The sequence below is a fragment of the Macaca mulatta genome, chromosome 7 (assembly GCF_049350105.2).
Source record: "Macaca mulatta isolate MMU2019108-1 chromosome 7, T2T-MMU8v2.0, whole genome shotgun sequence".
Taxonomy (NCBI): domain Eukaryota; kingdom Metazoa; phylum Chordata; class Mammalia; order Primates; family Cercopithecidae; genus Macaca; species Macaca mulatta.
In genome coordinates, this window is record NC_133412.1 from 30,490,767 (window position 1) to 30,634,945 (window position 144,179).

Below are 144,179 nucleotides of genomic sequence, written 5' to 3' on the forward strand. Positions count from 1 at the left end.
GCAGAGGAAACGTTGCTATCTGCATTTTGTGCACGGGAAAATTGATGCTTAGAGAGCATAACGCATGGGAAAGCCCCTAGCAAGTTGCCTAGCTCCTAGCAGATGCTGATTTCCTTCATCATCATTCTACTGAGAAACGGTGAAGCTGGAATTAGTCCTTGAGTCCACTGGCTGCTGGTCTATGCTCTGTTCACCTCACAGCTGCCTTTCCCAATATCTTAACTTTGGGTTGGAAGAACACTTTTTTGAATGACAGATCTTCAGACAGAAATCCCTCCTTGTGGTCTGGGGGTGGGAGTGGGTGCTCAAACCCTCTCTAGGCCCTTTACTTACCCTGGCCTAAGTTATTTGTGGAATGCAGGGTCCCTGATCATAGCGGAAGCACTGCCGTCTTTACTGTGTCATGATCTATTATTCATGCTTTTACTGAGTTTGAAATGGCATCAGACTTGCATGAGATTTCTCACCTGATTGCCAGGTGGTTCAGGAGCTGACAGCCCAGAAACTCCCTGGAAGTACCTGTATTTCGAGAGCTGTAGTGTGGGAAGTTACATAGCCTGATGCGAGCTGAGGCTATCCCAGGCGAATGAATGAACTGGATCACTGACTTGGCTGTGTGTAGAACAAGTCGCTGGTGTTTTCTCCAGTAGATAAGCCTCTTATTTATTCTTATTAATCATTCTCCCTCACCCCCAATTAATACATTGGACAATGGATATAGGGGTTTTGTGTCCATTTTGAGAGTTCCATCTGTAAAAGAGAAAATATTATAAAACCATATAAAACTTACAACCCCCTATTTGTTTGGTTGTGACAAATTCTAAGTACTTCTCTGCACTTGGAGGTCTGTTGCCAAAAGAAATGGTTACCTAAAAATAGATTTGTTCTTGGAAACTGACTTAGAAGTTCTGTCAGGCTTTCTTTTTGCACAGGTCAGATTTCCACAGCCAGGCAGTTTTCCAGACAAGGCAGCCCTCACCCTCCTCCTCACCCTGTGTTCTCTGTGGCCTTGCTCTCCAGATAGCTCCTTCCTTTCTTCACTCCCCTCTGGTCTCTGACCTCCATATTGTTTCAAGGAGAAGCTCCCATTTGGATAGCAAGGTATTGAGGATAAACTGGTGAGGAAGAGGGCATGGAGCTCTCCACTAGCACTTCATAGCATCTTAAACAATGCTAGGGGCTGGTTCTCCTTGAGTTCCAAAAGCCACTGCTTCCACCTTTAGCTTTTGAAAGAGAGATGGATCTTTCATTTACTTTCCTCTTTGCAACATAATGCCCATTTATTTACTCCTTGGTTCATATATTGACCATTCAAATGTATAGATTTTTCAGCAGCTACTTTGTGCCAGGGTCTAATGACACAAAGTTTTACCAAGGAAAATTTCCTGCATTCCAGGAGCTCATTGTCCAGTGCATTGTAGGACTCACTGTTCCTTTCACCGCAGGGAGGAACTGTATCAAGAAACCCCTTTTCCTATTCTTGGCCTGTATCCCTTCACTCCAAGCTTCCCCGTCTCTCACACAGCCAGATCATAGACAGCCTCCCGGACTAAGCCCTTCATTGCCCTTCTTCCATGAAGCTTCTCATGGTCACCCCCACTCGACACCTTCCTCTGGACATATATCACGTTTTGATTCACATGACTTTTATTTCTACATTTGTCATATATTTATGTATATGTCAATATATCCGAAACTATAAGCAGGTTTCTGTGTAATAGGTACTCAATAAATATTTTTTAAATGTCGAACACATGTTTCTATCTCCTTTCTCTGAAAGCTACTTTCGGCTAAAATGAGGGTGAGTGGTTGCCTGAAAAAGACACAGTGGGTCATTTCAAGGTTAGCAAAACAAAAATCTTGGAAATGAAAGTGTTACGGCCCTTTGGGGTTATGCTGCCAGTCCTATGCACAAAAAGAGTAGTGTGTGTTGTGTCATGGTGCCAGAGAAGGGAAGGGAGTGGGATGGACTTTCCTTCTTCAGTATGTAAAATGGCTTGCCCATCTTCTTTTTGGATAGTTTGCCAAAATGTCTAGTCGTGTGGTTCATGAAATACATTAGAGGGGCTATGATGATAACTGAAGACTTTCAATAAATTTGGCTCATCATTTTAAACATTAGTTATGAGTGTGCTGTATTGTGGGCATAGGTATAAAAGGTATAAGAAATTGGGTTGCATTTATATTGAGCCCAGGCTAAATATTTTTAGATTTTAAAAAATGAGAATCTTTGAGAGCATCTTATTTTATGTAAGTGTGATTTTCTAGGAGAATAATTGGTGCTAGCGATAACTGGATTTGAGTCTCAGCTCTTCTCTTTCTGTGAGGCCTTGGATGTCTCCAAGACTCAGCTTCCTCATATGTAAATGGAAACAATAATAACCACATTTTTCTCCATGGGTTGTCAGATGGATTCAATAAGATACTCTACAAAAAGCACATTGCACAGCCTAAGTTATCCAGTTTTCTGGAGCTCTACAGACCTATCCAAAGATTTAAAAACTTGAGAACCAGACCTTGTCAATAAAATATAGCCCTTGGAAAAGTTCTATAGCTACTCCAAGTAGACCTACATTGTCTGTGACCCATCCAATGAGAATCTTTCATCAGACAGATACATTTGGGATTTTATTTTATTTTTAACATATATTTTTTAAAATTTTCCTTTAAGTTCTGGGATACAAGTGCAGAACATGTAGGTTTGTTACATACACGTTCTGCGCTATGTATACATAGGTATATGTGTGCCATGGTGGTTTGTTGCACCTATCAACCCGTTATCTAGGTTTTCAGCCCCTACATACATTAGCTATTTGTCTAGTGCTTTCCCTCTCCTTCCCTGCCACTCCCCAACAGGCCCCGGTGTGTGTTGTTCCCCTCCCTGTGTCTATGTGTTCTCATTGTTCAACTCCCACTTGAGTGAGAACATGCGATGTTTGATTTTCTCTTCCTGTGTTAGTTTGCTGAGGATGATGGCTTACAGCTTCATCCATGTCCCTGCAAAGGACATAATCTCATTCCTTTTTATGGCTGCATAGTATTCCATGGTGCATATGTACTACATTTTCTTTATCCAGTCTATCATTGATGGGCATTTGGGTTAGTTCCATGTCTTTGCTATTGTAAATAGTGCTGCAATAAACATACATATGCATGTGTCTCTATAGTAGAATGATTTATATTTCTTTGGGTTTTTATTTTTATGACTATATTTTTATTTTGTTTTTATGATCATGTAACAGGTTGAATACTATACCTCCAAATTGCTCTCTACTCGGAACCTCAAAATGTGACCTTATTTGGAAATAGCATCTAAATAAATATTAGTCATGATAATAATGGTGATGATGAGGATGTATTAGTTTTACACAGCTGCTGCAACAAATTGCCACAGATCAGGTGGCTTAAATCCACAGAAATGTATTCTTTCACAGTTCCAGAGGCCAGAAGTCTGAAATCAAAGTGTCAGCAAAGTTCTTTTCTTTTGAAGTCTCTGAGCAAGAAACCAACCCAGACCTCTCTCCTAGCTTCTGATAGTTGACAGCAATCCTTGTTATCCTTGGCTTGTGGGCGTATCCCTCTAATCCCTGCCTCCATCGTCCCACAGCAGTCTCCTCTTTGTGTATCAATTGTCTGTTCCTATTGTCTTGTAAGGTCACCAGTTATTGGATTTAGGGCCCACTCTAATCCAGTAGCACCACATCTTAATGACATCTTCAAAGACCCTATTTCCATATAAGGTCAGATTTTGAGGTTTTGAGTAGAGAGGAATTTGGGGGGACACTGCTACATAGTCATAAAAAACAAAATGAGAATATAGGCATAAAAATAAAATCCTAAACATACCTGTCTGGTGAAAGATTCTAATTAGATTGGTCATGACCAATGTTGGTTTTATTTGGAGAAGCTACGGAACCTTTCCAAGGGATGTATTTTTTTGACAAATTCTAGTTTTCAAGTTTTTTTTCTATCTTTGGGTAGGTCTGTAGGGCCCTAGAAAACTGGATAATTCATGAGAAAAATCCTGTTTTTCTGCCTCACCCAGTTATGGTTTAGTCTTATCCTCAATCATCTCAGTATGAGATGCCATATCTTTATTCAGCATCATCAGAGAAATAGAAGGTTTTGGCCGAAGTCTCCTGTTGGTGAGAGTATTCATGAATCCCACACTTGTAGCCAGCTCAGGGAGAATTTTCAGTACTGTAAAATTTGTGAAACATGGACACACTGATGAATGTAATATGGCCCCGCTTTAATGATTCAGAAGCACATCAGGATTATGCTTTAAGGATGTAATTTTGAGCAACAGTCATAACTGCAGTCGAAATATGTGGATGATGGCTAATAGAAAATTCCCGTTAACCAACCGCTAGACTGGAAGGGACTAGCTCTTTTTCCCTTCACTTAAAAGTTAATAAATAAGTGAATTGGGATGGCAATTAAGCTCACCCTTTTTGCTTTATACACCAATATTTCTCTACATGACTAGTCTCTGGGTAGGGTTGAGGATGCTGTATCAGAGACCAGAAGAGGATTTTCCTAGTGACACAACTTCAGGGCCAACATTGCCCTGGAAATTTTTTCTCATTCTCTATGTGATCTCCAAAAATGATACACTCATTCTGTAGAAAAAGATATTGTCACCTCTAAAGAGATATAAGATGTATTGCTTTAATGCTTATGCAGTTGGGATAGTTTGGGATGCTTAGATAAAATACAATACAAAAATGCAAAACAATGCTCACTGGAATTTCACATCATCACCCCTGCACCCTTTTAAACTACTTTGTATTTCTTGGTTATGTCCTGCTGGGGCCATTAGACCTTTGATTGTATAGTGTTTCCTTTTTACACCTCTATTTTCAAGTATTTTTGACATAGGGAGTATGTTTTCAAGCCAGAGGGGATTTTACCTTAAACAAAATGTGAGGGAAAAAACTATCCACAATTAAAATTAAAGAAGTTAGTGTTTTCAGGTAGTATTTTGTACCTCTGTAACTTAACATGAGATTTTTTAAATACAATATTGTTGATTTACATATTATCAGATATTTGTATTAGGATTTGGGATGTAAAACAAAGAGGGATTAGTCATTCAGAGAGGGAAACAAAGTCTATGGAGATGACCAGTTTGGAATAATTAATGTTGTCAGAGAGACAGGCTGCAAACATCTGTGTTCATTCCTAGTATCAGCATCATTTAGTCACGTAGGTGCTTGCTCTATAGCTTTCCTTGTGGCTATCTTATCTTTTCTTTTTAAATTTTAGCTTTTTATTACCGAGAATATTGGCCTAAGCTAAAGAGCATAAATCCAGTGATCTGAGAAATTTGGGGTTGAATTTAACACACCCCAAAAGAAAGGCAGGATATTCTTTTAGGATAGTCTCCACACCTAGAGGTTCAAAATTTTCCTTCAGAGCTGCACAGAAAATAAGTAATAGATCTGTTAGAATTAAAGACAGGGTTTCATCTGAAAATGTCTCTATTCTCTATACTTTGAGGGCCCTTAAATTCAAATACAAGGCTTGGGAGGCAAGAAGGGCATGCAAACCCAGACTAATAACAATTTGCCTATGCTTCTGACACCTTTGCCCTAAGTAATCCCACAGAGCTGAACTCACACTCCTTCAAATATAGGAAAAATGAGCTCATTAAATTTTAATCATCAACATGCTGCAACTAATTATAATGTGTCTTGTCTTAACTCATGACTGCTGTATAATAAATTCAATTACTTTGGTTTTCTTTTCTATTTATATAAACCGATCTCCAGTGAAAGCAGAGTTGCAAACTCCCATGAATGAAGGGAATGAGTAACACTTAATTTTCAGATGATGACCTCATTAGAGCGTGTGTGTATGTGTGTGTGCATGCGTGTGTAAAATTTGTTTTTCTAAGGAGGAGAACGTCAACACTTTGATAATTACCTTCTTGGGCCTCAAGGGTGTCCTAATAAAGAAAATTTTATACATTGATGTGCTTCTCATCTCTTCATTTCTTTGTTCTATCATCCTGTTGTTAATAATACCCTACAGCAAAAAAAATGTTTGTGAAGCTAAGAGCTGTCCAGATAAGAGAAAAGGTCATGATCTCCCTCCTGTGTGTTCATCAGCCAACGAACAACAATCTGAAAGTAAGAGGATGCCTGTCAGTATGGAGTGGGCAGGCAGCAGCGTGCCATCAAATTGAAGGCAGCGAATGCTCACACAGTTGTACTGGGCTCCAACCTTAACCAAAAATCAATAATCAACAAAGTATTACAATATGAAGTGACTGAATCATGGGAGGCAGTGGTGGAGGGAGAGAACATATGTGTGAAGCTTTGTAAACACTAAGAATGAGGAACGTAGGCTATTTCTCACCATCTTAAGATTTCTAAGGTAAGTGTGTTAGAGGCAATTAATCGAAAAAAGTAGAGTCAGAGAATCCCAGACACACCCCATTTCATTAAGGTACAGTGTGGCGGATTTTTAAAATGAACTTCTAACTTCCGTAAAATGGAGAAATGAAGTCACTCGCTTCATTTCAGGCTCAAATTTTGAGTCCAAGGAGTAACATTAATTTGTGTGTATCTTATTATCATTAACTTAGATAATTAGATAAACAGCAACTGTGTCGTAGGACAAATGTTATTCTTATGATGACATGTCAAAAATATCCTTGTGGCTAGATTTTAAAATAACCGAGTGAAGCGTCATCATTTTTTCCAGATTAGTTCAAAGTCCCTTTCTTTCCTCTGAGCAGTGAGAAAACCCTCCTCTTCCAAGAAGGCTTCTTTGATCCATTGGAGTTAAGGGAAGGATTTCCTCATCTTTAGGCCTAAAAACTAATTGTTTTCAGGCAACAGGGATGAATGTAACAGAAAAATTGAATCATAAAGAATAAACAATGTAAAATTTAAAAGGAAAAAAATACAGAACTTCTTTACTTGTGTATATTTACTGGCTGCTTCCTGTAAGTATGTGTCACTCACTTGTTTATAACTCATGAATAGTATTTTTTTTGAGAGAAAAAACTGCAGCAACGAAACCACAAAACACGTTGTTAGGGCGAATGCATTTGTTAATAATGAGAGCTTTATTTTCCACTTTTCTTTAAAAGTGGAACTACTTCTGCCTTTATAGTAATCCACTTATTTCACTCTTTTCTGTTTTGTCTATCCCTCTATGTATATATGTATCTATCTATCTACTATTTGCCATCTATCTACCGATCTATTTATTTATATACCTACCATCTCTCTATATCTATCTATCTATCTATCTATCTATCTATCTATCTATCTATCTATCTATCTATCTATCTAACATCTATCTATCAATTACTATCTATCTATCTGTCTGTCTGTCTATCTATCTATCTATCTATCTATCTATCTATCTATCTAACATCTATCAATTACTATCTATCTATCTATCTATCTATCTATCTATCTATCTATCTATCTATCACCTATCTATTTCTAGTTCCAGCTCCACTGAGAAGCCTGGCACTGAGGTCTTTTCTCTCCCAGCCATATTATAAGCACAATCCTAGGGCCTTATAAGCAAAAACATCCAGCTCAAAATAAAAAGTCTAAGAATGGCCAGGCGCTGTGGCTCACGCCTGTAATCCCAGCTCTTTGGGAGGCCGAGACGGGCGGATCACGAGGTCAGGAAATCGAGACTATCTTGGCTAACACGGTGAAACCCCATCTCTACTAAAAATACAAAAAACTAGCCGGGCGAGGTGGCGGGCGCCTGTAGTCCCAGCTACTTGGGAGGCTGAGGCAGGAGAATGGCGTGAACCTGGAAGGCGGAGCTTGCAGTGAGCCAAGATCCGGCCACTGCGCTCCAGCCTGGGCGACAGAGTGAGACTCCGTATCAAAAAAAAAAAAAAAAAAAAAAGCCTAAGAACACTGGATGCAATTAAATATTCAAGTTCTGTAAGTTTCAACTTTATTTGAGCCTGAAAAATACAGAACCGAAAGAAGGTTGTTTGCTTGTCTTTATGTTTTGATGTGCCTGATCATTCATAGAGTTTAGTCACTCGACAGAAAAATCCCACCTTGAAATTCTCTTTTAATTGTTATCTCTTTTACAGCTCAAGATACCTGGCACCTCCTTTGGTGACTACCACCCCTCACTCCACACGGGCACACACAAACACGCATACACAGAGAACAAATATACCTCCAATACTCTTTATCAAAAATATAGAGTATTAAAAGATCAAGACATGAAGAATGTACCTGCCGGAAATGAGTGTTTTTTTTTTTTTTTTTTTTTTCTCTCCTGAGTTTCCAAAAGAAACTGCTAATTAATTGTGAAGAATGTGATTGCAATAAAAGTGAATATTAAGTGGGGGTGGGGTGGGGGCAGGGAGTGAAGACCAACTAAACCACAGTACCTGGTGAGGGTAAACTTTGGGGCCTCTCTGGGTGGCTGCCCAGTACCCTTTGAAGTGCATATGCTGCATGGATGCATAGGTGCCTGGAGCTCAGCTAGAATGCCAAATCCATTCTTTCCTCTCTCTCCCTCCTTATCGCAGAGACAGAGGCAAAAATCGTTGCAGCTCTCATATTATGAACCAGGATGTTTATTGGTGATTTCTCTGTAATTTGCAGGGAGAAATAGAATACGATCTAAGAACATTGGATTCAACTAAATATTCAAGCTTTAGGGTTAATAAACTTGAAAAGATTTTATGTAAGAATAATGATAGCTTTATCTTTATTGCACAGTACACAGGTTTTTTAAAAATAAAATACTGTCGAGCCTAATTTCTTAGCCTATACTTCAGGATCAAGAGTCTTTCCAATGTCTGGGGCAAACTACTTGCTGAGTGCTGGTAAAGGAGTCTACTGCATCCCAAGGCACACTGGGAGTACTGGTGAAGTTGAAGAGTGAAAGGTGCAAGGAATGGAGTTTTCTCTTTCGATTAACAGCCGCTTAAGCAGCCATCTAGAGAAAGCTTTTACAGAAAAATTCAGGTCAACCTATACCAGGTCAACTTCTATGCCTTGAAGAATAAGAATACAGCATTCCCATTCAGCACATAATACAATGCTCTTCACACAGAAATAAATCAATATATGCTGTTGACTGGTGTCTGACTTTACTTAATGTCTACCCTTTTCGTGCCTCAAACTGCTTTGACAGTATTCATTCACTGAGTTTTTGAGTAACCCTCTCTAACACACAAAATATCTCCCCTTCCTCGTAATTACACAAACAAGGCAAAGGAGTTAGGAAACTGGGTTCTTTCTAGGCCTCCACCCATCACTAACATTGGCAGTCATACCACCTTTATCTTGCCACAATTTATTCCATGTGAAACAATGTATTTGAAACAAGCAACTTCGAAAGTTAAGATGTCTCCCAGTTCCAAAATTAAATCTTGAGCGCTGATGACAATGTTGCTGCAATAAATGCAATAATATCTCTCTGCAATGTTATTGCAGTACCATAATCATTATTATCATCATCAAGTCCAATGTTGACTGTGCTTAGCACTTTACATGTATGAGCTCACTTAATCCTCACCCGAGGCATAGGAAGTAGTTGCTATTACTATCTACATTTTACAGATGAGGAAACAGGCAGAGAGAAGCTCAGTAACTTGCTGGAGGTCACACAGCTATTAGTGATGGGTTACTGTCCATTCAGTTAGATTTCAAACTCTTAAAGTTACGTTTTCTCCTTTTAATATTATCCTGCAGTCCCACTTTCAACGTGCACACGCATGTACACACATACACACATGCATATGTACACACCACACTACACAGCCTTACCCATGGGTGATCCTTGGTATATTTCGGGTACTTGAACCCATAAAACCCTAAAACTAAAATCAAACCCAATCTATTAATTAATAGGAACAGTGAATTAAATCAGCCACAATATCAATTTATCCTAATATATAACCCATAACAAGAATTTTCTTTTTTTCCCCAAAGTGTTCCAATTTATAAAAGTGACAAGGTTCCAAATTATATAAGTGACTGGAATTATATAAATGACAAGGTTGATTTTCATGTGTGACAAATGAAATCAGTATCATTACTTTATAGTCACACTTCACGTTTTCCTAAATTACTGAATCAGGAGAAGATGAGAACGTTGAATTATTCTCTGAAGGGAACCTCATCTGAGTCGATATTTTATTTTGTTGGAGTCTCTGATAAGTATTGATTCATGGATTGATGGACTGATTTGAATCTGAGCCTATACCAGACTTGTTAGAACACCTTTCTTACATTTCTTAATTAAACTTTTAGGGAAGCAGAGGAGATGCTTTTTGAATTAATATTAATAATTGATTGTCAGAAAACAAGATTCTTGGAAGCAGGGCTATTTTGGTTTTCTTTGGATTCAGATGTGAATTTAAATATTACCTTCCCCACACCACTGCTCTATTAAAAACATAAGTAAATGGGTCCCAGTGTACTTGGTTTTTATTACTAATCTCAAAGACCGTGGCAGTTGCCTTTTTATTCACGTTTACATCAGGGCTAACTCTTCTGGCCTTGCCTCAGATCAATGTTCAGTGTGGAATCAGCAGTGTGGATGGAATTGACCTTCCCTGACCTCTTCCCTAACATAAACCTCGAAAAATGAAAATCGGAAGAACACTGGGCAGACTGTTCAGCTTTCAGTAATCATGCAAAGCTAAAGCCTCTTTCTGCTCACCACTTGAGGATATTAGACTTCAATACACTGTGGGTCACACTGTCGTAAACACTGAATTCTTAGCGAGCAAACGAATTTGGATAATCAGCATTTTTGAGTCCAGTCTACTGGGTACCCAAGAACTACAGCATGTAGCAAAGAAGAGGTTGAAGAGGATAAGCAGCAGAGGATCCCAAGACCTATTCTTGAGATATAAGCTAGATCATTCTCTCTCATGAGGGCAGGTGTTCTTGTTCTACTCTCTCCTCAAATAGGGAATGGGAGAGGGCAGGGCTGGAAGGAGGCCTAGGGAATAAGGCTCATGTCTTTCTGAGTCCTGATCAATTGTCAGAATCCTATTTTTTTGTTTTTTTTGTTTTTTTTACATTTGTCTAAGTATGATACATTTTCTTATCCTGTAGGGAAGGCTTACCTGGCACTGATGAGTTTTGAAAAACTGCCTCATCAGCAAGTAGGCAAGTTATTACCTTGTTAATTAGGGTCACCGCTCACTAATAATTTAACCAATAACATGGTATTTTTTTTTAACAAGGCATTTATTGCATTTATTTCCTTTGGCTAGAGCTATAATAAATACAGTGAAATTTATTAATTTATGAAGCTTTTATCTAACACAAATGCATTTGCCATGGCCCTAAATTTTCTTCAAGTCTTCATATTCACATTCTATTGCTGTCATGTTTTCTGAGCTCTGGAATAAAAGCTTTCCCCTCCCCAAGTAGGTTCATCTGTAGCAATACCTATCTTACAACATTACTTTAAAAACAAAGGAGATAATATATAAGAAACTGGTCTAAATACATACAGGAATTTAGAAATGGGGAAAAATAAATTATTCAATACACAGTGTTTAAACAATAGGATAGCCATTTGAAGAAAAATTAAGTTTAATTTTATCCCTACTTCACTTAAACTTATTTACATTTCACACGATTTAACTATTTAATTACACACACACACGCAAGTAAACCATAACTGTAGTAGAAGAAAACATGAGCACCATGTTGGAGTTCGGATGACCTTTGTAAACATAATCCAAACACTGTAACAAAAGGAAAGGTTTGATAACTATTGACTACAGTAAATTCTTTAAAAATCTATCTGAGAAACAAAATGCCATAAAAAAGATAAAAGAAAAACTCGGGAAAATATCTGCAACTTACAACACAAAAAACTTATTGGCCTATTACGTGAAGATCTCCTATAAATCAGTAAGATAAAGACCAATAACTCAAAATAAAAACGGACGGCCGGGCGCGGTGGCTCACGCCTGTAATCCCAGCACTTTGGGAGGCCAAGACGGATGGATCACGAGGTCAGGAGATCGAGACAATCCTGGCTAACACGGTGAAACCCCGTCTCTACTAAAAAACCACAAAAAACTAGCCGGGCGAAGTGGCGGGCGTCTGTAGTCTCAGCTACTCGGGAGACTGAGGCAGGAGAATGGTGTAAACCCGGGAGGCGGAGCTTGCAGTGAGCCGAGATCACGCCACTGCACTCCAGCCTGGGCGACAGAGCGAGACTCTGTCTCCAAAAAAAAAAAAAAAAAAAAAAAAAAGCACAACAATAAAAATGGACAAAAAATATGAACAGAGAATTCATCAAAAAAGAAAGACAAATGGCTTATAACATGCCCAACCTAATTAATAAAAATAAAGTTGCAAATTAATTGAGTTTTGCAAATGTTACAACTGTTATGTTTACCAATTGTTAACACTGTGTTACGTAAGCTTGTTAGAAAGAAAGCTATATAGATGTATAAATAAAATCTATATAGATATATAAATATATATGTGCATATATATAATACAAGAGCCTATAAAAGATTATATTACACATTTAGTTGTCATATCTATTTAGTCTCCTTTATTCTAGGAATAATTTCTCAGCCTTTTAAATTTTTCTTGACATTTTTAAATAGTCAGGGCAAATTTCCTTATAGAATGTCTCAGAAAAACCAAACCCGTATCAGAGAGCTCTCCTTCCCATTCCTGTTCCTTTATTATATTTCTACTTATTTCTGTAGGTACAATTTTATATTTTATGATTTACTTCTCCCTGTGTGTCTATAAGAGTAGATAGGTAATTGATAGATATAGATATATTTCCATAGTTTGTCTTTTTATGTATAGAAAGTAGTATACTATACATGCACTCTTCCGTGCTTTGCTTTTTTAATAAATAATATATCCATATAAATTTATAGATATCATTCTCATCCTTTTGGATGGTTATATAATATGCTATTATATAGATGCAACATGGTTTATTCAACCAAAATCTAGTGAAAGGTATACAGGTTAATTCCAATATTTGAAGTTACCATAATGCTGTAATAAATAACTTTATGCATATGTTGTTGTAGAAGTAGATTTTTAGGGTGAAATATCAATTTTTGAGGCATATTAATAATGTTTTCACTAAGATGCCATTTGTGTATTTCATGATATTTTTATATGCTCCAGATACTGTTGGTAACCAGTCTACCTAAACGACAGAAGTAATAATCAGTCACTACATGTCAGGTAATATGCTAAGATCATTATAATATCTCTGCTAAAATATTTTGGGTGTGTTATTTTATTAGACCACACAAGCACAAGTAAAGGGCATACCATTGCCCTCTTCTTCTTTCAGTTTTTCTATTAGTTTGATATTTGTCAGAAAGTGGGGAGACATATTAATGCCTTTAATATGCTTACAAACAAGGGATGGCTACTATTTAAGAATAACACACAACTCAAACTCAAATATTAGGATCTTATGAAAGAGAAATCCAAGGACGTTGACTCAGTGAAGAAATTTAATATCAAATCCTCCACTGAGAATTTCTCTAAAGCTCTGCAGAGATGCTTTGTGTTTTCTGCAATTTTATGAGAAGCCAGGAAGCTAGAAACACTTTATAAAGTCACCTTGCCCTCTTTGTAAAGTCATCCTACTTCGTAAGTGGTTGTTTTAGGTTGGTTTAAAAACACCAGAAGCAACAAATTCAACATGAATTTCATTTATTTTTGAAAAATTGTGTTTGTATCACGAGTTTGGCTTTGGAAAATTTTGCTGGTGCTCTGTACATGTCTGTTTTGTAGTGACCCAAAAGAGAGCAGATAAGCTGATGGCAAGAAGGAATGCAGGCCACTGAGCCTCCTCTGATTCTAACCCTATTTCTCATCTTGGTCTTTCTGAACACTCCCAGTCTTCTGTATCATTTACTGTCAAGGATTCTGTCTGCTCTTGCTCAGTGGAGGATCTGGGAGTGGAGATATTAGAGGCTCTGGGCAGTAAGTTGGAAGACAGTGCTGCCTACGCACACAGCGGGCTCTGGTTGTGGGCTCCACTCCTCTCTCGGCAGTTTCTCAAACTTCTCTAACTTACCCTGTCCTCTCTCCTCCTGCTATTCTATAGGATTCTGTCTAGGAGCAAAAGCTTACTTCCTATCTCATATTCTTCTAAATTTCTTATCTATATTCACATGAATTCTTATTGTTCCCTTAGGCCTAGGCTTTTGAATCTCCAATACCAAAAACAATCTTCCTTATGCTATGTCATCCTTCCCTCAAGGCAATGCATGCAGACTGTGTGACTGATGGGAAGAATGATAAAGAAGAATCATATCCAAAAATATTAAGCATCTCTTCTTGCTCCAAGGCCATAACCGCTTGTCCCATTATCCTCATCTTCTTCCCTTCCAAACTCAGTTAAAAAAATTATCTGCCAAAGGAGAATCAAAAGTGATCTTATTTTCAACCTTATTCTTTACTAGAGGACTGAAAAACAACAGGAGGTTTACTTAAGTGTTTTTTTAAGCCTCTTACGTCCATCATCCATCTCTTCTCCTTGGTCATTCCTCATCTCAAAGCCCAAAGCCTGGTCTTTGGAGACAAATAGAGGTGGAACTAAATCCTGGCTCTGCAAGAGAAATAAGATTTCATGCTCACTTTCAACATCTGTAAAATGGGGATAACAATACCTATCTGAGAAATTTCTGATTAAGATTCAATAAGATATATTTATAGTGTATAGAACAGTGTAGGTGGTCAGTACCTTCTCACCTCTGCCTCCTTCCCTCCTTTTGCTCTGTCTTCAAATACTTTTCTATTGCTTAAATATAATCATTAATAATATAAGGGAAACAACAATAGAATGAAATATAACAAGTCACAATCCCTTAACCATCTTAATATTTTCATGCCCTAAGTTTGATTTATATCCAGTTCTGAAGGATCTCTATAGTCTTCAGTGAAAAGATATGCTTTTTGAATAAAATTTCAGATTAAAGCAATCTGAAAACAAAAACAAAAAAATACTCTTTTAGCTTCTGTGAAAGAATATCCTGTGTTCATTTTTAAATCTTGAGATCAAGAGTTTGAGGTGGGGGCTATTAAGGTAAAGGAGAGAGGGAAGCAGAGCGGGAAAAAGAGGAATGAAGATGAGATGGGATGGTGTGGATTAAAGAAAGAGAGTTGTAAGCATAAAGGCATGAGCGTTATGGATGGTCTTGCAAAATAGAACAGATGATGCATCCTCTCCAAGACAATTTTCTTCTTTTCTTACCCTCTGTGCTAAGATAAATTTTCTTTTCAGATCATGATTATGGATTAATTTATGACTTCTCTTAATTGTCTGAGCAACGCAGGGTTAATGTCCTGGTAAGGACAAGTTCTCTTTTACTTTATGAGAGCAATCACTTAACGAAAATTAGGCTATTACTTTTTATCTCCTTCTCCTTGGCAATGCCTGATAGCATGGGACACTTCTGCAAATTTTCCTCCTCTTGCCTGTGTTAGGGAATAGATCTTTATTTGGCTTTGACACTTTGAAGATTTCCTGATAGTTGATAACAAGATTGAACTCCAGAAATGTCATCTGGTAAATCAGGTTGAAGCAGTGTATCTTCCCAGCGCTGTGAAGGTTCTGTTTTTGAGTGAATGTTCTTTCTAGGAGAAGCTACCACTAGAAGGGAATTTAGAACCAGAAGATACCCAAGGATTATGGCGCCTTCTGCCATTTCCCAAAATACTGAACTAGTGCTGGGTGGAACATAGTGCTGTTGAAAAGTTTAGTTTGGAGCCATATATGGGCCTGGAATTGGTTCCTGGATCTCCAAGTGCCAGCTATGTGGGTTAGAGCTTACTCTACTTACCCTTAACCTCGGTTTCCTCATACATAAGATGGGAATAAATATACTTGCTACTTTGTTGGATTCTATCATAAGTGATTGATTAATTTACAAACAGTTACTGGGTTCTACTCTGTGTCAGATACTATACTAGTTTTTCAGGGGATATCTTAGGTTGAGATTGCCAGAAGTAGACCCTGAGACAAGGATTTGTGTGGGAGTGATTTATAAAGGAATGCCCCCAGGAGAACCCTGTAACAGAGCAGTGGAAACAGCAAGGGGGAAGAGAAGACAAACAAGGGTGCCATTTTAATCAAAGACTCACAGAGGGTGGCTTCAAGCTGATCCTGCAGGGGATCAGTGGAAAAAAAGTTATGCTGCATCATAACTTTTTCACCTATGGAAAAGGAAGCTGGGCTTTCATACACCAGTACCAATCAGTCATTGGCTAAAGGCTGTCCCATGGGTGAAGGGTGAAGGTAAACTCTAGCCCTCCTAGAGGGTTGCAGACACAGCCTCTTAGAAGAATATGGAAGGCAGAGAAGAGAAACCAGGGATAGTAAAGGGGATTGCAGGAAATCCAAATGTTTCCTACTAGGAGATACGATAGTCAAAAGATAAACATAATAACCTCATAGATGTTACATTCTTAATGGGGGAAGCAGATGAGTAAACAGGCAATGCAGTGCAGTAAGGGTTGTTGTGGAGGAAGGTCAGGGTAATATGGGAATGCAAGGAAGAAGCCCTGGGAAAGGATCAAGGAAGTCTGCCCAGAGGAAGTGATGTGTAGTTGATGAATAGGACTTACCCCGGCAGGGTAGGAATGAAGGGTCTTCCAGGAAGAAGGACTGCCTGCGTATGGTTCAGAAAAGAGAGAGTATGGCATATTTGAGGAGCTGAAAGAAATACGTCTTGACTGGAGTGTACAGTGGAGGGTGGGGAAAGAGGAGGTATTGAGAAATGATGCTGTGGCAGCCAGGAGGATTCTGATAGCGTGGAGCTTGTAAGGGCTGCATCAGAATTAGAAGAGGTATTGAAAGTTATATGCTTGGTGTCCCACTAATACTCTACAAATAATATCTAGTGGAAGCAATAGCTGGCGGGAGAAGTAGTATTATTAGCAGTATTACTGTGACCACTACCTCTACTATCATTACTCCCTTGCAACAATTAACTTGGGACCAAACTAAAGGCCTAGCTGTGTTACACTGTTTATGTGTTTATTATCTGTCTCTCCAAACAGCCTGTAAGTTCCACAGGGTAGGAACTGTGTGTTTTATCCAATTATTCTCGTATTCATCATAATATATTTGGTAAGTGAATAAAAAATGCTTTTGAGCCTTAGGCATGCCAGAGGTTAGGGTGGGGGTGGGAAGGGAAGTCTAAAGATGAGCTAGACAGTCTCCAGGCTCAAGGCTACGTTCCTTTATTTACTCAATGGCTATTTGTTGAACACAATTTAGTAGTGCATACTAAACTTTTGTTAGGTACTGAGGATACAGTTATGAGGGACACAGATCCCTGTCCTCATGCAACTTACCATCTAATGTCATGGTTCTCACTGGGCAGGGTTCCACCCCATAGGGAGCATTTGGATATTTGTGGGGACGTTTTGGGTTGTCACGATATTGGAGGATGCTGTTGGCATTGGGTTGGCAGAGATGAGGGAAACTAGGTATTCTACAATGTGCAGGACAGGCCCATGCAATGAAGAGTTGTTCTTTATCCTGCAGGATCTTTCAAACATCTTGGGGAACAGGCAAGTAGGTGACAAAAGGTCTTTGCTATTAATCTACAATCAAACTGGTTAATATATAAACACCAAGTGGTTTTTGTTTGCTTTTATTTTGTACTGATTTTTTTTTTTTTGCTGTGAAAAAGTCACCTAATGTAAAATTTAGCATCTTAACCACTTAACACATCCTGACAAATCTAACCATATAAACAATGCACAGTTCAGTAGTGTTAAGTATATTCACATTGCTGTACAACAGCTCTTTAGAACTTCATCTTGCAAATCTGAAACTCTGTACCTGTTAAACAACATTTCCTTTTTCTTTTTTTTCACCCCCTGACACCATTCTCCATTTGGTTTCTATGAATTTGACTATTTTAAATGTCTTATTTAAGTGAAATCATATAGTATTCATCTTTGTGTAACTGCCTCATTTCACTTAGCATAATGTCCTCAAGGTTTATCCATGTCATGGCATATGTCAGGATTTCTTTCCTCTTTAAGGCTGAATAATATTCTATTGTGTGCATCTATTACATTCGGTTTATCCATCCATCTGTGATGGAACTTGAATTGCTTCCACCTGTTGGCTGTTGTGAATGATGCTGCTGCGAGCAATGCTGTGCAAATATCTCTTTGAGAGTCTGTTTCAATTTTTCAGGATATATATACCCAGCAGTAGATTTGCTGGATCATATGGCAATTTTATTTTTAATTGTATCCTTATTTTTTTCTCTAAAAATACAATTGTAAATCCAGGAAAGATTGCGTTTTATTTCCCCAAACTTTATCAAGAATCATTCATCATTTGCGAAAAATCATGTTGCCAATGGGAATGTCTCTCATGGTATTTGAGTCACCAGTTCAATGCATTTAGATGACTTTGCGTTTATAGCGATGATATTCACAGCAATTCTCTATGTAACACGAGGTTCAGACTAGTTGGTTTTATGTTTTTGTGTGCTTGTGCCCAAACATTTATGTAATAATGTGCATATGTATAATTTTCTCACAAATTATTTTCTTTTTATTGTTCCCTTATATTATTGTTAGCATTATATTGACTTTTTGAAAATAAATGCATGGTATGTTATGTAATCTATGAATTTTGTTTATAGGATGGTAAAATGGAGCTATAAAATGTTATTTTAAAAACGAAACATTGGTTTTGATTGGCTTAAATGTTCTAAATTTTTAACACGAACCACATTCTAATGAGAAAGAACTTAAACTGTGATACATATTCATAACAAAATCTTGAAAACTGCTCTAGTTTTGTAGATCAGGATGGCTGGAGGTAGACAGATATTTGTCTACATCTAAAAAGTGGGACATGTGTTTGTCTGCATTAGATAGGCTCCTTTTCCAACTGTCTTCAGTTTCTGAAACTTGTCTAAGTGGATGAAAATGATGGGTCTGCCTCAGTTTTATGTTTAATAAAAATGAATCATCAACACTTTTTGGGATTCCTTTCTTAATGGGTAAATAACCATTGGACTTTAAGAAGACATGTTCACCACTTTGGAAAATCATATTTTGATGGCTATTCATGGTGTCTGGGTGTGTAAATCGAAATGCCTGTATCAGTCTGTATTGGTAACTTCCCATTCCTAGTGACTCTACCTACAGGTGAAACATCTGCCTAGTTCCTCATTAGGTTTCCTAGCATAGTTATCCCAGGGAACTCAGATATTGAAATATGTACTGTTTTATTATAACTTACTTTCCTTTTATTTCTTTTTTATATTACAGTTAGGGCATTATATCGATTTAAAAAAATATGTGTGTAGGCAGGTTATATTATCCATTCATATCTTTTCAGGTTAGTAAAGAAAAGGTACTAGAAAATATTTGCCATAAAAAGGGGATTTGGACCTGGTAGGTTTGAGAAGCACAGGTCCCATGAATAAATACTTATACCAACCACTAATCAATTACATTGTGATGAGTGCTATCCACGAAAAGCACAGAGTGACATGAGCTTACAGTTCTATATAGATTCATGACATGCACCCTGAAATAGTGATTTCGGTAAGTCCTCTATCAGCTGCTGTGCCACATGACTGGCACCTTGTCAAGAGGAGCTCCTTGTCCTTGCAAAGGGTGCAGATGAGGAAAGAGTGTGGCATCCATTTGGAAGGCCAGGTTAGGTAAGGGTCTGGCTGTAGCATTTGAGGTGACAGGGCCTACATAAGTGTGGCACTGTGGGGTGTGCAGGACTATAAAACATGATTCTCGGGCTTGTTCTCTGGATGGTGAAAGAAAACACCACACCCTCAGGAAGACTTCATTTTTTCATTATTTAACAAGTATTTATTAAACACCCTCTATGTGACAGGTACCTTCAGAGATACTGCAGGGAATAAAACAGACAAGAATCCCTGTGTGTCTGAAGCTTAACTTGCTGTCAGAGCAGCCAGGCAGTAAACAAATAAACAAGTAAGTGTATAGTATGTCAAATAGTGATAAAGGCTATGGAGAAAGATAAGGCAGCATCAGGGGAATGGGGAGGCTGGAGATGGGATGGGAGGGCTAGTTTATATCAGGTGGGCAGGGAAGCATCTTAGATAAGATGACATGTGAGAAAAAGTGTGGAGTGCTTCCCATTCAGCAAGAGCAAGGCAGGCCAGGATTCTCTCGCATTAGTTCCCCTCCTGCCTCTACCTGCTATTGCCATTCTTCCTGGTACTCCCTGGTGCAAGCTCAGTATCTCATGCCTAGATAAGCACAGGTGGCCTTGTCCTTTGTTCCCCTGCTCTCCCACTCAGTTGTTCCCCCTTACACATAGCTACTGCTCATTCCTGCTGGATTGTTCTTCCTGGAATCTGGTTGCAAATACATTCCTCTCCAAAACTCTGCATGAGGCCGGGGATGGTGGCTCACACCTGTAATCCCAGCACTTTGGGAGGCAGAGGCAGGCTGATCACCTGAAGTCAGGAGTTTGAGGCCATCCTGGCCAACATGGTGAAACCCGTCTCTACTAAAAATACAAAAATTAGCTGGGCATGGTGGTGGCCATCTGTAATCCCAGTTACTTGGGAGGCAGAGGCGGCAGAATCGCTTGAACCCTGGAGACGGAGGTTGCAGTGAGCCAAGACCTCGCCACTGCACTCCAGCCTGGGTGATAGAGCCTGATTCTATCTCAGAAGAAAAAAAAAAAAATCTGCACGAGATCTTAATCTTTACAAATGAAGTCCAGACTGCGGAGCATGGCATTCAAAGTCTTTCAGGTGCTGCCCCCCACTACTCTTTTCATCTTTCTCTCTGTTGCTGTTGCCTTTAACAGACCCCATTCCCCAGTCAAACCAAATTCCTGCTCACCAAGTCTGATGGTGCTTTCTCATCTCACCTATATAATCTTTTTCCTTCTCCCATTCCCTCTCCTTAGAACACTCTTCTCCCATGCTCCCTCTTCCCAAATCCTAACCTTCAAGACTCACGTCATTCTATATTCCAGGATAATTTCCCCATTCCCTTGAGAATCTATGCTTTTCTTTTCAATTTATGTTATAATTTCTTCCCTGCTAAAGTGTAACCATGAGTCAAAATAGACAACTGGAGGGAGTAGCAGGGGAGGAAAGTCAACCATCACTGGGAATCATGCAGGTAACATGAAGGAGTGTCCCAGTGTGTGAGTAGAGGACAACAGGGTGGGATGGGGCCTGTGGAGAACTGTAAAGTGTATGCCTATCTAAAGTTACTCACAGAGTCCCTGGGCCATGTTTCTGTAACTTCTGGAATAAGGAGTATAAAATCAGATTGACCTGGACTTAAATTCTGATTGTATTCCTTACTGATGTGCAAATTTTGGCAGGTTATTGAACTCCTTTCATACTGTTTCTTCACTGCTGTCCTGGGGGTAATACCACTTCTTTAAAATGATTAGTGAGGTCTATATAAAGCGCCTGGTGCATAGGAAACATTTAAAATACTGTCTTTCTTCCTCTGTGTCTTCCATGATGTCAAGCATAGTATCAGTCACATGGTAGTTCTCCACAACTGTTTGCTGAATTAACACTATTCAATAAAGAGAGTAAAGGGTCAAGAACAATTGAAGGAATGTCCTGGTCATAACTGATGAGAGTATTGAGAGGGAGAATTGAGTGTGGGCTGGAGGGCTAGAGGAGGCCTCATGGAGGCAATCAGGTTGCTGCTGGGCTCTAAGACTGGGTAAGGTTTAAATGAGCAACTGAGAAGGAAACGGTGGAACATCATGAATGAAGACTCAGAGGTAAGCGAGTGTGAGAAAGAGATCATCCTGGTCCCCACTGGTAGACAATTTTGTGAAAACATCAGCCTTACTGGTGCACAGAATAGAATTAAACCAATTACCAGAGTCCCCTTGCCTTTATCTTGAGAGGTGGGTGCTCTCCCCTAGGACATTCAACCATAAAATCCTGGTATAGACCCAAGCATTGCTCTGTGTGTGTGTGCGCGCGCGTGTGTGTGTGTGTGTGTGTGTGTGTGTGTATTTGTCTATCAGCAGGTAGGCTATTTCCTTTAAGTAGCATTTGATGAAGCTGCTAAGTTCTAGGCTTGCTGGTATAAGGATGTAGTTGGTATAATAATGAGTCATTATTATTGAATAGGCCCATCTAATTAATCTAGGAAAATCATGTACTGATGCACTATATTACTGAGTAGAGTGAATAGTGAGAGTCTTGTGTCCTAGGGGAATGCAGACTTCTTTCAAAGCATTTTTAAAATGCAGATTTCCTCTGCTTAGGTCTGGATTGCTGATTTTTCATCTGTCTGCTTCTCCACTTCAGCTGAGAACAATGCACTTCTTTTCAGTCCAACAAAGAAACAGACATTTAAAGATGGTAGACAAAGAAGGCAATTGCAAATATATATGTGTGTATGTATATACATATATAACGTGTACGTGCATACATGTACAGATATATTTATAATAAGTTGAACATTTATTTCAAATTCACCCTACATTTTTAAAAACAGCATACTCTGAGAAGGAATAAACAATCCATAGATTGTTACCTAAAAGCTGAAAAGTATTATAAAGAGAAAACAAAACAGTACATAAAAGATTTAAAAATGTGTGGTGCCTAGACGGTATAGGAATGATTTGCGTAAAATGGAGCAGAAACAGTTTAGGATCACTCATATTTGTTTTAAGCACAAAATCCACAATATATTCTGAAAACAACAAGGCTACTCTATCTTTGAAAAAGTTTCAGATGTGATGTGAAAGGTTTAAATACAAGAACGGGATAATTTTTGTTGCAAGAAAAACATTTATTGAGTCAAAATTAGTTGGTTATGGTATTAGTTTAACACTTGAAAATTTTACATATACCTTCCATCTTTATATTCCAAATGACATGAGACTGCTTTCCATATTTTGCTGACATTTTCATTGAGATAGAAACCTCTTTTAAAAAAATGTGAGGTAACATCAAGACTGATACTCTTTTGACTGAGTTTTCAGGGAAGATCTTTTAAAAATCCTCATTGTTTCCTGTGGAACAAAAACCTCATCATAATGAATCAAACTGCAATTATTAGAAAGAATGTTCCCCCTCCACAGTGGATTACTTTAATAGACATAACATATTTGGTTTCATTGCTTAATTTCAAGAAAATATCTTTCAGAATTAGCACAAGAACTTGTCATATGATTGGTGGTTTAGTATTCAGGATATTTGTTGGATTCTGTGACACTATTCATAGTGTTTGTTTCATAGACATCAACAATTAGTCAAGGAAGAATTCCATCGTGGAAAAACAGACTTTAAATGAAAAGTGTTTTTCTGAGTCTTCAGATTTCTATACCGCACTTGGAAAGACTGGATAAAATGGACAATGAAAATGTTCACCATCTCTAAGCAGGACATGAACCATAGTTGCCAGAAAGTAGATTCCCCCCATCATGCCTCGTATCGAGTTCATTCAAGATGTAACTGGAAAAAATACAACTATGTCAGGACAGACATGAGGGCTTGTCTTGGGAAGGGGGTGTTTTGTAATGTTATAGACTTTTTTTTCCATTGACACTCCTCATTCTTATCTAATAAAGTACAGTGCTACAACTTTTGAAACTCATCAAAATAATTAAAGTGGACACACTGCCATCCCATGAATGTTATGTCAACAATTAAGTGTGAAAATGATGCTGGGTCTGGGAAGTAGGTCCTGCACATTACCGTTATTGTGTGCTAATCTGTTTCATTCATGAACTAACCAGAAGCAACAAGAAAAGCTTGAGATTTGAGGCCTGAATTCTGGGTTTTCCCTTTAAGGGTAGAACTGACTTTTGGCCAGAGATTCTTTCCACACTCTTCTTAGTGTTCATCAAAAACAAAAACAAACAAACAAACAAAAACCAAAACCCCTCATTAATCCATAGTGAAAAATTACTAAAGGAAGAAATCCTGTAGTAATAAGAGAAGTCTCACTTGGGAAGGATTTTAGCATGAACCAGGCTTCTTCGTAAGCAGCATAGTGGAAGTGCTTGGGTTTTGATGTTGGAAGGAAGCTTTCTCCTGGCCAAGTTACTCTGTGTACTGCAGCTTCCTCACCTGTGAAACATGGCTAATAAGGCATCCTTCATAGGCTTGTTGAGATTATCAGTTGAGATATCCCATGACAAGTGCCTGACTATATATTATCATCAAAACATAGTTATTTGAGAACTGCCTATATAGGGTACCTGGATCCCACACAATTGAAAGAAATACTGGCTTTGTTCTTGCCACCAGGGCAGCTTGTCTCCTGACATGCTGCATCTTTTGTGTTTCAACAATCTTTTATTGTGTATCAGTTTTGCAGCAAAGTATCACACGAGCCCTTAGAAAGATTGTTGAATGGGAAAATTCATCTTAACAACTAAATCAATGGGTGACTGGAGCACTCAGTGCTTTCTCGGCATCCAATTTCTCTAGCAAATGTGGATTAGGCACCTAATATATGCCAGTGGACCAGACATGAGCTCAGTTAGAGTGGGGGCTCTAGATGTGGCTAAGACATACTCTGTCTTCTCTCCAGAAAGGTTGGGAGACATTTATGTGAGTAAGTAAAGACATTCTGGTGTAATAAGTGTGGCCACCAAGCTGTTTGTTATGTGTTGGGAGCACAGACTCTGTCTTAGCACTGAGGAAAGCTTCATGAAGGAGTCGACGTTTGAATTGGGCCTGAAGCAGAATTTCAGGGCATGTGCAGAAGCTAGGAGTGCAAAGGAGCATTCTGTATTTGGGAAATTTTTTAGAGTGGCTGAAACAGAAAATGGTGGGGAATATCTGGGGCCTGATTATAAAGGACTCCTTTTGGCCCTATCTAGTAGACAGTGTGTGGGAAAACTCTGTGGCAGTGGTGGTGGGAGAGGCCGGAAGCTTACTTACAAGGCTTTCAGGAATAGTCAGGCGAGAGAAAATGAGGGCTCAGAGCAAGGCAGAGGCCAGTAGCATTTACTATAGAGAGCAAAGGAGAGAGGATCCAAGGGTGAAGCTGAGATTTCTAGCTTGAACTATGGGATAACAATGTTATCACCTTTTTATCTTGGCTGGCCGGCTGCCAATACCCCCAGGTTTTCAGGTCTTGCTACCAACTTGATCATATCTCCTGTTTCCTAAATAACTCAGGCAGTCCAAGGATATAATCATCGCTCAGGCTCCTTGAAGTGTCATCAAAAGAAATGGATGATGGTGGCATGACTCTCGTCATTCTCTGGGTGGGTGCCATGGTTGCTTAGCTGGCTATTGTTTTTCAGTGAGGTCTGTGGATCCCTGAGCATTCCTAAGACCCTTTTGGGGGGTCTGCCAACTCAAAACTATTTTAATGATGCTACTAGGATGGAATTTGCTATCTTCACTCTCCTTCTCTTCTAGGTGTTCAGCTAGTGGAATATTTCTTGGGTATTTTTATGCTTTCCAGAATTTTCTAAGGTAGTAGATTTAGGGTAAATATGTGAGCATTTTGGGAGATTAACACAGTATGTTTTCAATACTTGTACTGTACCCTTAATAGCAGATTATGCCTTATATATTATGTGTAATTTTATTGTCATCCACTAAATCATTAATTGAAGTTTTCCTTCCACCTAAGCAGAAACACAATAAGAAGCATACTTTATTATCTTGATTTGTAATATTTTAAATATATGTAAAAATATTTGTAATATACGTAAAATACACTTTTAAACTTTAAAATTTTGTCTGAAACTTATTTTAGAATTTAATATTTTATTCTATAATAAAACAAATTGTATTTTATCTAATATTTAAAAATATATTTTACACCAAAAATAAAGGGAGATTAGGAGAGTAGCTTTTTCAACCCACAGCCAAATTGTCTGTATATAAAGGAAATGAAAAACATGAAAGTGACTATAGAGAATTCTGTCACTCTGGAAGGGAGGAATATGAGTGAAACTGTAAATGGGAAACAAAAGTATGATGACAGCTGTCCTTCCCTTGGCTTTAGTGATATTAATAACTAACCCTATTGTGTTATGGGCAACAGAACATTTAAAATAAAACTATGGTGCCCCTTGTGACACCATTTTAAGACCAGTATTTAATAGTTTACAGGAAAAGGAATTGAATATATTAAAGTAAAGATGATAAGGTCTTTAAAAACAGAACATTTTCAAGTGAGGCGTCTTTAGGTAAATTAATTATTCCATTGCATTGGCTTGAAAAGTGCATATAATAGCTAAGAGACTAATTGAGCTATGAGTGTTCCAACTGAGTTAATTTAATTTGAATGTTGAATGACTTTTCCCTTTCAAATGGATGAATCTAAGTTTGCGTGTATCCATTCAGTATCAGCATCAACGAATCATCAAAGATGATCATTTATGTGACTACATGGCAACAAACACAGGTAGGTGCTGAAATAATCAAAAGTATTGAGTAACCTTTTTTGCAACTCATGATTTATCTTGGAAAAATGGTGTTGACATATATGACAATGGTGCAAAAATTGTGCAAACATTTTTGCGTCTTAACAAGAATGAAAGGAGAGCCACCAAAGTGTCTTGGCAGTCGTGGTATTCCCTACTGCATATTTGCAAGTTTTAAGAAGCCAGATTTGCTTAAAAATGTCTCTGCCTGCTGGGGTTGGTGGCTCACGACTGTAATCCCAGCACTTGGGGAGGCTGAGGCGGGTGGATCACGAGGTCAGGAGAAAGAAATGAAACCAGGATGCTGTAGAGGTATCTGCACTCCTGTGCTCATTGCAGCATTATTCTCAATAGCCAAGATACCGAAACAACATAAGGGTCCATCAGTGAATAAATGGATAAAGAAAATATGGCACATGCAATGGAACATTAGTCAACCTTAAAAACAGGGGAAATCCTGTCATTTGTGACAACATGGATGAACTTGCAGGTTTCTTTAGAATCAATAATCTCCTCCTACTCCCAGCCCCTGCAAACCACTGATCAGATTCTTGTTCTCATATTTTTGGTCTCTCCAGAATATCATAGTATATAGAACCACACAATACATAGCCATCTGTGTCTACCTTCTTTCACTTAGCATGTTTTGGAGGCAAATACGATCTTTTGATATTATATAATAAAGTGTGTCAACATTTAATCTGCATAGCTCTGAGAACCAATGTTTTCTAAATGCCCAATAACATATGTTACAAAAGGGGTAAAAGATCTCCTCACAATGCAAGATAAATCAATAGCTTTTAAGTTATTGAGTATGAAAAGTTTATCAATAAGTTTTCAGATCCTACTGCATTACTACTTGTTGAGTGTGAGTGTAGTATCAGAGAAGAATATTCACAATTATCTGAAAAGCCTTTTCAAATACTCCTCTTTTCAACTGCATGCATATCTGTGTGAGGCCAGGTTTTCTTCATATAATTCAACCAAAATAACACATTACAACAGAATGAATACAGAAGCAAATATGAAAATCCATCTGTTTTATACATTAAGGAGATTAGCAAAATTACAAAACAATGTCATACTTCTTGCTAATTTTTTTGTTTTGGAAAATATTTTTATAGGCATGTGTCATTTGTGTTAATATGTGATGGATTCATCATACTATTTTAAGTAAGTCAATAAATATTTCCATGTTTTCTCAATTTCTTCCCAAATACAGAAAATATTCGCAGGTGTAATCCACATAAACAAAAGCTCTTTGGGTTCTCAATAATTTTGCAAAGTGCAAAAGTCCCTGAGACCAAAAGTTGAGAACAACTGGCCTAGATGGACTGGCAGATGCCCCTAGAGAATAAGAACAGCTGGGTAGGGAAGGAGTTAGGGAGAAAATTGCATATCTGATTTCCTGGCTTATAGTAAGGTCTCAATACATAGTTAATGAAAGTCAGGCCATAAGCCAATGTAGTCAGGCTAATCAATCCAGGAGAATGAAGTTTCTGAAATGAGTAGATGGTTTTATCAAGGGCCTAGCATCCTGGCTCAGGGGGACACCCAGGTTAGTCTATCTACTGACATAATTGATCTGGAAGAGACTGAGGGTGAGCTGGTATTGGAGTTTATGGTCAGGTTGAGAGTCTATGTGAATTCATGAGATATATGCAGAAGTATCAAATGCTAGTGGAGGATCAGAGCACAGGGTCTGTGGCAGAGGTGGTCAAGTTCAGCAAGTCTATAGGAAAGGATGGATGGAATTTGTATGGGGAGAGAACAAGGGTGACTTGGCTGAGAAAGATCTGGATTTGATCTGGGTCAAATGGAGGTTTCTTCTAAGGTTGAGATGGCCTCAGATCAAGTCCTACAATGGCAGAATCTGAGTGGGATTTCAGTGAAAGTAGGAAGTGGTGATGGTGGTGGAGGGAGTGGACAGTTTGGTCAGGTGTTGTAGAATATTGAACTAGGACTTTTGTCTTTGCATTTCCCTTCTCACTTTACCTTTAGCCTGAGTCTATAGCATGAATTTCATAGTCTCTAATCTTCACCAGAGGCCAGGAGTTTTGTTGGGGTAGAGATGGTGTGATACTGAACATAGTGTCTTAGCATAAATTAGCTGATCTCTGTCCCAGCCTTCTGACTTGCTCTCACATGTACACCTATTGTTCAGTTATAATCCTAAGAGATAACCGATTTATTCTGAAACAGATAATTTTTAAAAACATATGCTCAGTGTTACCATCAAAGTCACATTGACATCCTTTTATTCTGAAAATATACTATACTTTCCTCCAAATTTGGGAAAGCCAGAACTTTTTAATGCATTTTTAAAATTAATGGTTATATTTTAAAATATTAAGCACAGGTTAATCTGGATTCTTTATTTATATTGTATTTGTGGTGACACCGAATTATACAGAATTCTATAGGAATTCTGTTCTAATTTTGTCCATGTCCATGTATTCACTATGACAGCATCATTAATTATGTTGAAATGAGTATGGAAAACATATAAGCTGCTAATGCTAGGTATTACTAGAAGTTATATCAAACCTTGCTTGCTACTGAGAATAAATTGTGACATCAACACCTTATCTTTAATAAACACAGAAAGCACCCTAACCTGACATTTTTATCTTACAATGTGTGTTGATAAATACAAAACTTGATATTTACTATAGGAAATGCAAGGTATATAATTTGTCAAGACGAATTTAGCCTTCTTAGCAGGCACATGATTATTTGGTTACCTTCTGCTGTCTGCTTCCTGTCTACAAAGGGTGGTCCATTTCTCCCCTCCTCCTGCCTAATATCCTGTGAAGGTGCCAATTACTCTGCTGCTTATCAGTTGCAAACGATGCTTGGTGCAACGGGAACATCAATTATTTGTGGGCAGAGAGCTAAGGCTGCTGGAATCATAATAAAGGATGCTGGAGCTTCCAGCTAATAGACTATGTCAAAGGCAGTGTGTAGACCAAAGAGAGCACATTTCAGAAATCTATGCCTTGAAGATAAACTTAGGCCAGATTTGCAGACTTTAATGCTGTATAGGTTATGTAAGAATTTGCTAATGTTACTGAGAAAAACTGGTAAGACATTTTCCTTTTATCCATGCAGCCGTTCACACCGTGGATTTATTAATACTATTGACTTTTTCTTCTTGAATCTGGTGTGTGTGTGTGTGCGTGCGTGCGTGTATGTGTGTGTGTTTGCTTTGTTTCTAAATGGTAGCCAAATACCAGGTGAAGTTAGATGCAAGCTTTTTTGAGGTCCTTTGTCTTCAACGGTGAGCCCTTAAAGATGAGTTTGTAAACTTACTGTGATTGTTATTGCCTTATAATTTCACGTTGGACTTCTTAACTTTTGTTTTTTAAACAGGAGATTAAATAGACTAGTGACTGTGGAAATGTCAGCACTGGTCAACTTGGCTTGGACAATTTTATTTCCAATTCTATGAATAGGGTTTCCAACTGCTGAGAAGAGCTCACATTTCTCGCTCTCCTGATACTCATATAAAATAATTCAACCAGCCCACTTAAACTTCCTGATTAATATTGTAAGGATGTTCACACAAAATCAAAAGGATTAGAATATATTTATAAAAATGAAGATGATTCCTTGACAGCAGAATGATAATCCTAAATCTACCCCACGCCTGTTGTGTGCAGGTAAAGGGAGATGATGAACTTCAGTTTGTAGATGGTTCTCACTTAGGTAGATGAGGATAACTATTGATTTGTTTTTTAAGTAATTTTAAATTTTAGAAGAGTTTCATATATATAGAAAAGCTGCAAAGACAGTATAGAGAGTCCTCATATTCCCTGCACCATGCTCCCCTATTGTTAACATCTTACTTTATCAGAGTGCATTTGTTACAACTAAGGAACTAGTATTGGTTTGTTACTACCTATTGATTTTTAATTTCATGTGAATATTTATTATTTGTAAGATGCTACTCCAATATTAGGAATTGTTCCAATATTCATTCATTGTATTTATTTTTCCAAATCCATTATATTTCACACACCAGCTTATTGCCTTCTAAGTTGATCGCCCATTTGCTCTTGATGACACTGTATCATTTGGGATTCCAAGTGCTACCATGTCTTCGTGTTTCTCTCAGCTGCTGAGCTTTGGGCCACATGTTGGGATGAAGGTCAGATAGATGCACTGTGTGATGTTTGGCTTCAGAATGAGGAGATTGCTAATCAGAAAGGGCACTTTAAAAATCACTCCATTTAATTCACATATTTTACAGAGGAGAAAATGGAGGCCCATTGAGGTGAGGTGACTCACCCAAGGTCACACACTGCTGGTGGTAGGGCCTGGACTGACGCCCAGCCTCTTAACTCCTTTACACTTACTGCTTCTGATAAAATTTTCACAGTGACGCTTTTATTCTATTTATTATTTATACCCTGCCTACTTTAAAAAAGAATTGGAGCCAGCTGCTCTGTAATTTACTTTGCTTTGAACACAATATAGATCATTGCATCCTGCATGATTTAAGTGAATTTTTTAAAAATATAAATAATGCTCTCATCTGTAATTATTTAATAAATAATTCCTACCACATCATAACCACACTATTGATGCCTTGCACATAGTAGGCACTGAGTAAACAGAGGTAAAATGAACAAATGAATAATGCTTACTTGGATTTATAGAAAAAATTCACAGTGCATGCAGATGAGTGCAGCATGGCTAAGTGAGTGGGAAGAAGTATGATCTATTTTTGGCTCTGGAAAGGGGGGCGTGAGGGAGATACTGTGGATGAAAGATGAGTATTTTGGCTTGTGGTTCCCTTTATACAATTAGATGGGTTGCAGAGGTGGGATGCACATCTGTGGGGCCTCATTAGGTAGAAAGTGCCCTGGGTCCCACGTGTGACTGGGCAAGCTGTTTGCCTTCTCTGAGCTTTCTGTTCCTTACCTGTGAGGATATGAATACCTATCTCTTGAGGTTGTTGCCACTGTTAAATAATAGCGATAAGAAAGTGTTTTGCAAACTCTAAAATCTGGCATAGATGTTATTTATTAATCTCTAGGATTATGTAGAAGGAACTCAGCATTTAAGGCAGGTTTTCGATGAAGTACTTTAAACCTTTCCTGTTTTGCAAGTTATCTAAGCATCATGAAAATGTTAGAACAATGAATACTGGGAATTGAAAAGGGAAATAAATAGATATGAGGAAAAAATGGTTTTATAACTCAACCCTATGACAGAGAAAGCTGAGTCAAAAATGGTAGGCATTGGGATTTAATACCTGCCTGATAGGGAGAAGGGGAATGGAGCCAGGCCAGAATGTCCTGCTAATAATTTCTGCTATGCTTTGGCTCAGGTTTTATCACTCGGTTCTTAGGGTGGGGTGAAGAAATCCTGGCAAGCATGAAGATTCCCTTTAGGTAGGCTGTGGGATATATTAGTAGAAAGCATTACACTCTTACCAACAGAGTATAAGCATTTCCTTTTCTTTGCAACCAACTATTGCGGAAAGCAGTATGGTGATTCCTCAAAGAACTAAAAACAACTACCATTCAACCCAGCAATCCCACTACTGGGTATATACCCAAGGTAATATAAATCATTCTATTGCAAAGACACATGCATGCGTATGTTCATTGCAGCACTATTGACAATAGCAAAGACATGGAATCAACTTAAATGTCCATCAACAGTAGACTGGATAAACAAAATTTTGGTACCTATACACTATGGAATACTGTGCAGTCATGAAAAAGAATGAGATCATGTCCTTCGCAGGAACATGGATGGAGCTAGAGGCCATTATTCTAAGCAAACTAACTCAGGAACCAAAAACAAAATATTGCATGTTCTCACTTATAAGTGGGACCTAAATAATGAGAACACATAGACAGAAAGTAGGGAACAATAGACACCGGGACCTACTTGAGTGAGGTGGGTGGAAGGAAGGAAAGGATCAGAAAAAACAAATTGTTGGGTACTATGCCTAATATCCAGGTGACGAAATAATCATACACCGAACTCCTAAGTCACGAATTTACCTATATTCTGAGCTACAACTCGAGATTAAGATGAAGCTGGGCCAAATGTATTTGAGAACCAACAGTATTTGCACAAAACAGCTGCCAACATACGGTATCACAAATTGCCCTAACGATCATTGCTCTTACTAAGTGGGACTTCATTCCTTTAACGCTGTGCTGCTCCAGGCAAACTGAGAAGTGAGTGGTCTTGGTTTTGCCTTCCTACCTGTAATCTCCCTCAAGGGACGCATATCTTATGCACCTGGGAGCTTGGCTGCCTTGTGGGGCTAGCTTAGCCTGCCACATAAAGACACTCTGACTTCCACGTCATCTCTATTCTTTCATTTCTCATCCCATCCTTCTTAAATATGGCCTGGCTGGTATCTCACACTCTTGGGGCCTGCTCCATGCTTCATAACCCTAAAAATGAAACCCATGACAACAGAGAAAAAGAACCAATGGGCTACTATACTGGGTAATGGAATGTTCAGAGAATTGACCTTGGGGAAAAGCAAACTTTAATTTTAGACAGGTTGGTATATGTAGGATTTCTATATGGATTTGACCCTCAGTCAAATATAGAATGATGATCAGGAAAGAAGCCTGCGCAGGGTATGTGAGTTTTTTGAGTGATTTAGTACAAGAGAGATTAGACTGACTGTGTGACCCCAGAGGGTGAAAGAGAGTACTATGTGGTAACCCATGAGATTTTGGACAGCACAGGTTTTGTCTCATAGTTTGATTGCTATAATGCACTTAATTTTTAAAAATGGATTTTTATTCAAAAACCTAAAAGGGCTTAAAGTTATGAGTTTCAAAATAATCTCATTTCATTCCAAAGTGGCAGAAAGAAAAAAAAATCCTTCTTGGTCAATCACTTTCGCGTATTCATCCTCTTTCCATTCAACCAACAAATATTGGCTGTGTGTTCACTGCTTCTCAGATACTAACTTAGGAACTTGAGATAAAGCAACAAAATGAAACAGATAGTCACTGACTTCATGGAACTTACACTAATTGGAGGACCCAGATTATCAAGAGTTAGTAGAATAAATAACTAAATATTTGTGCCATGGAGAAATAGATCAGTGTAAGCAGAATATGCTGGGTTGTGAGTGGAGAGACTGCTTTACGTAGGTGGTCAACGGCAGCTCTCTCCTGGGGTGATATTTATCTGGGACCTGAATGAAATTAGGGCTGGGATTCTACAGTTTCCTATTTTCTATTAGCCAGCCAGCTGAGAGCATTCTTACCAGGGCTTATGCCTCTGAGCTCTGAGACATGAAGTCTAAGAACCAGGCTTTCTATCCCTTGATTGGTATTTAGACTCAATGTTGCTCATTTTTCCCCACTGGAGAAAGGTGGCAGCTCTAGTACTTTGGAGGCGATTGGAGTTGGGATAAACCTGCGGCTTCATTTAGATGAGAAGGACATTTAGTAATGCTGCCTTGTTCTAGCAGAGTTACAGAATAAGCGATTTCCTAGAAGGGATATTCTTCTAAATAGCTTATCCCTGTAGTTCCTGAATTTAATTCAATAAAACACTTGGAGTGAAATTTTCCAAGACCATTTTGTGTATATATCAGACTTCAAAAATAAGTTTTTGAACATTTACATTTATTTAGAATAGAACCTCCTTCACAAAGAATTTGAGCCAGATTGTGCTATACAATAAAATAATCAAAATAAAAATGAGAAACGTAAAATTCAGAACAAAAATATTGTAAACCTGGAGTAGAAAGTCACGATCCCCCCAAAAAACTAGAATGAAAAGGCCCCTAAGGCCCTTTGTGGTTTTTGTAGTAAGGCTGAAATTTGGTTCTAAGCTTACTGGTAGTCAAAGTGACAGAAAAAAAGGTCAGGTCTATCATTTTTGTCAGAAAGGAAAAATTATACCACATCTTTAAGAAAAGCAAAAATCCCCAGGCACTCATGCTACAAGAAATTTCTCATGGGGATATTTTGAGCATGATTTAAATCTTATGTATTAAGTTTATTAGTTTGAATGATACTGTATTTTACTATTTATTAATAAAATATTACTAAGAACTATTGACATGTTTTCTGTTGTTTTCCCTGAAATGAAAAAAGACCCAGAATGATCCGTTTTGAGTTTTTATATCCTATTCTCGTTGTCTTTCTGTCTTTTTGTCATGTTCAACTTGTTGGCCATGGCCTTGTCGTGCTGTTAATGCCCATGCTTTTCTAGTAGAATTTTCTCCTACTTGACTGATTTTTGGCTTCTGATCTGCCATGGATAAACAATCTAACAATCATACTTGCAGAGTTGTATTTAGAATAATAAATAATAAATAATAAAAACAGAAACATCATTTACAAGCACTTTATAAATAACAGGTAATGTTCTAATCACTTTATATGTTACTTCATAAATCCGGTCTACAATCTCATGAGGGGAAAAAAATTACTATCCCTGTTTTACAGATAAGAACACTGAGGCTTGGAACGGTTATCTAACTTGCTCAACATCTCACATCTGTGGTTGGGCTAAGAACCAAGGCAGCATGACTGTAGTGCTAGGATGTGACAAACTCACGATGGGACGAGTTGGTATCACCCGTTTGTGTTTCACCAAGCTTTTTCTTCTTCTTGCTTCTAGTGTTCCGTATGACTATAGTCTTCAACAAGCAGGCTCCCGATCAGTGAGGTGTGTGACTGAACTGTTCAGTATCAGCTAGATAGAAGATTTTCTTTGACAAGAGGAGGTGCTGTCTGAGAGGCACTGTACTTCTAAAGGCTGGTCCTATCCCTTTGAATTACAATATCTGAATTCTAATCTCCCATCTTCTATTTATTCACTTCTTCAAAGTAGGTGTATTTATCTCTAGACTGTGGTTCTCCCAGCTATAAAAATTTAAGATTGTAGAGTCTCATGCAAAGGTGAAATGAGAAAGAAATATAAAAACATTTAAACTACCTTAAGTCCCCTGTCTTTCCATTCTGAATAAGGAATTACCATGTGTTCATTGCAGAGGCTTCTATACATGGAACCTTATGCAGTTCCAAATAACTAAATGAAGCCATTTATTTTTTCAAATATTATGCTTGCCATTTCATATATTTTCTATTATACAAAAATATCTTTTGTGTATTAATATTTCTTGACCACAATTCTAGTATCCTTTCTGATATTGTCCCCTGCCTGCCCATGCAGAATTGACCAGCAGTTCCAGCGCATAGCAGAATCCTCCACCTAAATTTAGAAATTGGTAAATCAAACACACACAGGAGCCTCAGAGTCTGTAGAAGTACAGCTGATAATCTTTTTGGCTTTTAAACAAACGTAAATACTCTAAAACTTGCTCTTAGCAAGTAACTTTATAATTAGGTTAATGTAATAGCATTTTGTTCTTTTGTATCACATTTCAATTGAAGATCTAGAAGGGATTTTAACAAATGTGAGTGCTTTTTACCTTGGTTCCTGTAGAATAGGAGGTTCATTATGCTCATATGATGATCCATCACATAATGGCCATTAGGGCTACCGGGTTGGGCATTGCATTAGTCAGGGTTTTCCAGAGAAACAGAACCAACAGAACACACACACACACACACACACACACACACACACACACACACGGGCACACACATCACATGCATAAGGAAATTTACTATAAGGAACTGGCTCATGTGATTATGGGGGCTGAGAATTCCACAGTGCGCTGTCTGCAAGCTGGAGACCCAGGAAAGCTGGGGTGTAGTTTGAGGGCCTGAGAGCCTAAGATCTGATGGGATAGATTCCTGTCTGTGTCTGTAGGCCTGAGAACCAGCAGCACTCAGGGAAGGAGAAGGCTGATGTTCAGCTCAAAAAGTCAGGCAGAGAGCAAATTCAACCTTCCTTTGCAGTTTTGTTCAAATTAGACCCTCAACAGATTGGGTGATACCCACCACATAGAAGAGAGCAATCAGTTTTATTCAATATACAAATTCAAATGCTAATCTCTTTTGGAAATGTCCTCATAGACACAGCCAGAAATAATGTTTAATCAGATAGGCATCCCATGGCCCAATCAAGTTGATGCATAAAATTAAACATCACAACAGGATCGAGGACTTGGAAGACGATCTGTAGGACAATAATAAAATAGTCTTTTAACCTTTAAAAACCAAATGATTGTGTGAAGAGGGTAGGAGAGCCCAGATTTGCCTGGACTTAACATGATGAATTCTCTTACACTTTCTGGGTCAGATCCAGTATTACCTAGTAAAAATAACCCAAAGAATGTATCAGTAAATGGAGATTAATTTTCATACCTTTGAAAGGATTCTCATCTGTATGGCTGGGGTTCTGTCTTGAACTTAACAGGCACCAGCCTTGAGGATTCAGGCATGTCCATGAATATAGGATGAGCTGGTGAAAGGAGGAATCCAGGTATTCAATTAGAGTAAACGGATATGCAAAGGAGGAAGGGGGTTTTATGCAGTGAGGGAGATGAAAGAAAATGAAAAGCGGTAAGAGGGTAAGACTGCCTGGTGTCTCTCTTTAATATTGATCTACAGTCTGGTCTTAGGTCTCTGAGCCTTGTAATAAGGAAAATTGCATGCAGAAATTGAGCCGCTGCTTCCACAGTCAACAGGGTGAGGTACAGAGGCATCAGGAAAGTTGCTTTGGTACTGAATGCTAACATAGGACTCAGAGTGGGTGAAAAAGTCAACCTCTCCACTTCCACACAAAATACACCTGGAACCTCAAGAGTTGCTGCCTCTGAAAGCACAGAAGATGGTGTCTGCGACATGAAGCATCTGGGTACAGGTTGCGGTGACAGCGATGGGACCCAATCAGTGAACTTCTTACCAGGGACACTGATGGCGAATCAGAGCAGAAAGAGACGTGGGTAGATGTTCTGATTAATTCTTGCATACACCTGAGGCACCTCTGGTGACTTGTAGACATACTAGGGTGAGTTTTTACAGGCAGCTAAAGTCTCCCTTGAGTGAAAAGAAGCAAGAGCTGGAGAAACATTTTCCTGTCTGGAGAAACTCAGGCCTCACATGATAAAATTAATAAGTCAGAAAACAGTTTTCTGGTCATGCTTGGCCCCAACTTTTTGGTTTATCAATATAGCAAAGCAAGCCTGCTGTTAAAATAAGGGCGATTGAATGTGCTAGATTTACTAAAACAGAGCAGCACCAGATTCCTCCTTTGGGGCTGGTGGCAGTTGGCCCAATTCCTTGCAGGAAGCAGCCCAGTAGGGGCTGGGCATAGGCAGGACAGGAAAGACAAGTCCCACTGTTGCTTGCTCTACCTGCAGTTACCAAATGTAGGTGATTTTCAAGGTTCTGCATTGGCTTCAGCGAGCTGGGACATTTACTCTCCAGGAAGTAAATTAGAACGCACCAGAGGGTTTTTATAAAGTCCCTGCCAAGTGTAATCACCGCTCCTCGTGCCTCTAGGTGCCCAGCGTGTCGCATTTCCCACTGACATCAGGCACAGGAGAGTGCATTTGAACCTTAGGGATCTGACCAAAGCTTCCCAGGGAATGTCTTTCAAGTTTCCACTTTTATCTTAAAAGCGTTTGTAAAATTTTTATTCTACTTCATGATATACTTGTTTTCATATAAAGGTATGTCTTAAGTTGGTTACTTTTGAGTCAGACTGATGCGAAAAATGTCTATTTGGTGCCTTGGCAAAGTTCTCTGCACATCCCCATGTACCTCTGATGACTGAGATACATGCATGTATAGTATTTTTACATGTATTTACATATCTATGTAAAATGTATGTACACATATGTTAAAATATATATGTATCTTTTTTTTTTTTTTGAAAATGGAAACATCTCAGCAACAGTGCACGGTGGGGCCATTGCTGAAAATATGATTGTGTGATTGCTTCACGGATGGGGAAGGGAAGATGCCTCTGGGGACCCCAAAGCAGGCTTCTGGCGGTAGGGCAATGGATGAGGACGGTTGATAGGAACAGTCCTGGCTGCCCCTGACAGTGGGATGTGTTAGCCATGGGGACTGGCCAGGCCATGGTCCACATAGGAGGACGCCACATCAGTCACAGGGTTCTAGGAGACCAGCTGCTCAGCCCATAGTTCTTCTGATGGAGTGTGGATAGACGTAGGCACCCAGAGAGCAGGAGCAAACAAGAGGAAACACATGAGGAAAAACAGCCTGCTTATGTTTTCTGACTTGTCTAGAAAGGGAGACTCTCAGGTATTCATTTGTCTGACAAAGGATCTAGACTCTGACCACACGAATTTGATCTTAAAGTTTTGGTTTTTTTTTTTTTTTTTTTCAGTGATGGGAAAGGTGTTTTAAGGATGTGGTGAGGGCCTTGGGGATACAGCACATGAAAAATTAGGTTTAATATTTAAAGTTGCTTTAAGAACATTGGAACAGCAATGAAAGAAAAGGAGAATCTTGTGTCCATGTGATGCTACATTATTACATTTCTTGTCATTGTTTTTCTACTGCTTTTTCATGTGTACATGATGTTCATCTGCTTACTAGGGGCAGAGTAACACTTGAAATTAGGCTTTTCTCATTTAGCTGTACATCATCAATGTTTATTTCTTTGTTGTTAGTCCTGAGTTTTTAAATGCAAAAGATGGTACTGTGACTTCTGGGGTTAGACCACCTAGGAAGAAGAGTACAGAGTGTTGGAGGGTGTGGCGAAGGAAATCAGGAAAAGGAGGAAGGGCAGGCGGGAAGGGAAGAGAGAGGGGAGAATGTGAGGAAGAGTGGGCCATATGGTGCTCTGCAGATGCTCCATACATTTTATATTTCAATTTAAAATTAATAGTGATGACGATGATATATTTTATGTGGCAATTTATAGTTTCCCAGGTGCTTGCGCATCCCTTTGGTCCTCATGGGTCCTTGGGGACATTCAAGGCGGCCATTTCCTTGCAGATAAATTAAAAGGAGTTTGTACTATCTGATATCAATTAGTGATCTCACCCATTAATGAGTTTTTTCAAAAGAATATTTAAAGAACTGTATTAGGCTCACAGCAAAATTGAGTGAAAGTTACAGAAATTTCCCATATACCCTTTGCCCCAACACATGCCCAGCCTCCCCTACTATCAATATCCTTTACCAGAATGGTCCATTTGTTAAAACTGATGAACCTACATTGACACATTATTATCACCCAGAATCCATAGTTTACATTAGAGTTCACTATTGGTGTTTTACATTCTATGAGTCTGGACAAATGTATAATGACATGTATCCACCATCGTAGTTTCATACAGGTTGCTTTCACTGCCTTAAAAATTCTCTGTGTTAAATATCATAGCTATTTATTATTATTTATTATAATAAATAAATACCTATTTATTTCTCCTTTTATCCTGCAATCTCTGGCAACCACTCATCTTTTTACTGTCTCCATAGTTTTGCTTTTTAAGTAATGTTCTGTTATTGAAATCATACAGTTTGTAGGCTTTTCAGATTGGCTTCCTGCACTTAGTGATGTGCATTTAATTTTCCACCATGTCTTTCCATGGCTTGATAGCTCTTTGATGTTTTTAGCACTGAATGATATTCCATTGTCTATACATACCACAGTATTTCCCCATTCACCTACTGAAGGTCATCTTAGTTGCTTCTAGTTTTTGGCAATGATAAATAAAGGTGCTATAAACATCTGTGTGCATGTTGAGTGAACATAAGTTTTCAACTCCTTTGAGTAAATACTGAAAAGTGTGTTTGCTAGATCATACGGTAAGAGTATGTTTAGTTTTGTAAGAAACCACCAAACTGTCCTCCAAGGTGGCTGTGCTGTTTTGCATTCCCACCAGCAATGAAGGAGAGTTCTTGTAGCTCCACATCCTTACGAGCATTTGGTGTTGTCAGTGTTCTGGGTTTTGGCCATTCTAATAGGTGTGTAGTGGTATTTTGCTGTTTTTAAAATTGGCTATTAGTGAGATATTAAAAATAAATTTCTGAATTTGTTTCTAAATGTTATTCACTTTGGTGATTAAGTAAGCTAGAATTAATATAGTCAAGAATTATAATAAAAGAGAATTTATTGATCTTTACTTATGTTATTAACTCCTTACATAATCCGGGTTGTGAACTTCTGATTTACTGTCAATTTCTAGTTTTCCTTTTCTTCTTAGGTCCTTTCAATGGCTTCCACCTAAATGTCAATAAAAAAGAAGAAAATATGCTATTCCAAAATATTTAAAAGCATAACCATGTGCTTGTCTTATGATAAATAAATTGAGCCCTGTTCCCATCCTCATTCAAGAGGGAGTTGGTTTGAAAGGGAGAAAAGTACTGATATGGTTTGGCTCTGTCCTGACACAAATCTCATCTTGACTTGTAGTTTCTATAATTCCCTTGTATTGTGGGAGGGACCCAGTGGGAGATGATTGAATCACGGGGGGTGAATTTCCCCATACTATTCTCATGGTAGTGAATAACTCTTACAAGATCTGATGGTTTTATAAGGGGAAACCCCTTTCCCTTGGCTCTCACTCTTCTCTTGTCTGCCACCATGTGAGATGTGCCTTTCACCCTCTGCCATGATTGTGAGGCCTCCCAAGCCACATGGAACTGCCAGTCCATTAAGCCTCTTTCTTTTGTAAAATGCCCAGTCTAAGGTATGTCTTTATCAGCAGTGTGAAAATGAACTAATACATGTACCTTGTTTCTCTCTGTCATTTATTTTAGGAAGGGAGGAAAACATTACCCTCTGAGTTAGATTCCAAAAGAAGAAACTTAACAGTGTCATTGTCCTTCAACACTAATGCACACCAAACACACACCACTCTCTCTCTCTCTCACACACACACACACATACACACACACACTATCCTTTGGCATCGGTGGACTAGGAAGATTTGGGTAACAATCTCAGTTATACCATTTGCTATATATTAACATTTAGTAATAAATTGTAGCCCTCTGGGTTCATTTTCTCATTGTTACAACTGGGAATAAGTCATCTGCCTTACCAGGTCCTTGTGTGGATTATGCCTAATTATGCACTGGAAACATCTGCAGTGGGTCTCAACTCTGGTTGTGCAACCACCAACACTTGTAGAGCTTCAAAATAACAACAACAAGAGCTTATCTGGCTCCCCACAGACTTACTGAATCTCATCATTGTGGGTGGGCTGAAGCCTCAATATTTTGACTAAGCTTTGCAGGCAGTTCTGATGCTCAGCCAGAGTGGAGAGTCCTTGGTCTGTAGCGCAATGTCTCTCCATCAGCTTTTATCCTTTTTTCACTCTCCCTGCAGGGTTCCTCTGACAGGTGCATCTCTTGCCTAGGAGAAAAATATAAAACCAATGCATTCACATAAAAATGATGGGGCACCTGAGATGTTCCACTTTCCAGGAAGGAAAGGAAGGAAACTTATTCTGCTTTTGGGCTCCATGGTGCAGGTAACGTAGACACAAGTCCTGACCTACAGACTCAGGCTGCACTTGATGGAGATCCCAGAGCAGCCTGTTTTCCTCTTGGCTTCTAAGTAGAGTGTTGCTGCCAATCAAACCAAAGCATCTGATTTTCCTGATGGTTTTCAGAAAAAGAAATTCCAAAGCTTCCCTCTATAAACTGCTCTTGAGTTTAAGATCTATTGCTTGAAATGCCTCCTTTATGAGAAAGTTGAACCTCCTCAAAGTACTTTTATCTTACTGTTGCTTTGGCCCAAGAACTACTCTTAGGTAAAAATTTGAGGAGTTGATCAAATATATATCAGCATTTTTTTCTTCTAGTCTATTTGTTCACAAAAAGAGATCCCTGGATCATCACCACCATCACCACCAAGGGACTTATAAATGTAGTCTTGGGCTTCACCCTGGAACTACCAAATCAGAAACTCCAGGTTTCCATGCCCATAATATGTGTTTGTACCAGCTCTCAAGGTGATTTGGATGCCAGTTAATGTTTGAAAATCACTCCTTTAATCTAGTTTAGAACGATTGGCCTAAAATATTGGTTCTCAAATTAAGGTGCTATGAATTATAGCCCCCACTCCCAATTGCACAAAAATTTGTATGTTGAAGTCCTAACCTCCAATGTAACTGTATTTGGAGATAGGGCTTTTAGAAAGTAATTTCGATTGAATGAAGTCATAAGGGCAAGGTCCTATTCTGATAGGGTGGGTGGATTTATAAGAAGAGAGAAAAGATCTCTCCATCTCTCTGCCTTGTGAAGATACAGCAAGAAGGAGGCCTTTGCAAGCAGAAAAATTACCCTCACCAGAAACTGACCCCTCCTGGCACCTTGATCTTAGACTTCCCAGCCTCTAAACTGTGAGAAAAATTAATTTCTTTTGTTTAAGCCACCCAGTCTATCGGATTTTGTTATGGAAACCCATGCAGACTAGTACACCGAATGAGTGTCAGAATCACCTGAGGAGTGAGTAAAGAACACAGAGGTCGGGGCTTGTTGAAATAGTATAGGGTCTGGGGTCTAGTACAGTTTACCCTTGAACAACACAGGTTTTAACTGTGCAGGCCTACTTATACCCTAATTTTTTTCTACCAAATACAGATAGAAAATATAGTATTTGAAGAATGTGAAACCCATGCATACAGAGGGCTGACTTTTGCGTGGTCTGTCTATGTTGGGCTCTGCTGAGTGGACTGTGGGACTTGAGTATGTGTGGATTTGGGGTTGGTCCTAGAACCAATTCCCCACTTATATCAAGGGCAACTGTATTTTTATCAAGTTTCCCAGGTGATTCTGAGACCGGCCAGTTTGAGAACCACTGGCCTACAACAATTCACGAAAGAACGGGATCAATCAAAAAGTGAGAAGACAGTGTGAGGAAGCGAGAGTCAAGCACATCGGCTGGAGTCTGGGGAGTATGGGCTAAAGGACAGGTTCTGCAGAGCAACTATCACATTGAATGAAACTCCAGGGAGACTGGCAAAGAATTTGAGCATTTGGCTCTATCTGCAGTAAGTATGTATGGCTCTCTGAGAGACTGCACTAAAGATTTAAATCCCTTTTTGCTGTTTTTTGGATGTCAACAAATTGAGACTGGACATGAGGTGTTTTATGAACTGAATGTTTGTGCCCCCTCCTCCAAATTCATATGTTAAAGCCCTAACCTTGAGAGGGGCCCTCTAAAGAAGTAATTAATGTGAAATGAAGTCATAGGATGGGGCCCTGACCTAATAGTATTAGTGCCTTTATAGAAAGAGAGACCAGAGAGCTTGTCCTCTTTCTCTTCCCCTACCTCCCCGTGGGTGCACACACCAAGGAAAGGCCATGTAAGCATTTATGGAGAAGCTGGTTGTCCACAAGTCAGGAAAAGAGCCCTCACCAGAAACCTAATGTGCTTGGACCTTGAGCATGGACTTCTGGCCTTCAGAACTGTAAGAAAATACATTTTTGTTGTTAAGCCACTCAGTCTGTGACATTGTGTTATGGTAGACTAATACCAGGTGTGCCAGTATTTTGGGGTTACATTAAATGTTTTCAGTATGGTCTTTTATCTTTTCTTTTTCTTTTTTTGAGTCAGGGTCTTATTTCTGGGATTACAAGTGTGAGCCATCGTGCCCAGCCTTGATATGGTCTTCTTATTAATCTTTGTTTAGGTTTTTATGAAGCTCTCCAATGAAAGAATGAAAGTGTTTACTATTCAGCAATTTTTATGTCTCATTGCACAGAGTCTGGAAGATCATTCTAGACCCCTTTAATTCCATCTTCATTCTATGATGCTTCCTCTTTCTACCTGCTCTCCCTACCCCACACATGCAAAGCCTAGTCAAAGGTAGATGTCAATTTATGCTTTGTCTAACAATAAATTCTTGGTTTTCCAGCACTTTCCCCCATGCCAGACTGAGCAACACTTGTCTAAGTTTCTCTGGCTCTTCAAACAGCGAGTCATCCAACCCCCAGTAACTGATAAACTCAAGGGCTTCTCTCAGGTTCTCAATTGTTTTTTTCTCTCTTCCCCTCCGTCCTTTCTTTTCAGTCACCTCTGATGCTGCCTCTGTCAATCAGCTTGTTAGGTTGGCTCTAGCTCTTAACAAAGCATGGAGGGAAACATCATGACCACAAAAAGTGATGTCATATATGGACACACTCGCTTTTTTTTTCTGTTTTCTGTTTTTTTTTTTTTTTTTTTTTTTTTTTTTAGTAATTATAGGGAGTGAAGACTTATTTCAAAATTATAAATGAAGCAAGAGTTTTGTGATTCTTGGCCTCAGTGACATAAAAGGGCAAAGAATGACTTTTCCAGCAGATAACTATGTTATCATGAAGGTGAGAGAAGATTAAAAGAAAAATCAACACTACAGTCCTGCCACTCAAGTGTTTGTTGCTGGGGGCATCAAAGATTCCTGCTGCCAATTCTACTTAAGCATTCTCCACAGCTTGGCTCATTCCTCCTCAGAAGCAGACCTTCTCCTCTGCCACTGCTGCCTTTGATACAGGCTTGATTCATGTCCTTTGTTGGGGGAGTGAGGAAAAGGGAGGACACCTGTATCTTCCCCGGCAGTGCTCAGAGCACCCGTCACAGAGACCCCTGGCCTTCTCCCTCTGGAAGGAAGGATATAAGGCTTACTTCTGAACACATTTCTGGAAAGGCACATCCAGGGATGTAGATCATCAAACCAGATGGGGACAGGGGAAGAGGATGTGACTTAAGCTGTCACAGTGGCTGGATCACAGTGCTCACTGAAGGAACCTGGCCCCAGGAAACAGCTGGGTGAGTGACAATGCAGGGGCACCAGGCAGAATGCCTAGTCTATCCGCATGGGCTGTGCTAATCCCTGAGACAGGCATGGGCTTTCAGAACTGTGAAATACTCTGCCTTTGCCTTCTCAGATGAGGCTTACTTCTTTTGTAAAGAGTCTGTTCCCTTTAATATCAGAGAGTCCCCAACAACCTCATGACTTCAGCATCATCTCAATTTTACTTAAAATGGATCTAGGCAGATTTTATTCCTTGACCAAGTATCTAGAACTATTAAATAGGGTGAGGGTAGCATTGAAAGCCAACTCTGTCAGACCCCCAAATCAATGTGCCTTTCCTGAAAACAAAAGTAGAACAGATGTTTTCAATAAAAACCTAAAAATATTAATGTGACTCCCCCATATCTTTAGACCACATCAGCCTAGAGCTATAATACACAATATAATATATACATTATTACTCTGGCGAAACCTTGACCCAGGATCCATTCAAAGTGCCCCTTCTCCTCTTCCTCTAATTATTTCTAGGCATCCTCAGGAAGTATTTTACTTGCAATCACAAACATCATCTTCTTGGTTCCTATTAGAATCTACATTTTCCTTTTTTTTTTGAAACGGAGTCTCACTCTGTCGCCCAGGCTGGAGTGCAGTAGTGCGATCTCGGCTCACTGAAACATGGGGTTTCACCGTGTTAGCCAGGATGGTCTCGATCTCCTGACCTCATGATCCACCCGCCTTGGCCTTCCAAAGTGCTGGGATTACAGGCGTGAGCCACCGTGCCCAGCCTACATTTTCCATTCTTACACTGGAGTGGTAACTTTTTTTCCTAGGCCTTTGGATAACACCTGCCCATTGTGAGGGTGCCACAAATCCATACTGTCGTGGTGCATCAATACCACCATTACTTGATGGAGACAAAATCTTCTTCAGTCCAAACAAGGATAATCCCACTAGATGTCCATGCTGTTGGGCCTTCTCAGGAGGCCAGAGAGCTTGGAAAGGTATCCCATAGAGATAGCGTCTAGTAATCTGCTGATACTGTATGCTGCAAGACAAGCTAGAAAATGGCCTATGCTTCCAATAATTGAGGGTGTAAGCAAATATCTCTTCTGGATTATTTTTGCTCCCCTCTTTCTTCTAGTTGTCTCTTTGTGGGATTCAGACCCTAGGCCAAAGAGAGAGAGAGAGAGAGAGAGAGAGAGAGAGAGAGAGAGATATGCAATCGTATATATTTTAAAAGATAACATTTTTTTTTAAAAAACGATGCTTTACAATATTGTCCTAATAAACGAATTTGGGTAGTTACTTTAATGGCATATACCAGGAGACTGCCATAATAATTACAGAAGTTTATGGTTTCCACACTATTACTAGTGTCCTGTGTTTAACTCACACGCATGCAAAATCAATCTGGTATGTTAAAAAAAAAAACATGACCACAGGCTCAGTGAGATGTAGTGGTATATCCCGGAATTAGCAGTCAGGAAATCTGTATTCTAGGCCTACTTTTGTTACCCACAAGCGAATCGGCATTGCATAGGCCATGGAAGCTCTTTGGTCCTCAGTTTGCTTACCTGTAAAATAGCAGCAGTAAGTGTCTACCCTATCTTTCAGAGTTTTATGTGGATCAAATGAGATAAAAGATGTTAAAAATGTTGAGCACAAGATTAGGGATATGCCAGATGGGGAACTTTCTGGATCCACCATACTGTAGCTATTAGAATCTTCACTCCTAGCCAGGCATGGTGGCTCATGTCTGTAAACCCAGCACTATAGGAGACCAAGGTAGGCAGATCACTTGAGGTCAGGAGTTCAAGACCAGCCTTGCCAATACGGTGAAACCCCATATCTACTTTAAAAAATACAGAAATTAGTTTTTGTCATGGTGGCACGCGGCTGTAATCTCAGCTACTCCAGAGGCTGAGGCAGGAGAATCGCTTCGGCCTGGGAGGTGGAGGTTGCAGTGAGCTGAGATGGCACCACTGCACTCCAGCCTGGGTGACAGAGTGAGACTCTGTCTTAAATAAATAAATAAATAAATACATACATCGAATTTAAGAAGAGACAGCTGGGCGCAGTGGCTTACACCTGTAATCCCAACACTTTGGGAGGCCGAGGAGGGTGGATCACCTGAGGTCAGGAGTTCAAGACCAGCCTGGCCAACATGGCGAAACCTGTCTCTACTAAAAATACAAAAACTAGCTGGGCATAGTGGCGGTTCCTGTAATCCTAGTTACTTGGGAGACTGAGGCAGAAGAATTGCTGAAACCCAGGAGGCAGAGGTTGCAGTGAGCCGAGATCACACCACTGCACTCCAGGCTGGGCAACAGCAGCGTGACTCTTTCAAAAAATAACAAAGCCAAAGCCTGAATATGTGAATGCTAGAAGTGACCAGAAACCTAATACGTGACAGGTTAAACTGCAGGAAACAGAATGCAATTTGCTTTCCCTTTGGCCAAAAATTAGGATGTTTGATTCAAACTTCTTGGAATATGGATATCAACCTCCCCCTTTCCAAATAATATGTGACTTATTTTCGTCAATGATTTTCTAATTCTGTGTGTCTTTGTTTTGGCTTGATTTTTAGACTATGTTCTCCTTTTAAAATAATTCTCTGGAATATGTTTTCTTTTTTAAAATGTAAATGAACTCACAACTCCTTCCTTTTAAAAAGTATGTTGAGATGATTCCTTAAGATAATTGAAGGTGCCCTGGCATGACACAACCCCAGGCCTGGAAATGAGAGTGTAAAGCAATGTCACTGACAATCAACAAACATCAGTCATGTCTCAAATGAGGACAGACAAATAGAGAATCACGTGGAACATAGCCATGGAGGCTGGTGTTTAATCTTGTCTGGATCAGCGTGACCACTGGTTTCCACAGGCCGGGTCTGCTGACCCACTGCACTTTTATAGGAACAAATAAAAGGTCCAGCACCACTGCCTTTTAGTGAGAATTTTTCAATGGCTTCTGGGTTTTGAAGGGTTGGAGCGGGATGCCATGGAAGCCATATTATTCTCTGCTGGCAGGGGAGGCACTCTCTACACAGGACAGTGGCTTAATATGTTATTGTTCGAATTCAGTGTTACTGTTTTTCTTTAGTAGCTGCTGAAGTAGCCCTGATCCTTTGACACAATTCCCTTGTTTTACCCACCGCACCAGGCAGTGTGGGATTCAAATCCTGGCTCAGTGACTTTAGACAAATCCCAAAATCACTGAGTTTCATTTTCTCATCTATAAGAAAGGGTTCATGTGGGCTGCGCGGGATGGCTCACGCCTGTAATCCCAGCACTTTGGGAGGCCGAGGCGGGCGGATAACGACGTCAGGAGATCGAGACCATCCTGGCTAACACGGTGAAACCCCGTCTCTACTAAAAATTCAAAAAATTAGCCGGTCGCGGTGGTGGGCGCCTGTAGTCCCAGCTACTCGGGAGGCTGAGGCAGGAGAATGGCGTGAACATGGGAGGCGGAGCTTGCAGTGAACCGAGATGGCGCCACTGCACTCCAGCCTGGGCGACAGAGCAAGACTCTGTCAAAAACAAAACTAAAAAAAGGTTCGTGTGAACCACCTTGCTGTTGTGAATTTAAAATGAGATAATCTAAGCAAAGTGTCTTGCCTAGTGCTTGGTTCAGGATAGCCATTTGATGAATGGGAATGACCATTAGGGGAAGAACAAGGGTCTAAGAGGCAGCACTTGTGGGATCTATGTCTAGTTCAGCCTCTAAAGAGTTTTGTGAGTTTAGCCAAGTCACTTAGCTGCTCTGGGCTTCAATGTACTCATCTATCAAATTGTCAATTGGTATTTGATGGTTTACCAATCGTGGTTGAGATGGTGAGATTGCTTTGTAAAAATTAAGAGCTTAATATATATTTGTCAATGGGTCAAATAGGTGGAGGAAGTATTTTGAAAAGTTAAAATGACTATTCAAATACATATTTCAACACATTTTAAAATAATCAATATGCCTACATCGTCAAAAATGTCTAAATTCTAAGGTAATCAAGGAAACATCTGAACTGTACAGCATTATTTTATTTGGAAAATGGTTTCTATTCTGATTATCATGACATATTAAAAATTACAGGTTTATTGGACAAAACCACACAAAAACTTCATGGAGTTTGTGGATAGCCTTTAGTACATTCCATTAAGGACACTAAGATGAATGCCAAGAAGGCTTTTTTTTTTCTCTTAGATCTTTCCTTCTTCCCCTTCCTCCACTCTGAAACAATCATCAATTACCCTTATCCACCGGCACCATCTCATCTAAGTTCATTTTCAAGATGAAGTTTCCTCGTTGGATGGTGGCTGTCCAATCCTCCTTCTGTCCATCACTGACTGCCTCAGAGCTGTCCCCAGATTGACAGTTTGAGAGCGAATCAATAATAATTATCTGGCTGCAGCCATGGCGAGCTGTGTAATTCTGCCACGGGACAGTATTGTGCAAACAGAGCTGCATCGCCAGCTGCAGGTTAAAATATGCAGGCTGAGGCTGTCCATTTAGGTGTCCTGATCATGTGATTACCGGGAGGTAGTGCTTCTTCCCCCACTGCATTAAAACCCTTTCAAATGATACACTCACCTTTGGGACTCTGGCTGCTGGCTAGCATGGTACTATGTAAAACGCTGTCTTGGGGGGCCTTAGAACATAAATCAGTGATTTAAAAGCACAGCCGTGGCAGAGGAGACACACTTTGCTTCAGTTCTTTACATGGACTTTGGGAAGAACCACTGATGGGGAATGTGTAAGCATGGATAGAAGAATGGGATCTTAAATATGTCAGGGTCTGTATTTACTATACCTTGCCTTAGGCAAAGAAGAAAATTGCTTTCTAAAATTATTTGTATCTTAGTTTAAAGATCAGAAATAGTTCAATATTAGTATTAGAGGTACAAGTTCATCTTTTTCCATCTGAACAAGAAAATGTTGGCTTTATTGAGACACATATAGCTTTATTCTTTTTGAAGCAACTTTGGCATACTTAGGTAGATGTTGCTGGTTGCTGGTGTGGTTACTTTTATGAATAAGCAATGTCAATTCATTGGTCATATTTATGGCATTTGGATATTGAAGGCAGTGGGATTTCCTTGGTGTTATTTTCTGGGAATCTATATCTATTAAGAAATTAGAAGAGAGGAAGGTTGTGGAAAGAACAGCAATTTTTTTAAGAACCCAGTGAGAGCTGGGCATGTAATGAAAATCTTCCTTTCTTTTCCCTTTTTTCCAGCTAGCCAACCAATCAACCAGATAGTCAACCAAACCATCTGCCCTTTTAAACTAACTTCTACTTGTAGGATACACATATGAACCAAATCAGAATCTTGTCCTTGGGGAACCTGTACACCAGCAAGAGAGATCAGATATGAGAATACTAATTATAACCCTGAAACCCAGGGGGAAAGTACTAATTGCCAAACAAAATACAGAGAAAGAGGCAAAGGGATTCAGAGACTGGGCAGCAGATTTCCAGCTAGGCAATCATATTTGTAGCCAAACCATCCTGGGATCAAAGCATATACCTGCTATTTTGCAATGAATTAATTAACTGTTAAGAAACCAGGGAGCCAATTAAAAGATTTAGGAAAAATAAAAGAGTGATGAGTTAAAAAAAAAAAACCAAACAGACATAAAAGTGTAAGCATTGGACATAGTAGAAATTATTCCAAATGACCTTTAAAAAGTTTATAAAGATAGAAACACATAATAAAATCTGGATTTTGGAAGGTAATTTTAAAAACATATGATTCCATATAGAAAAATATTCTTTGAGATTTACAGGTTCTCTGCTATTGAGTTAGAGGACAGACTTATAATTCTATTCTAATTTGTGAAAATAAGACTTTTAATCTATACCTTCATTCAGATTTTTAAATTTCTCGAATTCACAGTGCAGTCTTCCTCTGAACACTTGTAGGCTCTACTGGTTGCACTGTTCAGTTGACCACCAGCACTAACTGCCTTGTGTATAACTAGAGGATCATTTCTGGTGAACAAGATGCATTGTTTACAACTGCCAGATAAGTATGAAAATGGAAGTGCCCACCATAACTATAGTCATTAGGAATATCACCACATTCCTTGAATTCAGCTTGGTAACATACTTCTGTAAAAAACTGAGAAAACCTTTAACTGAGGCTGCTTTGTGGTATTGATAGTTTGTTGGCCAACTGTTGGAAAGTTTCATGAAAAATAACTTGTACGGTGGTGAACAAAACAAAACAAAACAAAAAAGACAAAAACAAAAAAACAAAAAAACCCCCACAAAGTCAATTGTGGCTACCATGGCGGTAATAGCAAGAATTAGATTATCTGTAGCTCTTTTTGCTTCCCCTCACTCTCAACCCCACTTCTCCTGGCGAAGGGGGAAAAGGGGCAAGTGGCCTGCAGGTGGGAGGAGGGCTGAGGGCTGAAGCTTTGAGGAGTAGATTACTCTGAGCTCTAAGAAAGAGACAGCCAGTGCTGCCTATTCAATCAATTGTGAAGAGAAGAATGGAATACAGAAAATAGTTAATTAGAAAGGTTGGGACAGGGACTCAGTAGGACATAGAAGTAGCAGGTGTCGCCTGTAAGAACTGTTGGGGCAGGCAGCTGGCTCAGGAAGAAGAGTTGGCTTGGGGGTGGTCATAGTAAATAACACAGAAACAGAACCAACATTGGTACTGAACACAAAACAATGACCTGATCCCAGGGCCAGCCTCACGTGTACGCGACTCGTGCAATCCAACAGGGCCCTGCACTTAGAAGGACCCCTTGCTTGGTTTAAGGAGCTGTTGTTCCATCTTGAAATTTGTATTAATTTTTCAAGAAGATGCCTCAAAGTTTCATTTTGCACTGTACCCTGAAAATTATATAGCCGATCCTACCTGATAAGGTCTGCATTTGGTATTGCACAAATATGTTTCAGATGGACACTAAGAAGGAGTATTTGTAATGTTTCAGGAGGAAAAACTGGCTATCTAGGCCAACGATATTTAAAGCTGATGTCCTCTGGGCCTTGTCTTTCCCATAGAATTAACTACTTTTAAGGATAGGGCCTGCTCCTGAATCATCTCCATAATTTCCAAATATACATCCTGATGCTTGATGCAGGGTTCAATGAATATGTTGATTAGCTGATCAAAGAACCAAATGGAAATTGGTTTATTAATATTATTATCACCATCAGAATTATAAAGCTTTGTTATTCTTTATGTGGTTTTGCGAATATATAGTAAGCTCAAAAAGAATGTGCTTGTTTTAAATATTTTGCACAGGAGAAAGAAATGAATGCAAGAAAAGCACAAAGAAAACCACATTAAAAAGTGGCAATGTGGTGAAATGATTTTTTCCTGTCTACTCTCAAGAGTTTTTACAATATGTTCCATATTCTGTTCTTCAGAGGAAGGGAATGGACTCTTGGGGCCAACAGACAGAGCTTGGATGGCATATGTCGTGGTTAAAAATCTTCACCTTGGCATCGAATATCCTGGCTTTGTTGTTTACATCTCTGTGACTCTGTCTCCCCATCTGTAAATTGGGGATGATTGTGACTACTTCACAGAGTTGTCATACAGATTAATAAGATGATGTATGTTTTTACACTCAATATAGTACCTAAGATGCAGAAAGTATTCAATAAATATTCATCATGACGGTGATGATTCTAAATAAATAAATAAATAAGAGGAGCAACAAATACCCTAGCCACTGAGGTGTTCCCAACGTAGACAGAGAGGAGAGGATGGAGATGCCTGGTGTTGGGAGAGCCAGTCCTGTGCACACAATCTTTCGACTTTTGTTTGGCTACATAAGAATGGGCCATGGTTCTGGACAACTTCCTTACCAAGAGATAAAGGTCCATACAGCCTATGCTGAACTTATCCCCCTGTATGAAAATATCTTTCTGTTTTAGATTCAGTGGCCTTCAGACAGGCACCCAGATTTCTGTATTTCAGACTCCACAGGGGAGGGGTTGGGGCTCTTGTACTGTAGCTGCCTGAGACAGTTACAGAGTGGCTCTGCTGGCCACAGGGAACTGATGCCTTGTAAGCGTCTGGATCTTCTATACACTCTCGTCTTGCTATAAGTAAATGAGATATGATTTGAGTCTGTTGTTCATGTTGTCTGTTCTCAGTGACTTCCAATCATGCACTGGTCTGTTTTCCAGGGTGGCATTAACTGCCTTCTTAGCTTGGCCACACTGCCCAGCCTCCCAGTGAACAGCAAAACACTTGAATAACTTCAAGGCACAACTCAGGGTCATTGAGTGTTTTCCTCAAACATCCTTTAGGGCTTGCCCCATGTTGCTTGAAGGATGGCATCATAAAACCGAGAAGAACAATTTTTCCTTTTGGAGGCCAGAAGGTGAAGTAGGGCTTTGACAGCCTTGTAGCTGTGGCAATGGCAGCGTTGTCAGGAACCATGGTGATGGTGGCTGAATTAGTGGTGGCAACAGAGAGATATACTTGTTGCAGCAACAATGGCATGTACAATATGACTAGCCAGGTGACTTGGGGAACTTTATGCCACTTTATTGTGCATAATTTTCCTCAGCTATTAAATGGAAATAGTAAAAGTGCCTACTTAAAAAGTGTTGGAAGCATTAACTGAGTTGAGATGATTAAATGAGATAATATATATCAAGCAGTGAGCCCAGTGCTTTGGGCTCAATGAACAGTTGCCATTATTGTCATTAGCATTTCTGTAAACAGAAGCAAGAACAGTGGTGTGGGGAGCAGTGGAGAATGACAATGGCAGCATTAACCTCAAAACGTTGGCTCAGCTTAGAGTCTTAGCACTTAAGTGGAAGTTCTGGCCCAAGGTTTTTCTGCAACCTCGTTCTGTCTCTGATTTGATGATGCCTTCTGCAGTTGAAGTGACCGTTTTATTTTGAGGTTTGATAAATAAAACAAATGTGAAGCATAGCTCAGTCCTCTGCTCCTAGGAGGAGCAAGAGTCAGAACTGAGAGCAAATCTTGGATCAATCACTGTGACTATAAGAAATTTACTGACTTCTCCAAACTCTTATTTTTTTTTTTTCAATATGTGAAGTGGAAGTCAATGGCACCTACATTATATTGTGGTCATAAAGATTAAAAGGAGAGAATGTAACGCAAAGGCCCTTCCTGTGTTCTAAGTAATATAAACATTTTCCTATATTTCATGTTAATTACTATTTTGAAGACAATTGGGCAGCTATTGTTTCCCCCATTTTATAAATGAGGAAGTGAGTCTAGAGGCATTAATTTTCTCAGAGTCAACCACTAATGAAGGGCATAGCTAGGACTTGAAACCCCCTTTCTTTTTTCTGAAACTGAATCCTACCCTCTTTTCATTTTTAAAGGCTTGGAACCTTTTTTCTATATTAAATCGTCACCCAAATCCATTACATAAAACTTATCAAAAAGAAGCGATTTTCCTGCTTCCTCTCAGCCCTGTCACTAGCCCTCAGGACTCTGAGGAGCATGGATTGCAAACCTTTGCCTTCTGTAGGGAGACTTCCCAGGGACCTGAGTCCTCCACCTATCACCGAATGGGGTCCCAGACTCTGAGGTCAGATGTCAATCTGATCAGCTGGGAGGTTGAACCAGGAGACCCCAAGGGCCTCTGATTCTGGGCCCCATCACCCCGGGGCTCAAAACAACACACACAGGACACATTGGGGGTTGTGAGAATGCACAGCTGTGAGTCCATCTAATGCGGGCAATGCTGTCTATGGCTCTGGAAAGCCTCTTGTGCTGCTTCTCATTGGTGCTACTTGTGCTTCTTGACCTTCTGGAGTGATTCTTTCTGTTTCTAGGGCAAATGGAAAACCTGGAGAATAATTGCCTGGTAAGCAATCAGAAAAGAAACCAGGGTTCAGAAATAGCTTAGTGCTTCCAAAGATAGTGGAAAAAAAAAATCCCAGTCAGGCAAGTAGCTCAAGGTCAGGATGTGGGCATCTAGCATTTCTCTCTGCAGGGATGGAGGCCTGTAGAGTCAGGAAGATTTTGCATGCTCAGTGGTGGCTTTAGTGATGCTAGTACTGTTAAAGCTGGGACCTTTGCTATACGCTTATAAAAAGCAGATTTCCTGGGCTTCTGAAAATACACCTGCTATAGGATGTAGTAACCTAATTCGGTATAGAAAAGAGCATTCTCTGAAATCAGCAACCAGAAACCAGAACACTATGGGGTCAGGGCTTTAGGGAGAGTCTGATATATGTCCCCTGAAGTTCGCTGGTTTTAGTCTAGGGCTGATGCAAATGTTGGGAAGGTGGGAAGCCAGTTCCAGGAGTCTGCACCAGCAGGTTCTAAAGGGACTGTGCTTTAGTGGCTGTGAAGAGGATGGGGGCCAATGCTTGGCTTGCCCCATCGTTCTTAGGTGTAGCCCTTCATGAGGACATAAGAAAACCCTGTGGTTTCTGAGGCTCCACATGCAGGAGGATGAAGTTGGAGGCAGAAGTCCATGGGGATTCCAGGCAAAATAAGGGGACACCTAACCAGGGGGTGTATTTGAAATATGGGGACCTGGGGGAAGCTGCGGCTCCTCCAGAAAGCCTCAGTAAAGAGAGTGCCCAGGGAAAACCAGACATTGCCTGTAGATAAACATGTGCATCTCCTAGTGGAGACCACCATACCACAGAGGACCCCAGCCTCAAATGGAAATAGCCTGAGCAGGGCTGGGATGAGGCTGCAGCAAGGGAGGGCCCAGGGTGCAACATTCCAGGAGAAGCTCACTCCCAGGGCTGGACAAGTGCAGGGCATGTGCCCCCTTTGTCCTGGTCGTGAAAATCAGAGGGAGCCAGAGATTTCTGCCTCTCCCACTCTTCTGCCTGCTCCAGCACACGGTTGGAGCCTCAGGGAGGAAGATTGGGCCTTGATAGCCAACCCATTTCTCTCCTCTATCTTCCTGGAGCCACAGTTCTAGTCTATGTAGACTTGAGCTTTAAATTGGATCTGAGAGTGAACTTCCTTGGACTATATATTAATAACAGGAAGGGTCTGAATAATTGTAGAATTGGCCTAAGACATGATCAAAGGATTCACAGGAGTCACTATCAAATACAAAATTTGAGGGGATTGATATCACATGGCTGAAAAGTTGACATTACAGAAAGCAAGTTTATATAAAAAGTTATTAAGGCTCTTTAAGAAAGTGGTTGCATATGACAGTGTGTTCGAAGAGGCAGGAAGAAGAAGGTACAGTAGAAAAGAGGTCAAGCAGGGAGACTTTCTGTTTTCCACTCTTTAAAGTTAGTGGTCCTGTGGAGAAATTGAATATTCAACAGGCCTAGGTTTCTATCCTGGCTTCATTACCTATAGCTGTGGAATTTGGATGAAGTCCTCAAGCCTTTGTTTCATAACTTGGAAGTAGGGATAGGAATCCCTACTCCCACTCTAGGGTACTGTTGTGAGAATAAAATGGCATAGGAGAAATAAAGTACCTGACATTATGCTTAGCACCTAGAAGACAGGCAACACATGTTGGCTCTTTCCCTTGTTCTTGCCCCTGTTTCAACGAGGAATGGAACTTTTCAGGGTACGTGTATGAGTGTTGTATGCGCTGGGTGTGTGTACTGGAGAGAAAACTGAGGGGGTAATTCTGGAAAATATGGGACTGGGTGAGCAGGAACTCTAAATTTACGAATAACACAACATGCTTCCAGTCTGTGTAGGAAAATAATCTGTTTCAAGAAATATTTGAACTGAGTGCTTAGGTTTGAGTGTTGCTGAAACTATGAAAGCCCTGTGAAGCCTTACAAAAGTCATATTGGGCACATAAAAGACATGCTACTTTCTTCAGTGGGTAGCAAATCTGTGGACCTTGAGAATGATATATGCGTGAAACTAATAAGTAGCTTTCAAGATATACGGGCATAACCACAGAAGTTAGAATTGGAGCTGCTTTTTTTTTTTCATGTTCATTCTTAAGGAAATTTGTGATACATAGAGTCGAAATAATATCTTAGGAAGTTGACGTCATGGAGGTCAACCTCATTTTCCTACCAGGTAGCTGTCAGGGAGATTGTCAAGTCCTGGGCCCAGTGTCCCAAGGGAATTGTCCTTTATGATATTTTTGAAAATGTTCATGTGTATAACAAAATTCTAGATTTTCTTTGTGCTTTCCCGATTTCTGGAGGAAAACATTTCCTGCACTGAAACAGTTGCTTTTGGCCAATCATTTTGTTTATATGAATAGAGAAATTAATTTCTTTATCTTGATGTTTAGGTTTAGAATTACCCCATATTTACCTCTGTCAACATTTTCATGGGAGGGAAGAGTAGTTACTATATTGGTCTTTCTCGGAAATTGAACACTTCTTATTATCATAATAATGGTATTTATGCTCTGGTATCAATGGAATTTTTTTTTTTTTTTGCAGTACAAATTTCATTTTAAAGGTCTTTGTTCAGACATTTAAAATCCAGCCATAAATATTTCTCTGAACTTGGGCAGGGGAGGTTTAAATTATAGTCCTTTGAAAAAAAAAAAAGAAGTAAAAAATTCCCCCCATCATATTGGAACACTGAAATCAGAGCTCTAGAAGTGTATTTTAGGAAAAAAATATAATATTCATATCAAATAAGGTTTCTGGTCATTTTTCAAAGTAAAGAAATGTAAGATATACAAGACTTAGTTGCAAAATGCGTCAAATGTACTATTTATTAAATGTACTATTTCATATTTCATGAAATTAATAATTTTATGTTTTAATCTACCCAGTATTTCCTGGATTACCAACACTTTACCTATATCATAATGAGAGAAGATAGGTATATTTTATGTAGGTATATATGTGCAGTGAATTCACATAAAACTCAGAATGAAATTGGAGAAACAGGATCTAATAAATGCATGAGTGAGATCAAAAGCACTCTCTGTACTATTTCTTTCCTAGATATGATTGGCAGTGGGACCTCTTGGCTTAGTACACAAACAGAGGTTATGGGGAAGAAAAGTGCTGGCATTTTACACAGTTTATCTTCCATTATTGTATTTAATTTTTGAAAGGACATTGGAATCCTTTGGGAATTCTATCACAGCCTGAAATTCTGCTACCAATTACACATTTTATTTCTAGTTGATTTAGTGATAAAATTTAATATGCCTTAAAATAATATTGGAAACTTGCAAGGACAAGTACCCCTTCATAAATAGAAGAGATATGTCCCTGAAAGAGTATGTTTTTATCTTTAACTCTTTACAAACACCATTATTATAATAACTAGATTCTATTTGCTATCCTAGAATGTACTAGTAATGTAATTCCAGAGGACAGGGTTGGAGGGACTCTTCTAGGATTGAAGGGTTTGTGCTTGGGTGAGAGGTCATGATGGCTGGAGTAGGAGAAGCAGACTGATATAGGTGGTAGCTGGGGAGAGAGAAGACTCTTCTAACATGTACCTCAGTCTAAAAAGCTTGGAGCCAGTGAAGTCTTCCACAGTTTTACTCAGTGAAGATCTTCCTCCAATCATACATTCATACACACCTCGTACTTCCAATGTTGGGTACTCCTAGATAAAGTGTAACATGGAAAGTAATGTTCACAAACGTTCATCCATCTACTTGGCTCAGTGTGGTTAAGGATGACAATACTTCACGTGCAAGTGGACATTTTTCCAACTGCCAATGAAAACTTCATTCCAGAGCAGACCAAAACACATCAGGGTTCATAACACGGATTTCTCAGCATTTTTCACCGACTTCTTAGAAATTTTCTTCCTAGTACCCCAAATGTGTTTCTTTTAACTTCTGTAAGGTTGAACTGAAAACGTTCTTGTGCTCTCTTCAAACTCCAAACTCTTTTTCAAATAAATCCCAACACTGATGATCAGTTGTCAAAAGCAGATAGGCATAAACACGTAGATTCCATGATGGGGTTTAGGCATCATACTCATCATACTTTTAAAGGACAGCAGGCCTTCTGTAGGTGCTGTGTCTGTATTTAGGCACTGGTATCTTGACCATGGCTTTGTTCTTCTAGTTTTTAGTTTGATAAAAATTTACCAGGAAACAAACTATTAAAACATCTGACTAGGTCGACTAGAAAGTATAGCAGATGAACTATAAAAGACAACACTCAAGAATGTATGGCATTTCAGCCTTATTGTAACTTTCCAATTGTTTTAAACGCAGTCAATGACTGAAGGCAGGCAGGTTAGTAAGCTCAGTTGCTCATAATAATAATTAGAGATGAGACAGCCACTCTACTGGCTTATGGAAGACTGTTTCCTATATCTCTTTGATATAATTATCTCACATTTCATAGACTGTAGTCTTTTCATCAGTGCAAGCCTGGTAATCCTTTTGGTTATAACTCACTGGAGCCTTTTCAAGCAGGAAGGATGTACTTTAGTGGAAGGACAATTTACTAAGACAATGGTTTAAATCTTATTATGATTACTGGACTCTGATCTTTCTGAAATGCTCATAGCAATGAACTCTTCAAGAATCAAGCACCTTGGGTCATCTGAAAGTGTGTTCTACCCAAAAGTCTCTCATTGACTTTTAACAACAGACATATTAGTTTGCTGAACAGTCTATCAAAATTTCATATGGGCTCTCCTTTTAATAAATTCAAGTTACTGTTTGTTTCTTTTGTGGACTTTTCACTGGGCATTGACTGGAGACCAAGCTGTAGAAACAGAGATGCCCGGCTATCAATGATCATGCAGATTTGTACTGTGAAATCTCTACCAGAAACAGTGCCTGCAGAAATGACCTCTTAAAAGGCTATTAATCTAAAATATTAAAAAGCATAGTTGTATTTAGCTGCTATTCTTTTCAATTTATATTTAATGAGAATTTACTTCTCACTTTAATAAATAGAATTCAAATTCATATTAGCATAATAGAAGCTCTTAACAGTCCTGCAGCAAAGAAATCTATTAAATTCTGTTTATTCCAGTGCTTCCCAGTGTTATTGACTAGGGAAGACTTTTAGTACATTTGACTCATATTTAGGTTTTAAAGAGATTGATGTTCCACAAAACACAATGTGGTAAATACCAGTCTAAGGTGATTATTAATTAAAAAATGTGTTCAATGCCTTCCGTCTGAATGTTGTGATATCGCTTTTAACTAAGTTGAAATCTTAATGAACAGTATGCAAATAATTGCACTACAAATCTTCAACAGACTCTTCTAACTTTAAAATTTGGCTCCTACAAAAAACACAAATGACATAATTTTTATACAAGACATGTCTCTATGTATTCTGGTTTATATCTTGAATAGATTGAACATTTATATCACCGCACTGTGTTTAATAAATGTGTAGATAGGTATGTGCTAGGCAAATCTAGCACTATATAAATATCAATTGCTTAATCTTAATAATAATACAATGAGATAGATACTCTCCTAATTTTATAGATGAGGAACTAAAATATAGAGAGGTTAAATAATTCATCCAAGTCAACATGGTAAGTGATAAAGCTGGGTTTTGACTCCATGCAGCTGAAAAACAGAGTAAGTGTTCCTCCCCACTAAGCTGTACTGGTGCTCTTGAGCATTTTCCCCAGATTGATAATGTTCCCACACAGCTCTTCCTCTCTCATACATTCATATTAATCTGGATCTCTGTGATTGGGAGCAGCAAGTCAGCAGTCTTCCAGCAAAAGAGGAAGGAAGTCAGTGAGGTGAACTCATCATAAGCCTGACATCTCTCACCTTGATGAAGTTGAATTCTAATATTATGATGGTAACTTTTACCAGTATTTCCTTTCTGATTTCCATCACTTTTTTCCTGGAGCTTAAATATGGATCATGTTCTGTCTCTTTATCCAAGTAGCCAGAGAGGAAGAGAGGCCGAGTCGTTGGGAATAAAACTCATTGAGCCAAGTTCTAATTCTTGGTCTGCCACTAGTAAGGTGGATAATGTAAGACACGCCACTTATCCTGTCTGAGCATCAGTTCTCTCATCTGTAATATAAGAAAGTTGAGCTAAGTAGCTTTCAAGACCTGCTCAAATTTATAATTATATACATGGCATTTACTGTCAAATTTTTTTTTTTTTCATTAAAGATGATAAGAACTAGAAAGTCACTGAGCAATGTGGCTTTTCCTGTAAGTTTGTGCTCCCTGGAGTGTGTATAGGGAAAAATTCTCATTTCCTTTTTATTCACATATAAAACTTTTGGCCACCAATTGTGTAGGTTTCCCGCCCCCCCCCACATCAACCAGTTCTCCAACACCAGCTGGATATCCTAAAAATTAACTCAATTCTGACACTAATTGCCCAGTGTTAGCACAGACCCCACTGTTAAAGGAGTGAGCCCTGCAAGACTGCCCCCACTTCAGATGTGAATTGCAAGCGGTGAGTTCCCAGGTTACCCACAGCTTCTGCTGGATGTGACTACAAAATATCTGTTTTCACAACCTCCCCTCAGATTTTATCATTCACTAGAACAGCTCACAGAACTCAGCAAAGCAGTTTGCTTACTAGATTATTGGTTTATTATAAAAGGATACAGCTAAGAAACAGCCAGATGGAAGCTATGCGTAGGACAAGGTATGGAGGAAGGTGCATGGAGCTTCCATGTCCTCTCTAAGCATGCACCCTGCCAATACCTCCCTGTATTCAGCAACCCAGAAGCTCTCCCAACCCCATAGTTCAAGAATTTTTATGGAGGTCTTATCACATGGGTATGATCACTTATAAATGCAAACTCTTCTCCACTTTCTGGAGGATGGGGCGTGAGGCTGAAAGTTCCAGGCTTCCAGTCATGGCCTGGTCCTTTTGGTGATCCACTCCTATCCAGGAGCCCACCAAGAGTCACCTCATTAGAGCAAAAGATGCATCCAGCACCCCCTGTTTCTCAAGAAATTATAAGAGCTTTGGGAGTTCTGTGCCACATATACGTGTGTGTGTGTGTGTGTGTGTGTGTATAATGTCACAAGTAGATTGAAGAATTCCATGGTTAAGAAAATGCCTTCAACAGGGATACTGTGATTGGGAGGTGACTCTGAAGGTCCTTGCTCCCTCCCTTCTTGCAAACAAGCTTCTCCACAGTGTTGTAACTATTCAAGACAAATACGCAGTCTAGGATCATGCAAGTTAGACACAAATCTAGGATCTCCCCACGTTGTGAGCCTATGAATAAAGAGCTGTATCTTATTCATCAGAATATTGCCAATAGTATTTAGCACAGTGTGCTGCACATAGTAGGATGTAACAATAATGGGTAAGTTAAATTGAACTCAGTTGGGAGATTTGCTTGATTAAGCATTTAGTTGCTGATGTCTATTGGGAAGCCAACAGTGTGGGCAGCACAAGCAGCCTGAGGGGTGACATAAAAGAGGGGGTCTTGACTGTTGACATCCTTAGAGTTTGGTAGTCAATTTAATGAAGAGGATATTTATGTCTGATGCAATATTTACTGGACATCTGGTTTGCTCACATCTTCTCATTAAAAAAATGTCCACTGCAAAAGAAATAAAAATCTTGGAGAGGTTGTTGAAAGTTAAAGGAAAAACTATCACTCCAAATATGAAATTAGGATGTTAGGGTGGAATATTGAAATGTTCCCGTGGAATAGAGAGCTCAAGACACATGCCCCAGCATATGACAGGATCTAGTCCCAGAACATTTCTACTCTTCAAGGCCAACAACCCAAAATGATGTACTTCCTCCACCATCTGACATTAATGAGATCTAAGAAGCTATGACTTACTTAATAGCCCTCATAGTAACCAATGAAAAACATCTGGCACCACCTACAGAGAAATAAAACCTTGGCTTCTTGGGCATAGTCCAATAGAACATTTAGTTTAGTCAAAACCTCTGAAAAAAAAAAAGAGAGATTAGATAATTTTGGAAATAGTGGAAATACCTCTTTCAAATGAAGAGGAATTGACTGTAAATTTACATTTTCTTACTGAAAATTGGAGTTTATTAATATAATTCATCAAATTAGGAAGCAAAATTGATTAGAATTATTTGATTGGAATTGCATTGATTAAGGAAGTAAACAAAAGCTATAAATCTAATCATGAAGAAACATTATTCCACAAGGGAAGATGTTGGATTGGCATTTAGAAAATAGTTGATTTTTAGAGCAGTTCTCATTTAATTTCCAGAATTATGAAAAGTAACTAAACTTTGACTTAAACATATAACACTTGATAAATGTGTCTTAACAGTGTCTGAAAAATGCTAGTAGTTTCCTAGGAAAATAAAAATAGGTGAAGTGAAAGTAGAACAATAATCTTGGCCACTTGCTCAGGTTAGATATTTAATTTGAGTAATTCAGGCAAGAATCATCCCACTGTGATCTCAGTAATGCTGTGATTCCCCCTCAGCACCCCCTGCTCCATGTGCAGATTTAGCCTTTATGGATGAAGGAATATGAAGCATTTGTTTTTAGAAAATAAAATGTTGCCCTTTCACTCAAAACATTTTCCCCTGGAGAGCATCTACAGATCAAACATATTCTTTTTCACAATTGAACCAATCCTTGCAAAAGCTGTGACCACAGTTTTTGATTTATTTTGGCCGGTGATGAAAGGCAAGCACTTTCAAAACGATTCAACCAATGACTCTCACTAGGGAGAGCACCCCGGGTGGAAACACACAAAAAAAACATTTTGAAGAATGGTGCAAATATGTTCTCTGTTAAAATGTACTTTCTGTTGGGATTCTATCATTTGAAAACATTTGCAATGTCTTGCAGAATTTAAAAATATTTACAGTCATTTTGTGCCTAACCATACTATATAGTCAGCTACTTTCTGGTCTTTGAAATCTACTTAAGAGTCATATCTTCCAATTCAGGCTGGAAATTATTCTCATGCAGGCAGAGGTTTGCCCCTTTACTAACATCTATGTAGCTATCATATGCTGTCAGAGATTCTGTCCGGACGCATCCTTCGTATGACCACTTCTGCTCCACCTTAGCCCACGATAATAACACCTCTGCTTAAACAACTGCAGAGGCTCAGAAAGGATCTTCCTACTTTCACACTTTCCCTCCTCTAAAGTTTAACCTTCCCATGAAAGCCAGATTTTCTTTTCTTTTCTTTTTTTTTTTGAGACGGAGTCTCACGCTGTTGCCCAGGCTGGAGTGCAGTGACGCGATCTCGGCTCACTGCAAGCTCCGCCTCCCGGGTTCCCGCCATTCTCCTGCCTCAGCCTCCTGAGTAGCTGGGACTACAGGCGCCCGCCACCACGCCCGGCTAATTTTTTGTATTTTTTTTTTTTTTTAGTAGAGACGGGGTTTCACTGTGGTCTCGATCTCCTGACCTTGTGATCCGCCCGCCTCGGCCTCCCAAAGTGCTGGGATTACAGGCTTGAGCCACCGCGCCCGGCCGAAAGCCAGATTTTCAAACTTAAATAATTTCTCATTACCCTCCAACACTTCGCACCACACTTGCAATAAAACTCAAAGTCCTCACAAATCCATGCCAAGGGGCATAATTTTGCCTCTGCCTCTCAGACCTCATTTCCACTCTCTTTGCTCACTCTGCTCTACATACTCTGGTCTTCTTTCTGTTTCTTGAAACACGCTAAGCAAGTTTCTGCCTCAACACCTTTTCTGCTCACGCAGCCTGGAACCCTGTTTCACCAAGAATTCACCTGGCTCATGTCCTCACTTCCTTAGGTTTCTGCTCAATGACACCTCTTCAGAGAAGCATTTCTCGACCTCCTTGCCACTCTCTAGTCCCTTATCCTGCTTTATTTTTTTTCAAGCACATACCACTACTTGAGATATAATTTATTCACTTGTTTTATTGTCTGTCTCCTAAACCAAAATAGAAACCCTTTGAAGGCAGGGACTTTATCTGCTCTATTTATTACTATATTCACCTCACATAGTAGGTTTTGAAAAAATGTTTTCAATGAATGAATTAACGATTCTACCTCTATGATTTCCTCAATGCTTGTACAGATGGTCCCCAATTTATGATGGTTCAACTTAGGATTTTTTGATTTTACGATATTACCAAATTGATACACATTTAGTAGAAGTTGTGCATTGTGTACCCATACAACCATTCTGCTTTTCACTTGCAGTTCAGTATTTGATACATTATGTGAGATATTCAATACTTTCTTTTAAAATAGGTTTTGTCTTAGGTGATTTTGCCCAAGTGTAATCTAATGTAAATGTTCTGAGCATGTTTAAGGTAGGCTAGGCTAAGCTATGATGTTTGGTAGGTAAGGTGTATTAAATGCACTTTGACTTATTTCATGGGTTTATCAGGATGTAATCCTATTGTAAGTCAAGGAGCATCTGTATTAGTTTTCTAGGGCTGCCATGGCAAAATACCACAAACTGAGTGGCTTAAACAACAGAAATTTATTGCCTCATAATTCTGAAGGCTAGATGTCCAAGACCAAGGTGTCAATAGGGTTGTTTTCTCCTAAGGGCTATGAGGAAATAATCTATTCCATGCTGCTCTCCTAGCTTCTGGGTATTGACTGGCAATCTTTGGTGTTTCTTGGCTTGCAAGAGCATCACCCCTATCTCTTCCTTCGTGGTCATATGGCTTTCTCCCTGTGTGCATGTCATTGTCCAAATTTCCCATTTTTATGAGGTTACCTCTCATATTGGATTAGGGCCCATTCTACTCCTGTATGACCTCTTCTTAATTACATCTATGACAACTGTATTTCCAAATAAGTTCAATTCTGAACTACTGGGTGTTAGGATTTTAATATACGAATATTGAAGGTCAGGATTCTCTAGAGAAACAGAACGAATAGGATATATATACACAGACATACACACACATCCTCATATATATGTATATATGAGAAGGCTTATTATGTGAATTAGTTCATATAATTATGTGGGCTGAGAAGTACAATAATATGCCATCTGGAAGCTGGAGAGGCAGGAAATCCAAGAGTATAATTCAGGCTGAGCCTGAAGGCCTGAGTGCCAGGAGAGCTGCTGGTATAACTCCCAGCCTGAAGGCCTGAGAACTGGAGTAGAGGTGGTGGTGGTGGCGTTATTAGTCCTGTAGGCCAAAGGCCAGAAAACCAGGGGCTCTGATGTCCAAGGTCAGGAGAAGATAGATGCCCCAGTACTATTCCTTTGCCTTTTTGTTCTTTTTGTTTTGTTGTCATACATTTTACTTTTACATGCATTGGGTTCTCAATGTATTGAATATGCTGCCCATATTGGTTAGGGCAGATCTTCTTTATTCAATCTGCTAATGCAAATGCTAATCTCTTCCAGGAACACCCTTACAGATACATCTAGAAATAATTGTTTTACCAGTTCTCTGAGCATCTCTTAGCTCAGGCAAATTGACACACAAAATTAACTACCACAAGGGGTTACAATTCAACCCCTAATAATGCCCCTAGTACTGTGATCTGGCATGGGACTCTAACTATTTGATAATTAACCCTTGCTTTGCAAATGAACTTTGCAGACAGCCTGTGGGTGAATTGGGGATTGTGCTTGTACTTTAGTGTCTTTAGCATCTCAGTTGTTGGAGATGATGATTGCTTTATCTTCTGACAACGGTTGTTTATCATCCATGGGGATGGAATTACTCTGATCCAGCCTCACTCAGATACAAAGAGCCCTTTGATCAGGAAGGTGCATTTATAAGATTGCTAGTCAATCAGTGCCCAGGGAAGGAAGCACTAAGAGTCTGCTGCAGATCTGCAAGCTAAGTTTCATTGGCACCAAATTTTAATAGCACAATAATAGCTTATAAGAGATAGTATATATGCCCTTCTGGGGCTAATTCACATAAAGCATGTAGCACAATTGCATACTGTATATTAAGTACATGTTATCTGTTCTTTGCAGTTTACAAAGGGCCTTCACAGAAATTAATGTGTTTATTCTAAGGAGTTGCTTGGGTGATCATTAATACCTTCATTTATCACACAGATATGAGCTAGATATGAGTGCCTTGAGGGCAAAGACTGAATCTTATTCATGTTTTTAACTCTAGCATATGGTATTTAATCGAAAAATCTTAAATTGAATAGATAGGTTTCAGTTGGTTAGCTAGTTAGCTAGTTACAGATGGTGCCAGTAAGGCTATTCTTGGTCATTGTCTGACCATTTGCTTGTGTTCTGCTCCACAGCTACTCTAGCAACTCCAGTGATTTCTTAGAACAGAGTCTGATTCATTGTAGGCACTTAAAACCTTGTTAAATAAATTAAATGAATAAGCACTTTTTAAAATAAAGAGGTAGTGTACAGTGAAATAAGGTACATGAAACTATATAAATATACCATGGATAGTTTGGAAAGAGTTCAATATCATGTCCCAGTGATGGTGCATCACTTTCAGGACAGTAAAAAGCTAGTAAAAGTCTAACTTTGTGAACTATGGAAAATAGCTGGAAAACTTTTTTTTTTTTCACTCAACACAAGCTTCTAATGGTTTAGAGATTTTAAGATGAGAACTGTGAATCTTTGCCAACCCCTTTATTTTAACACATGCCTTTATATTTAAAGTGGACTTCCTACTTTTTTAAAATCAATCTGGCAATCTCTTTCTTTTAATTGGGTGTTTAGAGCATTTAAGTTTAGTGTAATTTTTAATACAGTTGGATTTAAATATATAACTTCTTTCTCTTCATTATTTCTTTGTTCCTGCCTGCTTTTGGATTACTTATTTTTTATTTCATTTTATCTTCATTATTTATTTATTTATTAGTTTTACTTCTTATAAGCAGTGATTGCCTCCTAAGGTATATAATTAATATCTTTAATTTATCAAGTTCCACTTTTAAATAATGTTATACCAATTCTTGTATACTGTAAGAGTCTTAAACTAGTATACTTTCAACTCCCCCTCCCATCTTTTGCATTATGGTTGTCATACATTTGACTTACATATGTTATAAACTTCACAATATATTGTAATTATTTTTGCTTTAGAACATCAATTAACTTTAAGAATGATTAAAATAAGAAAAATCTTTTATATTTATCTCCATTTTTGCCATTTTATTTCTTTATATAGATTCAAGTTTCTGCCTGACATCATTCCTTCTTCCTGAAGAACTTCTTTTACATTTTTCTTATAGTGCAGGTCTGCATGCAATGAATTATCTCAGATTTTACTTGTCATAAAAAGTCTTTATTTTCATTTATGAAACCCTCATTTTTCAAAGGTATTTCCATGAAAGATGGTATTCTGGGTTGACCGTTGTTTTTCTTTTCTTTTCTTTCTTTCTTTCTTTTTCTTTCTTTCTTTCTTTCTTTCTTTCTTTCTTTCTTTCTTTCTTTCTTTCTTTCTTTCTTTCTTTCTTCTTTCTTTCTTTCTTTCTTTCTCTTTCTTTCTTTCTTCCTTCCTCTCTCTCTCTCTCTCTCTTTCTTTCTTTCTTTCTTCCTTCCTTTCTTTCTCTCTCTCTCTCTCTCTTTCTTTCTTTCTTTCTTTCTTTCTTTCTTTCTTTCTTTCTTTCTTTCTTTCTTTCTTTCTTTCTTTCTCTTTCTCTCCTTCCTTCCTTCCTTCCTTCCTTCCTCTTTCTTTCTTTCTTTCTTTCTTTCTTTCTTTCTTTCTTTCTTTCTTTCTTTCTTTCTTTCTTTCTTTTCTTTCTTTCTTTTCTTTCTTTCAATACTTTAAAGATGTCATTTCATTGGCTTTATGGTTATACAACTTCTAATGAGTCTGCTGTAATTACGATTGCATCTCTGTATGTGATGTTCTTTTCTCTTTGACCATCTTCAAGATTTTACCTTTATCTTTAATTTTCAACAGTTTGAATATGCATATGTTTTTTGTTGTTGTTTTTATCTTGTTTTGGATTGTCTGGGCTTCTTGGATCTTTAGTTTAATATCTTAATTTTTGGAAAAGTATCAGCTAAAAGTTCTCTTCACATATTTCTTCCACCCTGTTCTCTTTCTCTTCTTCTTCTGAGACTCCAATTATAGATATGTTAGACTGTTTAATATTATTTACAACTCTTGGACTCTCTGTTCTGTCTTTTTCACTGATTTCTCTCTTTGTGTTTCAGTTAGGCTAATTTCTACTCTCCTGTCTTTAAGTTCATTGAGTTTTTCCTTAGTTATGTTCAGTCTACTGTAAGCCTGTTAATATAATAATTCTTATTTTTATTTATTTCTAGCTTCTCTATTTCTCTTTCTTATGGTGACTCTGTTAAAATTCTCCCATGTATTCATGTATATTTCCACTATATTCTTTAAAATATTTATCCCAATAATTTTAAACTTCTTTTCTGATCTAATATCTGAGTGATCTCTGAATTTGGTTCTGTTGATTTCTTTGTCATTTGACAATCGATTGCTTTTCTTCCCTTTTTATGCATCTCATCATTTTTGATTAATTGGTATACATCACTGTAGAACAGTAGAGGCACAGGAAAATACATTTATGCCTGGAAATGGTCTCACCTCTTCTTCTGCCAAACCGTGTGTGTGTGTGTGTGTGTGTGTGTGTGTGTGTAGGGGGGGATATTGAGTCAATGTAGTGAGAAGTTGAGCAGGGTTTTGTTGTTGTTATGACTATCTTTAGTGTGCCACAGTCTTCAATCCCTCTAGCATTGAGCAGTTGTTGCCTGGTACATAGATTGGAAGCTGGGGAGCCAGAGGGCTTTTTCAGTGCTAGTGCTTCATCTTCCACTTTTAGCCATCCCTGCATACCTATATAGCACAGGAGGTAGATGTCCACGCTCCTGATCCTCCCCCAGTGGTAAGCTGCTGTTGCTTGCTGCTCAGTGTTTGCTAGGTTGATGGTAGAGGGCAGAAGGTTTGCTACTATCCTGATCAAGCTTTTTAATCAGAGCCTGTGTCTCATGGGTTTAGCTTTCTCATCATCTATGTCTTTCCTTTCCATAGCAGCCAGACTCTGTCTCCTATCTGTAGGAGGTTTTACATGATAGAGTGGTTCATATGTGGGACAGCAGTAAGAAACCTCTGATGATACTGGTATGGCATTCTGGAATCAGGACCCTTTCCTGCTCTTCTTCCTGGAATAGAGGTATTTTTTGTTTTTTCCTTCTGATGGATGTTTATCTGTGCCCTGAAAAGACAGGGGTTGTGTTGCCTCCCAGTGGATTATGGCCTTTGCCTCATACGAGAAAAGGTTCTGGGTAGAAGAACAGAGCTTAAGTAGTCCTGCAGTGGCGGCTTATTCCTTCCTGCATACCTGAACAACTGAGGGTGATTTCTTTGGTTTCTCACCATGTACTCAATCTTATTGGCACTCAGTGGAAGGCTACGGAAAATGGCCTGTGAGAGTTAATTCCTTTGTGTTTGGGGGCTCCCAAAAATTTTACGTGGTCATATTAGCCCACACTTGGTCTTTAGCATTTGTAAGACTTTTAGCAGATTTCTTTTTACTTCCTTGGACAGTGGCCAGTGCATCTTTCTGCTATGCTGAGCCTGTCTGCATAGCCTATCTCTTCTTGGAGGTGCCTATTCGCCTTTGCAATTCAAGCTACTTGGTTACTCTGAAGCATCAGCTCTTCCAAGGCTTCGAGAAAAGCGATGGTTTTGTAGTTTATCTGGCATTCCTTTGCTGTTAGGGTGGGAGTGACCCTCCTTTTGGCTTTCTATATCGTAAGCAGAAACAGAACTCCTCTATATCCTTTATTTTACAGAAGTGCAGCACAGGCATGCAACTCAATCACATTGCCATTAGAAAATGACACAACTAAAACTAGAACCTATGTCTTCTGCTTCCTAGTAAGGCTCTTGCAATTATTCCAACACACCTAGGACCTTTCCCTTCCTCCCATCTGAGTTTTTTCCTCTCTCTCTCTCTCTCTCTTTGATTCACATCTCATATTTCATGATCATATTTCCTCCAACATCAAGCCCTTGGCCGCCTTCCTCTCTGTGTTTTCTGTGTGGGACATTTTAGTCATTCTCAAGACCTCAGTTATCATCTCCATACTGATTGCCTAAAACATCCATTTAAATCTTTATTTCTAATCCATACATGATATTTCCACTTGTTAATTAAATATATCTAGGTGGCTGTGGATTTTACTCTCTCAGATTTAACAGCTACTGAACTAAATATTTAACCTCTTAATTCCCCTGCCTTTCCTGCCTCCCAATTTCCAGATCAGTGCTCTTTGCTGACCCTGTTTTCCTATCAGTGGTACTAAGGATACCCTCCTTCTCCTGGTGCTTTGGAATCACAACTTTGGATTCATCTTTTATAATTGACTGCTTATCTATACCTGCAAATCCTTGTAATAAAATAATGACACTTCCCTCTGACCTTGCTTTCTTATCCCTTCTCTCTTCCATGTAGTTTAGGCCTTTTTTTTGCCTTATTACAGATTATTGCCACAGCATCTTAAATGTATCCACGGCCTCTATTTTTTCTTCCATCCAATTTCTGTTTCCTTACCTTTTCTTCCCTTCCTCCAGTTGCCAAGCATCCACAACATATACAGCTTCCTGAAAGATAGCTTCGTCTCATCACTTTTTGGTTTAAGAATCCATAATAGCTCAATATCATTTTGTGGGTAAAATCCAAAAATCTCACATTTCAGAATTCAGGCCCTCTATCTACTCAATACCATGTCTGTTAACCTCGCGTCACTTTTTACTCTGCCTATTGGAGTCACTTTAGAGTCTACTTTTCTGAATTCTCCACAACCTCCAACGCCCCATCTCACACACACACACATCATACAAAGGCGCATAAATGCTTACAGAATTATTGGTGACACTCTCAACTACTGAAAACAAACAGCTTTAAATATCCAATTTACTATGTGTGTGTAGATATAGGTATAAAGAAGTTTCCTTTTATTGGACTGGCACAGTGATGACAATATGATTCTTTCTTACAGAAATATTCTACAAGAGAATAGTTAGTATTGGGAAAAAAAAATGCCATAAGGAAGAGCATCTTGCCTTTCAGTGAGGAACAATAAGTGTACTGATTATATTTAGATTTATATTCGTACATTTATTTTATAGTTGATTTAGGAAGCCTTCTCTTAAACATACCAATACGATGTTTAAATGAAAAATAGATGAGGAAGTGATTCCTAAAAGAAGTGCCTCTTTAAAATTTTGTTTTGGTCATTTGAGTGAAGATTGTGTACCAAGAAGCAGAATGTCAAAGATTATTTGAAGCCTGTCAAAAAAAATTACTGGTTGTTTGAGATTTTCGTTTTCTGGATGACTTAGAGCGGGGGCACAGGGCCTGGTGGTAAATCTTGGCTTGTTTGATAACTTGATTCTTTATATTATTCCAGATGTCTACTCCTCTGAATTATTTTATATAGGAAGGGATGGGGAGAAAAAAAGCAGTGATGAAACTAGATGGAATTGTTTAGATAGAAAGAATTCCATTTAAGTGTAATTCCCCTGATAGCATTAATTTGGTAAAAACCCTGGTACATGACCTGCTCCTAACCTTATATTGAGCAGTCAAAGATAGCTTTTAAAAAAGCATTGTCAATTCTAAGCTGCAATAGTTCTTGTTTGCCTCCAACAATGGTACCTCATATCCTGTGTGGAAAGTAACTAATAAGGGCCTGATTGAAGTTTTGACTTCTATTACTTCAGCCATGGTGGAGTCCCCTGAGGATGAGTGGGAAATGCCACTAGACCTGAGTTGCTCTGTGCCTGATTTCTGAATTCTTACCCTTACAGCGGTATTGCTGCTCAGATTCTAATAACGTTTGTGTATGTCAGTGCTTGTCCCCAATAATGCTCAGGCATTACACAGAAATGGCATGAGGAAGTTCACATTCATCATTGCAGGACTGTGCTAGCAAATATTGGTAATTCATTTATTACCTCCTCCCTTTTAATATCCCTCCCTTCCCTCCTCCCTCCCACCGTCCCACATTTTCCTTTCTTCCTTCCATCCATCCATCCTTCCTTCCTTCCTTCCTTCCTTCCCTCCCTCCCTCCCTCCCACTGTCCCACCTTTTCCTTCCTTCCTCCATTCCTCGCTCCCTTCCTCCCTCTCTCCCACCGTCCCACCTTTTCCTTCCTTCCTTCCTTCCTTCCTTCCTTCCTTCCTTCCTTCCTTCCTTCCTTCCTTCCTTCCTTCCTTTCCTCCCTCCCTCCCTCCCACTGTCCCACCTTTTCCTTCCTTCCTCCCTTCCTCGCTCCCTTCCTCCCTCTCTCCCACCGTCCCACCTTTTCTTTCTTTCCTTCCTTCCTTCCTTCCTTCCTTCCTTCCTTCCTTCCTTCCTTCTTTCATTCCTTCCTTTGTCTTCTCTGTCTCTCTCCTCCCCCTTTCTTCTTTCCTCCCTTTCAAAAATAGGTATTTTAAAAATAGTATGTTTTGCCTTATATCAGCTGCCCAAAACATGATTAAAAATTGGTTGTTTTCTCTCTTGGCTGACTTCATTCTTTCCTCTTTTAAAGCTTCTCTATAGAGTGTAAAGATGGCCAGATGAGGACAAAGTGGGGGAAACAGTGTAGAGAAGGAAGGAAATGTGGGATAGCAGACACTAACGCAAAGGTTAATTGAGAGGTGTAACAGCCAAATATGAGAAGGGAAAAGTAAATTGAAGTTGTAAAGAAAAAATTAGAAACGATAAACAAGTGAAAGACTTCATCCAATGATTTATGATGAGATCTCTTAATATGCGAACACTTCAGTTTTATTTTCTGTACAATGGGAATGCTGTTCTTTCTTGGCAAAACACTCTTTGAAATCTATGTATCATAGTCAGTCTTCAGTAGCAAATCATTAATTTTTCTTTCAAAAAAAACCAGATTTCTAATGAATGCCAGTGTCAGTTATTTTTTCTCTGTTTTAAAGCTGTAGTGTGTATTGGAAAATATTGATTATTCAAAAATCACGTTGGGCCTTTCTGGCTAGTTCATAATACATTTCTTTCTTTGGCCTCTCAGGTTATAAATTTAATAAGGAGACAAATCTTAACAATTGTGCCTTTTACACTTAGCTTTAGCATGCATGTACATGCTCCAAAAATATGTAAAACCTTTTGGATTATTAAGCTTTTAGAAAATTATTAAAGTATTATTATTATTAAAAGTATTTTATTACACTTTATAAGCCAACTTGAAAGGACAAGGCTTTAACCATCTATCTGTAGGTCTACCTTCTGGTTGATCTTTTGTAAACTGATTTATTTAATTTGTCTTTTCAGCTAGAATCCAATCCTGTGTCACTAAATTTGTTAAATAGATAAATTTTAAAATTCTGTAAAGGACCCATTTTGTGGTCTAGCTCTGGAGGCTTGCCTCTCCTTCTTATTGTCTTAGATTAGGTGAGGAAAGATTATAAAAGAGGGATGAGTTATTGTTGTAAAGATTCTTTTCTGTTAATATATTCCATAGTCAACCTCTTGGCCTATACCTTACTACATTTTACATTACTTCATTACTGTACATTTTGTTATTGATTTCGATTAAATCCATTTGGAAGTCAATATTCACAAGAGTAAAAACAGGGGGTATGTTAGACTATTATATACAGTCCATTTATCCTCCTCTATCATACCACTGAATGTGCATTAAAGATCTGGGTGTCTTTTCTGCCTCTTCGGTGAATCTCATCATGAGGGGTTTCCAAAGCATAAATCCTATCCAGCTTATTACTTATCAGGGAATTCCAAGGATGTAGAGCTGGAAGATGGTGAGTGTTGATAATATGTTAAAACAATCCCCACTCCCCAAACTGTTCCTTTCCTCCTGCTAGTCCTCTCACTGGCTAGGTGAGAGATTCAGTTTATTATTTACCATGTCCTAGAAGCCCTCTGTTTGTGAGACAGCTCGTTTGCTGGCCTTGCTGATCCCTAGGCAGAGGGAGGCTTCAGCAGTTCCTGGGAAAGTGACACCTTTGCTATTAGCATCAGCTTTGTGGGGTACTATGTACAGGGCCAAAGAATGCAGCATTTCTCTGGCCAGCTGAGATCAGTCAGCTGTGATTAAGACAGAGTAACTTACCAATAGTGAAAATAGCCAATCAGCTGGAAACAGGCTTCCAAAGCTTTCAAGACACAGTCACCTGCCATCTGAGCAGCTACCATTCACCATCTATTGTTGCTGATGAGAATAAAGATCAAGTATGGGCAAGCACTCTTAAAAAGCTGCCAAAGATGACTCCTCCCCCACCCCATGTCTGGTTCCACCGTTGGTGATTCTAAAATAATTAACTGTGTTAGTAATAATTTCTCAAATCTGGAGAAACAAATACCCTTTTAAGAATAAAATGCTATTTTTGATATTTGGATCATCATTGTCTTTTTGCACTAGTTTTGATTTTAAAAACAAATACATAAAATACTGTTTTTCCTAAGATAGATTCAAAATAAATGAACAGAAGAAAATTTACCAAGCAAATGGAAAACAAAACAAAACAGAAAGGCAGAGGTCACAATTCTAGTTTCTGACAAAACAGACTTCAACTAACAAAGATGAAGAAAGATAAAGAGGCCAGGGGTTGTGGCTCTCGCCTGTAATCTCAGCACTTGGGGAGGCCAATCCATCTGAGGTCAGGAGTTCGAGACCATCCTGGCCAACATGATGAAAACCTGTTTCTATTTTAAAAAATACAAAAAATTAACCAGGTATGCTGGTGGGTGCCTGTAATCCCAGCTACTCAGGAGGGTGAGGCAGGAGAATTGCTTGAACCTGGGAGGCGGAGGTTGCAGTGAGCTGAGATTGCCCCACTGCAGTCCAGCCTGGGCAACAAGAGTGAAACTCTGTCTCAGTAATAATAATAATAATAATAATAATAATGATAATGACAAAGGGCATTCCATAATGATAAAGTGTTCAATTTAACAAGAAGAGCTAACTAGCTTAAATATATATGCACCCAACACAGGAGCACCCAGATTCATAAAGCAAGTTCTCAGAGACCTACGAAGAGACTTAGACTCCCACACAAAAATAGTGAGAGACATCAACACCCCACTGACAATATTGGACAGATCATCAAGACGGAAAATTAACAAAGATATTGAGGACCTGAACTCAGCTCTGGATCAAACAGACCTGATAGATGAATACAGAACTCTCCATCCAAAACAACAGAATATACATTCTTCTCATTGTCACAGAGCACATACTCTAAAACTGATCACATATGGGAAATAAAACACTTCATAGCAAATGCAAAAGAAATGAAGTAATAACAAGGAGTCTCATAGACCATAGCACAATCAAATTAGAACTCAACATTAAGAAATTCACTCAAAAATCATACAACTACATGAAAATTGAACAACATGCTCCCGAATGACTCCTGGGTAAAGAATGAAATGAAAGCGGAAATGAAGTTCTTTGAAACTAATGAGAACAAAGAGACAACGTATTAGAATCTGTTGGATGTGGCTAAAGCAATATTAATAGGGAAATTTATAGAAATAAACACACACATTGAAAAGTTAGAAAGATCTTAATTTAGCAATCTAACATCACAACAAAAAGAACTAGAAAACCAAGAGCAAACAAACCCCAAAGCTAGCAGAAGACAGAAAATAACCAAGATCAAAGCTGAACTGATGGAGATAGAGACATAAAAAATAATTCAAAAAATCAACAAATCCAGGAGCTGGTTTTTTGAAAAAACTTAATAAAATAGATACACTGATACCTTGACTAATAAAGAAAAAAAGAGAGAAGAATCAAATAAACACAATCAGATATGATAAGGGGGAACATCACCACTGATCCCACAGAAATACAAACAACCATCAGAGAATACTACAAATACTTCTATGCACATAAACTAGAAAATCTAGAGAAATGGGTAAATTCCTGGACACACACACCCTTCCAAGAATGAACCAGGAAGAAATTTAATCCCTGAATAGACCAATAATGAGTTCTGAAATTGAGGCAGTAATAAATAGCCTACCAGCCAAAAAAGAGCCCAGAACCAGATGGATTAACAGTTGCATTCTACCAGAGGTACAAAGAGCTGTTACCATTTCTACTGAAACTATTCCAAAAAATTGAAATGATGGGACTCCTCCCTACTTCATTCTGTGAGCCCAGCATTGTCCTTATACTAAAATCGAGCAGAGATACCACAAACAAAGAAATGTTCAGGCCAATATTCTTGATGAACACCGATGCAAAAATCCTCAATAAAATACTGGCAAACCAAATCCAGCAACATATCCAAAAACTTATCCTCCACCATGGAAGTTGCATTCATCCCCAGGATGAAAGGTTGGTTCAACATATGCAAATCAATAAATGTGATTCATCACTTAAGTAGAACTAAAGACAAAAACCACATTATTATTTGAATAGATGCAGAAAAGACGTTTGATAAAATTCAACATCCCTTCATGTTAAAAACTCTCAATATATTAGGTATTGAAGGAACATATCTCAAAACAATAAGAGCCATATAAGACAAACCCACAGTCAATGTCTTACCAAACAGGCAAAAACTAGAAACATTCCCCTTGAAAGCCAGCACAAGGCAAAGGTGCTCTCTCTCTCTCCACTCCCATTCAACACAGTATTGAAAGATCTGGCCAGGGCAAACAGGCAAGAGAAAGAAATAAAGGTATTCAATTAGAAAGAAAGGAAGTCGAACTATCTTTGCTTGCAAATGGCATAATCTTATATATAGAAAATCTAATTGTCTCGGCCTCAAAGCTTCTTAAGCGGATAAGCAACTTCAGCAAAGTCTCAGGATACAAAATCAATGTGCAAGAATCACTAGCATTCCTATACACCAACAATAGACAAGCAGAGAGACAAATCATGATTGAACTCCCATTCACAATTGCTACAAAAAGAATAAGATACCTAGGAATACAGCTAACAAGGGAAGTGAAGGACCTCTTCAAGGAGAACAACAAACCACTGCTCAAAGAAATCAGAGATGACACAAACAAATGGAAAAACATTCCATGCTCATGGATAGGAAGAATCAATATTATCGGAAAATGGCCATACTGACCAAAGTAGTTTATAGATTCAATGCTATTCCCATTAAACTACTATTGACATTCTCTACAGAATTAGAAAAAAACTATTTTAAAATTTATGTGGAACCAAAAAAGGAACTTGAATAGCTTGCCAAGACAATCCTAAGCAAAAAGAACAAAGCGGAGGCATCATGCTACCTTACTTCAAACTATACCACAAGGCTACAGTAACTAAAACAACATGGTACTGGTACAAGGACAGACACATAGACCAACGCAACAGAATAGAGAACTCAGAAATAAGATTGCACACCCATAACCCTCTGATCTTCGACAAACCTGATAAAAACATGCAATGGGGAAAGGATTCCCTGTTTAATAAATGGTGCTAGGAGAACTGGCCAGCCATATGCAGAAAATTGAAACTAGACCCCTTCCTTATACCATATACAAAAATTAACTCAATATGGATTAAAAACTTAAATATAAAACCCAAAACTATAAAAACCCTAGAAGAAAACCTAGGCAATACCATTCAGGTCAGAGAAATGGGCAAAGATTTTGTGATGAAAATGCCAAAAGCAATTGCAACAAAAGTAAAAATTGACAAGTGGGATCCAATTAAACTAAAGAGCTGCAGCACAGCAAAAGAAACTATCATCAGAGTGAACAGATAACCTAGAGAATGGGTGAAAATTTCTAATATCCAGAATCTGCAAGGAACTTAAACAAATTTACAAGAAGAAAACAAACAACCCCCTTAAAAAGTGGTCAAAGGACATGAACAGACACTTCTCAAAAGAAAACATACACGCAGATAACAAGTATATGAAACAAAACTCAACATTACTGATCATTAGAGAAATACAAATCAAAACCACAATGAGATACCAATCACAATGGCTATTATTATTATTATAACTTTAAGTTCTGGGATACATTGTGCAGAATATGCAGGTTTGTTACATAGGTATACGTATGCCATGGTGGTTTGCTGTTCCTATCAATCCATCATCTAGAATTTAAGCCCTGCATGCATTAGGTATTTGTCCTAGTGCTCTTCCTCCCCTTTCCCCCTACCCCCCGACAGGCCCTGGTGTGTGATGTTCCACTCTGTGTCCATGTGTTCTCATTGTTCAACTCCCACTTATGAGTGAGAACATGGGGTATTTGGTTTCCTGTTCCTGTGTTAGTTTGCTGAAATGATGGCTTCATCCATGTCTCTGCAGACGACGTGAACTCATTCTTTTTTATGGCTGCATAGTATTCCATGGTATATATGTGCCACATTTTCTTTATCCAGTCTATCATTGATGGGCATTTGGGTTGGTTCCAGGTCTTTGCTATTGTAAATAGTGCTGCAATAAACATACGTGTGCATGTGTCTTTAGAGTAGAATGATTTATAATCCTTTGGGTATATATCCAGTAATGGGATGACTGCATCAAATGGTATTTCTGGTTCTAGATCCTTGAGGAATCGTCACACTGTCTTCCACAATAGTTGAACTAATTTACACTCCCACCAACAGTGTAAAAGCATTATTATTTCTCCATAGGCTCACCAGCATCTGTCGTCTCTTGACAAGAATCGCTATTATTAAAAAGGTCCAAAAATAACAGATGCTTGAGAAGTTGTGGAGAAAAAGGAACACTTTTACACTGTTGGTGGGAGTGTAAATTTGTTCCACCATTGTGGAAGACAGTGTGGTGATTCTTCAAAGACCTAGAGACAGAAATACCATTTGACCCAGCAATCCCATTAATGGGTATTTACCCGAAGGAATATAAATCATTCTATTATAAACATACATGCATGCATATGTTCACTGCAGCACTATCCACAACAGCAAAGACATGGAGTCAAACCAAATGCCCATTGATGATAGACTGGATAAAGAAAATGTGGTACATATACAACATGAACTACTAGGCAGCAATAAAAAGGAACAAGGTCACATCCTTTGCAGGGATATTGATGAAGTTGGAAGCCATTGTCCTCAGCAAACTAATGCAGGAACAGAAAACCAAACACCAAATGTTCTCACTTATAAGTGGGAGCTGAACAATGAGAACACATGGACACATCAGGGAGCAACAACACACACTGGGGCCTGTTGCTGGACTTGGGGAAAGGAGCGCTTCAGGAAGAATAGCTAATGGATGCTAGGCTTAATACCTAGGTGATGGAATGATCTATGCAGCAAACCACTATGGCACACGTTTACCTATGTAACAAACCTGCACATCCTACACATGTACTCCTGAACTTAAAATAAAAGTTGAAGAAAAAAGTATATATTGTTTGTCTTGATTACTGAGGTATTTTGGCACCACCTGAAATTGTGCACCTGAGGTAAGAAATTCCTTTGCTTCACTCTAGTCCCAGGCCTGTGTGTTAAACTTTACCACATGCTCACTGTATCACAGTGAGATAGACATTTGCAGAGGACAACTGAGGCTGATGAAGGTTCAAAATCTTGTCTGAGGATATTCAGAAAGACCACGGCAGAAATGGGTCAAGAACATTTTTTTTTTTTTGGACAGAGTCTCGTGATCTCAGCTCACTGCAACCTCTGCCTCTCAGGTTCAAGCAATTCTCCTGCCTCAGCCTACTGAATAGCTGAGACCACAGGTGCACAGGTGCACGCCACCATACTCCGCTAATTGTTTGTATTTTGGGTAGAGACGGGGTTTCGCCATGTTTCCCGGGCTGGTCTTGACCTCCTGAGCTCGAGCAATCTGCCTGCCTCGGCCTCACAAAGTACTGGGATAACAGGTGTGAGCCACCGCACTGGGCAGTTTTAGTATTCTTTTCATTTTGGAAATTCCATGCCATCCCACCTGACACAAAACTAATCTAATCTTCATCACAACTCACAACCATCTAGCACTTTACATACAAAGCTCATGCTCACTTAATCTTTAAGACAAGCCTATATACAGGTATCATAATATCCTTGTTTATAAAATGAAAAGTAGGGGGCTATGGAAATTAAGTCACTTGACCAGGATCACACAGAAAACAAATAGCAGAATATAAGCACACGCCTAGGTTTTCTGAGTCTGCGTCTTATGCCCTCTTACATCTTGAGTAGGAAAAGATTTTTTAAATAAAACACAAAAGATGTTTAATGTAAAATAAAATACTTACAGATTTGACCACATTAAAATTAACATTAACATGTTAATAAGTGAAACTTAAAGTGAGAAGCCAAGTTACAAACAGGGAGAAAATATTTTCAATACATACAACCAACAAGAGATTGGTGTGAAGAATATGTAAAGACACTTGTGGATACATAAACAAAATAAGTAATGGAAAAACGGACAAAGATATAAATAAATATATGAAGAGAAGTGCAACATCATGTCCTCAGGGAAATGAAAACTAAACTCTTTTATACTTAGTTTGCAAAATATTAGCCTGCCTGGCGATCACCAAAGTTAAAGAGAAAATGGTTCTACAGGAATTATTACACAGGGCTGGTGGGAATCAAATATAGTATAACCATTTGGGAAAGCAGTTTGGCATTTTATACCGAAGCTGATTTGTACATACAACTCAGAAATTCCACTTTGAGGTATATTCTCAAGATAAACTCTTATACTTGCATAGTAGGCGTCATTTGCACAAATCATACACACACATGCACACACGCACACACAAATATGCATGCACAGCTTTGGGAATCATTTACTACTTTATTCAGCAACTGTCTATCAAGCATCTGCTATAAATGGAGTTTATTGATACTTTTTAAATTATAAAAATGAACAAAATACAGCTTCTTCCATGAGGAATATACAATATGGTCAGAAAGAGACATAAACAATACTTGCAGTGCCATATAGTATTTTTACAGAATTATCAGCAAAGTGTTTTGAAAGCCCAGAAGAAGAAAAAAGAACTGTAGAAGAGATAAATTTTGAGCAGGGATTTGAATCAAGAAGTGAAGAAATACCTGAGACCAGTGACATGGTCCAAAGCTCCATTTGCAAAGGTAGGACTTGAACTTGGTTTGGAAAGCTGGCTAGGGCCAAGATGGCAGGAAGAAGGATGGTCATTACTCATTTGAGAAGTGGGGGTCAGGAAGGGATGCAGAGAAGGATGGAACAATGGAGCACATACCTTAAGAGAGGAGAAGCTAGAAATAATGAGTAGTGATAGGACATGTTATATTAAGGAGACCATAGGCCTTGAAAAAACGACTTATGACTTGATATGATAAAGGACAACATTTTAGATTTCTGAGCCAAGGGCATAACATAAAGTTTTGTTTTCAACCCTTTTCTGGTTGCTGGGTTTCCTTCAGAAGATCTTCCTGCTCATGAGGTTAGCTAAGCTATGTAAGTGGGAGTCAATCAATAGGGTTTCATTTGGCCACCTGTGGGAGGGGGAATTATGACACATGTCTTGATTCAGAGCACAAGCTGGCTGTTTCCCCACAGGATATGCTGGGTTTGGAGAAGGATTTGCCTAGTTCACAGAAGGCAGAACTGGGTAGAACAAGAACACCAGACGTTCACGTCCTTGAAAAGAAGAGAGTCTTTAAACCCTCAAAAAAGACAGACCATAAAACAGAGCAGATGAGGGAGAGGTGGAGGAGAACAAAGGCCATCACTGTGGCAGGAGTTGGATAGTAATAATTTTAATACTCAGCTAATACCTTATACTTGCATACTTGCAGAACACTTTTGGCACTTCATCGTTGAAAAATATTTCACAGTGGAGGGTCAATTTCACAGAAGCTGAACCTGATTTTAATCTGAGATCTGGAATGAAAAGAGGAAAAAGAAGATTGGGTAGGCAATTGATGGAAGGATTTTTTGAAGAGACAAAAGAGGCCTGATGATTAATTATGAAAGCATGGAGATGAGGAGGTGCCCCAAATTGTTAAGAACTAAACCGGGGCCATGTAATCATCTAATGAAATGCTCTTTTATTTCATTAAAGAAAGGGTCGCTGGGTGAGGGGTCACTGATTCTAGAACCAAGGAATTTTAGAACATTTGATATCCTCTTCCAAATTCCTCTTATGGCCCTGCAATACTTTTTACACTTATATTTCAGTGCGTGTTCATAGAATATATAGAGCATTGCATTTGCCTTTTAATTCCTTGGAGTATTTTATAAATCTGGGTAATGCAGTCCTGCTTAAAATTGACAGTTATAGATGGTTTCATCTTTAGACCACGTCTTCCATGACCTCAATTACCGCATTAAAATATTGTAAGCAAATTAAGATTCAAATAGCATTTATTATACAAGATCAAGTTCACTTTACAAGTAATTTACATATTGTCACTGACTCTGTGCCAGTTGCTTACAATTTTGACATTGTTTGTGGGAGAGTGGCCAACACTAATGCACAAGACTTAGACATAATTTATTATGAGACTCTTTCTCTGTGCTGTGGGATATTTAGGAAAGTCGTGCAATATAACAGAAGTGAGTGCACCTAATCAGTGTGGCTGTTTAGATTATCTTAATTTAGGAAATGGCAATGCAGTAATAGTTTTACCTGTTCAACTTCTAGAACAGGAAAAGTTCAGTACCAAGATGAGTTCAGGGATTTAAGAAAGAAGGGAGGTGGATCTCTTGTTGATAATTCGAACTACTCTCTTAAATCACATTTTACCCCCATCTGCTTTTTTAAAATTTTGTCTTTCTGTGCAGTGCTCCAGATAGCATAATGAAGAGCAAAGGTGTTGAACAGGATTTTTGAGTTTAAGTCCTGGCTCTGCTACACTTTAGCCGTGTGACCTTGAGCAGCTCACTTAACCTTTCTGTGCCTCAATTTTTCTCATATGTAAAATGGGAATAGTCATACTGCTTACCTAATAGGGTTGTCGTAAGGATTAAATGAGTGAATAGAGCAGTGCCACTTTTACAGTAAGTACCACGAAAGCCTTGGCTTTTTATTATTAGTCTTTCTGTTATGTGTTTCTACATCCCCTTTCACTTGGATTTCTATTATAGCACTAGCATTAGGTCATCATTTTTTTCTTTACTTTATTTCAATTTTTATCGGTGAATAACATGCATACAGAAATAAATGCACAAAGCATTAATGCAGAGCTCAATGAATTATTACAAGGCAAATACATTTGTGCAACCATGGCATTGGACCAGCCTTTTTCATGCCCCTGACAACGACTTACTCTGTTCTTTCTCCCCAAAGGCAGCCACAATCTTAAGTGCTAATATTGTAGAAAAACTTTATCATTTTACACAAGTGTTTTTCTAGAGAACATTTTAACCATATACAAAATAAACAAAGTAGTATAATAGACATGACACCCAGTCTCAACAACTATTAATCATTTGCCATTTTTGTTTCATCTATACGTCAACCCATTCCCCACCACCCCCATTTTATTATTATTTTAAGATTTTTTTTTTTTTTTTTTTTTGAGACGGAGTCTCGCTCTGTCACCCAGGCTGGAGTGCAGTGGTCGGATCTCAGCTCACTGCAAGCTCCACCTCCCCGGGTTTACGCCATTCTCCTGCCTCAGCCTCCCGAGTAGCTGGGACTACAGACGCCTGCCACCTCGCCTGGCTAGTTTTTTGTGTTTTTTAGTAGAGACGGGGTTTCACCGTGTTAGCCAGGATGGTCTCGATCTCCTGACCTCGTGATCCGCCCGTCTCGGCCTCCCAAAGTGCTGGGATTACAGGCTTGAGCCACAGCGCCCGGCCTCTTTTAAGATATTTTTGTGAGATAAGATGTATATGCATTGAAATGTATAATTTTAACTGTAACTTTTTGATAAATCAATATACCCATACAATCTTTTCTCCTTTTAAGAATAGAATTACCCCAATTAAAACTCATTAATGTGCACGTGAATCACTTGGAAATATTTAACATCCAGATTTTGATAAAGTAGATCTGGGTTTTGCCTGAGAATTTGTATTTTGAACAGGGTACAGAACCCTGGAGCACCTGGTAACTACAAGGGAGTTAAACTAAAAGAGTTTGTCTAAAGTAAACAAAAGTTCATGAATAAAATGAAAGAAAATTGACCTCAGGTAAAAGAGGAAATCAAAACACATGTGCAATATGCTACCTGTAGGAGCGTTTGGTTAACAATGACACAAAACAACCAAAGAGTTTTATAGTGATTTGAATCCAAAATTAGCAAAATCTCTCTAAGGTTTCCATGGAAATGCTTCTTCAGAATAAAAAATTTTAGTATCATGAGAAGGCTTTGGTTAAAAACAGCAAAGATTTGGAAGGAGACGTCTTATAAGTAAATAGCAGACCCCTTTTCACACCCATAGGTGGTTTTTACAGGTTTATCCAAAATTCAATCATTTACACATCAAAGTACAGATAATTTTCGTGTCTCTTTATTAAAATTATATTTTAATGCCCTTACAAGATTTAACTCGTTTTTCTTATAAACTTAAGTAATAACATTTTTATATGACATTATAAGCTCCATGTATATTAAACTTGAACTGACGTAATTGTATTAGGCAGTTTCTGTGTGTCTACCATCCATTATTCTTTGGGATTCCACCATTCACACAGTCACCATGGCTGAAAAACATAATGCTCGAGACACAGGATATTCCCTGCATCTTTTCCTTTCTTACAGCATCAGTTCATCAGTCAATCAAGTCATATGAGAGTGGAGGCTATGTATTCCCTAGGATAGAGGGTCTCATTCTTGGGCACTCTCTTCAGAGGAAGAACAGAGCAGAATGTCCTTTTAGGAGACACTTCCTGGGACCCGGGCCAAGCCTGCTCATGGGGAGGCAGGAGGTGCATGCTCAGCATCTGGAATGGTGTCCTTGTGGGTTGGGTCCAAGTCCATTTTCACTACAGAGGAAGCTGGGGAGTCTGGGTGGCTCCAGGTTCCATCTCTGATTCTCTTTGAAGGTGGAATCTGAAAGTCATGGTATCTTTGGGAAATTTTGGAAAGTCTGCTCGATAATCTGGGAAGGCCTCTTGCCGGGTTCCTGAATGCTCGATTTGCTGTCCTGACCACATAGATGTTTGACAGGCAGACAGCTGGGTTTGCATTCACACCAGCACAACCATGAGCCAGAGGTCAAAGTGGCCAGGATGAGTGTCTTGGTGACAGGCTAGGGTACATCATGGGAACAAACTTCAAGCCTCATTGCTTGGCAATGAGGGTTGAGTCCTGGCCCAAGTGCTTGGGTGCAGCATAAGGCCAATCAGCAAATCCACCTCCCACCTCCTTTAGATATCCATAAGGTGAGAAGGAGCCCGGGTCATGTTTTGATGGGAGGCTTTGCCAGGTACATGGATCACACACTGAGTTTCTTGACCGCTGGCTGACTTGTCAGAATAGATTCAGGATGGATCTATTCGTGGATGTGCGGACAGGCATTACTCCTTCAGTTTTGCTGATGCTTCAATTCAAGTCTCCTGGGAAGTTTCTGCAGTAGAATCTTACTGTGCAGTTCTCTTGACTGTTTATTATAAAGGATATTGCAAAGGATATGAAGAAGACATGTGTAGAGCGAAGCATGGGAGAAAGGGTGCAGAGCTTCTATGCCCTCCCTGCTCATGCCACCCTCCAGGAATGTCCACATGTTTGGCTTTTCAGAAGTACCTTTAAAAAAAAAAATTCAACATTCTTGTCAACCTCACTAATTCTAAGTTCTTTGATTCTGTCCCAGCACATATATTGGTCATTTTGGGAATGAGTACAATTCCCAAAATGAGTACAATTTTGGGATTGAATAGACATTTAGTGCATGTAATTTTTCAAAGGGGTTCTTTCTTTTCTTTTTTTTCTTTTTTCAAATAGAGTCAGTAAAAGAAAGCTTTTGAAAAATGACAGCACTCAGGTGGTTTGGGGCCATGAGAATTTCTGTCCTTTACCCTCTGCCCTGTGACTGCCACTTGGAGCATCTGGTAGTTGCTCTGGGGTTCTTCATTGAGAATTGTGGGCAAATATGAAATGATTTCAGTCTTTCCTTGTGTAGACATGGCAGGTGAGATAGTACTTCTTTCCTGTATATTCAAACCCCTGGGAGGATGCCTCTGAATATCTAAACTAAGAAATGACAATTGTCTTTTTTTTCCTACCATAATTCTCATTATAGCAGATACAATTACTCAAAAGCAGCAGTTCTTCAACTGTGTCCAAGGACTTGCATCATCAGTATCATCTGGGAGCTTGTTAGAAATGCTAATTCTTGGCGTCACCCTGGACCTAAGAAATCAAAAACTACAGCAGTGGAACCTACCTAGCACTTTGTTTCTTAACAAGCCCTCCAGGGTATTCTGTTGCATGTTGAAGTTTGAGTAGCACAGCCCAAAAGGGTCAGCATTCTCTAGCTGCAGATCATCAGTAGCAACCACTACTCCAGAAACAGTGAAGAAGGCTTAAGCAGCCATCACGGTTAAGACCAACCCCAAAAAACCATCACGGAGTGACTGATTTGTGCCAGGCACGGTGGCAGATGCTTTTAGATGTATTAGTTTATTTAGTTTTAACCACAGTCTTTAAAAAAGATGGCATTAGCCCAGGGTCGTGGGAGGAGGAAACTGAGGCATAAATCTTTACCCAAGGTCACTGAGCAGGTAAGTTACAGAACTGAAAATTGAACCCTGGTCTGGCCGATTCCCTAACTCATACTTCTACTATTCCACTTGTCCAAATCTCTAAAATGCTCACCTTTCTTCTTGGTGCTTAGCTTAAATGATTCTTATTTCAGATAAATATTTTTTTCCTCTGTTTTTCAGAATGCCATGTATTTGTGTATATTTGTATATAGTGTTACAGCTAAATTCTGCACCTCAATAATGTAGATATCTATTTTGCTCTTTCATTTCAGCAAACATTTGTTGAGAACCTCCTGTGTGCACAGCATTGCAAACGCACATGCAGAACTGCTCATGCTGGTCAAGATCATCCTTGGCCTCCAAGTGATCACTCAGATAACTGGCTGGGATCCAAAACTGTATGGAGAAAAATAGGTTAAAGTTAAATATATACGGTTTAAGACACTAAGATAGTGAGAAACTTCTCCAAAGGCAATCACAGTAGCTAATGTTGAGATTAATTAACATTGCTGACTAATTTTATATTAACTAGCTTAAATCAAGGTCAGAGGCAAGGGAAAAGTGAGAGGCAAGTTTAGAATATAAAATTTCATCCACAGCTTTCTAACACTATTCGTTCTCTCCACATGTATTAAGGCTATGCTATGTGTCCTGTATTTTACAAGGTGCTGCATGTGATAAGAAAGAACTAGAAAATAGAGTCCCTGCTTTCAAGGAGCTAGTGAAAGGACTTTGTCCTTTGGCTTGCCTTGCTGTTATCAAGATCAATCACTCGTTTTAAAACAAAATGTTCTACTCTGCTTAAGGGTATTAGTGATCATCCTCATATAAAAATGATTTGATTTCTCACCAGCACCTTTGATTTTCACTTAATATCCAGGGATCCCAGCTCAGCTAACCTCTTTTCTATTTTTAATCAAATTTGTAGAAAAAGCATAAAGTCTTACCCTATGTAACAAATGCTTGACTTTTATTCATTCTGCAAATTGATTAATGCTATGGAGTGTTAAGATGAAAAAGAGAGTTCCTACATCCAATGAAATCAGTCAAGCATACAAACACATTATTATAATGAAGAAAAATACATACTAATACAGGTATGTACAAATAATTAATGGTCATCAAGAGCAGAGCAATAGCTCTGCCTAGAAAATAGCTTCATGTGTGTGGTGGTAATTGAGAAGAGTCTTGAGGAATGATTAGACATTTTCTGGGTAGACATAAGGAAAGGGAATTTTAAGCATGGGGAACAGCATTTAAAAAGTTATGGACACAGGAACCAGCATGACATATTAAGGAAGTGATGTTTACAGATTGGGTGTATTTAAGGGGAAGGAAAAGGAACTTAGGGGAAAGACATGTTTTGAATAGTATGTTCAAGAACCTGAAGCCTACGTGATGGGCAATGAGGACCTACTACAGAGTGTTAATGAAGGCCAGATAATCCTTAAGCAAGAGAATTAGAAATTCAGATCTACACATTGAGTAGTTCTGTATGTCTGCAATGTGAAGAATGACTTGGATTATTATGGAGTTAGAGTGGATATTAAGGAATAGAAAATAAAGACTTAGTAGTAAACTTGACAATACTTACTAACTGGATGTATAAGGTAAAGAATATTCAGCATCTGAATGTACAAATCTTTTTTTTTTTTTTTTTTTTTGGTATTTGTTGGTCTGTGTTTTGTCTTTACCTGTTAGAAATTGATACTATTTGCACTAGTTGTGAGCGTGACTGCAAAGATGAACCCGTGGTCCATTGCCCCTTTTGAAGCAAGAGTTTGCAAAGACTGTCTTCTGCTTTGGAGGTCCACTTTCCACATGAATTTTGTAGAGTCTGTTTACAATTCAAATTTTGAGACTGACTCTATAATATTGCCGGAGTCGTTATTTCCACATTGATTGATCATGAAGCAATTAATCAAACCCCAAATGACTAATCTAATTCTGAAGTCTTATTGCTCATACAACCTAGATGTTCAGCTACTGCCAGGGTGGAGACAAAAACAGCTCATATGCTCCAAATCAACTTAGTCTTTGATGACATTGAGATGTGGCCCTAGACTCCAAACCATTCTTGACTCTGCTACCACACCCCTCCACACATCATGAGGCTTCTCTTCTAATTTCCTGACATTCTCTGCTGCTAACTCTCTTTTCACTTCTACTGCTATCTCTATATATGCCTATATTATAAACTCCACGGAGGTATGATCTTGGTCATAGTTCTCTTTTTGTTATCAGGAAGAGCGCTAATTGGCATATCAGAAATAATTTAGGGCAAAGCTATAAATGCCCTCAAATGCACCTGTGACCTAATGTGGCTCAATTATCAACTCCTTCTGAAATATAATAGGTTCTATATCAGGAATTTTCTGCATCAGAAATATTTGTTGGATATAAATTACTTGTATGCCATCAACATGAGAAATGTTGAAAGGGGAGTTTGGAAACCTTTTCCATATCCCATTCTTACACTGACTAGCTGGGTGAGCTTGTGCAAATCATTTCCCTTTGCTGGGCCTCAGTTTCTTTATTGCGTGTGTTGGGCCAGATAATCCTATTTTTTTTTTCCAATTATAGCTCTATGACTCTATGATGCTGTAAAAAAGCAGTCTACAGATCCCCTGGTGGGGCACTGCTCCTGGCTGGATAATTTACACAATCTTCAAATAAAACATCCCAAAGATTTTCTTAAACTTTATTTTATAATTTTGCATAAGTGAAAAGTCTATGAATTTAATTAAGTAACATAAATAAACAGAAAAAAAGATGACTGAAGAAGACACTGACATTCTGAGACAAGCTTTTTGTTTGATCCTGTTTTACCACACTGGGCTACGTTTCTCTTCAAGCAAGTGGTATGATGTACATTCTAGGACTGGGCATGTATATGGAAAATAATAAAGTAAAGATCTGAGAAAAGGTAGAAAAAACAGCTATTTGAGGGTTGTGATGGGAAGGGGTAATTCTCAGCTTCTGGGAGTTTTTCCCAGTTTTCGGAACAGGTATAAGTTGAGGTTGGTTTGATGTTCTTGATATAAAGGAAGTATTTCTTTTACATTTTTGTTTTATTCTAAGTGAAACCCACTGGAAACTGGATGTTGGTAAATAACATGGTAAAAACATAGTTCAGGCCCTCAGATTATCCATAGTCCAAACAAGATAAAATAGAGTAAGAAGCAACCATGACAGTAAACACATAAAAACTAAAAATATTTTAAGGTTTGACTATATTTAAACATCATAAAATAATAGCATACCGCACAGCAAAACAAAAAAGCTTCTGACATAAAATGTCTTCCTTTTCTTATTCAAATGATTGATTCAGGCTTTGGATTCTATAGTTAGAACTCTCTGAGTGTAAGATCAAGAAGAACAAAAGAGAAATTAGTGAAGCATAATGGGAGAGGCTCAGAACTAAGAAATAACACACATGGATGTTAATGTTGGCTCTATCACTCACTAAGTGGCCTTGAGAAAGCCATATCCCATCTTTGGGTTTTAGTCTTCTTATATGTGCAGTGAGGAAATTGGGCTTGACCAGTGTTTCTCCATCTTCCGAATGTACCTACCTCTGTGAACATTTTCATAGAGCCCGGCGGTCCCCGGATCTGGGTTTGAGGAATACTGTCTTAAAGTAATGCTCAAGTAGTGCAGTGTGATTATATCAGCCCAAATGCTGGTGTGAAACCCTGAGATTGCTGTCTGGTATATAGTGGTCAACCAGATGGCTCAAAATGTGCTTATCTTAACTAGTCCATTCAACAAGTTTCTATTCTGTGTGTCACTATTCTAGGCATTTTGGATATATCCAGATATATCAGGGACAAGATCATTGCCCCAGTGGAGCTTATATTCTAGCATAGACAAATAAAGTATAAACAATATAGATAATAAATAAAATTAATTTTGGATAAAAAAATTCAAAACACTTTCATAGGGAATCAAGGACCCCTACAAATACATCCGAGGATTGCAGCTTGAGAAACACCTGTCAGACGAGCCCTAGAGGATTGTCACAGATTCAGTGACCACCCCCACCAGTCACCTTTTTCAGAGTGAGTGGCCAGCAGAGAGTGTCTCCACCCAGGAGCCCAAATGAGCAGAAACCGTTTTAATGGAAGTTTCACCATACGCGAATAGCAACACAGGACTTTTCTTGCTCTTGCTTTGGTTTGTGACTTACCCGGTTCTGAAGTAACATGGAGGTGTTTCTAGGCACAGGGCCAAACTTCATTGCAGGGCTCTGAGAGAGCACAACTCTAGAGAAAAATCATTAAATTAGGCAAAGATCCAATAGACTTAAATTTTCTGTTTTTGATTGCTTGCTGTGAGGAACACTATGACATGATTTAAAACGATGATTTAATGTAGCAAGAGGAGAGGGACTCTGAAAACCAAACAGTGCAGTCATACAGTTCTAATAAAATTAGTCTATTATGTGCAAATTGATTGCTGGTGCTTAGATTTACATGATGTTTATGATATCAGAATATCTGACAAAAATTGATGTCAATATTTATGCTTCTGTAAATTACTCACACAGCACTATTATGATGGCTTCTAATTAAAGTGGAACCAAACTAACTGACCTTTAAATCCAAAGGACTTTGTAACCCAAAACTCATACATACTGGGATGGCAGATTGCATTTATAGGAGAAGAAAGAGAGCTTTGGGGGAATGTGATGTCTTACTATGAAAAAGTAATTACACATTTTTCAAGAGCTGGTTCCACTAACAGACAGATTTTAGATTTGATTCAACCTACATTCAACTGCCGCTATGCAAGTTCATGGCAAAATGGGTCTGCCGCTTTAAACCTAGGGTGTTTGAATGATTTAATTTTTTTATTTTTGGCAAGAAATATTTGCTCTTTTGCTTTTGAAGGTCAAATGAGATAACTGATCAAATCAGAGAATCTCTTTTATGTTCGTTTTGTTTTAACCTTTTTATTTCAGAATAATTTTATATTTATTGAAAAGTTATAGACTAGACTTTGTGCTCCTTGAGGGCAGGGATTATATTTTATTTATTTTTTGTAATCTCCTTTAACACCTGGCACGGGGTCTGATGTGAAGAAAGAGTGTGATACGATTTTATTTGTTTTCTTGAAGAAGACAAGAAGGATAAAAGAGTGCAGGCCGGGTACGGTGGCTCACACCTGTAATTCAAGCACTTTGGGAGGCCAAGGCAGGCGGATCATGAAGTCAACAGATTGAGACCATCCTGGCCAGCATGGTGAAACCCCCTTTCTACTAAAAAAAAAAATAAAAATAAAAATAAAAAGAAAAAAAAGTTAAAAAATTAACTGGGTGTGGTGGCAGGCGCCTGTAGTCCCAGCTACTTGGGAGGCTGAGGCAGAAGAATTGCTTGAACCCAGGAGGGGGAGGTTGCAGTGAGCTGAGACGGCGCCGCTGCACTCAGGCCTGGTGACAGAGTGAGACTCTATTTAAAAAAAAAAAAAAAAAAAGCAAAGCGCCTAGTATTTTATAACATAAGATGTTCCATTGTTAGTCCTGACGAAGCTTGATTTTGGCTTTCCTTGTCCTGTTAGTAGCAAGCCAATTATGTTTTGACAAAGTTGTTTATTTCAAGTAAATTCACATATGATACTTTCAATGCATATTTTTAGAAACACTTATAAAAATAATTAATTTGAGGGATTTAAGTAACAATAGAGGAAGACACCTGATTGTTAGTCCAGGGTCAGAATATCAGGATTCTTGCCTTGTTTCTGGCACAAACTTGTTAGGTGTCCTTGAGCAAACTACCTCTCACTGAGGATCTTGCTTCCTTAACTGTAAAAAAAGGAAGGTGAACTCTGTTCTTCAAGGTTCTTTCCAGCTTGAAAGTGCTTTCTCTTCCTCTCTGTGCTCTCCTTGTTTAACACTGCAATTGCGAAGAGGTAAGGGTGATGAGATGCCATTATTATGCTACTGTGTATTTTGATTAATGTATTTAACTAAAGATTTGTTACATATTTAAAATTCATCAGTCATGGTTTTCACACTTGTGTGCATTTTCAGCGTTCAATTGCAAATCCTTCTCATCTTTGTACTGAAAAGATTTCTATCTGCATTTCAGAGAGGGCTTTTCAGTTTTGTTATAAAACCTCATTACTTTTTTATTACAGACTTAGTGGAGCCTTCTCTGTTGAATTGAATCATATGATTCACTATTAGCTGGACATTTAATACTATATCGTCTTTATATTGTTCAGGATTCTTCTCAGTTCTTTTATTTGCACTTTGGAAATGTCTCAGGAGAAGAAATTGAAAGATGATATTTCTTTCAAATCATTATTCCCTGTCCCAGGAAGATAGTGTTTTCAAGATAAGTATTTAAACAAAATATACTACCTTTTTCTAATTCTTTTTGATTTAAGCTCCCTACAATAGTGAATAAGAGGAATGAGTAATGAAGTGGTTTAGAAAATAATGTGGCTTTTGGCAAAACCAAAATATTTTTTAAAATCCTTAAAGATCATCAGCGCATACCACACATTTTGTGAAGCTTTTGTAGAATCTCGGAGCTGTCCACCTCTGTTATTATACTAATTCACGGATCTTCCACTACTCCTTACGGGAGTGCTCTGCCAATTACTAGACAGCCCATGTTCGTCGAATGAAATAAAAGGCCCCCAAACATCTATGCAATTATCTAACAAAACTCCTGGGAACTAGATGTGACATGGCTAAACATTATTTTCAGGTTCAAGTCGCTTTTAGAAATGTCTGTCTTTCCTGCATTAAAGTTTCTGTGCTATTAGAAGCCACGTCCCAATTTAGATGGTCTGGTTCCCTATTGCTGAGTAACAAACTACCCCTACAGTAGGTGAAAACAGTAATCATTCTATTTTGCTTGTGATTTTTCTGGGTGAGGAATGTAGGAAGGACTCAAGGGGGTGATTCATTTCTGGTCTAGTGGCATTAACCTGGACAGTAGTAGCAGGAGGATTTGCTTCCAAAATGGTTTCATCACTTGCATGAAGTGGCACTGTCACCTCAGCGCTCCTTGGTCTCTCTCTCTCTCTCTCTCTCTCTCTCTCTCTCTCTGTCTCTCTCTCGTCTCTCTCTTTCTCTCTCCATGTGATGTGCCTTCCTTCAGGGTCTTTCCATGTGGCTTGGGCTTCTATAGCGTGGCAGTCTCAAGAACTGGACTACTTACCTGGCAGCTTACCTCCTCGAGAGTGATCTCTCCAGGAAGATCAGGGAGAAACTGCAAAGCTTCTTGTGACCTAGCCTCACAGAGTGTTACTTTCATACCATTTTATTAGCAAATAGGTGGAGAACTTCTTGATTCTTCTGGCATAGACTCTACCTTTTAAGGAAAGAATGGCATGGGCAGACAGGGAGAGATGGGACACATAATGACTAACTAGAGACAAGCTACCACAATAAGAAAAAAAATTACCTATGTGTATTTAGTTGAAAAGCCATACAGATAATATAATTCAACTCCCCTTTTTCTATGGTCAGGCAATAGTCATCAAGCATTTATTGTTCATTGTGATCATTTGCTTTTTGTTTCTTCTTGTGTGTGTTCAAGACAACTAATAATCCTTTATTTCATTTAAATATGTCCTGTGGAGTTGAAGTCTTTTTGTGTCCATATTTCAATAGACAATAGGTTGAACCACATGAATTTGACCCTATTTTGCTTTTTTTGATGAACACAGTGACATCTCCATGCACTCTACTTAATTCTTTCTGTATTCCCTATTGAGGTAATAAAATGCCCAGTGAATTTTGTAATGGTATGTGGCGGCTTTTTTTTTTTTTTTTTTTTTGCGGGTAACGTTGACACATGTCTTCAAATCAATGACTGTTCACATGCAGACTCATTTGGCAGAAACAATAAGTTCCCATGCCAATTCAGAAAGGGAGAGAGGTTCAGGAAGACAAAAGGGTTGAGAGAGACATTTTACAATATATCAAATATGAGTAATGATATCTCAGTTTGTACTTTAAAAAGCACTGGTGATACTTAATCTTTCAATAACACTTTATAGCTTACAAAGCATGTTCTCATTCATTATCTGATTTCATCCTCAAAACCTTAGAGGGAGATAATTTTATCCTCATTTTACTGTTTCTGAGTGATTGTGATTTACAAGGTCAGGCAGCTAGAAAGTAGAAAAGCTGGGACTTGAACCCGAATTAGCAATCTATATAACAGAAAAAATCGCTGGCTAATTTGTGAATGAAAAAAAATCTTAATTTTGTAGAAGCGTATTATAGCCAATAATTGAAGTTTACAAATCTAACAATTTCTAAAGATAATTATTGTCAAAAGTTTGGCTCGTATTTCAGGTTATATACAACATTCTCCACAATTATCTAATTTTTTTAGTTTTTAAAATCACACGTGTTAAATATTCTGTGATTGTAAGTTTTATATACACCCACCATATATACATCTATACATATGCATATACATATACACATACACATGCGTACATTTTTGAATTAGCAAAAGAAAAGAGTCCATTTTTAGGACCAGTGTTTCTGGCAAATGTAAGCATTGATTTGAAATTGAAATGCAATTGAAAATCTATAAAGCAGTCTGTGAAGTATGGATTTTCAAAATAACTACTTTTCAAAATGCATATTAATATTTGAGAGAAGAGGAGAGACTCTTTTATTCTTAGAAGTCCTTGAAAGAGATCTACTTTAGGAATTATTTCCACTCTTTGAATCCAGCAAAGACATCATTTTAAATAAAATCACAGTTCACGGTAACATAGAACATGTTATGTAGCTATTGCGGGCAAAGCAATCCTGGGAACCAGACTGAACAATTTACTTCTTGCCTAGAGAAAGATGAGGCATTTGTAAACAGTGTGAAGAGCACAGCCGCTTTCCGATGGGGCTTTTCTGTTTGTCCTGTCAGTGGAGTCCCTCTTCACCTGATAAATAAGATACTGCATTCGTCCTGGTTAGCAATTGAAGAAAAACCCCAATCCTCCTGCCCACTTCACATTTATGAAACGACTATTTGCCAGTTTCCTATTTGTTTGGGATGATGCAAATAGCAAATAAATCGCAGCAACCCTTTCTTATAATGCAATTAACTGCATCACAGGTAAGAAGGATTAAAATTACAGTGGATTTTTCTGTGTACAATTTCAGTAAGGATCATGTACCCTTAAGGAAATTTTAAAACAAAAGTAAAACAAAACAAAAAACCCTTTCACCCTCCTCTCTTGGTCTCAGAAATGTGTTTACTGAAGGAAAATTTTATATTGGAAAATAATTTGTTCCTGTCCTTCCAAAATGGCTCATTTCGTCTTTGTAGCAAACAGATACTCTATTTCAAAATGATCGACATATGTTGCTCACTATTTCTTTTAAAACTGCTGGGGGAAATGCTGTTTGTAAATCAAAATTTAAAGAAAATGTATGGAATGTTCTTGGGTCGACAGTAAATGCATATCCATCCGCTTACGATTGTAATTTTGAGTGATTTGCTTAACCTTTGAAATTTTGAAAGCTCCTAATCCATTGTTCTGTATGCTAATTTTTATGACGTACAGTTGTCCTTTGCTTTCCATGGGGGATTGGTGCCAGGACCCTCTCTAACCCCTGCAAATGCCAAAATCCATGGATACTCAAGTCTCTTAAATAAAATGGCATAGTATTTGCATATAACCTAAGGCACATCCTCTTGTACATTTTATATCATCTCCAGATTGCTTATAATACCTAATACAATGTAAATGCTATGTAAAGAGTTGTTATACTATATTGTTTAGAGAATAATGATAAGAACAAAATCTGTATATGCTCATAGAGATGCAATCACCCATTTTTTTTTTCCCAAATATTTTCAATCGGCCATTGGTTGAATCCACAGATGTAAAACCACAGATATGGAGGACCTACTGTATATTCATTCTTAGGCAGAAAACATCTGTCATTGTGAACTTTTTTTTTTTTTTAAAGATACTCAGCTGTGTACTGGTTTCATACGTGGCTAAAGCAATCTGAATCTGTGAGCCGGAATGCATCGGACATTGTTTCCAGTAGGTCAATAAAATGACGGATGGATTTCAGCCAAGTTGTAACAGAGGACACACATCCTCTGTTGAAATAGCTGAAAAGACAAATTAATATTGAAGTGTGGAATACTGAATTGGACTGTCTTTCAGCGTACAGAAATAGACTAAAGTAGATTACGAAAATGAGGCATGTGTACTTCAGGCAACTAAAACAGACTTGCTATGCAAACATGAGGTGGTAGATGAAGACTTGAACGTGATGGTTAGAAAAGTGATCATAGTTCAGCCTCCACAATACGCAGTAGAAGGTCACAGAGACACCTTCAATTTTAGGACCTGTGCAAAGACCATTATACACAGATGCTTACTGCTGGATTGGCAGGATTTCTCCATGGTCCTTTTTCCACATCTGCAACTCCATGCTAAAATCCTCCGTCATTTTTATTGCACTTTAAGTAGTATGAATTCTTATGGGACATTTCCCAAAATAATTAGGTTGAGGGGAAGTATAAGTCTCACTTAATAGTTCGTTATTGCAAGAGAAAATAAAGCACAACAAAATAACACAAAACTTTAAATATTGAGTCAAAAATTTCACAATTCCTACTGAGCACAGGAAAAGAGATGTTGAAATTTCTTTAATCTGACACTGAAAGTACTCCATGATCAGTATAATTTATTTCCTATAACATTTTTATAGATGAAATTCTGGGAGAAAATTACATCTTAATTTTTGCTCACTTTTAACTGAAGTTTGACATTTTCTTTGATTACAAATGTGGCACAATAGTATTAGCAATAAAGTGCCTTTGTGACCAGTAGACATTGCAGATATTTTCATATCACATTACAGTTGCTGCAGATCTCTTGAAGTAGATTGTTCATAGCTCATTATTGCTTTGAAATTGTTTGTTATTAGACCCATACATATTATTATTATTATACAACACAAATTATATTTTTGAATATTTTGATAATGATTTCAGTATATTTGGCTTCCTTTGCAGATCTATATGTTTTATTTTGTGCATTATAAACAAATTTGAGAGGTGCTCCCCAGACATCACCATATTGTCAAAGAGGTCCACAGCACAAGAAAAGTTAATAATCTCTACTTTAGCAAAGCTAACTTGAGGCTGGGTGCAGCGGCTCACGCCTGTAATCCCAGCACTTTGGGAGACTGATGCTGATGGATCACCTGAGGTCAGGAGTTTGATACCAGCCTGTCCAACAAGAGGAAACCCCTAGTAAAAATACAAAAAATTAGCCGGGTGTGGTGGCAGGTGCTTGTAATCCCAGCTACTTGTGGGGCTGAGGTAGGAGAATTGCTTGAACCTGAGAGGCGGAGGTTGAGGTGAGCTGAGATCACGCCACTGCACTCCAGTCTGGGCAATATAGAGAGACTCTGTCAAAAAAACCAACAAGCAAACAAACAAAACAAACAAAAAAGCAAACACTAACTTGAGGACCATCCCCAAACTCCTGGCATTCCATTCTAATCCCGGGCCTTTGCCAGAAAAGCTGTTACTTCCAAGCTTCATCATCTTTACATTTCAATACAGAGTCTGGATGTTACCACATCCTCTAGGTTGCTCCAGACTCCACCAGTCAGAATCCGCTCATCTTTCTTTATGTTCCCTTACAATGCATTTCACATTTCTATATGTAGTTATTTCATCCTGCCTTTTATTCTAATTAGTTGCTTCTTGCTATGTTTCTGCCTACAGAGTATAAACTTCTTGGAGGCAGGAATACGGTCCTATTTAGTTATCATTTGATTATAAAATTTAAATCTCATTGTGATTGAAGAATATGTTTCCATACTGATACTTTGGAAGTTATTGAAGCTTGCTTTATGGCTTGCTAAATGACCAAATTTCATAAATGTTCTATTTATGCTTAGACATGTGGTATAATGTGAAGCAGTTGGGTACAGTTGGGTACAGCCTTGTAAATCATGTGGTTCAAATCTGTATTCCTATGAGATTTTTTTCACTGCTTGATTTGTCAATTAATTACAGAGGTGTCTTAAAGGATTTTGCTATGAGGTAGACGTATTAATTTCGTCTTTTACTTCTGTCATTTACATACATATTTTTTAGATTCGTATTATTAGGTACAAATTTACATCTGTTTTAGCTTCCTTGTAAATTACACCTTTAATCAATAGTCAAAGATGATTTTATCTCTAGTAATGCTTTTTTTACAACACATTTTTCTGATATGCATATAACCCAGATGTCAGCTGGATAAGAATTTTACTGGTATCGTTTTCCATTCCTTTCAATTTTTCTGTGCCATAGGTTTTGGACATGTCTTGTGAAAGTAACAATGTAGAATCTCATATTTAAAAAAAATTCTAAAAATCATTGTCTTTTACTGGAGACTGTAGCCAACTTATACTATTTGCATTTGTGTTTATTGATATATTTTTATATGTAACATTCTTTTATACTTTATCTTTGCCCTGCCCTTTGTAGACTTTAATTCCTCCTTTTCTTAAAGTTTGTCTGATTAAGTGAAATATTTTCTTCCTCATTACATTTTTCTCTACTAATTTGAAAGTCTTAATTCTACTTATATTATTTTTGCCGTTCCCTAAAAAGTTTAACATTTATTCTGAAAAGTCTGAATTTATTTATGTCTTTACCTTTGTCTCAGATAACATAAGGATAAAAAAAAGTTTAACCTCCTCCTCTCTTGACTATTTATTTGCTATTATTGTCTTTAATGAGACAATAATGAGCCCCACAGAAATACAAACTACCATCAGAGAATACTATAAACACCTCTACGCAAATAAACTAGAAAACCTAGAAGAAATGGATAAATTCCTGGACACGTACACTCTCCCAAGACTAAACCAGGAAGAAGTTGAATCCCTGAATAGACCAATAACAGGCTCTGAAATTGAGGCAATAATTAATAGCCTACCAGCCAAAAAAAACTCCAGGACCAGATGGACTCACAGCTGAATTCTAGCAGAGGTACAAGGAGGAGCTGGTACCATTCCTTCTGAAACTATTCTAATCAATAGAAAAAAGAAGGAATCCTCCCTAACTCATTTTATGAGGCCAACATCATCCTGATACCAAAGCCTGGTAGAGAAACAACAAAAAAAGAGAATTTTAGACCAATGTCCCTGATGAACATTGATGCAAAAATTCTCAGTAAAATACTGGCAAACTGAATCCAGCAGCATATCAAAAAGCTTATCCACCATGATCAAGTGAGTTTCATTCCTGGGATGCAAGGCTGGTGCAACATACGCAAATCAATAAACGTAATCCAGCATATAAACAGAACCAAAGACAAAAACCACATGATTATCTCAACAGATGCAGAAAAGACCTTTGACAAATTTCAACAGCCCTTCATGCTAAAAACTCTCAATAAATTTGGAATTGATGGAACATATCTCAAAATGATACGAGCTATTTATGACAAACCCATAGCCAATATCATACTGAATGGGCAAAATCTGGAAGCATTCCCTTTGGAAACTGGCACAAGACAGTGATGCCCTCTCTCACCACTCCTATTCTCTCACCACTCCAACATAGTGTTGGAAGTTCTGGCCGGGGCAATCAGGCAGGAGAAAGAAATAAAGGGCATTCAATTAGGAAAAGAGGGAGCCAAATTGTCCCTGTTTGCAGATGATGTGATTGTATATTTAGAAAACCCCATCATCTCAGCCCAAAATCTCCTTAACCTGATAAGCAACTTCAGCAAAGTCTCAGGATACAAAATTAATGTGCAAAAGTCACCAACATTCTTATACACCACACAAACGGAGAGCCAAATCGTGAGTGAACTCCCATCCACAATTGCTTCAAAGAGAATAAAATACCTAGGAATCCAACTTACAAGGCATGTGAAGGACCTCTTCAAGGAGAACTACAAACCACTGCTCCATGAAATAAAAGAGGACACAAATAAATGGAAGAACATTCCATACTCATGGATAGGAAGAATCAGTATCGCAAAAATGGTGATACTGCCCAAGGTAATTTATAGATTCAATGCCATCCCCATTAAGCTACCAATGACTTTCTTCACAGAATTGGGAAAAACTACTTTAAAGTTCATATGGAACCAAAAAAGAGCCCACATTGCCAAGACAATCCTAAGCCAAAAGAACAAAGCTGGAGGCATCATGCTACCTGACTTCAAACTATACTACAAGGCTACAGTAACCAAAACAGCATGGTACTGATACCAAAACAGAGATATAGACCAATGGAACAGAACAGAGCCCTCAGAAATAATACCACACATCTACAACCTTCTTATCTTTGACAAACCTGACAAAAACAAGAAATGGGGAAAGGATTTCCTATTTAATAAATGGTGCTGGGAAAACTGGTAACCATATGTAGAAAACTGGATCCCTTCCTTACACCTTATATGAAAATTAATTCAAGAGGGATTAGAGACTTAAATGTTAGACCTAAAACCATAAAAACCCTAGAAGAAAACCTAGGCAATACCATTCAGTACATAGGCATGAGCAAGGACTTCATGTCTAAAACACCAAAAGCAATGGCAACAAAAGCCAAAATTGACAAATGGGATCTAATTAAACTACAGAGCTTCTGTACAGCAAAATAAACTACCATCAGAGTAAACAGGCAACCTACAGAATGGGAGAAAATTTTCCAATCTACTCATCTGACAAAGGGCTAATATCCAGAACCTACAAAGAACTCAAACAAATTTACAAGAAAAAAACAAGTCCATCAAAAAGTGGGTGAAGGATATGAACAGATACTTTTCAAAAGAAGACATTTATGCAGCCAACAGACACATGAAAAAATGCTCATCATCACTCGCCATCAGAGAAATGCAAATCAAAACCACAATGAGATACCATCTCATACCAGTTAGAATGGCAATCATTAAAAAGTCAGGAAACAACAGGTGCTGGAGAGGGTGTGGAGAAATAGGAACACTTTTATGCTGTTGGTGAGACTGTAAACTAGTTCAATCATTGTGGAAGACAGTGTGGCGATTCCTCAAGGATCTAGAACTAGAAATACCATTTGACCCAGCCATCCCATTACTGGCTACATACCCAAAGGATTATAAATCATGCTGCTATAAAAACACATGCACACGTATATTTATTGCAGTACTATTCATAATAACAAAGACTTGGAACCAACCAAATGTCCATCAATGACAGACTGGATTAAGAAAATGTGACACATATATACCATGAAACACTTTGCAGCTATACAAAAGGATGAGTTCATGTCCTTTGTAAGGACGTGGATGCAGCTGGAGACCGTCATTCTCAGCAAACTATCGCAAGAACAGAAAACCAAATACCACATGTTCTCACTCATAGGTGGGAATTGAACAATGAGAACACTTGGACACAGGAAGGGGAACATCACACACTGGGGCCTGTCGTGGGGTTGGGGGATGGGGAGGGATAGCATTAGGAGATATACCTAATGTAAATGACGAGTTAATGGGTGCAGCACACCAACATGGCACATGTATACATATGTAACAAACCTGCATGTTGTGCACATGTACCCTAGAACTTAAAGTATAATAAAAAATTAAAAAATAATAAAAAATAAAATAAATATCTAAAAACTTAGTATCACGTGAATTTTGCCTTTAGAATTTCTTTTACTCGCTTGTATTGGTATAAATTCTCTCAGTTTTTGTTTATCTAAAAATGCTTTAAAATTTTTACTCCTTTCCTCTTTGAAATAGTTTTGCTGGGTGGACTAGTATAGACCGAACAAACTGAATTTGGACTTTTATTTTTACTAAACCAGTTGTTAACATTTCATTTTTAGGTAATCTGACCCTATTTCTTTTTTTTTTTTTTGAGACGGAGTCTTGCTCTGTCACCCAGGCTGGAGTGCAGTGGCCGGATCTCAGCTCACTGCAAGCTCCGCCTCCCGGGTTTACGCCGTTCTCCTGCCTCAGCCTCCGGAGTAGCTGGGACTACAGGCGCCCGCCACCTCGCCCGGCTAGTTTTTTTTTTTGTATTTTTTAGTAGAGACGGGGTTTCCACCGTGTTAGCCGGGATCGTCTCTCGATCTCCTGGCCTCGTGATCCGCCCGTCTCGGCCTCCCAAAGTGCTGGGATTACAGGCTTGAGCCACCGCGCCCGGCCAATCTGACCCTATTTCTTTCTCCCCTAGATGATTTTCATCTCTGGTGTCCTGTAGTGTTATCCACTGTGTCTAGGTGTGAATTTTAAAAAAATTTACTCTGCTTTGGATATGTTGAGATTCCTAAACTTGAGGATTTGGTGTTCTACACTCTATTTGAAAAATTCTCAGTCATCTTCTCATTGAGAACTTTATTGCCCCGAGTCTCATTTTCGTTCTTGTCATTCTTTTTCTATATATTTTATTAGATATATATTAGACAGTCTCTATCTTCCATGCTTTTTATTTTCTCTCTCATATTTTTCATCTCCCTCTTGTACTGCATTATATTCTATCTGGTAATTTATTTATATTTATCTTCTAGTTCATTTTTTTTATTTAGCTGTGTCTAAAACATATTAAATTTCTAATTTTACTTACTATACTTTTCACATTTAGAAATTCTGTTTTTTTAAAAAAATTTGCCTGATATATTTTATGCTTTCATTCCTTTGTTGTACTATTAATTTTCTCTTTTAGTTGTTCAAATATATTAATCAATCCTATTTTATATTCTGCTTTCATTAAACATAATATCTGCTTATTTACAGGTTTGATTTAATGGTATGTTGTTTCTGCATGTTCCTTCTCATGATAGTTTATTTCCTTGTGTAGTTAGTGACTTTTTTAAGAAAAAATTATGAGCTCATATTCCTTGGACTTCCTATTCCTTGGAGTTTCCTGTTGCTTCTGTAACAACCAACCACATACTTCGTGGCTTAAAACAACATAAATTTATTATTTAATAGTTTTGAAAGTTAGAAGTCCGGAAAGGGTTTTAATGGACTTAAACCAAACTGTTAGCAAGGCTGCACTCCCGCTTGCCATCTCAAAAATAGTTCCTTTGCCTCTTCCAGCTTCTAGAGCTGGATTTTTTTTGCTCTTCTTAACTTCATGGTTTCTTTTTCCATTTTCAGGGCTAGAAGTGTAACATCTTCAAACTTCCTCCTACAGTATCTTCACATTGCCTTCTGTCTGTGTCAAATATCCCTCTGTCTCCCTATTATTAGGACAATTGTGATTCTATTTAGAGCCCATACAGATAATCTAGGATCATTTTTTCATATTAAAGTTCTTTACTTAATCACAGCTGCAGTCTCCTTTGCTATTTAAGGTAACAATTGCAGGTTCTAGGGATTAGAACATGGACAGCTTGAGGGGCCATTATTCAGGCTACACCATAGTCGTTATTTGTGGAAATTATCTGAGGTCTGGTTTTAAAGTTTTTCCTCCGTAAAAAACTTGTACATCTCCCAGTTTTGCTGGCATTACTGATCCAGGACTAATTTAAACTAAAATGTTTTGTTTCTTTTGGTCTAGGTAGTTGTTGCTCATGAATGAAGTTACAAGGAATTTTTTGTTTTTATTTTCAATTATCTAGAGCCAAGGCTAAGACAAGCATGTATTTCAACTACTTTCCTTTGTTGGGTGATTTTTTTTTCTGTTTTTCCCAATGAAAGTATTATCCCTTGAATATCCTGGCTTTAGGTGAGTCTTCAATACAACTTCTTTCTTTACTTGGGCCCTAGGCTATGTCTCCTGTTTCTGTAGAGGTCTATTAAAACTCTGATTATAGACAGCCAGAATTGACATATTTCTCCAGGGTAAACGCTGGTTCCGTAACTTCCTCCTGTGGATTGGCACTTTCCACATTTTCCTCCTGACTGCCAAGAAATTCTCTATCAGCATAGCCAATGCTTTACTTTAAAAATATTTTATTCGGTGTTTTTAATTGTGTTGTATTAGCAGGGGATCCTTTGAATTTAGGTTGCAATAATGCCAGAAACAGAAGTCAGGTACTAAAAGAGTGTCTGATTTTTCCTTTTCCCAGTGTGGAAAACAATGACATCCAAACTGTGACTGATAAAAGTTAAATTAAATAAAGACATAGCAGATTAGAGCCTGAAGGAATATTAAAGTTGAGTAGTTGTGACAGAGACTGCATGGCCCACAAAGCCTGAAGTATTACCAGGCCTGTTACTGAAAAAGTTTGCTAAGCCCTTATCTAGAGAGTTGCTTTTGACCCCTCCATGAAGCCAGAATAGGGATGGTAGCAAGTTCATCTTCAGAATCTCAGTGTGTCCTGGGGAGGGAGGGTGCCTTTCCTTTCGGTTATGGGGAACCACTTAGCCTTAAAAGTGCCTATGAACTTCACGAAACTCAGGGCTTACCTACTACGTCTGTTTTCTCTACAACTATTGATGCAGCTAATGTGTAAATGGCAAGAACGTAGAATATCTTTTACTGAGACTACTCTTCCTTTCTTTCTGTCAGATTAATTGGCTCATCAGTCGCTGAGCTGATAACTTAAGGCTTCATGTTGGCTCGCAGATTTAATATGTTTGGAGGCAAACAAAGAGGCGTCTGGGGTGTCATCTTGTCACCACTGCCATTTTGCCATACAAATGTAGAAAAGCCACATCATGTCACTTCCCTCATCTACAGAAAGAAAGGTAAACTCAGTGACTTGCAAGTTCTCTTCTATTTCAGGGTTCTCTGATTATAAAGTCAGAACAAAACGTGTTATCGTTTTCCCAAGATATATTTCCTTACTTGCTCATGAAGATTACATGAGGAAACACATGTGACGCCTGAGAACAGGGCTTGGCACAAAATACATGCTCAATGAATGTTAGCTATTACATCGTTGTTAATACTACCAAATGCATCTTAGACTGGGTTTAATCTTTCTTTATGGATAGTAATCCCTCATGTTCACTGGTAAGAATTTGTTTAGACAATGGCGGCTCTGGAAAGACATTCTGATCTGCATAAGACAGCATCCCAGTGTTCTACGTGCTTTCAGAGGGATTGACTAACCTCCCCACTGCTTCTGAGTGCATCACCAGCAGGTGAACCACAAGCCACAAAGCATTGAACAAAATCTGCTTCTTCAAAAGACAGAGAGGAATAAAGAAATAACTCTACAACCACAGGCTGGCTAGGTTTCCCTGATGATGCCTACACCCTGAATTGGGAGAAGATAGGGTTATTGTGATGGATATGTTGGGACTGCGGCATGCTTATTGCAGAGGTAAGGATGATACATAACCATACTTGCTCTAGTTAGAGTTCTGATGCCCGACTTGTGTTCTGTGTCAGTCAGGGTCCTAGAAGGAAATAATTAGTCCCAGAGAGTTAAAATGAGAACATATTAATATAAGGAGGAGGCAAGGTTAAGCCAAAGTTAAGAAAATCATTAAGGGATAATGAGGCAGCCAGAGACTAGAAGTAGTGGAAACTGTCATTGCCACAAATACTTTGTTTCTGACCTCCAAATACTGAAGGGGTAAGGGGAGAAAAGAGTATGACTGGGGCACTGAGAGAGCTGGGGCCAAGGAGAAAGGGCTGCCTGGCAAGGGGGAATCATGGATTGATGCAGCTAGTTTCAGAGAATTAGGAAAGCAGCAAGATTGAGATACCCCATCTCTTGTGCCTCCCACCCTCTGATTTCTTATGGAGTGTCCCATTGGCTGAATCCAGTTGGAAAGTGGTAAAGTAGCTTTTATTGAGGACTACTGAAATAGGGATATGGACTAATGCAATGAGGTTTTGCAGTAGTGGAGTGAGATAGGGCTCAACTCCAAATGGACCAAGAAAAATTGAGAATTCATAGTTAAGGGGGAGGAGCTATTAATGAAAGACTACTAAGAAGAAACATCAAGTACGGGGGTGGTGATATGGTTTGGCTCTGTCTCCACCCAAATCTCATGTCTAATTGTAATCTCTACGAGTTGGAGGAGGGGCCTGGTGGGAGGTGATTGAAACATGGGGGGTGTTCCCCCTTGCTGTTCTCATGATAGTGAGTGAGTTCTCACGAGATCTGGCTGTTTGAAAGTGTGTAGCTCTTCCTTTTTCATGCTCTCTCTCTCCTGCCATCATGTGAAGACGTGCTTGCTTCCCCTTCACCCTTCTGCCATGATTGCAAGTTTCCTGAGGCCTCCCGAGCCATGCCTCCTGTATAGTCTGTGGAACTATGAGTTAATTAAACTTCTTTTCTTTATGAATTACCCAGTCTCAAGTAGTTCCTTATAGCAATGTGAGAATGGACTAATGCAGAGGGATTCTGGCTATTGCGGCCTAATAGGATTCTTGCTGAAGGCAGGCCAGGGTAATCAGGCATGGTAAGGAATAAGGGATTTGGTCAGATGTCAAGGGTATGGGATTCTGATTAAACTGACTTATCAGGATTCTTGCTAAACGGACCCTTTGTGGACATGCCCAAGAGTAGGGCCTCTCAGAGAAGACTATGTAGCATTTGGTCCAGGAGAGTCTTTGTCAGGTCCCAGTTCTGCCAAAAATATAAGTAACCTTAGGCAAGTCATGTCTAAGTCTGTCTCATCGAAGTTCAAAGATCAAATGGATTGATGGTTAAAAACAAGCTTTCAAGGCAATGTGGGAAGATATGCCCTGCTACTATGGTGGAAACCAAATGGGCTGTTTTTAGTAAGGAATTTGAGATTTGTGGTGCACAAGTGTGCACAGTGGAGATCTGGATGACAACACATAGAAGAATGTGGCAGAGATTGCTGGTTATCCACCAATTCCATTCTTCCCTTTTTCCATAGCATTCGAGTCATAATTTGGCATCTGACTTCCCAGAGACACTCCATTTCCCAGGCTTCCTTTCTGGGTGGGGCACTGTGAGCAATTCTCTCTGATGGAAAGTGAGCAGAAGCGATGTGTGCTGCTTTCACTCTTGTCCTTCTCCATGCTTGCTCCCCCATTCTCTTCTCTTTTTCTCCCTGGAAGGGAGACTAGTAGAGTGAGCTAGAAGCTATCTATTGAAGATGGGAGAGCTATCACCAGTCCTTGCAAGACTATGAAGAACTGAGCCTCCCACTCCAAGATCTTCCCCCACTGAACTGGACACTTGTTTTTTACTACTATGTGTGAGAAATAAAAGTTTCTTTATCTTTCAAGCTTCTGAATCCTGGGGTCTCTTTGATGCGTTAGCTTAGCCTATTGTAAAACAGGAAACAGAAAATTTCCCACACTTCTGCTCAGAGCACAACTTGGCTCTGTCAGTATGACAATGGGGGTACTGAGAGTATTGGGGATGGCTGAGTAAGTAGATCTTCACAGAAATTATTGACAGGTAACTCTATCTAGCAGTGGCAAAGTCTCCAGGCAACAGACTTTCAGGCTGGAGCAAAAAAATATGGACCTACATGCTTTTAGCACAGGTGAGGCACTCCTAGAGACTTTCAGTAATAAACAGGAAAGACTTCAGTGTTCAAGAGAGCCATTGGTTTATACATAAGCAAACAAAGACTGCAAGCTAGACGTTCTGAAATACTAATGTTTTAAAATAATAGTTAATTTATACTTTGTATTAGAATGCTTTTTCTGCAAGAAATAGTCAAGTTAGCTTAAACAATAGGTACATTTATTATTTTATATAATAAGAAGCACCAAAGAGAAATGGGCATCAGGCCATGTACAATCAGGGTTTTGCTTCTGTTCCTCTGTGATTCTCTCAGCTCTACGCTCTTCCATGTAGATGCTTTGTTTTCGGGTTGACTTTTCTAACCATCACAAGACAGCTGTCAGCAGCAATTGTTATAATATGCTTAACTGTTCATTCCTAGCGAGAGAAAGGGAAGGGGAAAGGGATGATTAAAAAAAAAAGGCATGAGAGAAAGCAAAAGAGAGAAAGAACTGCTCTTCCAGTCATAGGATATTGGTCTTTGATCTTACTGGATCAACTCAAGTCATGTACCCACCCTTAGACCAATAACTCTTCTCAGGGAACAGCCATGTTTTTATTGACTTAAACTGAGTTTCTGATTATCGTTGGCAAAGAGCATGGGATTGTCATGGTGGCCTATACCAAGGGTCTGCAAACTGTGGCCCACAAGCCAAATCCAGCCAGCCATCTTTTCATTACAGCCCAAGAGCTAATGATGGTTTTGACCTTGTGAAGTGGTTATGTTTTACGTGATCATTTACATATTTAAATAATACTTTCTGTGTTGCTTCTTGGTCTGCAAAGCAAAGCCTAAAATATTTACCACCTGGTCTTGTAAGAAAAAGTTTGCTAACTCTAGTCAAGATTAATCGGAATCTGTCTCTGGAGCTGGGGATGATGGGCCACTTTTCCTTGAGGCACCTGGGCTGTATCAGAGAATTCTCAAAATGCTAGGGAAGCTTCCTTGAAAACGTGCAGATAGAAATAGCTAATGTGTTCATGTCAAAATATTCATAAACGTTGGTTAACCATGTCACAATTCCCTCCATTAGTGTAGATTACCAATATTATTAATCAATATTTATTGTGTCTATTCTGTGCTGAATGCTCTTCTAGGCACCAATGTAATAACCAGAACTTGCCTGTGAACAATTTCAAATCTTTAATCTTACCCAAGCACATTTTTTCCCTCTCTCCACTCCTTTTGTTCTGGTGTGGTGTGGGAGATGAGGAAAGGTAGGGTTTCTTTTTTTTTTTTTTTTTTTTTTTGAGACGGAGTCTCGCTCTGTCGCCCAGGCTGGAGTGCAGTGGCCGGATCTCAGCTCACTGCAAGCTCCGCCTCCCGGGTTCGGGCCATTCTCCTGTCTCAGCCTCCTGAGTAGCTGGGACTACAGGCGCCCGCCACCTCGCCCGGCTAGTGTTTTGTATTTTTTTTTTTTAGTAGAGACGGGGTTTCACCGTGTTAACCAGGATGGTCTCGATCTCCTGACCTAGTGATCCGCCCGTCTCGGCCTCCCAAAGTGCTGGGATTACAGGCTTGAGCCACCGCGCCCGGCCAGGTAGGGTTTCAAGTAATACATATGTAAAGGGACCATCTAATTCCTAGGGTACCACATCCAATGTAAAGCACTAAAAGTAATACGATCTTTCTCAGTGCAGACTGGGATCACCTATAAATACTATTTGCTTAAGTTTTCCAAAGGGCTTAAACAATAATATAAAATTTGGTTCTGTTTTTTGAGTGTAGTTAGAGGAACATGCAATTTAGATTTTAAAAATCAATACAAATTAGTCTTAATCTGAATTCACTTCAAGAGAAAGGCAATAGTCCAAGAGATAGTATAATGATTATGAATCAAATTTTACTGTATTTTTTTAAAAAATGTCTCATATATTTGGCATCTGAGACCAGCTCTATAACAAGGTTTAAAAAAAAAAGTAAAACACCAGTAGATCATGGTGAAGTGTCTACTGTCTATTCACTTAGGAAGCTTTGAGATTGGGGTTTAGGTTAGGATTTACTGCACAAGGCTAATGCTTGAAATGGAAGTCCACTGGTACAAACTATAATCTTTGCCCAACGATCTAGGTATGCAAATTAACCAAGGAGTAGGGAGAGAAGATTCAAAAAATTGCTTGTGGTCTACAATAAGGGTTGTTTGTTCAGAAACACAAGTCTTGTTGGAGGTGTCAGTTTAGATCACCTGTTCAAACTTGACCTGAGACAATTTGGGTGACAGCATCTTGGCAGTCTTAGAGCTTTTTGTAAACTGTAATGTGAAATGCAATCATTCTCATTGTGGCTATTCTTCCATTTCACCCTACCATGTCGATTTGCTCACCTATTCCTCATTGCTCTTAATATCAATAGCTGGACCAATTTCTTCCAAGAGAAGAAGGCCACATCCACAGGCATGGCCATCCCAGGCCTGAAAGGGGAATGTGTCAGGGTCTGTGTATATGTGTGCATGTGCACTTCTGTCATGGGTCACAGGAATTAGCCACTGATGCAATGAAATAATAAGAATCAAAATACTAGCTACAATTATTGAGAACCTACCATAAGGCAGGCACCATGCAAGGCTATTTGTATGTGTGATCTTTCATCCTCGCAACTGCTCTTGGGGTTACATAGTGTTCCTGGCCTATAGGAAGAAATGGAGCTTGGAGAGGTTCAACAACTTGCCTAAGCTCAAACAGGTGGTGAGCGGCAGAGCTCAGATTCAAAGCTTGGGCACAAAAGGCCAAGCTCTTTCCATGTCCCTGAGCCTCTGCTTGGGACAGCTGATGTGTCCCGACATAATCTGTCTCCTACCAGGTAAGGAGGATATCTGAAAGTAAACTTCTTGTGTTTCTCTAGGCTTTCTTTTGGGATAAAATCCTTTTCAGAAATTAGAATAATTTTATTTTGGAAACCTGGGGTGGAGCTGGAACTCTCTCTGTGCAATAAAATTATAACGACAATAGTAGTAGTTAACATTTTTCAGACATTAACATGTATTACCCTGTGAGGGAGTTACTATTATCATCCCCGTTTCAGTCCACCTCTGAACTGAATCACAGAGAAAATGAGAATTTTGCCCAAGGTCACATGGATACTAGTGGCAGATCCAGCATGGCCAGCAAGACCATCTGCAGGCACAGCACATGTTGAGCAAGGGGTGGGGGGTACTGAGGAGCTGAAGTGAACCCCAGCTCTGCAGGTGACCGTCCACATCAGAGCAGCTCCACATGAAGCTCCTGGGCCTCAGCTGGAGTCTCTTCTGTAAAACAGGGGTGGTCCTCTCTCTGACTTTCCCAGGGGATGGGGGAGTGCAGAGATTTGCCAAAGCCAGAAGAGAGATTCTTCTCCCCATGCAAACTTGCTTTTGAGGGTAAGATTTGTTCTCCCGGCACACTTTGGTCTGGAAATGCCCCTGAGTAAAACCCAAAAAAGGGGAAACCAGGAGTTCTGTATTTTGGAAGCACTCTAGATTTGAAGAAAGAAAAGAGCAAAAAGGATCCTTTTGTTTGCTTCTAGGTTTGGATGAGTCACACATGACTCAATAAACCTGGCACTCATATTTTCAGATGAGAGGTTTCACTGGGGATGGGAGTGGGGTGATTTTTCAAAATTAATTGGCTATTTTAACTTACAAATAAAAAATTATATATGTTTATCTTGTATAACATGATGTTCTGAAATACTTAGAAACCATGAAATGGCAAAATCAAGCTAATTAATATATGCATTGGGGTGGGGGCGGGTGGGGCTGCGCATTTTCCCAGATCAACCACTAGTCTTGTATTTTAAAATCGATTGTTCCCAAAGCTCCCCACTGGGATGGCTGAGTCAAAACAAGCAAGGACAAGACCATCTTTGCTTTCCATGCATCAACTCAGACTTTCAGGCATCAAGATCCCCCTGAGTAGCTCCTAGCATGAGCATCCGAGAATGCTCAGGAGCAGCTGCTCCAGGAACTTACCAGCTTTAGCACTGTCTTAAGCTATGCATCTTGTGCCAGCTTTTTCCATCCCTAAATGAAAGGCCCTCCTATGGCCACAAGGCAGGGAGGCCCAGTGGCAAAGGATCTGATGTTCCCCGCAGCTGTGCCACTAGGGCCTGGTGCAGGGTCTGCCTCACAATGACAGCTTGCGAATGCTGCTAACTCACTCTGTCGTTTTGGATGCTTGACCTCTCTCAACGACATTTTCCCTGTCTAAAAGGTGATCATTTCGAGCACAAAATGAGACGAGTCTTATAAACAAGCTTTGTAAACTCCAAAGTATTATATAAATGTAAAGGAAGTTAAAAAAAAATCACATTTTTTATAATCACTTCTCAAATATACCCGTATAGACAAACTGGTCTGGCTCCCTGGTAACATGAGGACTGGGAAATCCTCCCTCATAGCGTATTTTTGAGGAGTGAATAATACACTGGGAAGTGTAGAGCATTGGTTAAAGAGGACTTTGTATTAGTGGCCCCATAACCCACACAAGCCCCATAATTTCTGCACTGGTTTCTAAACAATTCAAGAAATTTCCTCAGTGAACCTACTGTGGTTGTCACTGTCACTATTCAACAAGTGTTTTCACCTTCTGCCTTTGGGGCACATGAGATAATTGCATTTCTCTGCTCCTTCTTGAAATTGAGGTGTCCCTGCGTGCTGGGAATTCTCTGGGCCCCTGAGGTACATTCCTACTCTTCTCCACCACCCCATACATGGGAGGCTGATCCTTATAGGCTGCATAGTCAGGGCACTTTAAGGATTGTTGTCACTGTATTAGGCAAGTTTTACACTTCTATAGAGAAATATCTGAGACTGGGTAATTTATAAAGAACGTGTAATAGGCTCATAATTTTGCAGACTGCACAGGAAGCATGGTGCTGGCATCTGCTCAGCTTTGGGGGAGACCCCAGGAAACCTGTTTCCACAGTGGGCAGGAGCTTCACAGTTACATCCACATTGCATGGATTGTGTCAGCGTACCCCCACGCCTTCCTCTACAGCCCCACCCCTCCCTGGTCACCTTCAGAATACAAAAGCAGGCACAGACAATGTTGGATTTAAATATCTCCAACCCTCCACACACACCCTCTGCACACACCCTCCGCATTCCAGTTTGCATTACCTTTCTTTGCTGCTTCTCACCGTGGGTATGGAAAAGCCTTGAAGGCACTGACTAATCAGAAAAAGGGGGCCCAGGAGGCCTGGCTGATGACCATAGGCCATTAGGGTTAAACCAGGGCAGCTGCTGACCACAAAGAGGTTTGGGAACTAGAGCTCACTTGATACCCAGCTGCTGTCAGCTGCTGGGCTAATTCTTTGAGAAGAAATACCTGGTGCTTCACATGAGTATTCACAGCTTTGGAAGTTCTACATCCTGGCCATCTCTTCATTCCATTCTACAACAAAATACAAACTATCAAAACAAATTTCTCATCATTACTAGCAAATTAATGAAAGCATGTGCCACACTTTTCTGCCTCCGAATCTCTCCACTTTTCTATCCTCCCCGCTGGTGCCATATTTCAGCACTCTGGCCAGGACCAGTATGCCTCCTGATGGGCCTGCCTGCCCTCTGCCTCTCCAGGTGCAGTTGGGTCTACCTCTCCCTTGTGTTTTAGTTAAAAAAAAAAACTATCTTTGTGGACTTTAATAATAGAAGTAGTACTTGCTCACTGTAAAAAATACAGACAATAAATATTTAGAAAGAAAAAGTGGAAGTCCTCCAGACCCTACTCTAATCACTCCCTAGAGATAGCCACAGTTAACAGTTATGTTGTATCCTTTCATGCATTTTCCTATGTACATATAAACACATACAAAGATATAAATGCATGCACACATACACACACACATGCTTGCTTTGGTACATACTATTCTGCAACTTGATCTTAACAATATATGGAGAGATTACTCCACGTCAATACAAATCAGCCTACCCTCTATTTTCAAAGGCTGTGAAATAGTTCATTTATTTTATGAATTTACTCATATTTGTTTAGCCAATCCTATTGATGAACACTTAAATTTTTAACATTTTTGTTGTTACAGATTATGTGCTTCAATGAATAGTCTTCTAGGTATATCTATGTACATGTTCAAACATTTTTAAATGCCTGCTGACCATTGCTTTTAGAGCTACAGCAGTCAAAAAGGTGGGGGCTAAGGTGGGAGGACTGCCTGAGCCTAGGAGGTTGAGGTTGCAGTGAGCTGTGATTACACCACTGCACTCCAGCCTGGGTGACAGAGTGATACCCTGTCTCAAGAAAAAAATAAATTTCTAAGCAATAAATAAACAGCTTTTTAAAAATCAAATAGCACTGTTAGGTTTATGATGAAAAGGCAGTCTTTTGCTCTCCCATGCCACATTCTCAGTTTCGTCTCTTCACATGGAACTTCTTTCAACTCTGTTACCCGTAGTGTGATCTCATTTTTTTCCTGTACAATTTCTTATTTTCTCTGGAATTTTTGTATTATTTATTTATTTTCTTGATTTTCCATGTATATTTCAGTTAGTTACCCTGAACTTAATCAATAGTAGTTTTATACTTTCAAACTCTTTGGTCATCTCAACATTTCTTTCTCTTTTTCTCTTGGAGATATCTTCTATAGATTTTTGTCTTATCTCTCTCTCTTTCTTTCTTTCTTTCTTTCTTTCTTTCTTTCTTTCTTTCTTTCTTTCTTTCTTTCCTTCCTTCCTTCCTTCCTTCCTTCCTTCCTTCCTTCCTTCCTTCCTTCCTTCCTTCCTTCCTTCCTTCCTTCCTTCCTTTCTTCTTTCTTTCTCTCTTTCTCTCTTTTATGGAGTCTTGCTCTGTCACCTAGGCTGGAGTGCATTGGCACGATCTTGGCTCACTGCAACATCTGCCTCCCAGGTTCAAGTGATTCTCCTATCTCAGCCTCTTGAGTAGCTAGGATTACAGGTGCACGCCACCATGCCCAGCTAATTTTTGTATTTTTAGTAGAGACAATTTTTCATCATGTTGGCCAGGGTGGTCTTGAACTCCTGACCTTAGGTGATCCACCTGCCTCAGCCTCCCAAAGTGCTGGGATTACAGGCGTGAGCCACTGTGCCTGGCCTTGTCCTCTCTTTCTAATCAGGAATCCTTTTTTTTCCCCTTAGTATTGCCACACAATTGTCAGTTGTCATCTTGGAACTTCCATTCATATCAACCTGGGTATTCTCTTTGCCTGTCTCCCATGTTGAATTTTCTGTTTCTTTAGTTTTATGTCTTTCTTTCTTCATATTTACTGCCATACAAAGCACCTGGCACATTATCTTTGCAGAACAGCAGTGTATGCACTCAAGTATTTGCTGACTGACAGAATGAATAAACGTGTAATTGAATTAACATCTTACTGCTAGGCTAGATCATTGGTGGAGCCTCCAACAAAATAGCATATCCGCATATTGGCTAAGAATTCTGTGAAATCTCCAGAGTGTAAACTTGAGACACTGACAGCAATTAAGCACCCAGGTGTGAGCTGCATGATCTGGCTTAGTGGTGGAATCCATGGCCGCGGAAACGTATAAAGCTAGCTGGCTTTTGCAGAAAGTCAGCCTCCTGCCCTTGGCCTCATTAACTCACTGCTCCATCCAACTGAGCCAACTAGCCATAGGCAAGCAGCTCCTGAAATAGCCTGGTAAGCTGACCCCCATATCACAGCCCCTGGCTTTTGGCCCTAATGAGGATTGCTATTGTCCTTGAATTTAGCTCGATTCTTCTCAGCAGGCTGCCCTTTCAGGACGTGTCTTATCAGCAGTCACTGCCCCAACAAGGTGAGGAGGGTTTTCTCCTCTCATAATGACTCTCTATGTGTTTTGTCCAGACCAATTTACTACTGCAACCCACCTTCACTCAGTGGAGCTTTGCTCTAAGCTCCAAAGGTTAAGGTCAAGCTTTCTTCAAAAGTCTTTCTTCCAAAACCTTAAATCATTTATTTGTTTGCCTTCCACTGCACTTTTTCAAGCTCAGTCAGCATTACCCTTTCCTTGCCCACAGTTCGGAATTACAGGGACCTCAAAGAACACAGGCTGTTGATGCCTTCCATTCCTTCTTTGACTCGGATTTATACCAGAGCCAGCAGCCCTAAGTAAAAGCCATTCTGTTCTGGCTGCCACTGTGTATTTCATATATTTCAGAATTCCTGGTTGTCAGGTGGGGATGGCTGCTGTTTTCTTGGGATTACACAGTCGCGGAAACTCTTCAGTGAGTGGGGAAAGTGAGAGGTACCTTTAATAAGGGGATGAAAGGGCAGGCAGGGAGGCAGGAAGCTGCTCAGAGTGGGGGCTATTTGAGGTACTTTTCTCTGCCATTTTCCAGGGTGAGAGATTTTCCCCTCAAAAATAACACTGGCTCATCCTTACCCAAGACCTACTTTGTGCCGGTTCTACACGTATATGACCTCACCGAATTTCTACTATTACCCCCACAAGATGGGAAACTGGGGCTTCAGAAGCTGGCCTTGCCCAAGATTGCGTAACTAGTGATTGACCCAACTAGGACTTAAATTCATGCCTATCTCCAAAGGCCATGCTTATTGTCAAACACAGCGGCAGGAGGACCAGAGACAGGAGGAAAAGAAAAAGGAAGAGAGCTAGGTCCTTCGGGTCCTACAGCATCCTACCTCCCTGTGGTGGAAGCAGGGATGCAGCACTCAGACCTCCCTTCTGGCAGGGACTGGCTATTCAGTTTCTGTAATGGGGTAAGCAGACAGCTTCTACCCGCAGCTCATTCAAGTCAGCCTTGGTGTCAAAATATGAACCTCAATGAGACACAAAGCCCAATATGAGACAGGTGCTAGTGAGACCAGTTGTCCTGCTTTGCCCAGGATGACGGGGCTTACAGAATATGAGATCTTCAGTGCTAAAACAAGGAAAATCTGGCAACCCAGGACAAGTTAGTCAACATATGACAACACTGATGGGCTCTATTTACTCCACAGCTTCCCACTGGGTTGGTAAGTCTGTGTCTGACCTCTGACCTTCATCACAGTCCTATTTCTCTCTCTGTCTTATCCTGTTTCCTTTTTTCCCTCCCTTCCTTAAGTATTGACCCCTGATAAACACCATGCCCATTAGATTCTAACTTTTCCTTCCAAGACAACTCCTGAAAACCTCCACAACCATAGAGCTTCAGTGTCCTGGAAGAATGAAGAAGAACCCCAACAATCAAGAACCCCAGGCAGAAAGGGCTATTGTATGTGGGAAAGAATGAGGGCAGAGCATCTGACATTTTCACTCTCAGACACAGAGACTACTCAACTGTAAAAGTCAATTGGTACACAGAGCCACGCTGAGGATATTTTGACTTGCTAACAGAGAGGAGAGGAAATAGATTACAGGTAACCAGAGACACCTGGAAGAGTGCAAGGAGTGATGAGCAACACCAAGTTGTGCAAACATTTATGCAAATATTTTCTCTTTTCTTGGCAGGGATGTTTTTGTCACCCTCTGGCGTCAGCTGCCTGGCTAGGCTCTTCCTACCTAGGCTTTTCTTTGTGGCTGCAATTTGGTGAGAATAATATATAACCGATGGAAGGGCTCTTTAGGTGCAGTTTTCTTAGATTAAATATGGATTTTGGTGAAGATGTGCTTTTTCAGTTAAAAAAATTCCTACTCCTAGAAATAAGCTTTGTCCTTAACTATAGGTCAAAGGTGATCCACCCCCTCTAGGAAAATCCACCTCCAAGTTTCAATGTGGTCCATATATGCCCATCCTAGTCAGGTGTACATCAAGATGGGGCACACCACTTTACCACTTCTTGAAGTTGCCAAAGGAGAATGGTTTGGGACAGGTGTTTGTACAGGAAGATAGAAGGTAGTTGAAGAGTCATCTTCTCTGATAGTCACAGTCCTGTCTATGTGACAGCTCTGCCACATCCACGTCACATACGTCTTTACACTTCATCACACCTGTTCACACATAGGAGCATTGACGAATCAATTAACAGCATCCTGTTGGTGCTCACACATCACTTTGCATCAAATCAGCAATTCTTTTGACAGGGGCTGACGTTTACTATCCTTGTTGGAAACTTTCCAAGGCACGAATTAAAATACAACCAAACTTAACTGTGAAATCACTGAGGGGACTGGTAAAAGCCACAAACATTTGAAGTTGCAAGTGGGAGTGAAATCTGCTTGCTTATTTTAATGTGACATGATGTTGCGCTGTGTGGAGTGCTAACTGCCACTTGCTAGGTTTGGGAAAAAAGGATTCCCTCTGAATTGAGTTTCATCATTAGAAAAATGCAGATAATATCCTATCACAATTTTTACCTTACAGGGTTGTTTAGGATCAAATGATATATTGTGTGTGAAAGCACTCCTGTCAAACAGGAAAGAGCCATGTCATACAATATATTTTAGCATATTACAATAATAATAAATAATAATAATACAAAACCGATACTCCAACAATAATAGATTGATGAAGAAACTCATTGCAAAGACTGATACGTTTTTAAAAAGCAGTAGTAATTGACCATTATGGGAAGCACAGCCAGATAGAATTAAGTCTTAGGAAGATTTTTTTGGTAGAGGATGTTTCTTACCCGGATTTGTACAATTCGGATACCAAAAGCTTGACTGAAATAGTTATGTAGGAACCTGTTCTTAAAGACTGATAGCATGCTAGTGCTTCAAAATCCTTAGAGGAGTCTTCTTTTAACACTTTGACTATGAAAAATTTCAAACACACAAAGATAAAAGTTTACAGTAAGCACCCATATACTCACCACCTAGATTTGCCATTAATATTTTACTATAGTGTGTTGACCACATCCATCATATTTATCCTTTTTTTTTTTTTCTTTTTGAGATGGAGTCATGCTCTGTTGCCCAGGCTGGAGTGCAATGGCATGATCTCGGCTCACTGCAACCTCTGCCTCCCAGGTTCAAGCGATTCTCCTGCCTCAGCCTCCTGAGTAGCTGGGATTACAGGCATGCACCACCATGCCCTGCTAAGTTTTGTATTTTTAGTAGGGATGGGGTTTCACCATGTTGATCAGGCTGGTCTTGAACTCCTGACTTTGTGATCCACCCTCCTTGGCCTCCCAAAATGCTGGGATTACAGTGTGAGCCACTGTGCCTGGCCCATTTATCCCTTTTTTATCCACCAATCCATCTTAATTTTTAAAGCATTCCACAATAAGTTTCGGTAATCAGTGTATTTCTCCCCAGACTAGAGAATCTAGAAATAGACCCATGTACATATGAGCAAATGATGTGTGACAAAGGTGCAAAGGCCTTTTTTATTTATTAGATTGGTGCAAAAGTAAAAGTAGAAAAAGGAAACTTTTCAACAGTCATGCTGGAACATTGGTTTTTTGCAAAAAAAAAAAAAAAAAGGACTTCAATCTATACCTTGCCACATGTAAAAATATTAACTTAAGATGAACCATTCATTGCCCAATGTATAACACCTAAAACTAAAAATCTTCTAATGGAAAACAGGAGAAAGTCTTTGTGAACTTGGGTTAAGCAAAGATTTCTTAAGTGTGACACCGAAAGCACCATCTGTAAAATAACAAATTGATAAATAGGTTTTCATAAAAATCAAAAATTTCTGCTCTTTGAAAGACACCACTAGAGAATAAAAAGACAAGCCACAGATTTGAGATAAATTTGCAAGCCACATATCTCATAAAGGACTTCTGTTCATTAAATAAAAAGAACTCTTAAAACTCAGCAATAAGATAACGAACATTCCCCCACAAAAAACAGGGTAAAATATCCGAACAAATACCTCACCACAGAAGATATATAGATGGCAAATAAGTATAAGAAAAGATGTTCGGCCGGGCGTGGTGGTTCATGCCTGTAATTCCAGCACTTTGGGAGGCCGAGGTGGGCGGACCACAAGGTCAGGAGATCAAGACCATCCTGGCTAACACGGTGAAATCCCGTCTCTACTAAAAATACAAAAACAAAATTAGCCGGGTGTGGTGGCTGGCGCCTGTAGTCCCAGCTCGTCGGGAGGCTGAGGCAGGAGAATGGCGTGAACCCGGGAGGTGGAGCTTGCAGTGAGCCCAGATCGCGCCACTGCACTCCAGCGTGGGCGACAGAGTGAGACTCAGTCTCAAAAAAAAAAAAAAAAAAGAAAGAAAAGAAAAGATGCTCAACTTTGTTTGCATCAGGGAAATAGAAATTACAACAACAATGAGATACTACTGTATACCTAACAGAAAGGCTAAAGCCAAAAAAAAAAAAAAAAAAAAAGAAAAGAAAAGAAAAGAAAAGAAACCTGACAATCCGAAGTACTGATGAGAATTTGGAACAACAAGGACTCTCGTTTATTGCTGGGGGGAATGCAAAATAGTATAGCCACTTTGGAAGTCAGGTGACAGTTTCTTATAAAGTTAAACATAGATTTATCATATGACCTAACAATGTACTCCTAAGTATTTACCTAGCTAAAGAAACGTATGTCCATACAAAAAGTCGCACATGAATGTTTTTAGAAGATTTATCCATAAATGCCAAAACCGAAAGTAACCAAGATATCCTTCAATAAGTGAATGGATAAACAAATCATGGTATATCCATACAATAGAATGTTTTTTGATAATAAAAAGGAGTGAGCTATCACACAATGTCGATGAATTCTATTAGGTTAGGTTGCTGCAAAGGTAATTGCAGTTTTGGCTATTACTTTTACTTTTGCACCAATTTGATACATTCATTTTGCTAAGGTGGAAGAAACCAGATTCAAAAGGTTACTGTACTGGTTGGGTTCTCCAGAAGAACAGAACCAATAGGATATATGTATCCTGTATATGTATATGAGGAGATTTATTTTGGGAATTGGCACATATGATTATAGAGGCAGAGAATTCCTACAATATGCCATCTGCAAGCTGGAGAGCCAGGAAAGCCAGTGGTGTAATTTAGTTCGAGTCCAAAAGCCTGAAAACCAGGAAGGCCAATGGTGTAACTACCATTCCCAGGCTAAAGGCTGGGGTGCAGGAGCGGCGCATTGGTATAAGTCCCCAAGTTCAAAGAGATATCAGCAGGCAGGAGAAGATGAATGTCCCAGCTCAAGGAAAGAGTGTGAATTCACCCTTCCTCTGTTTTATTTGTCTGAGCCCTCAATGGATTGAATGATCCCTGCTCACATTGCTAAGGGCAGATTTTTTTTTTTTTTTTTTTTTTTTTTGAGACAGAGTTTCACTCTTTTTGCCCAGGTTGGAGTGCAATGACACGATCTCAGCTCACTGCAACCTCTGCCTCTTGGGTTCAAGCGATTCTCCTGCCTCAGCCTCTCAAGTAGCTGGGATTACAGGCACCTGCCACCACACCCGGCTAATATGTGTGTGTGTGTGTGTGTGTGTGTGTGTGTGTGTGTTTTAATACAGATGGGGTTTCACCATTTTGGCCAGGATGGTCTCGATCTCTTGACCTTGTGATCCACCTGCCTCGGCTTCCCAGGGGCAGATCTTCTTTACTTGGTCTACGGATTCAAATGCTAATATCTTCCAGAAACACCTCACAGACATACCCAGAAATAATATTTTACCAGTTCTCTGAGCACCTCTTAGCCTAATCAAGTCAACACATAAACTCAACCATCACAGCTACATATTGTATGATACCATTCATTTGACATTTTGGAAAAGGTCCAGAGAGGTTATGTAACTTGTTTGCAGTCACACAGTTAGTAAGTGTTGGAGCTGGGATTCAGTTCAGGAAGTCTGTCTCAAAATCCATGCATGTAGTATTCACTGTACGGCATCTACAGGAGAGGAGGAGAGGAGGTGAAAGTGAGGTGAGTTATTGACAAGTCAGAACCTGTGGGGCAGGAGAAATATGCAGAAAGGCACCGTGATACTCAGCTCTGAGCACTGACAGGGCGCTATGGGGAAGGGGGGACCAGGAAAGCTGCCAGTCCATATTGGGAGGCAGCAGAGTGGAGAAGTGTGGCTTATTTTTAGCAAGAGAAACCCAGCAGCAGCACAGATAGCCTGAGATATGCATAAGTTGCTCTTCAGAAACAAGACCTACACGTGGCTGGTGAGGCGACACACTGAAATAATGGGTGTCTGGAAGCAAGAGGTCACTGGGCAAACTTCAGATTTTTAAGAGGCAGCTTCACATCCATGAAAGAACAGCAATGCATTGCCAAATAGAAGACATGAGCAAACTTGTCCTGGCATTCTTATGTAAAATCCTAATACTTTTTAGAGACCTCTGAGATCTCTGAGGCCTGCCCTTAGTCTCACCAAGCCAAATGTGTGCTGCAAAGACCAGGGAGAGTAAGAGCCACTGGTGTGTAGAATCCAAGTCACCCCCTTGCCAATAAAATGTCTCCCCCAGGTAGCCACACAAGAAGAGAAGCCTCCTCCTATATTCAATCATGCTTTAATTGAATCTATCCTTTGCCTGAATTTGAGAGAATCATGCAAATAGATCCTTTATTTTGCTGCTTCCTCTGGAGTTTCCTTGTCTGTCTTTTTCTCGCCACTAGGAAATTGACATGAGAGTTGGGCTGTAGACTCAACTGTAACATTCTATCCCAAGCAGGAATTTCTGGGATCCGGAAGGTTTCCTATCTACCAACATAAAGACTTACCCTGCTCCTGAATTAGGGATCCTGTGAGGCCCACGGGGCAAGCATTTGGTCAGCTTTCCAACATCCTGCAATCACATCAAGAAGGGGGCCCCGTTCTACCTGGTGGGTGGAGTTTTGAACACTGGGATGAACTACCATAGTTTTTTCCCTTTTGCTCACCATTAACCTTCTCATTCCTTAATACCCGTACTTTGCCTCTATAAAGCCAAAGGAAGAGATCTCCTCAAGGTCATTGGTGACCTCAGAATCCTTCAATCTCCCTTTAGTTCTCAAGCTTTGTTGTGTCTATGCTATATTCCACATGGTTTCTCACCAGCTCCTTCTTAAAGCTGTCTTCTCCCCTGGCTTTCTTGAATCCATTTGGCATGGGTTCTTCTTCTCTTAACTCTCTAGCTGTGTCTACTCTAGCTCCTTTGTGGACTTTTCCTTTCCATCATTGTGTCCTATGCACAAGGCTTAGTTCTCAATTGAGCATTGGATTCCACCACGAAGAGGGAAGCAAAGCAGAATGCTTCAGGGAGGGTTTCTGGGAGTCTCGGACAGCTTAGAGAACTTGGGTAAGGACCTCTGAATCAGAACTATAGGAAGGAACATGCAGAATAATCTGCCCTCTGGCACAGTTTTACCTTTGCTTGGAAGATTAGGCTTATGAAAGAGCAATTTTATTTTTGCTTATTTTTCAAAAAAAAAGAAACTACCCATTCTGACTTTGATTATTTCAATATCGTGGCTGAAATTGCTGATTTATCTTGTCTCAAGAACAGATCTGGCAGCTAAAGTTCTATGATGCGTATTTTTGTAAATATAAATATATCATAGCCAAGCCTCTTTAAAGAACTGGTATCAAGGGACAGAAAAGTCTCCATTCTAATTGGGTGAGCATTTTACATGAAGTTGTATTTTAAGAGATGGCACTGCCCTTTGGTAAATCTGAATCAACATAATAGCAAGGGCATGCTCTAACACTGCTCAGCTGGATAATAAAATATTCTATGTTTGGTTTAAGATACACCAGGGTGATTTTAAGCATCATTTTCTTCATGAATGCAGTTAACGTTAACTATTACAATCCCTCTCTGTCTCTCCAATGAGGTTTCCCATGGTTGCATCAAGAAGGAAAGCAAATGAAATTTGTGTTCAGACTCAATAACCTTTTAATTCACCGAATTAAGGATTTCCCAATTAGAGGCAAAAGGCAGATCCAGGAAAAGAAATGTGTGAGTATTTACTTTCTGTTTAAAGACTTTTTGGATTAAAAGATATTGGAACAGATAACACCACAAAATTAGTTTTTGCTGTGATGGCAAGGTTAAGACTTCTGCTGTTGCTAGGATATACCGCCCTATCACAGCTGATCTTGACGGTGAAAATTGGTGCCTTAATTTCCCAGTGGTCCATGCTACTTCTGACTTCGGCCTCATTCTGGCTAATCACACTGTCATTCTCACTGCAGATTGCCTTTTGACATCTTCATCTGCAAAAGGATCCTGCAGCCAAGATTCAGTATGTGGAGTCAATTCAACATCTCTTCAGTAGTCAAGACCTCCTTACTGGTCTCTGGGACGTGGTGCTGATGGGGGAAGAAAGGAGCTTAGGAAGAATGCGTGTCACAGCTGGCAGCAAGGTTGGAAGGAAAACAATATTTCTCTTTGTGTACATGGGGCTATGACTGAGAGCTATATGCAAATGCAATTATGGAGAGGACCTTAATGTGCAAAGTTAAAGTCTGCAATAATTAGAGCCAGTGAGGTAAGGGGAAAAATCTATTACTTACATTTTTTAATCCAAGGACGATAGAAAAATCAAGTGTATTGTGTTTGAAAATCTAGCTTTCATCAACCCCTTATTTTATATATTTAGCCAGTGACAACGATTCTTTCCTTGGCCAAACTTTAGTCAAGCTCCTGAACCTTCTCCTGGGCCCATCTGTGTATTTCCTTGTAATATCCAGTTTTAGTAAGAACCCTGCTAAGTCAGCTTAGCAAATACCTCCCACTCTCCATATCTGATCAGGTTTCTCAGCCCCCAACATCCCCCGGGTAATGTGTGATTATCTTGGACTGTCTTCAGCAAGAATTGTGACAGTTCAGTTTAGCCAGAATTCCCCCTGCCCTTGATATTTTCTCTTGGTGATTTTCTGTCCACTGACTTCTGCCCTGCTTCTTAGCCATAAATTCCCACTTGCCCATGCTATATTCAGAGTTGTGGCTTATATCTCTCCCACACTGCAAAATTCTATTGCAGTTGTTCCTGTACTTATATCGATGGTCCTGAATAAAGTCTTCCTTACTGTGCTTTAAAAACTATTACTGAATTTTTTTTTTTTTTTGAGACAGAGTTTTACTCTTGTTGCCCAGGCTGGAGTGCAGTGGTGCGATCTCAGCTCACTGTAATCTCCGCCCCCTGGGTTTAAGCAATTCTCCTGCCTCAACCTCCTGAGTAGCTGGGGTTACAGGCATGTGCCACTGCACCCGGCTAATTTTTTGTATTTTTAGTAGAGACAGGATTTCATCATGTCGGCCAGGCTGTTCTCAATCTCCTGACCTCAGGTGATCCACCCACCTCAGCTTCCAAAGTGCTGGAATTACAGGCATGAGCCACTGCACCCAGTCTGCTGAATAATTATTATTATTTAGTGAGTAATGTGTAAATAAACATCCCCCGTATTTTCACTGGTTATAAAGACAATAAGGATCACCATAAGAAAACCCAGGGAATTCCAGAGCTACCATCTGGTCAAAGGGTAAACTGCACAGACTTGAGTGAAGAACTCAAGCTTGAGTTTTAAGGGAGAATTCTAATAAGATCCTGGTAGATCTCTCAAATGAAGAGCTTTAGACTTTATATATTTTTTCCCTAGGGTATTTGAATATTACTGTTATTGCTGGAAAGACCATTTCATTCCTTCTTAATATTGATATACTCTTTTATAAAGAGTTCTGGGAAATTACCTAGATGGAATGAAAGAGAAATATGGCTCAACCCATTAACTCAACATGTGACCCTGAGCAAGTCACTTAACCTTTTTCAGGGCTTCTACAAAATGAGTGGATGAAGCTGCGTGTGCTCTAGGGTTCAGTCTCAATCAAAAGTTATATGATCAAAACATGAGATTTGAAGTGGTGATGTTTAGTATCTCCCCATATTGGCATGTCATATATATCATCTCCTTGTGACTAGGGAAGCCTCACAGTTAAGGAAATGCCTCCTCCTCAAAGAAATTACAAATATACCTGTATGGCAGGACAGCTTCAAAGGGCCTTACGGGTTCTCAAAGAGTTGCCTATTTCCTCTCCTCAAACCTTTAGTATTTCAGTTTTCATACAATACTAACAGAATTGATATTTTTGAGCACTTGCTGTATGCATTATATGAATTACTTTAATATAGATTATCTTAGATCATTATAGTTTGTAAGGTAGGTATTGTTATCATTCCAATTGCACAGATGAGGAAACTGAAGTCCAGAGGAGCAAAGTAGCTGTATGAGTGGACAGAGCTGATAAGAGGTAAAGCCTGGATTTGAACCCTAGTCTGTCTCACTGCTGGTCTGGGACTTTCCCCTTTATAGCACTGCCTCTTAATAGATGGCAAATGTACAACGGGTCTGATTTCAATAACTCCACGTGTTAAACAGATGTGTACATTTATTCTACAGAGGCCAGCAATGAAAATATTCACTGTGATCATCTTGTTCTGTGTAAGAGAGGGCTAATTTTAAATAACAAACCTCTCTGGAATGCTAATGAGCCATGCCTCTGGGATGGAGTGAACGAGGCAAGGGGCCCTGGCTGTGAATAGACCTCACCATGCAGTAGGTCCCTCCCAGCTACTTGTCCTCCTTCCTTATTGCCCTATTGATTGGCCTCTTTCATTTACAAAGAATGCAGCACTTGAAGAAGAAGATAAATGGCTGTGAGTGTCTGCCCTGATCCCCTTCCTTCCTTCCTGCTATTGACTGAAGAAACCTGAAGTACTGGGTTAGGGGGCCAGTGGGTAGACGCATCTTCCAATGTGCAAAAACTGGGAGTCCAAACCAACAGAGAAGAGGCAGAAACAAATCCAAGCCAGCCACTGACTTTTCCTTCCTTCGCCTGCAGTTGAGGAAGCACCTCCTTATGGTCTTGTCCTTTTTATAGGCCGGATGGATTTCTTAGTTATAGGTAAAAGTAGACAGCTAAGATGCTTGTTCAACTTTCTTTTTAAAAATAGCATACTGGGAAGTCAAAGAAAGTACTACAGGGCATATTCTTTCCTGAATGAAAGAAAATATTCTCCAAATCAGATTATCCCTTCCTTTTTCATTAACCTTCTGTTTCTGAAACATCTGTTGGGTCCTCAGAACATATAAGGGACTTGACCCCTTTCTTCCATAGGGCCCAGTCAGTACAGCTTTAGCATGTGCAGCTCAGAGATCATTGTTAACTCATCTGTAATAACCCCCCAAATAGCATGCGCCATGTGCAGATGAGGGTTTGCCTATAGTGAGAAGAGATCATTTCAGAAGATAATGAGAATTGGTCCCTTCACAAACAGCATGTGGGGCAGAAACAGCTGAGATCATTAAGGAAATTTCAGAAGAGGATGCACACTAGCCCTCATCCCAGGTGGTCAATTCTCTTTCCTTTGTGTGTTTGAGTTTGTCTTTGCTTTGGGCACCATGACTTAACAACCCACCCAAAATGAATCTGTTTTTCACTGAGACAAATTTTGTAACCTAGATTCAGTCCTTTTGGCTCTGGCAGATTTCAAGAGCTGCTTCCAGCTAACCATGTGTTTCCACGGTCAATGCAGTCAGGTGGACAGGATTCGTTTTTCCAGTACATCCCACCCGTGTGCTCTCCACTTTTTAATCCATGAATCGCCACAGCACAAGTCCTTTAACTGTTTACAAGCCACACACTCTGAATAGATGTAAAAATCAGCATTGATTTTTACTTTAAGCTCAGAAAGGGTTCACTTACTCTTTCTGTAGCGGATGCTGTCAATAATTGCACTTGTGGCAGAACTGTGCCAAGTGTTCCGGATCAGCCAAGGCATCTGAAATAGCGGGAATCATCTAGGGCAGAAATTGCAGTTTATTTCTCCTTCTCCCTTCAGTATAGGCTTCAACATTTATCATTCACTTCACTATACCTGCATAGTAATAATGTAAGAGTTACGTAGCGCAAGAGTTCTTTCTGTACTTTTCTTTTTAAAATGATAGTAATAATAATAATGACCTCTTACGTAGCACTTTTCAGCAAATAATGTATATATTTATTTTAATATACAAAGAGACTACACAGAATTTTTTAAACAACCTTGTGAGGTAGCATTATTCTCTTCTCTCTACTTACAGAAAACTGAGGCTCAGAAAGGTTGAGTAATTTACCCAAAGTCACACAGCTAGTAAAGGGCAGACCTGAAACACAAGGCAGGCCATTTAATTTCAGAGTCAAGGCTCTTTCCATTATTCTATGCTGCCTTCTAATAATGCTTTCAAAGGGCAAGTTTTTGCCTCTAAAACCTAGTAATAGCCTTTTCAATATGCTGAGGTCCAAGTCAGAGGATGGGGGCGCGTATACCATCCAGGCCATATTCACAAAGAGTAGACAGCCACAGAGAAAGGCAAAGTGTACAAATGGCTGCTTTGAAGCCCAGCTATCAATATGGATTACTGCACAGCTGATGGCATCTGAGGAGAGCCACATCAATTTAGCAACAGGCAGTGATGTTCAGCGTGAACTCTGCTGTCATCTATTCTGCACATGCCTAAAGGTGGGCAAACCTGCCATCTGAAAAATAGTGGGGTGCACAGCTTAGGCAGTTTCCTGATAGTGCACAAAAGCCTCTGATCTGGCCTTCTGCACAGTTGCAGAGAGTTCAGAAAGCTTGGAATGGCTCTTTGAGAGGGTCTGGACAAGGTTTGGATCATTTGGGAAGGAATGTGGCTTGCAGAACGGGCTCAGCAAGGGCTGGCCTCTCCTGGGGAGTCCTGCACCATTCCTGCACTCTCTATCCTCTGCCTCCCCATCCCCCACAGCTGCCACGGAGTTGACAATAAAAAACGATGCCCTAGGCCGTCCTGTTTTTATTATTAGTTATATGGCATCATAAATGTACGTGGAGATGTTCAGTAAATGAAATTGTGCCGAACACCAAACAGGGCCACTGCCCCAAAGATCTTTTGGCCTTAGGGCAATGGCAGAACAATATAAGAGAAACAAAGGGGACTGAGAGCCAGATGAGGTGAGGTTTTAGTACTGTTTGGCCTTTCAGAGGAGGAGGATCTGGCAGCCCAGGAGACTGAGAGGTACAGTATAGGAAATGCCTTACAGCTCAAAGGGGCTTTGAGGCCAGCAGTTCAGGCTCCCAGGGATGGACGGAGATGATTTTGGAAAGTCAAGGAAATTAGCCCCTTATGTTATTTAATAAGATAAATGCAGAAGGGTGGGGGTAGGTTAGACTATTTGCTCCTAGTCATGAGCGATCTGACTTAGATAGTACGGGCATAAGCAGCAGATTCGCCCTCCTTGTAAATGTCCCTTTAGCTTCCACGTAGTATTAAATTGCACAGACTTCTCCAGCAGATGCAATGTGTAAATATAGGACAATAACTGGAACTTTATGAGGTTAAATACTGAGGAATTGCTGAGTAGTAAAATAAAGAGACATAAATTACAGGAAATGCTGCCCTTCAATGAATACATTATGCATAATAATGAAATCTTTAACGGCAATAGTAACCAATATCAGAAGAGGGTCTAAAAAGAGAAAAGCCACACAAAGAACTGGGACTAGGACAGTCCAAAGACAGAGCTACTCTGTCACTATGAAATAGTCATATCAGTTCTCTTAGATTTCTGTGGCTCTTAAGGGAGGACAAAGTAGAATAGTTATTTGAAAGAGGTTATCTGGTGTGTGAAGAGTGTGGGGAGTATGGTCTGAAGAGTCACTGTGCTTCACCACCCATGTGGCTTGGCTTTATGAACCCGTTATTCCATCTACAAAATGGTTTTAATAAACCCATTTCATGGAATAGTAAAGATGGAAAAGGATAAAATGTGAAACACATAGCTCAGCATATAGGAATATTTTTTTAAAAATGAGTTCCCTCTAAGACTGATACCAAATGTTAATAAAGTTTTAGCAAAATACAGATGAGAAAGATGGGTCTAGCCAGAGAGATTAGGAAAGACTTAGACAGGGAAGCATTTGAAAACTTGGTTAGGTATTGAAGAAGAGATGGGAGGAGTATGAATTAAGGCAAGGACGAGAGAAAGGACAAGGAGTTTTCTGGAACTAAAAGGCAGGGGAAATAGATGACAGTAAGCAAAAGGATCGTGGGGTTCAAATCCTGTAGGGTCTTGACTGGAATGCCAAGTCACCTGGCCTTTGTTCTCTAGGCACTGGGCAGGCATCAGAGGTACAGGAACAGGGGGTCACAGTCAGAGAGGTATTTATGGAAGATGATTCTGGCACAGTGTGAAACCATATTGGCATTGGGAAGGACTAGAAGCAGGGAAGCCAAATAGAGGACTGCAGCAGGGGTATAGGGAAGGAAGCATGAATGAGGGTTGGAGCTAGGACAGAGGCAGAGGGGATAGAAATGAGGAGACAAATGTGGGACATAGAGGATGCTGATCTGGCAGCATCTGGCCTATTAATGGATTATGGAATAATGGAAAGCAAGGAGTATAAGATGGCTCTGAAATGTGAAATCTAGAAGACCAAGGATCTGGTGATGTCATTAATAAAAATGAAGAAGATGGAAGGAAGATAAAAGAAAATTTTAGATTTATCAAGTCTGGGGTACCCATAATATTTCCAAGAACTGTTGAAGAGGCCACTGGAAATGTAGTTCTGGGGCTTGAGCCTGAACTGGCACCCATGTCATTGACATCTCAGTCCTAGTTGAGCCATGGCACTGAGTGGGCCACCCAATGGAGAGAGAATGGGGTGGGGATGAAAGAAAGTAGAAACAAGGGGAAGAGATGACTAGGGCAAACGGCAGGAACTGTGTTTGCCTTGGGCAGGACAAGGAGACTGCAAAGAAAGTAGAGACAGAGCATGACAGAGATGGAACAAGGAGGATGTTTCCATGTGACAGTCAGCAGCAGCATCAAAAGTCAGAGAAGGACGGAGATGGGTGTGAGCTGAGAAGGAACCACAGGACTCAGTGACTTTGGTAACAAGTAGTTATTTCTTGCCTTTTTCCAAAATGTATTTGAAGATACTTAAAAGGTTATAACACACATTAAGCAGGACAACTGAAATAAACATTTGAAGAAGACAGCTCAAAAGTGAACTAGAAGGTGGCACTAGAAGTGAGTTAAGTGCTGCAGCTGAGCGCTACATTTAGCACTGAGTTTCTTGGCGGGTAGGAGATTTAGAAGTCGTGGTATGCCTTTAAGGGTTCAGTTTCATCAGGAGTAAGAAACACACAACTTACACAACTTAGGATAGAAAGGGATGTAGGGTAGGAGGTGAGAAAGGAAGTGGAAGAGCAAGTCCAGAGAAACCCTAAGAGTGGTTTTGTGAGGTAGAGAAGGAGAAAGGAGGATAATATCAGGGTCTGGGGTAGGACACAGATAGGGGTGACAAAGGTAGAAAAAGAATAAACAGATACACCGGCCCAAGCATATGAGATAGACAAAAACAGCTTCTCGTATACTCTTTCCATAGGAATATGCTCATTAAGAGGTATAGGAAATCAGAGAGACTGGTATGAGAAAACTTTACACAGAAGACTGCCTCTCGCTTAGACACAGGTCAAGATGTGGGGAAATAACGTTTCGCTAGGAATGGGGGCTGGGGTACAGCCAGAGCAAAGGTGCTGATGTATGACAAAGCATGGTGCCTCTTGAGTGTGAAAGAGTCTGTTTCTTTTAACACATTCAATGGTCTCCTCTGGGGTTCCACTCAACACAAAGGTTGTCTAACTCCATGGATGATGAACAGTTGAGCAGAGACATTTCTCTGGTGTGCCACTGGGAGAACTTGTCCAAGGTCCTGAAGATAGAGGATCCCAGCAGCTATGACTTGAAAGTGAGGTGGCTGGGAAAATCCAGTGCAAGGGAAGTACTGGGGCTTCTCCCAAGTCAAGGAGTGCAAATCCCTATAGGCCTTGGGCTGCCTTCTCTCCCCTCTCCCACAATTTCCTGTCTGTAGGATTGAGGACTGGGGGACCCTGAGTGGACATAAGAACACCTCCTCCCTGGGCTTCCAGCTCCATTTTCCCATTCCTTGAAGCCTTATCTGGTCGTTTTAGGAACCTTTTATGAATCACAGAACACTTTCAGCTTTTCTTCTGACTCCATATAACAACCCCTCCCAGGTGACATGATCTAAAAGCATTGTCACCATTATTGTTATTTTTCAAATTTGAAAATTAAGTTAAATGATTAAAAAAAGCGAAGTTATTCACATTTAATGGATCAGCAATGGCCATTTGTTGAAATATTTGAAAAGTCTTTGATGTTATTTTATTGGATGCTTTTGTTTAAATGTTTGAAACTCTGGTAAAAATATTTTAGTGTGGACATTCAAATAGTTACTGTTACCTCATTTTTTTTCAGTTGGAGCCCCTGATCATTTTATGGATGAGATTATTTGAGTTTGAGGTCCAAAGAAGTTAAGCGACTCACCTCACATTCAGCAGTAGGTCAGAAGTTGCCTCCAGGAACTTCTGACTTAAACATCTGTTTTCTTTCCACTATGTCACACTGACTGCTGTAGCAGAGACAGTCAGGGATGGAGCCATGAATTGGGCTGCTTCTCCCTTAAGTTCTCAAAATGGTTGACTATGACTCTGAGCACCTGTGCTATGCTTATGTTGCAAATAAAGTTCATGTGTACACTCTCGATGGGTATTTTTGCCACCCCCAAAAGTATTATATAGAAATGGGGTTAGACTTGTTCCATATTTTCTAACAGGTAGACACCAATTTTAGCTTAATGTAAGAAAGAGCTTTCTAACAGAGTAGCCCATTGTATGTGAACGTGCAAAGGAAAATCACAAGCAGGGACATACAGTGTATCCAGAAATGAGGTAAATAATAATAGGTACTATGATACCCCCATCATACAGATGAGGAAATTGAGCTATGGTACTATCAGGAAACTTGGCCAAGAGGGGGCTGGAATTTTTCCCAGTTTGGCGTAAAACTCCTTTCAGGCAAAGAAAGTAGGGCCGGTGAGAAGGGGCTAAGGTGCTGTTACATATCGCAGCTTATTTTTTTCCCATTCCATACCTGAATTCTAATATACAAACAAAATTGTAGATTGGGATGCAGGGATGAATGAGCAAAGTCAACTTTCTCTACTCTTTCTTTTCTTTTCTTCTCTTCTTTTTTTTTTTTTTTTTTTTTTTGAGACAGGAGACAGAATCTTGCCCTGTTGCCCAGGCTGGAGTGCAAATGCACCATCTCGACTCACTGCAACCTCCACTTCCTGGATTCAAGTAATTCTCCTGCCTCAGCCTCCCGAGTAGCTGGGATTACAGGTGCCCACCACCACACTTGACTAAGTTTTTGTATTTTTAGTAGAGATGGAGTTTCACCCCGTCTGGCTGGTCTCAAACTCCTGACCTCAGGTGATCCACCCACCTTGGTTTCCCAAAGTTCTAGGATTACAGGCGTGAGCCACTGCACCTGGCCTCTCTATTCTTTCATAGTAGTCCTTTCACCAAGAAATTGAATGGAGTGCCTCTGAATCATGACCCAACTAACTTACCCAGCTGTTTCTTCACAATTATTCATTTATCTAATTATTCATCTCACAAGCATTTATTGAGTATCCCTCATTCTAAATATGATGCTAAACCCTGGAGATACAGTGATGACTAGGATATGGTTTCTACCCTTGAAGGGCTTCCAGTTATCACAAGAAGCAGTTAGATAAGCCCACAAGAAATGATCACGTTCATACTGTGATGAAATACCCTAAGAGAGGCAGGCACAAGCAAAATGATACGGGATTTGAAGACGGAAATAGGAAATAATTTTTAGTGGAGGTGGAGGATCTGCAAAAACATCATGAAAACAAAAACACACACAAAAAATTGTGTTTTGAAAAAATTTACCAGATTTCAGGAGAGACACGAAGAAATGATTTGAGCCATGGTCTTGATAAATAAACAAATGGCGTGCTGGGAAACTGGCAGTAAAGGACATGTGAGTGGGAATTGAGGAAGGTAAGGCTGCAACATCATGCTGGGACTGAAATGTGGGCCATCTTGAATATTGTGGACATTTAACTTTACTTGGAGGATGACAGGAGGTATCTACAAGTGAGATCCCGTAGCCAGAGAGATTTATAGACTTTTAAACAGCAAACAGATGCTAGACATGGCAGTCAGGAGGCCACGGTTCTGTGCAGTGGCTATTCACACACGCCTGGGAGTCAGCCAGACCCACTTGGATCCTGACCCCTCCCCTGCTAGCTCTGTAGCAAGTTATTTTCTCTTTGGGCCTCAATTTCCTTATCTGTAACGTGGGAAAAATAACGTGTACTTTGTAAGTTTGTTGGGCGGATTTGTACAGAAATGTCTTGGCAGATAATAAGCCCCCCATGAATGGTAGCAAAACCCAAATTAGGACTAGCTCACTGAATAATTGGGTCTCGCCCGCTCACCAGCTTCTCCGGAGAACCTGTTAACTGCCTTGTGCCTGGGTTTTTATCATCTCCCCGATGTTTGGTGTACTCTGAAGGAAAACATCATCAGATTAGAGATTTTGCTTCCTTTTTGCTGTGGCAAGCTCCAGGCTACCGGCATATTTCCCCTGTGATAGGTTTTCTCTGTGGGCTGCACCCATACCACACTGCCAGGATGATTACACGGGACTGACCTCAAGGCTTCGTCTGGGGACCAAAATGAACTCTGGGGGAGGGGAAAAAGCAATGAACTGCTCTGTGTTTAAGACAAAAATAATGGTAAGAAAGCCATCTCAAGCGACTGTTCACGAATTGGCCGTAAGACACACTGACCAAGGTGTCACGCCTTCAGGAGAGAGACAGTGACACCTCTGAGGTTCATGTCTTTTCCAGATTTGACGTGGCTCATAAATGCACAGCACAGCCTATCACCTGTGCTTTCCTTCATATGCTGTGATGATGTGTTCAGTAAATTGCATCAAGACTGTAAAGACTTCGTTGTGAAATCAAGCAACATTAACTCATTAAGTCAATAATTCATGGACTCTTTTATCTAAAGTGGCAACATCACACCATCAATTCACAAAACAGCCACTTCTCTGAAGTGTGTGTGATGATAATAATGGATTTTCTAACAATACCCTCTCAAAGCAAGGTCACTGCGCCCAGATGCTGTGGACATGCCGATCTGACCTAGGTCAGCAAAACAAGCTTTATTATTGAACCTAATTATGAACTATCAAGATAATGGTTTAGACTAAACTGTTTCCTAGGGGATTATTTAGAAACTAGTAAGCCATTTTAGTTTTAAATCTACTGTACTTGGCAGTACCTGTGATCATGCAGGAAATGTTTTTGCTACATAGAATGAACTGTAATTGACACAAATAGTTTGGAAACTTAAAATTAGCAGCAACATTATACAATGTGATACTTTACTTGTACATAATTTTCAGATTGCTGTTATGGACAGTCTTACTTACAAATACCTATGTAGGTATAGTTCCAATAATCAAAACTTGTAACGAAGAATGCAATTCCACGTGTTTGTGAGTTCTGTAATGTGACACACAGGGATACGTGGTTTGCTGTAGCAGCTTTTGTGTCTTAACTTGGGAGCTCATTGTAAAGATTTACATTTATTTATTTATGTATTTATTTCTAGAACAGGTCTTGTTCTGGCACCCAGGTTAGAGTGCAGTGGTGCTATCGTAGCTCACTGCAGCCTCGAACTCCTGGGCTCAAGCGATCCTCCCACCTCAGCCTCCGGAGTAGCTGGGACTACAGGTGCATGCCACCACCCCCAGCTAACTTTTAGTTTTTGTAGAGGCAAAACCTCGTTATGTTGCCTAGGCTGATCTCAAATTCCTGGCAGCAAGAAATCCTGCCTTGGCCTCCCAAAGCACTGGGATTACTGGCAGATTCCACCGTGCCTGGCCCATGATGCTTATTTCTGATATTTATTGAGAGGTATTCTCCTACTGTCAGATTGGTGATTAATGCGTTTCATGGGCAGACTGTGCTTCCTGGTTGCCTGACACGAGGTAATGCAGCCATGCTGGCTGACCTGGGCATGAGTGTTCACAGTGAGAATGGGGCACTGGGAGGAGGAGGAGCCAATGAACATAGTATTCCCTGGATTGTAAACTGCACTGAAGGTTTATAAAAGCTTTTGGAGAAAACCTTGAGTAAAGGTAAGCAGTGATTATAAGGTAAGCCACTATATCAGAAATGTGAAATTGCAAAAAAATACATCTTAGAATAAGAAAATAATAAATGTTTTATTTGGTGAAATGCATAAAACTATGCATTTCGTATGAATGAAGAACTGCATTTTCACGTATAAAAATAATATGATGACTAATGAAACCATTGCTTGGAGATTTCAGCCCCACATCTTCGTCTCTTTGCCATGAGTAAAACATTTTGAGGTTATTCCTAGTCACCTTTGGTGATAGGAAATCAGATATAGGACAGGCATTTAAGTCTTCTTGGTTTTTTGGCATTTTAAATGCAAATCTCAAAATTTACCTGAAAGTTTTCACATATTACTATGACATATTACAGAGTTTCACATATTACAGAGTTTCTGCTTTCTAATTTTTGCATGAAATTTTACAGTAATTTGCAATAATCTTAGAATCTCTGAAACTAGAAGATAGTCAAGTAGCATGGTAGCTGATAATATGATCTCCGTAAGACCATAGTGAGTTTGTATCCTGACTTTACTACTTTTTAGAAATGGAGAACTTGCTTTAGCTTTTCTATAAAGGCTCAATACTCTCAACTCTAAAATGGTGAGAACAGTAGTCCCCTACATTATAGACTGTTTGGGAAGATAAAGTAACATAAAGTGCCTGCCAATTAGTAAGTGCTCACTGTATCTAAATCATCATTCTTTAGTACAAATTGACAGAAATGAGCATTAATAGGATTATTTTTTCCTTTTGTTGTCTCCAAGTTTTTCTCTCTTTATCTAGATCAAAGACTAGGGTTTGTACTACAGTTATCCTTTCCTTTCAGTCTTACCAGCTTAAATTTTATGAAGCTGGACTTTCATTGGATTGCAATGATTTGTTTTTCCTTGTTCTTTCTTGGTTCTCTGTATTTCTAAGATCTTAAAACAATAACATGTTATTGAATCATTGAGTGGTAGTGTTAGAAAACAAAACTCTGTTTTCATGTGTGTACATATACACACAAAAATACGCAGAGAAGGCCAAAATTTAGAACTGTTTCAATAACAACGGTTCTACAGACTTTTGTGTATGTTTGTTTGTTTTTTAAATATGTATTTTTTTTTTTTTTTGAGACAGGGTCTCATTTGGTTGCCTAGGCTGGAGGGCAGTGGTGTGATCTCAGCTCACTGCAGCCTCTAAGTTTCAGGCTTAAGTGATCCTCCCCACTCAGCTTCCTAACTAGCTGGGACTACAGGTGCACTACTATGCCCAGCTAATTTTGTTTTATTTTTTGTAGAGATGAAGTCTCACTATGTTGTCCAGGCTGGCCTTGAACTCCTGGGCTAAGCGATCTTCCCACCTCAGTCTCCCCAGGTGCTGGGATTACAGGTATGGACCACTGTGCCCAGCCTCTGCAGAATTTGGTCGGCAAATCTGCCCAAAATAAATAAATATACTAAAAACTGATCAGAGTAAACATGTGGTAATAGACTTTGTTAAAATATTGCTTGCAGAGCATATGATTTTTTCCTATCTCATGATGCTTGTTTCCTCATTTCTTATGATTTTTAAGTGTGACAACAGTAAATTTGGTATAGGAAAGAAATGTTAATGGAGCTTTCACAAGAACTTAAATAATGACTCTAGCTAAAGTCATCACCACTATTCAGGTCATAATGAAATGGTTTTACATAATCTGTACATTTACTATAGCTGTTATCAGCCACACAGTTAGTTAAATTATTATATTAAATGTGTTGAGAGAGGAAAAATCAAATTTAAGTAAAATTATCTCACTTACATTCTATTCTAATTCAAAAAGAATAAAATTAATGTCTGAAACTGTCAGTGACACTATGCCTCTCTTTCTATTTATAATGTAAAATAATTTTGCTGTACTCTTTTAATTTCCTGTATCTGAGTTTTTAGGAATAATAAATAATACAAATAATAATTGCTATTGAAAAATGTCACACTGCTTAATTGTTTGGAATTCTTCATTTAACTTCACATAATTTTCTTATGACCTAATTCAAATAAAAGGACCTAAAATCAAGATAGAATTCTTGACTTATGGGCTTCCCCAGAATAAATTGATGCTTTTGTGTTAAGGACTAATCAACCCCTCAGGAGTTCATCAGCAAATTCCAAAATAGTGCCCAGGTCATAATTAACAACTAGTTTGTCTTACAAGCAGTGGTCCTGGTGAGGGTGCAGGGTTTAATTAGCACCACTTCACTCAGAAGGCAGCTTCCAGGCTGCACTTAAGCAACTAATCTGCAACATCACTCCTGGCTTTGGTGGCGGCTGCCCACATATAAGGGCTTCAGGATGGAGAAGATTAATTACTCAAACACGTAGTTCACAAGGGCCTAGGCCCCTGAAGCCTTGGTAACAAGGCTGAGATTGATTGATTTGCGGTGGCTCTGCAGTGAAGTTTGGACTTCTGTAGTGCTAACATCAAAATAGCATAATGAGATGAAGCAAAAGAGAGTTTGAAACCACATTGACGTAGAAGACTATGGGCCCCAAATCACAGCTTCCCTTATTGAGATTCACTCAGTTCTCACTCCTTGTGCTTCTGGCACTGAGTTATTATTCTTCTATGATTTGACAGTCACATCAGCAGTTCACATTTTTCATCAGCCAACGTAGGCAGAGACTAGGTAGAATATTAATAAAAATAATCCCTTGTAATTGGTGCTTAAGCACAATGAGGAGGAATGTATAAACAAGTGAATGAACCATGATGGATTAAATGCGTAGAGTGCTTCACAACATGTTCTTACGTATACGATTTCAGTTGAGCCTTTAAGCCAGTGTTAGTATCAGTGTCTTCACTTTGCAGGTGAGAATCTGAGATTTCAACCAGTGAAATGAACTTGCTCAGATACATGTAGATTGGACGTAGCAAAGCCAAGGCCAGAATGCAGAAATTCTAAGCACTAATTGGGTGCTCTTTCTACCCTACCAGGCCAGGAAGACTGGGCAGAGACGATCTGGAGTGGCGGACAGCGAAGGAGATTCAGATCAAGAAAATGAAGAAAGGCAGAGGAAAATGAGATAAAGAAAAATGGCTGAAGTAAGTGGCTTATTATCCTGCGTAGGTCTGTACAGAATATCTAATGACAATATATTAAGACGTATTTACCAAACACCAGGACAGCCACCTGTAAATGTGTGAGGTTCCCTTCAGAGTGGTCACCGTAAGAGAGGAGCAAATCATGGTGGAACCAGTGTTTCAGAGGGAGCTAAATCGGATATAGGGGAGACTCGAAGTACGATTCATCCTGGGGCAAATTCTCTCCAGCTGTGAACCCATGAAACCAGACAAGTTATGGGCTTCCAAATTACAATGGCAGGATAGGCATAGATGTTGCCATTCCAAAAGGAAGAAATAGGAAAGAAGGAAGGAGTGATGGGTCCCAAGCAAGTCCAAAACCTTGCAAGGCAAATTCCATTAGATCATTAGTCTTGAGAATAATCCTCTTTGATTCAATATTTTGCCCTCTAGGCCCACTGGGGTGACAGCGCCACCATTGTAGAGCTGTGCGCCCAACCCTGAGGCCCTGAGTGGAGTCATTCTGGCCTACTGAAATGAAGGGAAGACTGAAGTAGAACCAACCCTGTCCCCTGGGCTTGTGGCAGCCCTAATGATTTCTGAATCACTCTTAGGGTCATTCTTCCCTCTTGCTGAAGGATAAGATATGTAATAGCCTGATAAGTTTATTCTGTCCCATAGAATCTTAGAACTACAACAGCTTTACTTCATTTCATTGCATTACTATCCCCTTCAGTTTAAAGTGGCAGCATTTCTGCCATTACAGCCACACCCTTATCATTTTCCAAACACAGTTTCTACATGGGAAAGTGTTCATTTGCTGGACACTTTCTAATTTTTTGCAATATGGACAGGCTGAGAATTTTCCAAATCTTTAAGTTCTGGTTCCTTTTTGCTTAATAATGTCTTCTTCATTCATCTCCTTTAGCAATTTACTATAAGCATTCAGGAGTACCCAAGCTGCACCTTCAACATTTTGTTTAGAAGTCTCCTCGGCTTAATATGCAATATCATGCCTCATAAGCTTTGTTTTCCACAGAACAACAGAACACAATTCAGGGAATTTCTTGGCCAACTTATAAGAAGGATCCGTTGTCCTCCAGTTTTTAGTAACTTGTTCCTTATTGCCAACTGAGAACTCAGCAGAACGGCCTTTAACACCCATATTTCTACAAATACTCTATGCATGGCAACCTAGACTTTTTCTAGTAAGCACCTCAAAACTCCTTCTACTTCTACTATTACCCAGTCCCCAAACTGCTGCATCATTCATAGGTGTTTTTTACATGAATGCCCCACTTTTTTGATACCAAAGTCTGTATCAGTCTATTGAGGCTGTTATAACAAAATACTATAGACTAGGTGACTGAAACAACAGAAATGTATTTTCTCACAGTTCTGGAGGCTGGAATTCTGAAATCAGAGTGCCTGTATGACCAGTTTGTGGTGTGGGCTCTCTTTCTGACTTGTCAATGGCCACCTTCTCATTGGGTCTTCACATGACCTCTTTGTGTACACAGAAAGAAAGATCTCTTCGTTTTCCTTTTGTTAGAAGGCCCCCAATCCTATAAGATTAGGACCCAACCCTTATGACCTCATTTAATTGCAGTTACCTCCTTATAGACTCTATCTTCATATGCAGTCATATGGGAGGTTAGGGGTTCAATTGTGCATTTGGGAGAATACAATTCAGTCCGTAGCAGTAGCCCTTACTCTCTGGAGGGAGCTGGCTGTGAAGACCCTGACTTCCACTCTGCTGTGACTTCAAAGGGACTGCTGAGTTGCTGGAGGGAGTCTCCATAGGAATGAGAGCCACTAAGGCATTTTGTCACTTTTATGATATAGCTAAAATAGTTCTTTTTGTGTTAGAGATATACACTGTCATCAGAATCTTCCTGATCACAAACAGCATTTCCATGAAATGCTACTTCTCTTTACGCTTGAGTAGTCCTGTGAAGTATGTATTATTTTTATTCCAATTTTATATGTAATAAAATAGAAGTTCAGAGAAGTTAAGTAACTTGTCCAAGATCACACAGCTAATATGAGACGGGGTGACGGCACAATTAATCCATTCATTCAATAAATAAATACGTATGTAGTCCAGGCTCTATTTTAGGGGATAGAGTGGTGAACAAGTTCAATAAAGCCCCTGCCCTTGTGGAGCTTACATTTCAAGCTTCTGTGTATAAACCTGGAGTTGTTTCCATGAGTCACAGTTGCCTGAGTTCTAGAACTTCATTCCAGGGCATAAATTCTCTCTGATACGTCTTTCTCCAGGCATGGTCTCTCTGTCCCTCTTACCCCTGGGAGGAAGGCTTTCTTCTGTCTGCATTCATGGGATATGGGGACTGCTCCTATCCCTCCAGGAATGACCAATGATTTACCAACTGGCTATGTAGCAGTGCTGAACATATAGATCAACACATTTACTCCTTACTAGAATCTTCTGAGGCAGACATTGCATTTTCTACTTGAGATATCTGAGTTGCCAAATACCTAGACCAAGTCACAGAGTCAGACTGACAACCAGTTATCTGTGACTTCTGAGCTGGGGCTTGACCATCACACTCTGCAGTGTGGAGCTGACACATCCCCAGATCTCTCTGCTCCCCAGCTGGCTTTGCTGAAGTGGTTTCCCTATGACTGACTTGCCTATTGAGTTAGATGAGGAGCTGCAGTGTTCTACAAGCTATTGCCAATGATTATTCTTTAAAGTGGTTTTGTGACATACAAGTTTTCTAAGTAACCTTCCAGTTATATGAAGATCTGGGAGTTGTTTTTTTAAAAAAGCAGATTACACAATTTCCATGCAGCGGATAATTTGCATTCTCTTCCATATTACATGTCTTGTTGACATGGAACTATGGGATCCCTGAGCACGTCATTTCCTTGGTGTGCAAGAAAACATTGAGCACAGGGTAATAGAGGGTCAAAGCAAATTTGTAGAGAATTTTATTATTATGATGCTCATTTGCTGGACAAGAAAAATAAATTACTCATTTTGGGGCCAGTGAAAAATCTTTCAGTGATGTAGTTTATTGAAATGTTCTGGGTATTCAGTGGCAATATTTCTTCAGTTCCCTTTCGAAGAATTATAATTGCAGGACAGAAAAATATGCTTGTAAAAAGTACAACTTTTGTTGAATGTTTTTCCTTTAATAGAATATGTGTTCTTATGTAATTCAATTCCCCAAGGAATCTTGTGGTACTTGACATAATGTGGACCATTTCGGGCAATAGCATCATGTATACCAATCTTGCTGAAGTATGCACAAGGATGCATGAAAGTAAAAGTTACATGAACTGTGTGTATTTTAATTGGTTTTGTGTGTATGTAGGTGTGAAGAGAAGTAATGGCATCACCTAGTTATTTAAATCTCACTTGGTATGGATAAATAGATACGTTTGAACCAATCACACTCATTGGATCTCTGACCTAGCTTACCTAGTATGATCTGCCCTACCAGGTATATCATTTTGGTTTCCTACTTAGAAATAGGGGGAATCCATAAGAAACTTTTAGTACCTCTTTTATCAACAAGACAATTACCATTTTCTGACAACAGAGAAAAGTGAGAGATTTTTTTTTCTGCTGTTAAGAAAAACTACCTTTCAACCTTCTGCTCTTTCCATGTTAGTATTTCAACCATCACCTCTAGGTGTTTACATGTTAAAGTCCCTAAAGACACAGGATCTGTAGAAGGAAAAGGCTTGAGGGGTGTGAGACTATCAATCACAAGAAAGCAGAAATCAAACCTCCAAGCCAGAAGATTTGAGAATGAGGTGACCACATCTGTATAGCTGTGGCATCCACGCCTAGGTGCTCACATGAACCTCTGCTCCCAAATATTGCCAGACAGAGGAGGCTTGAGGGGGATTTGCTGTGTTGCCTGTGCTTCCAGAACTTAAGGAGTATTGCTTTCCACTCCTGGTACTCACCCAGTGTAGAGACGAAATAGTTGATTTGGATCGAGGTACTTCTATAGCAATAACAATGGTAATACGTATTCAGCACTCACTGTGTCTCAGTTACTTTACATTTGTCACTTGGTCCTCACAACAATCTTCGAGGTAAATTCTTTTTATTATTATTATTTTATTATAGTTTAAGTTCTGAGATACATGTGCAGAACATGCAGGGTGTTACATAGGTATACATGTGCCATGGTGGTTTGCTGTACCCATCAACCCATCATATACATTAGTATTTCTCCTAATGCTATCCCTCTCCTAGTCCCCTACCCCCTGACAGGCCCTGGTGTGTGATGTTCCCCTCCCTGTGTTCTCATTGTTCAACTCCCACTTATGCATGAGAACATGTGGTATTTGGTTTTCTGTTCCTGTGTTAGTTTGCTGAGAATGATGGTTTCTAGCTTCATCCATGTCTCTCCAAAGAACATGAACTCATCATTTTTTGTGGCTGCATGGTATTCCATGGTGTATATGTGCCACATTTTCTTTATCCAGTCTATCATTGATGGACACTTGGGTTCGTTCCAAGCATTTGCTATTGTGAATAGTGCTGCAATAAACATATGTGTGCATGTG